At 41.2% G+C, this 125079-nt stretch overlaps 2 protein-coding genes and 1 long non-coding RNA gene across 6 annotated transcripts; 2 read left to right on the forward strand and 1 right to left on the reverse strand.

The window, feature by feature from the left end:
* The first annotated feature begins 2852 nt into the window (after window positions 1–2852).
* On the forward strand, window positions 2853–103787 carry LOC125463577 (transmembrane channel-like protein 6). Of its 4 annotated transcripts, none has more exons than XM_059653680.1 (22): window positions 2853–2945; window positions 39315–39426; window positions 47419–47571; window positions 51667–51812; window positions 54334–54444; window positions 55805–55960; window positions 60219–60321; window positions 67053–67143; window positions 67578–67829; window positions 70572–70744; window positions 73159–73303; window positions 74386–74541; window positions 77038–77213; window positions 82337–82421; window positions 84080–84177; window positions 85534–85629; window positions 86021–86096; window positions 86427–86560; window positions 87631–87798; window positions 89471–89549; window positions 91754–91852; window positions 98922–103787. In XM_059653680.1, exons 3-22 carry the CDS (start codon window positions 47516–47518, stop codon window positions 98940–98942), a joined length of 2421 nt encoding a protein of 806 aa, XP_059509663.1. In that variant the 5' UTR covers window positions 2853–2945; window positions 39315–39426; window positions 47419–47515; the 3' UTR covers window positions 98943–103787. The 4 variants fall into 4 exon arrangements, with proteins under 4 accessions (XP_059509663.1, XP_059509664.1, XP_059509666.1 ...); XM_059653681.1 differs by having other exon boundaries at window positions 2861–2945; window positions 39319–39426; XM_059653683.1 differs by lacking the exon at window positions 2853–2945 and adding an exon at window positions 3326–3363.
* LOC125463580 (uncharacterized) lies at window positions 84658–112349 on the reverse strand. The gene is made up of 4 exons (XR_007249863.2): window positions 111953–112349; window positions 90329–90422; window positions 88076–88173; window positions 84658–85552 (listed from the first exon to the last, which is right to left on the reverse strand). It is a non-coding gene; the product is annotated as an uncharacterized LOC125463580 (long non-coding RNA).
* LOC125463579 (uncharacterized) lies at window positions 112013–120505 on the forward strand. The gene is made up of 5 exons (XM_048555002.2): window positions 112013–112180; window positions 115796–115863; window positions 117118–117191; window positions 118187–118566; window positions 119335–120505. Exons 2-5 carry the CDS (start codon window positions 115811–115813, stop codon window positions 119461–119463), a joined length of 636 nt encoding a protein of 211 aa, XP_048410959.1. The 5' UTR covers window positions 112013–112180; window positions 115796–115810; the 3' UTR covers window positions 119464–120505.
* The last annotated feature ends 4574 nt before the right edge of the window (window positions 120506–125079 follow it).

Consider the following 125079-nt stretch of genomic DNA (forward strand, 5'->3'; position numbering starts at 1 on the left):
ACAGTTTAAAGGATTGTTTAGAGCCTGACATTTTCAACACGTTTGTGCAACTTTGGAGTGTAAATACTGGTGCTACTGCCAGTGTTCACAATTAATTATGTAGAAGATTTTCAAATATTTCAAAGTATTCCCACAAGTTCTGGAAGGTTTTCCTGCAGTTGGGGAAATTTTTTTTGGCCATTGCTTTATAGTAACTTTATATTTTAAAAAAATAAATATTAGCCTTGAAAGGATAGACATTTCAAACATAACACAGTGTGGACTGGGAGAAACACAGCAGGCCAGGCAGCATCAGAGGAACAGGAAGGCTGACATTTTGGGTTAGGACCCTTCTTCAGAAATGGGGGAGGGGGAAGGGAGCTCTGAAATTAATAGAGAGATGAGGGGTGGGCTGGGGAAGGTAGGTGGAATGCTATCACAGCCATCCCTTCTTAAACAGCTGCAGTCCATTTTGTATAGGTACACCTACAATGCTGTTTGGAAGAGAGTTCCAGGATTTCATTCAATGATACTGAAGGATTTGCAACATATTTCCAAGTCAGGATGGGGAGTCGCATGTAGGGAATCTTGCAGGGATGTTGTTCCTATGTTCTTCCAGCTGGTAATGTTCATGGGTTTGGAAGGTGTCATCTAAGAAGTCTTGGTGAATTTCTGCAATGCATCTTGGGAAACATCTACTACTGAGCATCAATTTAGATTTATTGCATGTTCTCTGCAGGTGATCAAGAGTCAGATGGTGTGAGTAAAGTGTTAACAGCTGAATAACAACTGAAGAGATGCCCTCGAAGCTGAGTAAATGGGGCAGAGAGGTAATTACAAAAAAATTAAAAATAAGATGGTGCTGGAAACAAGTTAAATGGCTGAAATAACATGATAGGTATGAGGGTCGCACGCTAAGGGTCTATCCAAAGTAATAAGTAATCCAAAACTGTACAATTAAGGTAGAGCGAGATCATAACAGTTTATCAAGGTGGTGACCTTAATTGGTTTGTATATTTTTAAATTACTGATTACTTTGGTTAGATGCGACTCTCATATCTATTATTTTATTCCACTCATTTGGTTTGTCCCCAGCGCCATCTTATTTTTAATTTTTTGTAATTATCTTTCTGCCTCATTTAATCAGATTTTAGTTCATTTTTATTCAGCTGTTGACACTTACACTGTCTGACACTCTTGATCACCTGCAGAGACCTATCATTCAGCCTGTTGACACTCCACCATTTGTATGATCTTTTGATCTCTCTGCTGATTCATCTCTCTGCCTGTAAACTATGTGCTGTGTGCTTCTCTTTCCCTTCACCTGATGAAGGGGCAATGCTATGAAAGCTTGTGATTTCAAATAAACCTGTTGGAATATAACCCGGTGTTGTCTGATTTCTGACCGTATTAAATGTCAAAGGGATTCTGTTTCGAGATTGTCATTACCTGGTTTTTTCTGCACTTGTTGAATGTTTCTTGCTATTTGTAATGCTGGGATAATGTCCAAGTCTTGCTGCATTTGGACATGGATTATTTCAGTATCTCAGCTGTCCACACCAAAATGCAGCAAGACTTGAATTGCTATGTACTGTGCATTGCAAAAGTAACTATATTTAATATGGACTTAAGTGCTGTAAAATGCTTTGAAACATCAGGTAGAAGTGAGCATGCTCCATAAATGCAACTCTTTTCTTTTCCGTATCTATTGTTTTCCAGCAAGAGTATCATGCATCATGAAAATTAGAATCTAGCAGAGATGATAAAGACAGTTTTGGTAATTTTAACAGAGAAGCAAATACATTGGGTTCATTCCACGATGCCAAAACCACAGAACTGAAAAATATTAAAGTCTGAAACTCTATTCTCTTCCTATACATGGCAATGTTAATCCAAATGCTAACTTGGAATGGAAGCAAGAAGAAAATTAAATTGGTGGTGGCTGTGGGGGTGTGGGGCAAGGTCTGTGCAGATCAAAGAGCTTTTTTTAACGACTATTCAGAGTCCGTTTTTAATAACTATGGGAAAACAGTGACATTGAGTTACTCAAGATTAAATAAGCTGCTAATGAAGTTTAGAAACCAACTATCATTTTGTATTTGGAAAAGAAAGCATTTGTTTAACTGATAATTTGTCTTTGTTTCTTTCCCTAAAAGTGAATCAAATGGATTTTTCCCCAACAATTAACAATGAATTCACAGTTATCATTATACTTTAAGTTGGATTCAAACCCGGGTCCACAGAATGTTCCCCGGGCCTCGGAATTAACAGTGCAGTGGTAACACCACAAGGCCATCACATCCCCTTTCCTTACATGCTTCAGAGAAAAAGTCAACAATGATCTTGAACTTAGTTTCTGAGGAAGCAGCAGGCATTACATATGTACACTGGAGCTTAATGGGTGAAGTTGGAGTGATTGTGGTTTCGATTTGAAGGCAATGCAGCTAATATTTTCCTGTCTAGTTCTGTAAATTCTCACCAGGCCTCTGAGTAATTTGTTGGAAAGGAGCCCCAGTGTAATAGCCAGGAAGAAGGACAATTGTCTTGGTATGATATTTCAGCATCCTAATTTTCTTCGCAGTGATAGAGGCAGCAGTGGTGAGGATCAGCTTGAACTGAGAGCATGGTGACGAATTTCTGTGGGCAGCCAAATTAGAAGAGGATACCCCAAAATCTGTGGAGGTTGACAGGCTTTAGTCCTAAACTGACACTCTCTTTATACAGGTTTTCGATCTGAAATAGTCTGTGGACAGACATTTGTAAAGTGTGCACTGGTGATGGTGAGGTGGAGGAATGTTTGAGGAAACTCGTTAGCAAGCAAGTGAACTACATCTCCCAGAAGGCTGAGGGGGAAGCTATTGCAGAGTTCCACTGGCGGTGATACAAGCTGGTGCATTACCGCAAAGTAGCAGCAAGAAGTCACAGCCGAAGTGGAGCTGAGAACACGGAGAAATACTGTCCGTCCGGTAAGCAACTTTGTTTTTGGATGTAGTGTTCTCGAGTTGGTTCTTGCTATTCAACAATGTTTTTAAAAAAGTGAATTCAGGACGGGAAGGGTTCATTTTGACCTCGCTCCGGAACTTCGAAGCCGTCTCTTGTTATCAGGACGTGTGTTTCGTTTGTTTCAGTGCAATCCGGTTACCTGGGTCCTTACGTCCAGGAAGATCCGAAGGGGAAATACGGTCGCTTTGAAAATCCAATTAAGAGTATAAGGGTTAGGTTCCAATTTCCCCACTATGATATACAATCCTGTATCATTACATTGTTACAGGCATCTTTCCCGGAGCAGGGAACATTGAGATGGAACCGCCTGCAAATAACCCCCTAACGTTTGGAGACTCGACAACCTTAACCGAGCAGTTAAACCCTGTTTAGTCTCGATTGGTGGGTTTTGAGTTTGTACAGACGGGGAAACGAATTTAAACAAGGGGCTGGTAGCTGGTTGGTAACAATGTTAATTTTCACCTTGCGGCAAGAATCTAGAAATGTTTGGATTTTAAACGCAGAATATTGATACACAGAAGTCGACCGTTCGGCCTGTCACAGTGGTGATACAACTTGAGCTGTCGCCCAATCGTAGTTCAAGCAAACAAAATGAACATGTTTCCTTAAGTGAATTTATTCCCAAATAGAAGTGGTGGAGTCTGTATCCTTCAGCTTTACATAGACATCGTGACGGTGTCGTTATTGTAAAGAAAAACAGCACTTGTTTGAAAAAAAGGGGTGTCCACACTTTGAAATAACTAAGTATCCTATTGTTTTGCGCCTTATTTATAAACATTGCATAATGTTTTCCACGCAATTTCACACACTTCCTTGAGCGTTAGAAAAACCAGGTGTTTTGGCGGAAAGTTTGCTCTGTGATATTGAAGATTCTTTAACTGCTGTATCTCAACAAGAAGGATCGTTTTAAAAAAAAAACTAGATTAATCTCAACCAGCCACACACTTTTCCGGCTGAAAGAGCTGGCCCATTCAGTTTATCTTTTTGCTTAACTCACTTGTTCTGACCCCTTGAATACGGTTGAGTGAAAATCCAAAATTGGACACTTCCTATAAAACAGAGGCTTGGCTGTTCGCTTTCCTTGAGATTTTTCCCCATAATTCAGCCTCTAGTGCTTGACCTATTGAGATATTTATTTACTACTTTGCCGAGGGATGAAATAGATATGATAGTTGGCCACGAAAATTAGGTACGTGTCACGATTGGTTACAATTGCTTCCAGAGGCTAGAGACGTGGTTCACGTGGCCTGTTGATTATTCAAGCAAGTCCGGCATTTGTCACGTTCATCATAATGGTTAACTTTTTTTTTAAATGCACACACTTGCACAAATGTGCTTACAATTCATTCATGAAGCGATTTTCGCTCTGGAAGAATCGTACTTTGTCAAATCGGTCAGCTGATCAGTCTTAAATGTCATTTAAAACCGCGAGTTGGCAATGAAGTTGAATGAACAGAACCAGCTAAAAGCAGTACGAGTTGTTTTCTTTACAGTTTCACATTGCATGAATGTCTTCAGAACATGTATTGTTATATCACAAAAACAAACGTTCATCGTGAGACCCATTATTGAATACATTAAGACACACTTCTTTAAAAGTCTGAGTAATTTTAAACAATTTTTTTGATTAGATGTAACTGATCTTTGAATTTCTAATGGTGTTGGTTGACAGTTTTAATATTATTTCAAGTCTTGCCGCTGATCCCTGGTAGATCTTCAAACGCGAGTTTGGCATGGGTCTGAATGTGTTGATGTCCAGTATATCAGGCCAAATGTTCACTATCCCACCATAAATATTTGGATGCCTGATGGAGTTTTTCCATGGCCCTGTGATAACACTTCACCTGAAAAAAATAGCCTGCACGCTTTGCCTGTGTTATAGAATGGAACGTACTCCCCTACATAGTTGAAGTGGATTATTGGTCAAAGTCCTGATGAGAAATTGTGTCAGGTCTCAGCTTAATCAAAAAGGACACTTTAAACAAAGCTCGTATCTGGGTGCTGGGCAGTGGAGCTGGAAGACGGAAATGATGGAGGGGAGAGGAGAGAGAAGTGCAGAATTGTCAGTTCTGGAAAATGGATTTGGTAATGGGGTCTCCACAAAACCTACCCGAACAGAGTTTTTGGCAACTCTGATCATTTATAACTGACAAGATGTTCATATAAAATCAATACATTCCTTTGTCACTTTATCAACACCTAAGCACCTTGGTTTACGTACAGTCTGAATGACAGGTTCTTTTTTCACTTAATAAAAAACTAGCATCGAATCATAGAATCCCTACAGTATGGTCTGACTCTGGCAGTCAAGGTATTGTTGTGATGTTGTAATGACAATTCTAAGAGGAAGGTACACACAGTTTGCAGTATTGCAGACATCACAGTAAGTGCATCATTGCATTGCATTTACATATGCAATAAGTTTCTAAATTTGTGAAGGCAATTGCCGAATATCTGAAATTTTGAGTATCTGTAATTTTTTCTCCACCAGCAAATTTCTCCATTTTGTTTTCACTCCAGAAGGGGCAGAGTTTGCATGATTTATGATAGTAACACTGGTTATAATTTGTCCAGTTCTCTTCCACGCACTTGAGCCATTCCTGAGTGCCAGTAGAGATGCTTGACCATTTCCACCACAGAGATCTGCCTTAAAGCTCATGTACATGCATTGTTTTTAGCAAATTGTAATGATAACTGGCCCTAAATGGCAGCAGTGAATACACCTCACAGACACTTAAGAAATTTAAGATACCCAATGGTTGCAAAAAATGCTATACAAATGCAAAGTCTTTTTTATCCCCTCTCCAACTTGGTTTATTTTTCTGAGAATATGAGGGAAATCGTTGAGATTCTTCGCTGCACCAACTGAGACTATCTTACTCAGTGTAGCCTGAGACTGAATTGAGAATCCTTTCCATCTATATCGTCCAGTTGTCAACAAACTCCAAATTTATGCATGACCCACCCATCATGAACTTTTTTTTGAAAAAGAAACTGCAAAACTTAACATGACACGTTGGAACAACATTGCAAATTTATAAGCAATATTTTCTGTGTGGATGCTGTTATCCATTACAGAAATTGAGTTGAAGGTTTTACTAATGCTTTGATTTGTGGCCACTGTTCTGGTTTTGCAATCTGAATAGATTTGCAACAAACAATAAACCATACATTATTAAGTTTTTAAAAACTACCAACTTCTAATGATCTCTGATATCCAGCAAATTAGTAATATTGGTTAGTATTCAGACAGCCAAAATGAGGTGATCAATGTGTAACTAGTTATGAACTTATTACAGTTCTCATCCCCCGAGATAGATTGTTGCTAATTACCAGTGGCAGTGACACCCTAGTTTGCGATGGATATAAATTTCAATCACTTTATCATTTAAGTAGTATTAACAACCAGTTGATAATTTGGATGTTGAACTTTGCATCACACAAGTTAAAATAATTCTGTTTATGGATTGTATGCTATTGCTACCAAACTGTCCTGCTTTCAACCTTTGAAACAACCTTTGAAGCTTTGATGCCAGTTGCTTTCTGAAATTATAAAAGCAAGAAACAGCACCCATTGTTCAACTAGGCTGTGAATTAATTGTCTGAATGTGGCCTCGTTTCTCGGGTCTTGGTTATTCAGAAATAGATGCATAGCCCTGTGATGGTAGAGCAAAACATAAATGACTGAATCAGCTCAATTGTTCATAGTTCAGTGGAGCTTTGTTCACAATCACTTGTTGTAAAGTAAAAACCATAATTTCAATCTCTCTGAGAAGAAATGCTTATGTCATTTTTTTCAGCTAATTTGTAGACATTTGAGCTAACAGTTGTTGCTTCTACAAAATAATAAATTGAAGTGTTTCAGTTTGACACTTGACAAACAATTCCCTCATGCAGCAGGCTGTTACATGTTTTCCTTTGATCCCACTTTTGGACCCATTGTGAAGAGATTCATGAGGAGAGCCTGATTTTTCTGGAACATAGGAGTGGGAATTAGGCGCCTTGAGCGCACCCCACCATTCTAGATTATGACTGATTATTTACCTCCATTCTATTTTTTTCTGTGCTATCCCAATATTCCACAAGATCATTAGTATCTACAATCAGTTATTTGCTGTCTTAAATTTACTCAAGTATTGAGCTTCCTCAGCCACAACTACCGAGTTGCGTTACTACTGGATGAAGGAATTCATTTTCTTCTCAGTCCAAACTAGAACTGTTCCCCGGTTCAAGACACCTCCCCCCACCCCCTCCATAGAGCTTGGAGAAACATCTTTCTTTCATTGACCCAGTCTTTTAAGAACTTTGTATGTTTCAGTGAAATCACCTCTTGTTATTCTAAACTTGAGAAGCACCCTCATCTTAATTTTTCCCCCGTGGGAAAGCCGCACCGTTCCAGGAATTAGTCTGGTGAACTTCCACAGCACAAAGTCCAGATGCAGCGTCATCAGTGTTCTGTACGACTGCAACAAGACATTTTTTGTTGCGAGAGGATTGAATTACAGAAGTGAATGTCAACAAGCCATTTGCCTTCCTAATTGTTTGCTCTGCCTACCTGTTAGCTTTCAGTGCTCCATAAATAGTACATCCAGGTTCTTTTTGACATCAATATTTCGCATTCTCTCACTGTTTTAAAAATACTCTGCACCTCAGTTTCTGTCACCGAAGTGAATAACTTCACATTTAGTTACGCTATACTCCACCTGTAAGGTCCTTTTCCACTCTCACGCCCTGTCTGAATCTCCTTGAAGCTTCTTTGCACCATCACTGCAACAAAGATTGCTGCCTAGTGTCATCAGCAACTTTGTAAATATTATCTTTGATTCTTATATTGAAATAATTTATTTTAATTGTGAAGGCTGGGGTGCAAACACTGATCTTTGATATCCTTGAAGTCACTGATTGCTGGTCAGAGAACAACCCATTTTTTTGCATTCTGTTTCCTCTCCATAACTCTTCAGTCCATGCCAATATATTTTTGAGAGCCAAATTTGTTATCCTCACCTGGTCTGGCCTACACGTGACTCCAATGTATTTGACATTTAACTGTCCACTGAAATGGCCTAGAAAGCTACTTGGTTGTATCAAAACCACTCCAAAGTCTAAAGAAAGGAATGAAGCTGGACAGGCCATCAAGTGGTCAGTTTTGGTCACCTTGCTGTAGAAAGGATGTTATTAATCTGGAAAGAGTGCATGAGAAATTTACGAGGATGTTGCCAGGACTCAAGGGACTCGGTTATAGGGAGAGGTTAGACAAGCTAGGACGTTTTTTCTTTAGACCGTAGGAGACTGAGGGGGTGTCTACAGAAGTGTATAAGATCACGAGAGGCATTGATAGGGTGATTGCATTCAGTCTTTTACCCAGGGATGGGGAAATCGAAGGCAGAAGGTATCAGTTTAAAGTAAGAGGGGAACGAACGTATGGGAACCTGAGGGGCAACTTTTTTACGCAGAGGGTGGTTCGCCTTTGGAATGAGCTGCCAGTGGAAGTGGTTGAGCTGGGTGCATTAACAATATTTATAAGGCATTTGGATGAATACATGGATGGGAAAGATGTAGAAGGATATGGGCCAAAGGCAGGGAAATAGAGTTAGCGTGGATGGATATTTTGGTTGATGTGGACCCATTTGGGCCGAAGGGCCTGTCTCTGTGCTGTAGGACTCTAAGAATTGATCGAGGCACTACAAATGAGAATGGCATATTGAACCCTGTCATCACCACAGTATTGTCCTTGCTATTATCTGGGGATTTATGCCGAAATTGGGAGTGCTGTCTCAAAGACTATTTGAGCAACAGCCCTCTTTCAGAGCATTCATGCTGTCAGAATCATACCTTGTAGATCATGTCCCAGACACCATTAACCACCATTGCTGGGTATCTTCTGTCCCACCACAGGACATACTCAGTAAAGATGGTGGCACAGCAGTACACAGGCAGGAGGAGGTTCCCCTGAGAGTCCTTAATGTAACTTCAGACACAATGATGTCTGGTCAGACTTGGGCAGGGAATCCTCCTGCTGGTTTCCATGTTCTGCACTTCCTCAGTTGATGAATTAGTACTCCTCCATGTTTACCACTAGGAAGAAGTACTGAGCTTGATTGAAAGTCAGCTCATCATTCCATACCTTTTGCTTGATAGAACAACAGTTTTGTTGATTCCACTCCATTTTGTTTTGGTCTTTGTTTCTCGTTTTGTGGACATGAAGTACATGTCAGCTGTACAATGTTGGTTTAACAATCAACCTTTCAAGTGTTTTTCCTGAACAATTGGTCTGAAAAAAAAGTCAGTTGACCACATTTTATTGCTTTTATTGGTGACTACTGTCTCAAAATTGAACAGCTTCTACCCCACTTCCCACACCAGGAGAGAAACCGGTGTTATTGGCAGCCAAGAGTCACATTGTAGGAAAATGTCACGATGTTGCCCCCATCACTTAACTGAGATTTTGACCTGACACTGGCAAAACCCCTCCTCCCCAGGAAGGCTGAGGGCAATGGTTGAGGACAGCAGGTCTGCTACTAATTTATTCCATCCTGATTTTTAATGATTTGGAACGTTTGATGTGACTGGAGAGGTTATACTTTTGGTTTCTTAAATTTTTTGGCTTTGATCCTGAAAAATTTAACGAAGAGTTTCCATGAGATTAACTTTACTCTGTTCTATCCTGTTTCTCGTGCAAAGGGGTGTTGTCACAGTGGTTCTGAAATTTTGCGTTCAGACAGGCAATTGATAAACCGCTTTGGGTTCTCTATGGGTCTTTCTTTTTGAAGACAAAGGGATCACGAGTGGGTGGGGGTCAGGTTCACAAAGACACAAAATGGATTTTGGCTTTGCTTTCAGTCAGTTGGTGGGTTTTGCTGGCTGCTGGATCTAACAGCTTGAGTTCTCCACTGATCGAGTGAAGAAACCACTCGTGAGGATAATACCTGTTTTGCTGAATTGTATTTTTGCCAGAAGATGTGTTTATGGGATGTTGCTTACGTTAGACGATTAGTGGTTAACTAATACATTTACTTTGTTAAGTTGGAGCAAAGTTATGGCAATTCTTTTTATTGTATTTTCATTGTGTTGTAAAAATAAAGCGTGTTTTGATTAACACCGAAAGAACTGCGGATACTGTAAATCAGGAAAAGGCCAGACCCAAAACATTAACTCTGTTTTCTCCTTTACAGATGCTGCCAGACCTGCTGAGCTTTTCCAGCAACTTTTTTTATTGTTTGTGTTTTGATTAAGCTTGGTAGTGGACCAATCAAATCATATCTGGAACACAGTGCCCTTATGCTTGCCTTAACTTTTAAATTATCCTGTGAACAGCTTCTTGTTCATGTGAATGTACAGACCTATCAAGGAGCATAAGAAAGAGACTAGACAATAGGTCACCTCTACCTCAAGTCAGTCATAATGTCATATATGATCAATGATGGGAACTCATCGACCCTCTTCATCAGGAAAGTCTGAAGATCCATAGCGATCTTCAGTGACTAAGTATCTCCTTGTCTCAATCCTAAATGTCCAGCCCTCATCATGAGACTCTTTCCTGTAGTTCTAGACCTTCGGACCTGAAGAAAAATCCTCTGAATCTTATCTCTTTAAAATGTAATGATTTCTCATTCTTCTAAACAGCGGAAGATTGTCTCATTCTACTCAATGTTTCCTGGTAGGGCAACACTCTTTTCTCAGAAAATCACCCTCATGCATAAAATCCACAAAATGTAAAATGGATCAGAAGTTGTGCACTTTAGTTAGGGGAGGCAATGGCTTAATGGTATTATTAATCCAGAGACCCAGACAACATTCTGGGAACCCAAGGTTCGAATCCCGCCACGGCAAATGGTGGAGTTTGAATTCAGTATATAAAAATAAAATTAAGAATCTAATAATAATCATGAATCCATTGCCAATTGTCGGAAAAAACCCATATGGCTGACTAATGTCCTTTAGGGAAGGAAACTGCCATCCTTACCTGGTCTGACCTACATTTGACTCCAAACTCTCAGCAATGTGGTTGACTCTGAACTGCCTACTAGGCAATTAGGGATGGGCAACAAATGCTGCCTGGTCAGCAGTGCCCTCATCTCGTGAATGAACCAAAAGAAGATTTCACAATGGCTCTACTTGATCAAGAAATCAAATGTGTTGTGCAAGGTTTTCTGCCATTGGTAACATCGCACTTGACATTGTGTAGAATTATTGTTACAACAAAAAAATTTCTGTTTAACACGGTACATCGAGAGCCCATTTGCAGCCTCTGCAAGATCCTGTTTGAAACACATGAAATTGAATAGTGGCTGGTTACGGCTTCAGCCAACAGTATACAGCTCAGAATGCTTGTCATGGTGTTATGAATTGGAATTTTGCCATGATATTGCAGCATTGAAACAGTATTATTATGCAAAGATTGTGAGCCCTATGCTGGGCAATCAGCCAAGGTGAAAACTGCAACATTGGGCCAAAGGGGACACTAGTTTAAATTCTTTTAGCCTTTAGCTGTTTACAAATGTCCATACGATGTGGATATTAATCAATCCAGAGTTATGGAAAGTTCTTACTGGGTGAATGCAGCTGTGTCAATATTTCCATTGATCTTATTGTGCACCAAGATGTGAAGCTAAATAAGCTCACTTCAGAAAAACAAATTTTCAGTTACTCACCATTATCGAGAATCTATAAATGACATGTGTGCCATGGTGTTTTGAGAAATATTTCCTAAAAATAAGCCTGTGTTTGTCTGAGATTAAAAAATCCTGTGTAGTGAAAAGCGATTATTTGCTGTCATTTAAAAAACAAAGCTCTACTTTCATCTGAGATAATGGGAACTGCAGATGCTGGAGAATTCCAAGATAATAAAATGTGAGGCTGGATGAACACAGCAGGCCAAGCAGCATCTCAGGAGCACAAAAGCTGACGTTTCGGGCCTAGACCCTTCATCAGAGAGGCGATCTACTTTCCTCTTGTGCCTGCACAATATGGCTTATTTCTGAGTCAACGAGGAACTTTCTTCACCTAATTTTAATCGTGTGCTTGTACTTTGGGTATACTATGCTTAAATTGCTCAAAAACAATGGAAAATGGCTTTGAATTCATATGTTTTTGTTGCACTAATGTGTTTATAATTGCTGAAGTTATACTTATCAAATTCATTCCTGAAATGTGGGAATTGCTGGCTGGGCCAGCTTTCATGGCCCATCCCCAATTGCTGGTAGATCTGAGTGGCTTGCCAGGGCCACTTCAAAGGGCTGTTGAGAGTTAACCACATTGCTGTGGCATTGGAGTCACCTGTCGGCCAGACTAGATAAGGATGACAGCTTTCTTTTCCCTCCACACGTTGCCCCACCCCTCCCCCCAACACCCACCCTGATGCACCTCTCCCAGTGCATTGAAATATGATGCAACTTTGAGAGCAATGACTTTGAGAACAGCAAAAGCACACCACAGCGTTGTACTGAGATAACAAGGTGTAGAGCCGGATGAGCACAGCAGGCCAAGCAGCATCAGAGGAGCAGGAAGGCTGATGTTTCAGGCTTAGACCATTCTTCAGAAATCCCAAAATGTCAGCCTTCCTGCTCCTCTGATACTCCTTGGCCTGCTGTGTTCATGGGTCTACACCTTGTTATCTCAGATTCTTCAGCTTCTGCAGTTCTTGCTATCTCCATAGCATTGTACTGCCTTATTCGGGTTGTAGTCTGCTCAGGGCTAGTAAATGTGGTAGCTGAACTTTGGTTGAAACATCCTGAGAGGTCGGTAAGATGCATCCCTGCAGATGTCCTTTTCAAATGGGGGGGGAAAAAAGGTTTTAAAAATGCTCACTTGTTGTAGTTGCTGTGAAGTCTGTTAAAAGTTATTTGCAGAATAACTAACCACAGCTAGTACTGAATTTAAGTAAATGCTCTACTTTTTACAACTATACAATCTCAACATTGTGCTGAGTCAATGTGCTATCTTTACTAAAGCTGTTTTGTGTAATCCTTTGGTAAATCCCACAGATGCATTTCTTGGTGATTTAGAGAAGGTGGTAGAAGATACCTAGAGAACAATGCTAAATCTTTTTGTATGGTTGCTTCATTACAAATCAACTAACAAAGACAGCAAAGCTGCAACTTTAGTTCAAGTTATCTTTGAAAATGATAACTTTTATTAGTATTGCCTTCTCAGGAAAGAATCCAAATGCCATGTTGTAAAAACAGTTGATATTTTTCCAGGGATGTTGCTACCCTATTATTAAGATCAAATGTTACTGTACTTTTTTCTAGATTGTGATGGTTTTTCACTTGATTTGGCTGGCAATCATGACGTGAACTACAACACGCTGTTTCAGAGGGAGCCACACTGTGGGTTTTCAAGCGTTCCCTTCTTTGAAATGAAGGGTTTCTTTTTGTCAATCTTGAAGTTAGTTCCTATGACTAGTAAATGACTTTGCAGACATTTCTTTTTAAATTTGGTTTCAAACAGGAATTATCTTGCTCAGGGTTTGGTCTGATGAGGTTCCTGGATTCTTTACACACCAGTCAAATCAACAAGTATGCACAAAATGAAAGGTGACCAGGACGCTGAACGTTGATGCAAGTCTTGCCTGTGAGTCAGAAGGTTGTCAGTTGAAGACTGCTGTGGGAATTGGTCAGAAGTCACCAGGTTATATCCAGCAGGTTTGTTTGAAATCACAAGCTTTCAGAGCACTGCTTCTTTGTAAGGTGACCTCCACTTTGTGGGAATCGGAGTGTGTGTCTTGACTACCGCTTCAATATGGTATCTACAAGAGCAGCAGTACATTGAGCACCATTTGATGTTCATGTGCATAAGTCCAGGTTGACTGGTCAATCAACTCATTACTCCTTACAGGGAACTGTACTGAAATCACATTTCAAGAATAGGTCATTGGTTACATAGCTGGACTGCACTGCAGTAACTTATCATGGCTCCTTTGCTAGCATCTCCCAAACTTGCAACTTCTAACACTGAGAAGAACCAGAGCAATGACTGATGGCAGAGCACTGAGCGATATTTTCAAGTCACACATCTTCCCAGCTTGATGCTGTATCCCTGTTCCTCCATTGCTGAATCTAAATCTTGGAACTTGTTTTTATTCATTCATGGGATGAGGAGGTCACTGGCCAGGCAGCACTTATTGCACATCCCTAATTGCCCAGAAGGCAGTTCAGAGTCAACCACATTGCTGTGGGTCTGGAGTCACATGTAGGCCAGACCGGGTAAGGATGGCAGTTTCCTTCCCTAAAGGACATTAGTGAACCAGATGGGCTTTTTCCCGACAATGGACAATGGATTCATGGTCACCATTGGATTCTTAATTCCAGATCATGTTTTTTTTTATCTTTGAAGACAGATTCCAATCTGGGTCTGCACAGTGTTATCTGGTCTCTGGATTAACAGTTCAGCAGTAATACCAGTAGGCCATCGCCTGTCCTAACTCCCCACCTAACGGTGCGTTGTAACATCATTAGGACCAATAGGGTTCAACAAAGTTTGTTGCCTTGTTCGGTATGGTTTAGAATGTGCAACAAATGTTGGCCTTGACGGTGCTACCCACGTTGTGTCAATAAATTTTAGAAAGTTCTACTAATAATTGAGACTATCAGCAAAAGTAAATGTAATCGAAGCAGTATTTTCTAACATCAGGAATTTGTTTACTCACTAACTTTTATTCATTGATTCTTTGCTTGTAATTTTGCGAGTTCAAGACATGCCTGAAGCACAGTTAATGTATTTCTTCAGCCTGCATTTCACCCTTAATTAGAAATCTGTCTCAAGCTGCGAGCATATCCAGGAAATGAGCTTCTGCTGATGTAGGAAGTTCCGAGTTGTGCAGCAGTCCTAGGAGAAAACAGGGGAGTCGAGGCACAATGTTGTGGCAGCTAATCGATGTTGCACTTCATGTAGGAGTAGCTGTTACTCAGAAAGGTAATCACTCCCTAATTTTATTATCCATCTTCCATGCAGGTAGTGCATAACATCAAAATAATGTCATCCCTCTTTTCTATATGAGCCTGTGATGTTTTTTCCTTCACTTATGGCACGTGGGTGGCGCAGACTGAGCCACTTTTGAAAGGAATGGAGATAGTGGATTTAGACCCAACAACACTGAGGGATTGCTGATGTAGTTCCACGTCAGGATGTGATTCGGAGGGGAACTTGCATATTATGGTGGTGCTCCCATGCATTTGCTACCCTGGTGCTCTCTCATTGGTAGTGGTTGTGGATTTGGAAGGTACTGTCTAAGCATCTTTGACGAATTTCTGCAATGCATTTTGTAGACAGTGCACGTAGCTACTATTGAACATTTACTGTTGAAGGGAGTGAATGTTTATTGACACGGTGCCAGTCAGTGTGGGCTGTTTTGTCCTGAATGGCATCCAGCAGTTGGCTGAGTGCCATTCCAGCAGCATTCAGGCAAGTGGAAGGAATTCCAACACATACCTGACTTGTGTGGACTTGCTTTGGGGAGTTAAGAGACGAGTAACTTGCCGCATCATTTCTAACCTCTTACCAGCTTTTGCAGCCACAATATTTGTGTGGCTGAAGGAAACAAAAAAAAGAGCAGGAGAAACTCAGCAGGCCTGGCAGTATCTGCAGAGAGAGGAACAGTTCACATTTCAAGTCCAGCGGGTTTTGAGAAGATTTGTAGCTCAGGTTGAGGTTCTGGATGTGAGTTTGCTCGCTGAGCTGGAAGATTATTTTTCAGACGTTTCGTCACCATTCTAGGTAACGTCATCAGTGAGTCTCCGGTGAAGCGCTGGTGTTAACAGATATATAGAAAGCGGGACATAACACCAGCGCTTCACCGGAGGCTCACTGATGATGTTACCTAGAATGGTGACGAAACGTCTGAAAACTAACGTTCCAGCTCAGCGAGCAAACTCACATCCAGAATTTCAAGTCCAATATGAGTCATCTTCAGATTTGAAAGGGATCAGAAAATTTGTAGTTTCAGTGCTGGAGACAGAAGTGGGTGGAGGAGTCTGAGGGTTTTCAGAACCAAAGACAAAGGGGTTGCTAATTGCAGTGAAGGCAACATCTCTTTAAAATCTCTGGTTGTACACCACTGTGCCACCACTTCTGGATCTGTCTTAGGGTTTGCAGGGAAGGTGGTGATATAATCCGGAACATTTGCATGTAAGGTATGACCATTGATGCTTGGCGTTTTTTGTAAAATAGTGCTCCCAATTTTGGTGCAAGGCCCCTTCAACGATGGCCCCCACCTCCCAAAAGTAAAGAATGTTTTTCAGACTCTTGGAAGGCCCTTTACAATCTACAGTGCAGAAAGAGGCCATTCAGCCCATCGAGTCTTCATTTACCCTCTGAAGACCTTCCTGTCCACACCGCTACCCTAAGCCTATGAGTAGTAAGTGCACTCCCTACAGTTGCGGTAGTAATAAATTGATCCAGAACGAAATCTTGAAGGCATTTCACTCTGACGGGTTTGATTTTCGTTTATGTTGCGATTTAAGATGTGATAGATATTCAGCAGCATCGGGGGGAGAAATGAAACCAGCTGCTAATTTTGGCAATCTAAACTCTGCATGATGGTCAGCCGTTGAGCTTTTAGTTTCATATCCATTGTAGCTAATTCTTATCTATCTTGATATCACTCATATTTCCATACTCTGGATAAGAATCTGGAGAGGAGATGTTGGCTTAGTGTTTCCCGTTATTCTAAGAAGAATTGAAACTGCTGTCCTACTGCTGTTTTATTATCTGCAATCTAGCAATTTGGCAGTGGCCAGGAACAAATATTGAGTCATTGCATTGAATCATCACGTTGGCATATTTCGTTGAAAGAGATAGGGATGGGCAATTATTTCCTCAGCCATAAAGTTAATAAAACTGGCTTTGAGACATCATGGGTTTTTTAGATAAAGTGCAAATTCATTTATGGTTTGAGTGTACATTGCTTGATTTATTGATTGAGAATCTGGATTAATAGTCATTAATCTCTCCTGTCCTGTTGTTTCTACAGTAAATACTCCATTTGGTTTCTTATTTGGTAATTTTTCCAAAAATATTTTAGTCATATTTTTAAAAATTGTATTTTAAATTGGATATTGCAGAAGGTAATTTTGCTAGTGTCTAGAATAGCAGATGTATCAGCCCACGTGCCTGTAAAGTAGTGAGTAAGCAAAGTGACGTGCGATAAGAGGTTTTAAAAAATCGCTGTGGAATGTGGGAGTCTTTAGGCGTGGCCAGGATAAATTGCTCATCCCTAATCTCTGTGGCGAGCTAGACCGCATCAGTGGGGTTAAGAGTCGACTGCATTTTGTAGGTATGGTGTCCCATGTAGGCCAGATTGTCATCCTTCTAAACTCCATTGTGTAGAGACTCAGAGCCCTCAACCACTCCATATATGACAAGCCCTTCATCCTCAAGATCATTCTTGTAAATCTCTTCTGGACCTCTTCGAACGCAGTTCGTCCTTCCTTTGGTACGGTGCACAAAACCACTCATAGTGTTCCTATTGCGTTCTGACTAGCACCTTGTACACTTTGAGCCTTGCTATGCATCTCTGCTCTTTGTATTCTAGCCCTCTTTAAACAAATGCAAATATTGCGTTTGCCTTCCTAAATGCCAAATGAAGCTGCATATTAAGAGACTCCTGATCTAGGACATCTTAGTCCCGTTACACTGCAAATTTCTAAATCCTTTGCCCATTTAGAAAAATAGTCCATGCTTCTGTTTTCTGATCCAAGTGCATAACCTCACACTTTCCCACACTGCATTTCATCTGCTACTTTGTCCACTGTTCTAGCCTATCCAAGTGCTTCTGCAGCCTTCCCACCTCCTCAACACTATCTTTGTGTCGCCTGTGAATTTAGCAACAATGTCCCCAGTTCCTTCATCCAGATCATTAATGTGTAAAACGGTCCTGCCACTGATCCCTGTGAAACTTCGCTAGTCGCCTGCTGCCATCGCAAAATAGATCACTTTGTCCCTACTCTCTGCCTTCTGCCATTTAGCCAATCCTGTATACATGCCAGTACCTTGCAGGAACACCATGGGCTCTTATCTTATGTAGCAGCCTCCTGTGGGGCACTTCTAGAAATGCAAATAGATCATGCCACTAGCTCTCCTTTGTCTAACTTGCTTGTTACCTTCTCAAAGTATTGTAACAGATTTGTCAGGCATACCCGGCCTTGCCAGACTGTGCTGACTCAAACCTATTTTACCATACACTTCCAAGTCCTCTGAAATCTCATCCTTAATAATGGACTCAAAGTCTTACCACTTTCAAAGGTCAGGCTAACCTGCTTACTGTCTCCTGTCTTCTGCCTCCCTCCCTTAAACAGGGTGTTGCATCAGTTCAGAAAGAAGAACTGCTATGCAAATTGACCTCTCTACCCTTGAGGAGAGCTGTCTTCTTGCAGAGGGGCTGCTGAAAGATCACATCAGAGGATACACCTTCTACTTCAAAGGAAACACTTATTGCAACCCATGTGTCCATACAGTTGGTTTTGCCAAATTGAATGGGTCTTGATGCTCTTGCAGAACTCCCCAATTGTATAAATGAAAGGCTTGTAACGCTCAGCCGTATCCAGTACACTTCCAAAGTCAGAGCTTATGCCTGACCCATGACTCTAAGAAAGATATTAAGGAAGAGTTCTATTGTGACCTTGACAAAATGCTCAATGAGAACCCAAAATAAATGTTTCTGGAGAGTTTAATGCCAGTGTTCGATCTGACTCTGCTGTGACAGTGTGCTCAGCCTGGCCTCATTGTAAAACCCTCCTCTTCCAACAGACGGGCAAAATAAAGTCTGTATCTTTTATTTTTGTATAGTTTTGTTTATGGCCTGAAATGGGTAAAGGACAATTTTAGAAACTGGATGTGAAAGGAATGACTGCACATCTTTAAAAAGCAAGTCACAATAACTCGTTATAGGTCGTGTCTACTGCCTCTTTGACTTGTCAGGGTTGGGGGTGGTGCAGTTTGCAGATGGGTTGGTACTAGATGTGAGGACCCAATGAGATTTGGCAGGCAACATGTAGCTGATTGATTTAATTTGTGCTCAGCTTTGGATGACAAAGGCCACTTACCTGCTTGCCAGCAGTTATATGATTGGTTCCTGGGTAGCAGATCAGCTTGTGGGTATGAATGATATTGCCAGAAGCATTTGGACCTCTGGAAGAGGAAGTGATGTCTTTCTCTCTGCAGTCAAAGAAACCTAAGGCATGAAGAAAGCCACTTTGTTTTCCTTCACCAGTTGCTGTAAGGTGTGGCTTTTAAATAATAACTGAATCACTTTGCAAGTAATGTAGCAGTTATTTGTGTCTTCTGAAAAATAGCAAAGAAAGAATCTGAAGAAAGAAATTAGCAAACAGCAAGCCATGGCAAATGAAATGATAATCTCAGCAAATTCTCTGGACCATCAAACTACCTTCCTGTATTTTATTTCCCTCCACCCTTAACACCAACGTCTTCTGAGCATGTCTGCTTGTCTGCATGTGTGTATGGGGAGTTTCTAGAAGGGGGCTAGAGTTTTAACTAGTGGAGGTAAGTGTTCATAATTATAGTTGATTACATGGCTAGAATCTATTTTATTTATAATAATTCTTGTTAAGTAGAGAAGTCTGATCCATGCTCACTGTTTGCCTGGGTCTTAACAGAAATAAATTGGGGGATTTTTGCAAACTTTTATTAAAATCTTTTGTGATGACTTTGGGAATAGCTGGGCTTAATTTCCAGCAGGGTATAGCAATATGAAACCATATAGTGCCATTTTAGAAGGAAGTCAGCATTGGCACTTCCTGGATTATATCATTGCTGATATCAAAGATCTAAGTGATATCTGTTTCACCTAGTTCCATGTGGGTGACTTGTGCATGTTGGACAGATTAGCAATTTGAAATGTCTTTGTGCTAGGTGAAAGTGTAAGAGCCAAAGATTTGGGAACAAGAAGAAAATTATTAACATTGCCTGCCTTCATTGGTGAGTGCATTGAGCACAGAAGTTGGGATGTCATGTTGCAGCAGTACAGGACATTGGTGAGGTCCCTTTTAGAATACTGCATTCAAATGTGGCAACCTGCTATAGAAAGGATGTTGTTAAACTGGAAATGGGTCATAAAAGGTTTATAAGGATGTTGCCAGGATTGGAGAGTTTGAGTGATAGGGAAAAGCTGAATAGGCTGGCGCTTTACTTCCTGGAACATTGGAGGCTGAGGGGTGACCATATAGAGGGCATGGATAGGTTGAATTGCTAAAGTATTTTTCCCAGGTAGGGGAGCCTAAAATGGCAGGGCATAGTTTTAAGGTAAGAGAGGAAAGATTTAAAAGACATCTGAGGGGTAACTTTTTCACACAATGGGTGGTACATGTACAGAACGGGCTGCCAGAGGAAGTGGTGGAGGCTGGTACAATTACAACATTTAAAAAGCATCTGGTTGGGTACATGAATAGGATAGGTTTAGAGGGATATGGGCCAAATTCTGGTAAATGGGGCTAGATTTATTTAGAAAATCTCATTGGTGTGGACCGAAAGTTCTGTTTCTGTACTGAATTACCCTATGACTATTTCAGCCCTAAAGTAGTCCAAAGAAGAGAGAAATTTCAAGTGTAGCTATGACCGATCTGGAAAATTCACAATCCAACTCAGTTCCAGAACAGGGAGATGAAATAACGGCAGCTGTACTGGACTCCCTTTGATCGGGCTGCTGGGTTCGAGCATTGTTATCAGCTAAATTTGCAAATTTTGATAAAATCTTTTGTGACTGGTTTAATGAAAGTACTGAACCAGGAGACTGCCTGGAACAAAAACAAGCATCCCTTACAACCTCACAGAATGACTAAGGTCACAAGTCAAGAAAGCAACATTCCAAAAGCTGAAGTCTGACGTCCAAAACAAATCTGGAAGGTGAAGGTCACACAGTGGGAAGGAAAAGCACAAGAGGGTAACACGATAGCTCAGTAGTTAGCACTGTTTGCTCACAGCACCAGGGACCCGGGTTTGATTCCACCTTCAGGCAATTGTCTGTGTGGAGTTTGCACATGCTCCCCATGTCTGCGTGGTTTCCTCTGGGTGCTCCCATTTTCCCCCCACAGTTCCAGAGATGTACAGGTTAGGTGGATTGACCACAGTAAATTGCCCATAGTGTCCAGGGAAGTGCAGGCTAGAATGAAAAGCCATGGGAAATGTGGGGTTATGGGGATGGGGACGCAAACTCTTTGGCAGGTCAGTGCCGGCTAGATAGGCCAAATGCCCTCTTTTCATGCTGTGGGGACTCTACGATTTAGAGATCCAACAGTATGTTGAGCCTCCTAAGCAAACCAGGGCTATGCAAAGACAAAGACCAACAGACAGAAGATGAAAAAATTTCATGCTGGCTTCGGAAAAGTAGCAATTGTAACTATCAGCACAAAGAAATCATGCAGAATTACTGAGGATTATTTTCCTATGGCCATAGCATAGAATATTATAACTTAGATTCTTCCAAATTCCCTACTTCCTGTGGCTGAGGAAATTCCCCCAGATGAGGGGTATTTAATGGACATAATAGGGCCCTCATCCTCCAGTTGGAGATAGCCTATGCCTTCCCCTTAGCTGTATCCACTTTGTTTGCTTCAACATTCCTTGTGCCTCCAGGGTGCAAGAACACTACTTCCAAATTACTCAGAAGTGTGGCTGACTGATAATGAGTGTCTGAAAGCTGTGAGGCACAGAGACAGAGATGAAGCAGACAGGTTGCTACAGTTTTGGGTAACAGCAGGAAGGCACTTCCTGTGTGTGTCAAGTTGTCAGCTTGTTAGAGTGGGTGTGTAGATGCAAGTTCTCTGAACAATTCTTGACTTCAAGAAATTTGTGTTCAGCTTTAAAGTGTTCACACTTCTGTAATTGATTTTAAAAGCCGAGCCACTAAAACTGGGCTAACTAGAGGGAAGAGAGACGTAGATGAAATGTGAGACAGAACTGATCACAAAAAATGATAGTTGTTACATTTGGACATCAGTGCCTCGAGGTACTTGTAGTATCTAATCAGATCAATTCGCAAACAAATCCAAGCTAAGTAAACATAGAGTAAGCTGATCAATTGTTTTAATTCCAAATTTGGGCTGACTTTGCCCAGGCAGTGAGCGATGAAGAGATTTCTTCTTCACTCTTGAGACCAAGAAAAGGTTGGATGTTGATGAAAATAAACAGTTTTCCTCACACGTTCTAATGATTTAATGAAGCGATCAGCTCCATGTGTTTTTCTCAAGCTTCTTAGGCCATTTCTTGACCTCCCACAGCAGTTGTATCCACCTCGGATTAATTTGTGATGAGCTATAACTATTCTTCTGCCAACAAGATCCACCCACACAGGCTCTATGCTAGTTCCTATTTCTTGGTTATCTGTGTGGTTTTCTTCCTTTTTAGCCTGGTTTCACAGTTTCCATAGTATTTTTTTTATTATCCTTATGCTTATCACTTTCACATGCCTAGAGATTGTCTGCTATTATCTGTGATGTCTCGCCTAGGTGATCTAAGTCCAGCAATTAATTTGTCGGAGTTCAATTAATCACTTCTCAAACACAATTATGCTGGGTGAAAAATGCTCGCCATGCCAGGCATGCTTGTATCTCATGAAAGAAATTAAAACCTAGTCATAAAGGGAGCTTTTCCAACCTTAATGACATGTGACACAGACATATATCGGTTTCCATAGCTGAATATTCCTGCAACAGGTCAGCCTGTTGTTAAAAGCTGTATCTTAAGGGTCACCTCTCCAAGTCAAGCATGTAAATTCAAGAGATTCTTGTGTCCTGATTACCTTCCATAACAGTCTACACTATCACCATGTTACGACTGTGTTTTCCATCACCATCAAATCCTGGAGTGGGACTTGAACCTGGAGATCTTGGCTCCAAGACTGAAACATTAACTTCTGCACCACAAGGCCTCTGCCCGATGCTGAGCCTCTGGGCTCTGAATAAGTTGGCTCTGGGCAGACTCCCAAATCAGAACATGCTTGGAGTTACACAGGAGATGTGAGCACGATTGGCACTGAGTTAGCATTCTTACTGACCGATTTGGAAAATGTAACTCGTCTGGTGAAGTACTTCTGGATGTCATTCAGGCATATTGTCAAATGTTAGAGGCGCGTTATGCTTTCTCAGTTCTTTGCTGTATTTTGTCTAGTAACATAGTGTTCAAAAGGAGAAAACTCTTTAACTTCACACCGAAAAGACCTCGTCTTTTGATGAAATAAAGTTTTAGTAGTTATTTCTCATTTATACCATATCTGAATGGATTATTTGGTATGCTGTGCAACAGCAGTAGCCTCTAGTTTTACTCCAAGGAAACGCAAATCCTATTTAAGACACTGCTTATTAATTGCTACAACTGGTTCATAGTTTCAGTGCAGTTTTTTTCCCTGTGTTTGCTTAATCCAAAGGAAACTATAAACTTCGGACAGTTGCAGTGACAATCATACTGTGTCAGTCTCTTTCTGTTGTGCACTACATGTGATGTGGTCACAGTGTCCCTTTAAGATAAGAAAAATAGACAAAAGCTGAAACTTCAAACTTGATATTTTGGCAAGTCTCGACAAGACTAAATAGGAAACACATTTTTGTTCTCAATTCTCTCAGGCTGTTCCTTTTCTCAGGACCTTGGTTCATTAATAGCTGCCAGCCCCTTTTTAACATCGGGAAGTTTTTTTTTCCACTCAGGCACTTTGTACTTGTTCAGGTAATTAACTAGGAGGACAGTTACAGATTTCCTTGTTTTTCTTTATTCAGATTTAACTTACGTGTGAGTAGACAGTTGTACAATATCACATGCAATTATGTGACAGGGTTTGTAATCCAGAGGCAGCAAAAAAATTGGGAGACAAGTTCAAATTCAACAATGGCCACCAGGGACTTCAAAGTCAGTTAGCTAAGAAGTTGGCATCAGCAATGTGATCATGTCACTGATTTGTTTTAAAGGCCCCTGAATGACATTTGTGGACAAAATGGAAAGGGAACTACTGTTCTTATCCAGTCTGTTCTGTGTTTGACTCCAAATCCATGATAATGTGGTTCACGCTTAATTGCCTCATGCAATGGTCTTGCAAACTATTTGGTTCTACCATAGCATATGTCTCAGAACCACTGCCTACAGCAAGGATAAGGCTATATAAGAAATGTTGTGCCTACTGTAGTCCCTGTAGTTGTCTGTGTTGTGGAATCCTGACTCAGTGTCGGCCAGTGTTGATGACCTTTTTCTGATGGAAGTGCTGTGTAAGGTCATTGAACTGAAACATTAACTGTTTCTCTCCACAGATGCCCCCTGACCTCCTCGAGTTTTTCCAGCTTTTTTTGTTCTTGCTTTGGATTTCCAGCATCCGCTGTATTTTGCTAATGTTCAGAGTTGAACATTGAACTGAATGCTTTTGCCGTGAATAATGGAAGCTTTTTCTGAAGCAAAGTTCCCTTCAAACTTGTATTCAATGCATTAGATTTCGTTAAATTAAGATAACAGGAAGTAAATTGTGAGAATATTTGTCCTTCAGGTCTTTTAACCTTTGATATTATCCTTGACCTTTGAAGTTTCCAATTTGCTGAAAAAACTAAATTCCCATTACTTTAAGATCAGGAATTCAGAGGTGGGGGGAAAATGTCTTTATTTTAGTGTCCTCTCGAGTAAATGTTTTTGTGCAGATCTCATTATAGTGCTTGCATTTATGCAGAATGGAAAAGTAACTTTGAGCCAGAATACATTCTTGTTCATGAGATGCTCTTAGAAGTTTGTGGTGCTCTACTGTCCGTGTCTCTCAGTACTTTAAAAATAGTTATCTTGTCGGAATCCTCACATCATACCTAATTGACTGGCCCAGTTGATCATTCTGTCTCCCAAGTCAGAAGGCTGTGGGTTCAAATCCCACGTCAGGAAGTGAGCACATAATTGAAGCAGATCTAAAATTGAATGGCGGAGTAGGCTCAGCAGGGCTGAACGGTGTTCTCTGATCCCTATTTCTTGTGGTCTCTTAAGCTGAACACTGTGGATACTGGAAATCTGTTCTCTCTCAGTAGGTGCTGCTTGCTCGGCTGCAGTACCATATTTTGTTTTTACATTGTTATGATCCGAGCTGGTATGTCAGTATGTTGAACTGTTACAGAGTCCAATCACATGATGTCAGAAAACCATCTTTAATCTCTGAGGGACAATCCAACGTAATTAGATAAATACACGACAGTAACCCTGGACAAATGTGGTCCTAGAGTCAAGATAACAAAGTGTAGGGCTGGATGAACACAGCAGGCCAAGCAGCAGCTTTTGTGCTCCACACTTTGTAATCTCGGATTCTCCAGCATCTGCAGTTCCCATTACCTCTGATCCTAGCATCAAACCTGGCTTGATAGGCTGAGTTTTAACATTACTTTGCTTTACCATTGAGGTCAGTTACTGAAAATATTCACAAGAGGCTGCCAATGTACTTTTAACGAAATAACATTTATTACACAGAAGTAAAGCATGAGCCAAAGTATAACAGGAGAACACCTGGAGTGACATCATTACAAACAGAAAGATTCATCCCTTTTAGTGCAGTAACTCCCCAGCCTGACTGCTTAAAAACAATTGTTTCTCTATCTCTATCTCTCTTTCTCTTTCTCCACCCTCAAGATGACTTTTTGTAAGTGCTGTTTTGAAGTCCAAGTTTAAAATGACCTTCCTGACCTTGTGTTTTTTTTTGAAAAAGGCATGTCACACCTTCACAGAACTGAAAGACTGAAATCCAATTTTCCACCATCTTCGAACCCAAGATCTCAAATGATAATTATATTATGCAGCTTCTTGCCAATATCAGGAACGAAAGTTATACTTTTAACTTATTTTCACTACTTTCTGAAAGGTGTATGTGCAGTAGAAATATGAAAAGGAAAACCAACATCAGTGATAGGAATTGAAGATCAAAAAAATTACAGATACACAATGGGATAACAAGGTGTGGAGCTGGATGAACACAGCAGGCCAAGCAGCATCAGAGGAGCAGGAAAGCTGACGTTTCGGGCCTAGAGCCGCCTTCGGAAATGGGGGAGGGGGAGAGAGGCTGATGGAAGATGGATTGAGGAGAGGATAGGTGGAGAGGAGACAGACTGGTCAAAGAGGTGGGGATGGAGCCAGTAAAAGTGTGGGGAGGTAGGGAGGACAGACAGGTCAAGGAGGTGGGATGAGGTTAGTAGGTAGGAGATGGGTGTGGGGCTTGAGGTGGGAGGAGGGACAAGTTAAGGAGGCAGGGACGAGCTAGGCTGGTTTTGGGATGCAGAAGGGAGAGGGGAGATTTTGAAGTTTGTGAAGTCCACATTGATACCATTGGGCTGCAGTGTTCCCAAGTGGAATATGAGTTGCTGTTCCTACTGTCAACCCTCAATATACTTGTACGTGTTACATCAGCAGTCAGAGAGGACATGCTGGAGGGCTCATCCATTGAGGCAATATGGGTAGACTCAAAAATAAGATGGGTGAAATGCCTCCGATAATGTTAGAATATAAGACACGCACACCCCCCACCTCACCAGCCACCAAGACATTGAGGAACAAATATGTGGACTGATTATGGCAGGGTGCAGTAAAGACAGAATTGTCAGATGGGTGGCCTTTAACTTCTTCAGTATTGACTGGGACTCCTTTAGAGAAAGAGGCTTAGACAGGACAGATTTATTAAGTGCACCCAAGAGGGTTTCTTGAAACACTGTGTGGATAGCCCAAGTAGAGGAGGGACCATACTGGACTTTGTACTGGCTGATGAGCCTGGCCAAGTGACTGACCTTTAAGTAGAAGACCATTTTGGAAACAGTAATCACAACTCGTTAAGTTTTTAAGATAGCTATGAACAAGGATAAGTCAAGACCTTGTGGGAAGGTACTAAATTGGAGGAGGCCAAATTACGTCAGTGTTAAGTAGGAGCTAGGGAGTGTTAATTGGGTCAAGCTGGTATCAGGCAAGTCCACATTTGACATATGGGAACTGTTTGAAGACGCTGGGGAAGAGTTCAAAACCAGGATATTTCCATGAGGGGAAGGACAAGGATAGCGATGCATGGCAACCTTGGATAACAAGGGAGGTTGTGAATTTGGTCAAAAGAGGAAAAGAAGCATATCTAAGGTTTAGGAAGCTAAAATTGGACAGGGCCCATGAAGAATGTAAGGGAAGCAGGGAATTAGGAGAGCAAGAAGAGCTACGAAATGACCTTGGGAAGTATTCTGTAGTATTCAAGGCATTCTATAGATACATTAAAAACAAAAGGATAACTAGGAAGAAAGTCGGACCACTCGAGGAGAAAGGAGAAAACTTGTGCTGTAAGGCAGAGAATGTGGGTGAGATCCTAAATGATTACTCTGCATTGGTATTCACTCAAAAAAGGATATGGATTATAGGGAGATTTGTGTGGAGCATGCTAATATGCTAAGGCATTTTGAGATCAAGAAGGAAGTGGTGTTGGATCTCTTGAAGAGCATTTAGGTGGACAAGTCCCCAGGGCCTGATGGTATCTACCCCACGTTATTGAGGGATAGTCAAGAAAGGAGATTGCTGGGACCTTGGCCAAGATCTTTGTATCCTTGTTAGCCCTGGAGAGGTCCTGGAGGACTGGAGAATAGCTAATGTTATTCCCCTGTTCAATAGAGATAATCCAGGAAACTACAGATTCTTGAGTCTCACATCAGTGTATTGGAAGCTATTGTAGAAAATTCTTAGGCATAGGATTTACGTACGTTTGGAAAAGCATTGCCAAATTAGGAACAGTCAGCATGGCTAGGTCATGTCTTACCAACTTGATTGAATTTTTCGAGGAGATGATAAAATTGATCAGTGAGGGTCGAGCAGTGGATGTTGTTCACATAGATTTTAGAAAGACTTTTGACAAGGTCCCTCATAGTAGGCTCATCCAGAAGATTAAGATGCATGGGACCCACGGTAACTTGGCTGCATGGATTCAGAGTTGGCTTGTCCATGGAACACACAGAGTAGTGGCAGAAGGGTATTTTTCAGGCTAGAGGTCCATGACTAGTGATGTTCCATAGGTATCCGTACTGGGTTCTCTGCTGTTTATGGTATGTGTGAATGACTTGGATGAAAATGTAGATGGGTGGGTTAGTAAGTTTGCAGGTGATATGAAGATTGGTGGAGTTGTGGATAGTGTAGAAGGTTGTCAGAGGATACGATGGGATATAGATCAGTTGCAGACATGGGTGGAGAAATGGCAGATGAAGTTTAATCCGGCTAAGTGTGACGTGTTGCACTTTGAGAGATCAAATATTAAGGAAAAGTATACAGCTAATGGCAGGACTCTGAATGGCATTGAGGTGCAGAAGGATCTTGGAGTTTCACGTTGATAGTTCCCTGAAACTTGCCACGCAAGTAAATAGGGTGACAAAGAAGCCATGTGGTATGCTTGCTTTCATTGATTGGGGAATTGAGCACAACAATCAGGATGGCATGTTGCAGCTTTATAAGATTTCGGTTAGGCCACACTTAGGGTATTGTGTTCAGTTCTGGTCGCCACGTTACAGGAGGGATATAGAGGCTTTGGAGGGGGTGGAGAAGAGGTTTACCAGGATGCTGCCTGGATTAGAGGGTATGAGCTATAAGGAGAGGCTAGAAAAACCTCGGGTTGTTTTCTCTTAAGCAACAGAGGCTGAGGAGAAACATGAAAGAAGTCTATAAAATAATGAGATGCATAGGTACGATTGACGGACAGAATCTGTTTCCCAGAGGTGAAATGTATAATATTAGGGGGCATGCATTTAAGGTTAGAGGAGGTAAATTCAAAGATGATGTGAGGGGAAGGATTTTTTTACACACACTGTGGTAGGCGTCTGGTGTGCGCTGCCAGAGGTGGTGGTGGAGGCACTTACAATAAGGGTATTTAAGCGACTTTTAGCTAAGCACATGAAGGTGCAAGGAATGGGGGTCATCTGGACCAAGGGCAGGCAGAAGGGATTAGTTTCATTTGATGCCATGTTTGTCACAACATGTTGGGTTGAAGGGGCCAGTTGCTGTGCTGTAATAAAGGACACTAAGGCAATCTTCTGATCATAAAGAGAAGTCATTTTTAACAACCAGTTTCTGTGAGAATCTAAGCAAGAGATGTTATCTTTCCCACTGTAGTGAATACAGATTGTTAATGTTACAACATATGCTAACTAAGTGATGACACAAGGCATGTAATTTGTTGATCTTGATTTTTAACAAGGAATCCCTCCTGCGATCACACCTAAAGATTAGATTCCCTATAGGGTGGAAACAGGCCCTTCGGCCCAACAAGCCCACACCACCCCTTGGAGCATCCCAGCCAGACCCAACCCCCTATAATCCACACACCCCTGAACACTACGGGAAATTTAGCATGGCCGATTCACCTCGCCTGCACATCTTTGGACTGTGGGAGGAAACCCACGCAGACACGGGGAGAATGTACAAACTCCACGCAGACAGTTACCCAAGGCTGGAATTGAACCCGGGTCCCTGGCGCTGTGAGGCTGCAGTGCTAACCACTGAGCCACTGTGCCTCCTGTAAGGAGATATTAACCTTGAATGGAATGCAATATAGTTTACCGGAGCTTGTGTTCTCCTTCCAGGCAGCCATTCGAAATGCTCCTGGAACTTCCAGTGAAGAATTACAAAGAGGGTTTACAGAAACTAGAGTTGTAGTTCCTTAAAGCATTGAGGGGCGAGTGGAAAGACATGCTCAACATATTGGAGGAACATATAGCATAGATAGGAAGAGACTAATTCCACTGCTGGAGAGTCCAGTATTTTGAATAGACCCTGGAAATTACAGCATTTTAGGAATTAGGGAAAAACTCCCTGTGCAAAGTGTAGAAATGTAGAACTCAAGTCTGAAACTAGTTATTAACACCAAGTAATTGTTAACTTCAAATCAATGATTGATCAATATTATAGATTTAGACCACAGATCAACTACAATCTCATATACATGGCACAGAATAGGCTTGAGAGACTTAAATATTTTATAATCCCTGTGGGAACTGAACTTTTCAAAAACATATTTGAATTTCCAGTGGCTGGCTTAAAGGAGCGTACATTTAAAATTTCAACTTTGAAGACTTTTAGTGCAATAAACAAACAAAAAAACAGCATTAGGGAAGAAAGGTTGTTGATTCTGAAATGTTAACAAGCATACAATGTGGTGAAGATTAATGGGAATCCAGATGTCTGTGAAATCTTTAAAAAAAATCAAACAAAGCAATAATCGGGGAGAAGGTAAAATATGAGGGTAATGTTAGAGAAGATTGCAAGAGTTTTTTTTAGTTACCCTAAAGGTAAGAGAGAGGCAAGAGTAGATTTTGTACAACTGGAAAATGAAGCTGGAGAAGTAGCAATGGGGAGCAAAGAAATGGTGGAGAAAGTGAATAGGTACTTTGCATTGGTTTAGAAGAATGATCCCAGGGATGAAGGGGTTGTGATATAAGGAGCGGTTGAGGGTTTTGATCTGTACTTGATGGAATTTGTTATGGACCAGACCAGACCCCCTTGAAATATTTTTAAGAAGGTGGTATAACTTTTTCTTATTTTAAAGGCAAATGTAAAGTATGTATTCCAGATGCGGCACGGTGGCTCAGTGGTTGGAACTGCTGCCTCACAGGACCAGCAGCTTGGGTTCGATTTCACCCTCGGGCGACTGACTGTGTGGAGTTTGCACATTCTCCCGAATCTGCGTGGGTTTCCTCCTGGTGCTCCAGTTTCCTCCCATAGTCTAAAGATGTGCAGGTTAGGTAAATTGCCCATAGTGTTCAGGGATTTGTAGATTAGCTTGGTTATAGGGGATGGGTCTGGGTGGGACGGTCTGAGGTTCGTTGTGGACTTGTTGGGCTGAAGGGCCTATTTCCACACTGCAATGCGACTGGTCTAACTATTCATTGGTGACCAAAACACACTTTATTCAAACACATCGTTGTATTTTAACTACAAAAGAGGGAGGAATTTAGAATAACATCTCTCTTGGAAACTTAACAGTGAATAACAGATACAGTAACTTTAACTAACTAACTTTTAATTCAGGCCCATTCTCGCTTGCAGTTCTCAAATCCAGGAGGAAAAAGTATGGAGAAAATTCAGAGAGAGTACCAACCAGGAGACATTCACTGAAGCTTCCAACTCTGTTGAGATCCCAATAGCCTCTAAAAAAGACAAAACCCAGAGAGAGCTGGCCAAATGCATTCAGGCTGTTTTTCCTTTCTTTTAAAAAAAAGGGCTCACAGGTGGTTTCCTCAAGTAGTCAAAACTAGCTAGCTGGATACCTCTCATTCAATCTGTCTTATGGGAAACCAGGACAAAATAACCTCTTAAAGCTACAGCATCGTCACAAGTTTAGAAGGATGAGAGGGGATCCGATTGAAACTAACAGAGTACTGAGAGGCCTGTAAAGAATGATGCCAAGAAGATGTTTCCACTATTAGGAGAGACTAGGACTTGGGGGCGCAGCCTCGGAGTGAAGGGATGACCCTTTAGAACTTGTGTGACAAGAAACTTCTTGAGCCAGGGACTCATTGCTGCAGAGGGCTGAGGAGACCAAGTCATTGAGTGTATTCAAGGCAAATAAGGGGATCGAATCTTACGGAGCAAAGGCAGGAGAATGGGTTTGAGCACATTATTCAGGCACAATTGAATGGCCTAGCTCTGCTTCCATGTGCTTTTATAGTCCATTACTCTCTACCAATGTTTCCTTAGTATTTCCATCACTTATTTATATTTAATCTTTCCAGCATTTATTGTACTTTATTTTTGTTGTTTAAATGCTTGACTCTGAGGTTAATGGCCTTTAAACCACACAAGGAAGCAAGTTACGTAAATAAGCCTTCATGATGTACTCAACCTTGAGATATTCCATTCTTACATTGGAGCTTTCTTGGCTTGAACTAGCTTCATTTTTTGTTCAGTTTCCTAGATTCAATTGCACTGCAGACTTCAAATTTGTGGGGGAGTTATTAAGATGTGCTATATTTTAGGTTTGCTTTTGAAAATTTATCAGGCATTTCCCTCATGAATATCTGGCAGTTAAAATGATGCCATTTCATAGAATAACAGAATGTTCAGTATAGATACAGTGCATTTGGTCCAACTTGAGCATGACATTGCTCTCCTCAAATAAATCTATCGGCACAACTTTTTTTGTTTTTTTTCTTCCTTTCTGCGTTTATTGAACTTCCCATAAATGCGTCTTTGCTGTTTGTCTCACCCACTCCATTGTGGTTACAAGTTCCACATTCGACTTGCGATCTGGGTACATAAATTTCTCTGAATTTCCTATTGGAGTAATTGGTCACAACCTTGTCTTTATGGCCCCTGAGTTTGGATTTCCCAATATTGATGAGAGTTGAAGTTCATCAAGTCAACACTCATGCAACTGTTGCCGACTGCCCAGATACTCTTAAAACATGAGAATGAAGAGCAAGGAGGGCTAATTCAGCCCCTCAAGCCTGACCCACCGTTTGGTACAATCATGGCTGATCTCAGCTTGGCCTCAACTCCACTTCTGTGCTCGCTCTCCATAACCCTTCAAACCATTGCTATTTAAAATTCTATCTCTTCCTTAAATTGAGCTAATGTCCCAGCATCCACTGCACTCTGAGGTAGTGAAATCCACAGATTCTTGATCTTTTGAGAGGATTTATCCTCATGTCTGCTTTAAATCTGCTACCCCTTAATCTGTAACTATGACCCCTTGTTCTAGCAATTTTTTTCCCTGAATCTTGTATTCAGTTGGCTGGAGAAATGAGAAGATTGGTGTGGGAAAAGTGACAACGTGAGGTTACATGTCAAGTGATGCATGCAGGACTGGGATGTTCAAACACATGGTCACAGAATTTTTATGGTGCTGAAAGAGACCTGTTGAGTCTGCGATGGCTGTCTGAAAACTCACCAATTTGATCATTAGTTTCCTTTATATCCAGAAAAATATATAAGTGGAAGGAGGTAGTGGTAAATTTGTTTCTCGCTTGGATGGAATATCTGAGCAATTGATAATGGTGTGCACATTGATGTATCTATTGTCTTGCATAGGAAAATGCTGACAAAACACCAGAAAAGTTAGGATGATTGAAGATTGGACAGGGTTAGCAACAGTTACTTTTTCTTATAGTTAAACATGTCTTCACAGATATTATATACACAGTCTAGAACTTATTTTTTATTTGTTTTTGTGCTTCTTTTCCTGTTTTGAGGATAATCGTTGTCTTTGAGTTTAATCAAAGTCCAATATACTCTTAAATGTGCTCTTGTTCAAAATGTCACCCATGCTAAAAACTCTAAAATAGCAGTTATTTTTAATTTTCCCTTTTTCAGAAAAAAAATTCAAAAAATATAAAAGAGCATACAGTAGGTTTTGGAATTCTGAAATTAAAATAGATATCTACTGGAAATACTCAGCAGGTTGATACTGTCTATTGAGAGGAAAAATTGACGTCAGCTTACAGATCTCAGCGACCAACACCTAAACGAAATCAGCCTTTGTACTTGCGTATTTGCAACACAGTAAAATTAATACCTTCAAAGACCCTCAAAATTGACCTCCAGTGGTTTCTAATCAAACATGTGAATAATTAATCCCAGACTCTGCAGATAATCAGCTCTAGACATCAGTTTGTATCTTTAAAAAATCGTCTTAAGCAATTTATTAACAATATAGTAACTTTACAGTAAAATTAAACAACAAAGACTAAAATCTAATTGACCAATGCTTTAAACCCAAAACCCAACTTTTTTGTTTTCCACCTCAGTCACACAAAACTCAGACAAACAAGCACAGTTAGGAGACACATGAAAGAAAATAACAAAACTGACCAGATTATTAGCTGGTTTTCTCGATGCGCTGTTCCACAGGCGATTTCTTGGTTGATTTTCTGAAGATACTGATCAGGATCCCCCTTACAGTTCAGTCCAATAAAGGCAGTAATACTTCTAATTTAGTTTTCTATTCTCTAATCTTCTACTAACTGCTCATCGGAGGTTAGGCAGGGAACTTCAAATCTTCATTCTGTTATATTAGTAGTCGGATTCATTCTCACAGAAACCACAGTCAAAAATCCAATTCAAACTGTGACCTCTCCCTGACAGGTCTCCTCCATGAGGTCCTGGTTACCATTCAATATCTACCATGTTCTCAAGCATAAGGTCTTTTCCAGACTTGCTGGAATCTATTCCCAGGGACCGACCTCATTAATAGCTAGCTTCTGCTCTCTGTCGAAACATATTGCTGTACCTTGGTGATGAGGCATTTGCAGAACCTTTTGATCAAAAATCAACTTGCAGTTAACTTTCAGGCCTGGTCTCATGAATAAATAAAAGCTTGTTTGTCTTTTAACACAAGCTGTTACCCACAATCAATAAGTTGTCTTTATGTCACGGTTCTCAGTTCACAGCTTAAAATGAAACTTGAGAAAAGAATGAAACAAAAATAATTAAAAATCAGCAAGGACTCTGACATCTGGAACATGAACTCTATTTCAATTTATTACCTTTGCAGCATGAACCCTTTCAGTACCAGATATAATCCTTTTTTTAAAAGACAAGATTTCAGATTTATTTGTTGGTGATTTGCCCTTCCTGCAACTCCTGATGAGTCGTTAAACTTAAGCACTTCCATCTTCCCTCTGGTTACCAGCCAGCGATGTTGAGAGCACACTACAGATGCAAAACAAGTCTGCACCTCCCAAAAGCATGCCTAGGCTGCCACGTTACAAAAACATAGACCTGTACCAGTTGTGAGTACAGTTGCAAAACTTGTTGGATCACTTCCTTGAGGTCTGAGCTTGTAATGTCTGGGAATGTTATTGCATTAAACCTTTTCAGTTTGGTTCCCTGTTATTGTGTATCTCTGCTTTAAGTTTTGGGCCTGCAGCTGTTGTGCAGTTAATACTGAGAAACAGGAGGACACCTGTAAGCAGGTGAAGTGAACAGAGGAATTAACAGAGTGTGTGGGGGTGGGGAGTAAAGAAACAAGAGGTGGGCTGGCTCTGATATCACCAGTAAATAATGAGACTCATTGACTTTGCTCTGATACTAAATAACACAGGTAACAATCATCTTTTGCTCGTGAAGTAGTAACAACACAATAACTCTCTGAATATTCCTGCATTGCACCACTGTCCTTCCTGTCACTGTAGACATCATATGATTCACAGACAGTCATCCTGTAACTCAAGGCATTGGGAGAGTCAGCGCAGTTGGCTAGAGAATAACACAAAATGACACTAATGACACAGTTCTTAAATGTGGAACGGTGGCATCAACTGTTGTGTGAATATCGGAAAGATATTAATCCTGTCAACAAGACTTGGAGCAGGCTGTATTGTATATGATCTGGCGCAGGTATGTGGTTTTTTTTGGGGGAAAAAAGTTTGATAACATCTTTCTAAAACTAATGAAAATTCTTATCCTTCAGTGTCAACAAGATTAACTGCAGCAAAAGAATGGGGATTTTGGAAAAGAAATCAAATAAAACTAAACAACCAAAACTATTACACGCTGTTTTAATGGAAAAGGCATTTAATTACCTGAGAAGATTAATTATTTGGATTTTAAATTTCATCATCTGAGTTGAACTGTGACATTAGCATCAAGCCAAATATTTTATATATAGCCCAGAGGGTAAACATGCGAATACCAGTTGCTTATTTGATGTTTCAGCCAGTTTTCTACTGAAGGATTATTTATTAGGCTATTGATTGTGAATATTTGACATACTAATTAAACATACTTGGCTCTAGAAAGAAATTAATGAGAAATTAATAAGTCTTTAATGAGAAGTGAAAGTCCTTTTAAGTCTGACAAATCAGACTTATTTGTTCTGTGTTGTTTAGCATATGATATATTGAGAATGTTTCCTTCCATGGAAATGTGCAAAGTTCTGTTGAAGTAAGAAAACAGTTTTCTTTCAAAAGTAATTTACACGAATGCTGCATGTTTCTGCCACAGCAAATTGGTTCAGAATAACACCCTTTACAGAACCCAGTGAAGAAACACATATGTTCCAGTACCTATCTGCCCACCACAGATAATGATCAGTGACTCATAACTGACATCTCATTGACAAGATGAGCCTCCCTCCAATACTGCAATCTGCATTCAGAAAGTTCTTTAAGCGTGGCGTTTTGTTCTGACGTTTTCCATTAGAAGAGTCTGGACTCACAAGTAGTTTTTCTTCTGTCCTGTAATAAATTTGTAGTCTAAATGAAAAAAACAAATGTCGGTAAAGCAATCTGGATTATTCCACTCTGGGGATGTGTGCACTTTGAGTTATCCCACCCTCTTTCAGCTGCTGTTTTAAATACAAGCCAGCTGTTAAAACTGATGCAGAGGAGGCACTTTGACTCTGTGCAATTATTTGTGGTGCTTGCAGAAAATTTCTTTTCTTGCTGATGCCATATTTTGTTCATTCTGTTCAATATTTGTTTTCATGTAGGACAAGATTTATATAATTATTTGGGGACTTGAGTTCTAAAGCAAAGATAAATGAATTTGTGGTCTTAATTCTGGGACTGAGACTTTTTTTTAAAAAAAAGTCCAAGTCATCTTTAATAGTTACAAGTTAGATTTCCAAGAAATATGTGACTTGAGCAAACTGAATGCATAATCAAGCTGGGGAAATAATTGCTGAAGTGTTTACTAGGTTGACTGGACCCGGGTTCGATTCCAGCCTCGGGTGACTGTCTGTGTGGAGTTTGCACATTCTCCCCGTGTCTGTGTGGGTTTCCTCCAGGTGCTCCAGTTTCCTCCCATAGTCCAAAGATGTGCAGGATAGGTGAATTGGCCATGCTAAATTACCCGTAGAGTTCAGGGACGTGTAGATTAGGTGGGTTATAGGGGGACGGGTCTGGGTGGGCTGCTCCAAGGGTCGGTGTGGATGTGTTGGGCCAAAGGGCCTGGTTCCACACTGTAGGGATTCTATGATCTAGGCCAGAGGCAGAAGCAGGTTCAGTTTACAGGAAGAAAGAGATTCATTCCAGTTGAAGGCCTGTTCAGTTTCAGCATTTTCTAGGTCATCAGAGATGGAAAGAAACAGAAAATTGGTGCAGCAATAGGCCATTCAGCCCTTTGAGTCTGCAAGTCTCAAGTTACATTGGCAGTCCATGTTTTTTTTCTGCTGTGACACATAGAGAAATATTCCTGTATGATTTTTGTTTTAAATCACCAAACTATGAGCATGGGAAGCACAAAGATCTGATGTAATCTGTCTCAAATGTACACTGAACTTGATAATTTCCTCATACCTCATTATGCACTCTGCAAAGATTCTAATTAAAGCTTAATGTCTTCTGTTATTTTTCTCTCTGAAAAGTACAATATCAAGCAGGCTTTGAATTCATTCACCAGCCCAGCCTCAGTATCTCTGAATTATTGCTGATTTTTGCCTGATTTTGCCTGTTCATTATGCTGTCTGTGGAGTTTGCTCTGCTCAGCTTTACTGTTGTTCTCCATGTTACTACAGTGACAATAATTTGACAAGCGAATCATTGCATAAATCACTTAATAGCCATCTGTTGGTTGTGAAAAAGATGATATCAATGAAAATTTCTGGCCTTTTTTCTTTTTCAAATTGTAGGCTTCCAGAAGCTCCAACACTCACTTTATTCTTCCTTTCACCAAGTGACTGGCTTCAAAGCACATAGATCGATAAAATTATATGAGTGACATATTAAAGAACAATATAATCCTGTCTGTTATGTAATCAAATTTACAATTTCTGGTGCTGTAAATTCTGCTGTTACTTGAGTTTTAATTAGGAAGGCCTGGAGGTTTGAAAGTTCTTGAGACAGCACCAGAATTGCTTGATGTATTTCAGCTGTACTCCAGGAGGTGCAGAAAATAAAATAAAACTCCAGACATTAGTTAGATGAAGCTTATTGTGCAATAATTTGTCGTGAACCCTGGTGCTGACTGGGCTGTTTAACTATTCAGCCTAGACTGCAGAGAAAACATAGCTAGAGAGGCCTTAAGGCCAATCTCTGTGGAAATTGGAAATAAAACTTTAGGGCAGCACAGTTGCTTAGTGGTTGGCACTGCACCCTCACAGTAGAAGGGATCTGGCTTAGATTCCCCACCTTGGGTGATTGTCTGTGTGGAGTTTGTGATTCTCCCCATGTCAGTGTTGGCTTCCTCTGGGTACTCCAATTTCCTCCGACAGTCCAAAGACGTAGGGGAGCCCTGACAAAGGGTTTTGGCCCGAAATGTCTGATCCTTGGATGCTATCTGACCTGCAATTCTTTTCCAGCTCCACACTTATTGACTCTAGCTTCCAGCATATACAGTCCTTACTGTCTCCAGGTCTGTAGATTAGGTGGATTGGCCATGCTAAATTGCCTGTGGAATCCAGGGATGTGCAGTTTGGTGGGTTAGCAGTGGGAAGTGCAGGGTTATGGGACTGGGGTGAGAGCCTGGGTCTGGGTCTGGGTGGGAGGCTGTTTGGAAGGTTGGTGCAGACTTGAAAGGTTGAATGGCCTCTTTCTGCACATAGGGAGTTTGTATGCTCTTCGCATTTGGTTGGAATGTAATTGTGGAAGACGAAGAGGATGGGGAAGGAGGAGGGAGGATGTACTGTGTCGTGGCTCTTTGAAGCACCTTGCCAACTACTAGAGCAACATTGCCCATAAAGATCCGCTGATGTCAATGTGACAGGCCTGATACAATGGAGAAGGAAGTGAAGTAAAGAACAACAAAGATAAAACTGAACAATATTGGAAAGGACCATAAAAAAGCATGGATGAGCAAAGGGATAAGCTTAATTTTTGTTCCAACATCTTTAGTCAAGCCATGCAAAAAGATAAAAGCATTTGAGTTGTGTTCTCATTTCTGTGTTAATACTTGCCTGTAAACAGGGAAATAAAGGGGTTTGTTACTTCAAATGTGATTAAGATGTGAGGCAGCTGTAAAATTCAATTATTTTATTGTAATAGAGAAAATAAAAATCTCATTCTCATCCTGGCCAATTTGAAAGTTTTATTTTTTTGAATTTTTGATTTGAATCCGCTGTCTCTTTGTCATCACTTCAGTACTTTGAACTGCCCTGTGACCTGTAAACCCACATATAAACTGGGATGCATGTGTAATATAAGGAGTGTCAAGTTGACCATAAAAGCTTAATTATTAAATGTCTGATCTCTGTCATGCTGCCTAACTATCTTTAGAACGTGACTCGTTGCAGTCCATACTTTTGTTAGGTTAATTAGAGTGAAGAAGTTATTCCTCTGGAGTGAGAAACCAGTCTAATATTTCTTGTTAGCATTTTATATAAAAAATTCTATCCAATTCATATCTGTTTCTAGCTGGAATAATCCAGTATATGTAGACACAATACATTAAAACTCTGGGAATACAAAAAAAGTAAACTTTTTTGTTTCCTATTTCAGAAAGACGTCTCAGCTAACCGTGTCAGTACTAACTACAGCTGTAATCTGACCAACACAGAGGATGGATTTGTTATTTAAAGTCATAAACATTCAGCCTGACGAATACTGAGAGGTATGTACTGAGTCATCACAATTTCCTCTTCAAGAAGCACTTTGATGCATCGTAAGACAGCATATTGACAAACATGTGAAAGGAAATAAACCTAACTCTGCTATGCCCAGATACAAAAGGAAGAAAAACATTTACTGAAAGTAAAGAATTTATTTAAACTGCGTTATTGTTCTATGTCCAAGTGCTTCAAAAGTTTATTTATTTCCAGAAGGTAAAAATATGAAATTCCTGAGCCGACATCTTCTGATTTGAGTAAACTAGAACATGCGTTTATTCAGCACCTTTATCACTGCCACATATTCTAACCTGCCTCTATAACAGCGTGATCAAATGCTAATTGAGACTGAGGAATTTTAGGACTGATGCCCAAAATCCTTGTCAAAGATTAGCTATTAAGTAGCTTCTTGAATGAGGAAAGAGAGGAGGAGAGGTTTAGAAGAAAGACTTCCTGAGCTTCGTGCCTAAGCAACTGCAGGAATAGGGTCACTAGTAGCGGAGCAATGAAATAAGTGATAACTGGTATGGAATTAGTTACCATTGATCTTCATAAAGGTATCTTTTAAATGTGGTTAGAAATTAAATTTTACTAAAAAGGTATTTTATATTTAGGGATTTACTGAAAAGGGTCTTCATACCTTGTGCAGCCCCATTTTCAATAAAACTGTGCAGAGTCCTCATGTACTCGCATGTATGCTCTTGGGTGGACAATAGATTTTTTTTAAGGTATCCACTTGTTTATCTGTAGCCCCGGTAGAGTTGATTCTAATTCAGCCGTGCACTGGAATTCATCGAAGTTGTTTGCAAAATAATACTGATGTTGAAATAATTGTCAGTTTGAACTTCCTCATCTCCATAAGACCTACTATGAATCAATTTTGACTACAGCACTTAAATTATGTGATAACCAATTGAAAACTAGCCTTACAGAACATTGTTACTACTTTGTTACAGTAGAATATCTTTTTGTTTTGAAGATTTTATTTTCATAGGGGGATGCAATGGCCTAGTAACACTATCATTAGACGAGTAGTCTGGAGAGCCAGACAATATTCTGGGAATCAGGGTTCAAATCCTGCAATGGCAAATTTGAATTCAACAAAAACCTGGAATTAAGTGTCTATTGATGACCACGTGCCATTGTCAGCTGTTGTGAAAAACCCCATCTGATTCACTAACATCCTCTGTGGAAGGGGAAACTGCCGTATATGTGACTCCAGACCCACAGCAATGTGGTTGACTCTTAGCTGGGGCATTCGTGGCCATGTCACTGACGACCTGTGAATGAATATAAAACCAAAATTTTGGATATTGATTTTTCTATTGGTAGTTGGTAATGGAAAGTTGCACATAATCTTTAGATAGCTTAGTTCTTTGTTCCTCCTCTACTCTGGGTCACAAGAATTGATTTTGAGGTCATGACCTCCAAGGAAGCAACGGCTGCGATGCAACTCGGATTGAGTGCTGACATCTGCGTGGCCCCTTTGGTTTCATTGGTTTATATTTCCTGGTTTGCTGCCCATAAGAATACTTAAATGTGACTGGCTGCTCAGATCTGCTTGCTAACATCACTGTTGCTACATACCTGAAGATACAATTAACTTGGTGACTGAAATAAATTGATGTCAAGGAAATTGAAGTTCCCCTTTACAGTTTGAAAATTTGTTGTGGACAGATTCCTTCAAACTTGGCTTTGCACTGACCACAGAAACCAGCCCAATCTTTTGGCTCTAACCTATTACAATGCATTTGAAAGGACGCGTTTATCAAACAGATTTACTTAGATCATTTTCAAGTTTTATCCATGTCTGTACAAGGATGCAAGGGTTTGGCAGCTCACATAAAATTAAAATTCAGCTGATTCCACATTTTTAGGCATTGATGGCAGCTACTGCGAAATAAATACCTGAAGCTTAGCATGGTAACCTCCTCCACAGAAGTATAATTAATGTAGCTATTAAGTTGAATTAATTGTCTTTTGGAGCTGTTTGTATTTTTTTATATCCATGATTCAGTTATTTTCTCCAGTAAGAAGCCAACCTGGACCAGGCATGTGTGGATCTTTGGTAATGGGGCACTCCTAGGTTAGGGAAGGGGAAATCACCAAGGCTGCTGTTCAAGAAGTTTTCAATTATTTTTTATGTTTTCCACTTTACTATCAATGCCTCCTCCTCTGAGCCTGCAATAAAATCATTGGTGTGCAGTGAAGACAAGAGGATGTCAGTCCAGAACCTTTGTAGGAACCCTTAACCACATCCAAACCCACTCCGAGTATCTAAACTACTATTCTATTACCTAATTAGTTTTTATTCTAACATGTTCTCCTTTCCCTGTCTCCATTCTCATTATAGTCTCCTGGGTAATACTTTGACTGAAAGATTTGCTGAAGGTCAATGTACTTAAAATCCACTGCATTTCTTCCATCTATTCGAACTGCCACGTACCCAAAGGCAATAATCAATTACAGTCTTCCTTTCTGTTTACAAAGAAATCCTATCTTTATCTGTCAGATTTGTTCTATTAACTAGTCTGTGATTACCCATTTGAGTAAAACACTTTTTGAAATAACGAATTTTTGGTCACTCTCCAGTTGTCTGGCACACGTTTACTCTCTCAAACCCTGAAAAACCGTTTCTGTGGCATTTATTATTCTTTCATTTATTTCAGCATCCTTAGATGTAACTGTTTGGGTCCTGGTGTTTTGTCCTTTTCATTTTACCGCAAGTCATAGGCATTGAGCTTGTACAAATGGAAAGAGGCCGCTCTCACCATTGTGTCTATGTTGGTCATCAAACATCTACCAATTCTTACTTTATAACACTTGGCCCATAGCCTTGTATGCTGCAGTGTGTCAAGTGTATATCTAAATAGTTGCTCAATGTTATGAGGCCTCCTGCCTCTACCACCCTTTTAGGCAGCGAGTTCTAGATAGCCACAATACTCTGCTTGAATGTTGCTCCCTAAATCCCCTCCAAATCTCCTGCTCCTTGCCTTAAAACTGCGTTCCCTGGTTATCGATCCCTCTCTTAAGGGTAAATATTTCCCCTTATCTGCCCCGTCTCGGCCGCCTCAGAACTTTGTACACCTCAACCTTCTTTGCTCTGAGGAAAACTGTCCCAGCATCTCGTATGTCTCTTCATAGTTGAATCACTCCAGCCCAAGCAATATCCTGTTGAACCTCTCCTGAGCCCCCTCCTAATGCAATTACAGTGGAGGCAATGGCTTGTGCTATTATTGCTAGACTGTTAACCCAGAGACCTGGATAACATTCTGGGGACCCATGTTCGAATCCTGCCATGGCAGATGGTGGAATTTGAATTCAATTTTTTTTAAAAATCTGGAATGATGACCATCAATCCATTGTCAATTGGCAGGAAAACCCACCAGGTTCACTAATGTCCTTTAGAGAAGGAAACTGCCATCTTTACCTGGCCTGGCCTATATGTGACTCCAGACCCACAGCAATTAGGGATGGACAATAAATGCTACCTAACCAGCATCCTGTTAATGAATAAAGAAAAACAATCCTATAGTGTGGCAGTTTCATTGCTTTTGGAAACATTCTTGCTGTGTTCCTGTTTCACGCTCCCAATAATATGGCTTAGGCATGTCCTGGTCAGACATGGCACAGATTATCAAAGTATAAAGATACTGGTTTTGACAGAGCAATGCAAGTCCAGACCAAATGTCAAAAAGGTTCCTTGCTGTTGGGAAATTTTAATTTCTCTCCAAAGTATTTCATGTGGTTTCTATTTTGTATCTAGCTGAGATTGCACAAATCTATTTTATGTCAAACTTTGGCAACTAACAGAGACTCCAGACAGATAAAGGACCATGTTAATTCACTGACATCAAGTGCTCAGCTACTTGTATTTACCATGCGAAGGGTTTCACTTTTACAAGGCAGTTTGAAAATGCGTATGTGGAAATTATAAAACTAGCAGCTGGTACTAATTGTTAACGGTTGGAAAGTCTGAAAGGCATGCCTTTGTAGGGTGCCTCAATCAGATTTGGTTTCTGCTTGTCTGGAATTGTGACTAATTATCTTGTAATAAATTGCTTCAAATTTACTTTAGAAGTTGCACAAAATGACTTGTTTCTGGCATAGGGGTCTCATTCAGTCTGATTTTAAACTCTAGCTAGGTTTGAAAAGATTTACTAAGCAAATGCATGTCTTGTCATGAGAAGGATACATTATATGGGAGAGGGTAAAGAGTTGCCAGTTGTTAGGCACTGTGAAAGGTGAGGTTGCATTTTATACAAGCTGCAGTTTTATGGTTTGTTTATATATTTTTTAAAAAGTCCAACTTTTTCATTGATTTAGGGTACTAGTTCTTATCAAAAAGCAGACCAAAGTGCACACTTTTCTCAATTAATAGTTTAATATTGCATGTGTGAGAGATGTTGTTGACAGATTAGTTATCTGTTTTAGTGCATCACCTAGTGGTATATTTGTAATTCACATAACTTCTTCCTTGTGTTTTTATGTAGGTAAAATGAAATGGGTTTAAAGTTGAACTGTTATCCAGTTTTACTGCATAGAATTTCTCCATGTTCACTTTGCTGATCAGATATGTGTCCCATTATAGTGGAGCAGTTTAGCAATTTCTTGACTTTTTTTAAAGAAAGTGAATTGTGTATAAATGGCACAGCAAGGGCGTAGAATTAATTGTATCGATCTGTTTTTGTGAGAGCATCAAGATAAGTCACTATGGTTCTTTTAAAGAACCATATAAACATTGTAATGTGACAAGAAGGTTAATTTTCCTACTTATGGGCCCTTTTTCAAGTTCTGTATCATTCTGCAGCCTGTCTGGACAATGCCAACATAGTGCGTCAGCTAGGTAAGAAGTACGTTCAAACCCTCACCCTTAAACTTTAGCCATGTTGTGTTTGTGGGGGGTGGGGTGCGGAATCAGAAAATTGGAGTTTCCACAGGCTACATCTGAAGGGCTATGGTGCTGCTTCTGGATTTGTTAACTTGGGATCAGCCATTTAGGCAGAAATTTGGGCAGAAGTCAACTTAAGGGGAAACATCAGCTTGCAACATCTAAATGGATGTCTGAGAAAATGGACACTTAAAACAAGACTCAATCATCAATACAACTAAATTGTTCAATTTAATAAGCAAATTTCTTTATTTTTACATTGATAATCAATAAACTGTTCTGCAGATTTGATCTTTAATTTTTTTGTATCCTATTGTATAATCCACTCAGCATTTATTCACCTGTCATGTTTGCCAGAATAAGTGATACTAGAGGAAAAAACTGGGCAATCAACATTGTTATTTTCATGGTACACCCTATACCAATTAAGGATTGTTTTCTTGCATTAGCCGGTTTTCTTTAACTACAAATTTTGATGACTTCTAAAATTTCTCTTTTAAGAGTTCACCCGTTTATATTATCCATGTTGTTGTAGCTTTGGATCGTCATAGCTGGGACCTTCTTATTACTTATCTATGAATTGCACAGCATTTAAGTTAGGGACGAGTGATACTCGTAGCGAAAAAAATGTGAAGAATTGAAAATGAAAGATCATGAGAAACTCTGCAAAGACACGTAAAGCATCATACACACGAGAAAAGAGGTAGCAGAGGAGGTAACTGCAGGAAGTCATACGGTTTGATACTTTTCTGCAGCGGATAAGGATTTCCTGCTATAACTTTTAAGTAGCTGTTTTGGTTTCTGCTGCTCTAATATTTCACTTGATCAAATACCGAAAACAATTAATTAATTGGTCAGTATAGAAATTCCTGTGTTATTTGCTTCAGTTGGAAATTTGCTGGAGTAGAAGTAATGTTCAAGCTAGTTGTTCTTGTGTTTTATATTTGCAACCTGTTAGATAGTGAAAGAAGTGTAATGACAACTTTGTCACTTCCTCATATACTTATTGTTTTAAAATAATATGGTATAGCTTCAAGGTGTTTAATTTAAGTAATAATTGACAATTGAAAATTCAAATCTGGTCAAAAAGTCCAGACTTATACCTTGCTGCTAGAATAAAGATTATTCTCATAGGAGTGCACATACCCTGGGAAATGACTTTAAAGTATTTTTTAAAAACAAGATACCGATTTAGGCATGTTTGTGTGCATGGAGTCAAAACTAGCAGCAGTTAAGGAAATTGGCTGTTTAGTGCTAATTGGTCATTATTGAGTGTAATTTTCATATTTGACTGTAAAATTAGAATTGGAGAGTCAAAATAGCACAGTGTCTCTGCAGAAGATCACAGATTGTGAACAGAGCAATCTGCTATTTATCTCCTTGATCAATCTGGTTGAAGAATCATTTAGTGACAACATAATCTGAGCCTGCGTGTGTTGGGGAGAATATTACAATTCGGCATCAAATCAGAAAATGAAATGAGGATGCAGAAGAAAGACGGCATAAAGAGAGAGGTGAAATTTTTGTAAATCTCAAATTAAAATCTGAAAAAATACAACTCTATACTTTTGAAGAAGTTAATTTTCAGTGGCAGAGAGATTAGCTGGTATTATAGGAGACCTATTAAATAAGTTACTTACATTTAAATAATTCATGACTTTGGCTAATTTATTGAATATCTGCTGTGTGAGGATCTTGGTTTCATGTCGTTGCATGTATTTCAATGCAGAATCTCTAATGAGAATATGGTACAGTGCAATTTCAGGAGGACCTGAGGAAATCATTTGGCATTCACTTGCTTCCCAGTTTTAATTCCATTTGCAGTCACCAGGAGTTGCTGCCTAATGAACATTTTATGAACTGGATTTCTGACAAAGTAACTTTATTTCTACTGTAAAACTTGATCATTATCTTGAGGAAATTGTTGAATTTTTCATTGTCAAGCAATATTGCTTTGAGAAAGTGAGTAAAATGGCTCCACATTCATGAAAGCTCCACAATTTTTGAGGAAAATATCTTCACGTTTTTCATTATTATATTTACTGAGTATCTGTTCTGTAAAAATATGAACATAATCCATCTTTAATCTTGCATTGGTTTTTGTTTTCCATGTCTCAAAATAAACAATACAAGAGTTCGGTTAGATGTTGAACATGTTTTTTTTTCCAAAATCTTATTAATATCCTGACATATCCTCTTGTGAAAGTGCTGCTTCAAGGGGCTGTATGTGCTCCTGGGGGGTCAGTTAGCCCAGTTGGCTGGATGGCTTGTTTGTGATGAAGAGTTTAATCCCTGCACTGAATGAGATCACCACAAAGAGCTGCTCCTCCTCCTCAACTCTCCCCTCTATCGAGGCAAAGTGATCCTCCAGTTAAACACCCCTATTTATCTCTCTAGTGAGAGAACAGCCCAACTTTGCATTGCTACTTACGCACAATATTACCAATTATTTACCAAAACATTTTTGGCATGTTATAACAAGAATAGAGCAATCAGCAGCTAGCATGATAATTTTAGGCAGTTTGTAAATGCCATGTTACTTCCTTTAATTCAGGGTCCTTTTTATTTCTCTGTGCCTTTGAAGTATTGTGGGATTTTGTTCTCTAATATGGGTGGTGCTATGGTTAGCACTACTGCCTCATTGCACCAGGCACTCAGTCACCCAGGGTTAGAATCAAGCCTATCTGTTCTCCCTGTGTCTGTGTGGGTTTATCCTAGGTACTCTGTTTCCTTCCTACAGTCCAAAGATGTGCAGGCCAGGTAGATTGGCCATGCTAAATTGTCGTGTAGTGTCCGTGGATGTGTAGGCTGAGCAGATTAGCCCTGGGATATGTGGGCTTTGGGGGTTGGTGGGTGAGGGTCTGGATGATGTGCTCTGTGTAGGGTTGGACTCAAATGAATGGCCTCTATTTGCACTGTAGGGATTCTATGATTCTGTAATTAAACACACTGCATAAAAAGCAAATTGTAACTCAATTTACTTCAGTGCAGCAGAAGGGATATAACCTGAATTGACTTTTTCAGGCCGCTGGTACATAGTGAAATGTTTGTTTTGAACTGTATATTGAAGTATATTGAACCATCTTTTTAATTTTTTTTCCATTAGGTGACAAAACAGCTATGATGTGGTTCAATGAGAGAGGTGACTGAGCAACCATTAAAGTTGTCCAAACTGAGAATCCTTAAAGGTTTATTTGAACACCATGGCACATAGTATAGACTTTCATATAGATACAGTTGGTGCTATTCCAGTGTTTAGGTGAGTAATTTTATGTTTGTGGAGAGTTACTTCCTGCTTCTATAAGAAATTGTTTCTGCTCTCCCTCCCTTTCTTCCAAAGAGTCCGTTTTAGATACGCCAATGATTTCAAATAGGATTATCATTCCAGATCAGTGTCCAACTATAAAAAATGATATGGATCAAACTGCACTCTTCAAAGAGATCATTATTGATCTTATAGGCCAGACATTTAAGTGGTTTTATGGACTGAATGCTTTGTGGCTTAGATTTATTCAAGGTAGCTGCATTACACTGCAAATAGATGTTCTACGGAGAAAAGTGATATGGAATTGTAATGGCTGCTTTAACTCTGTGTTGAAATTTTATTTATTTTTATTAAGGACTAGAGTGAATGTTTCTTCCTGAAGTATCTGGTGAACTGAAAGTCTTTAATAAACATTCCCTTCATTGTTTCAGAATTTGATTCTTGTGTGTCTGCCCTAATCCCCAGGCCCCAAACCTGGGCTAGGCAATAAATTTAGATTTTAGTTATGAGTGAGGTACTGTCCTAGAGGATGAGAAATTGCCCATATTTTATTTCCATTCTTGAACTCCTTCCCTGTATAAATATGCACATTCTCATTTTATTGATATTAATGTCATCAGTGTCTCACAGTTCTTTCAGCTCAAAAGCAAGCAAGTGTTATTTCGCCTTTGTCAATTCTTCTCGTTTTGATTTGGTATTACATTTTGGTAACAGTGAAATGACCTATTCTCCCTACCTACTGCTTGAATAAAAGGGGAGGTGAACCATTGGGGAACTTTTCTATAAGACATTGGGATATTTTTGCCAATTATGGATTTTTGGCTTCATTTGGTTTAAGAGTGGATTATTTTAAGAAAGTTGCCACCCTTATAATTATTTCTGCAACTGTGTGCTGAGAAAACAGCTCTGATTCTTTCATCTCTACATGAAGTGCATAGTGAGCTAAGCGGTGCACAACTGCTGATAAGTGGTGGTATTACAGAAATGATTAATGTGCACCAATAGGCTGGAAATTTAAACCAGATACTTATAACACAAACAAGTCTAGCGCAAGCATCAGCGGTGACAATTGGCATCCTTTTTGTGGTAATGTTGCAAATTTCCTGGCTGTTTTACAGCTGAATTATCAGTTCCTAACAGACTGACCTCTTGGAGGTAAGTTTTTATTTCAGAAGACCTTGTGGACAGAACAACTGATAAAGAAACAACTTTTTGGCACACCAGTGAAAAATATATTTATGTATCCAGCTGCCAGAAGCAGCTACATGACAAAATTCCTTGAAGCAACATCAATGTATTTCTGAGAAATATAGTAACTGGCCAGAATTGGACAGATACACCATACCCCTTTCCTAAATGTAAGATCTGCAAGTAATTCCATTCACGGGAGCTCCATCTGACTGGTTTTCCTGTTAGTCATTTCCTAAATAGTTATCTTCTTTAGCTTGGTGAAGAGCTAATGCCTTTTTCCTAGAGTGAGGGAGTCCAAAACTCAAGGGCATAGGCTTAAGGTGAGAGGGGAAAGATTTAAAACGACCTCAAGGGTAATGTTTTCACACAGAGGGTGCTGTGCGTGTATGGAATGAGTGGCCAAAAGGCATTGGGTACATGAACAGGAAGGGTTTAGAGGTATACGGACCACATTATGGCAAACGGGACTGGATCAGTTTAGGATATCAGGCCAGCACAGGGCGGTTGGACCGAAGGGCCTGTTTCCATGCAAATAGTGTCAGAGAGCTGTAGACCACGAAAACACATTCTTCGGTCCAACTCGTCCATGCTGACCAGGTATCCTAAAGATATCTAGTCCCGTTTGCCAGCATTTGGCCCATATCCCTCTAAACCCTTCCTGTTCATATACCCATCCAGATGCCTTTTAAAATGTTATAATTGTACCAGCCTCCACCACTTCTTCTGGCAGCTCATTTCATCCATGCACCACCTTCTGTGTGAAAAAGGTGCCCCATAGGTCCCTTTTAAAACTTTCCCCTCTGGCCTTACACCTACTAGTTTTGGACTCCCCCCACCTTGGGGAAAAGACCCTATCTATTCATCCTATCCATGCCCCTCATGATTTTATAAACCTCTATAAGGTCACTCCTCAGCCTCAGATGCTCCAAGGAAAATAGCCGCAGCCTATTCGGCTTCTCCCTGTAGCTTAAACCTCTAACCCTGGCTACATCCTTGTAAATCTTGTCTGAACCTTTTCAAGTTTCACAACATCCTCACTATAGCAGGGAGACCAGAATTGTATGCGGTATTCTATGGTGGCCTAACCAACGTCCCATGCAGCTGCAACCTGACTTCCTGACTCCTGTACTCTATGCACTGACCAATAAAGGTAAGCGTAGCAAATGCTGCCTTCATTGACCGATCTACCTAGGACTCCACTTTCAAGGAACTGTGAACCTGCACTCCAAGGTCTTGTTGTTCAGTAACACTCCCCAGCACTTCACCATTAAATGGATAAGTCCTGCCCTGACTTGCCTTCCCAAAATGCAGCAACTCACATTTATCTAAATGAAACTCCATCTGCCACTCCTTGGCCCATTAGTCCATCTGATCAAGGTCCCATTGTACTCTCAGGTAACCTGCTTCATTGTCCAGTACTCCTCTAATTTTGGTGTCATCTACAAACTTCCTAACCATACTTCCTATGTTCACATCCAGATCATTTATGTAAGCGATGAAAAAACAGTGGGACCAACACCAATCCTCGCGGCACACAGCTGGTCACAGGCCTCCAGTCTGAAAAGCAAACCCTCACCACCATCCTCTGTCTTCTACCTGCGAGCCAGTTCTGCATCCAAATGGCTAGTTCACCCTATGTTCCGTGTGATCTAACCTTGCTAACCAGCCTACCATAAGGAACCTTGTAGAGTGCCATACCAAAGACCACATAGATAACATCCACCACTCTGCCCTCCATCAATCCTCTTTGTTCCTTCTTCAAAAAACTCAATTAAGTTAGTGAGACATGATTTCCCATGCACAAAGCCATGTTTACTATCCCTAATCAGCCCTTGCATTTCCAAATACATGTAAACTCTGTCTCTCAGGATTCCAACCAACAACTTGCCCACCACTAATGTCATGCTCACAGGACTAGAGTTCCCTGGCTTTTCCTTATCACCTTGCCTTAAATAGTGGCACCGCATTAGTCAATCTCCAGTCTTCTAGCCGTCTTCACTTGTGCTAATGATGATTCAAATATCTCTGTATGGGGCCCTGCAATCTCTTCCCCTGCTTCACACAGAGTTCTAGGGTACACCTGATCAGGTATAATAGGAAGTGCAGATGCTGGAGAATCCGAGATAACGAAGTGTGGAGCTGGATAAACACAGCCAGCCATCCTAAGATGCTGCTTGGCCTGCTGTGTTCATCCAGTTCCACACTTTGTTACACCTGATCAGGTCCACAGGATTTATTTACTTTTGTGTTTTAAGACATTTAGCACCTCCTCTCTAATATGGGCATTTTTTAAGATATCACTATTTATTTCCCCATGTTCTCAATCTTTCATACCCTTCTCCACTGATGCAAAATACTAATTTAGTATCTCCTGCAGTTCCACACGTAGGTGACCTTGCTGATCTTTGAGGGGCCCTATTCTCTCCCTAGTTGTCCTTTAGTCCTTAATGTATTTGTAGAATCCCTTTGGATTTTCCCTAACCCTAGTTGCCAAAACCAACTCCTGATCCATTTTTGCCCTCCTGATTTCTACTTCCCACCGCCTCTAAACTCGATGACTTTAACAACTTAATGTTTCTGTAAATCCATGAATGTGTTGGCAAATTAGCCCATTAAGAGAGTGCCTCGTTTGCTCAATATTTGTTTTATGAAACCACGTGGGGCACAACAGAACTCCATGGCATAAATCATAAATCAATAAATATGTCTCGCAGTCATCCAAGTCATAATATCCTAGATTACTTTAAAGTTAAATCTCACTTCTGTTTGAGTTGGTAATTGATTTTAGCTTTGGCTACAAGAAGCCAGCTGCTACTTAAGAAGATATCACGAAACATTTTTATTGTTTTGAGAATCCATTAGGAGTGGCACTTCCAATGAAAATGGTTTCTATTCCAGTGACTATGATCCTGCCTCTCCTGATTCTTGCTTTGAAGAAGACATGGTCCACGATTCCTTTGCCCATCTTATCTCTGAGCAGAGTGCCCTAGAATCTGAACCATCAGTGATGATTGAGATGGAAGATCTGCCTGGTGCAGGGATAGGTAACGAGGTTTAGAGCATTTCTGTATTGTCCATGTGTTATAAGTTAATAATTTCCTCTACTTTTGTGCATGTTTACAACCTAGTTATTGTAATCAGAATTACAGTTGATAGCCAGTGTTTTTAATAAATGTATTTCTTTTATGTAGACATTTTTTTTCCTCAGTTAAGGACTTGAATTTGCATAGCATCTTCAGTAGGAGTGTGAAATGTATGCAGCAGAGTGGTATAATTATCCCAAGTTAATTACTGAGCCGAATAGTTAGCAAGATTTAAGGTGATGTTACTAGAAGTCCTGGTTAACGATGTGGATTTTAAGGACGGTGTCAAAGGAGGAGTGTGGGATGGAATGGCAGAGAGGATTCTGCGTGTAATTGCAAAAGCAAAAGCTCAAAAGACTGATGTTGTTGACCCGGGTTCAACAGAGGGACATACAAAATGTCAGAGCCTGAGGAACTGTGAGGACTTGGAGAGTTGGAGGCTACAGCAGGTTTCATAGGTAGGAAAAAGACCAGATCATGAAATGGCTTGAAAGTGAGGATGAAAATGGTACGTCTGAGGTATTTGGGCTGAAAGCAAATGCAAGACAGCCATGACAAAAAGTGATGGATGTGCCTGAACCAGTTGAAGAGTTTTGAATGCTTTTGACGTAGAAAGAAACCCAATCATGAGAATGTTGGAATAGGCAAGGTTTGAGCTGAGAATGGATTTCGGGTGTAGATAGGCTATTGCGATGTATATTAGGAGCAAGAGAATAGGGAAAGGGTAGGTCTACTTACGGATAAAGGAGAGAATGTGTGTGTGGAACCAGATTAAGTAGATGGGGTCCTTAAAGAGTACTTTGCTTTGATATTCAGTAAGCAGAAGGACATGGACAATGGTAAGATTCAGGAGGGTTGTGTTGATATTCTAGGTCACGTCAGAATTAAAAAGGAGGTAGTGTTCTATATGTTGTAAAATATGAAGATAGGTCTGTCCCCAGGATCTGATGGGATGTATTCTAGGATACTGAGAGAGGCTATGGAGGAGATTGCTGGGGCCTGAACAGAGATCTTAGTATCCTCTTAAGCCACAGGCAAGGTCCAGAAAATTGGAGAATAGCCAGTGTTGCCCTTTTGTTCAAGAAGGGGAAAAGAGATGCTCCAAAAATTACAGGCCAGTGAGTCTTATATCCGCAGTAAGTGACCTATTTATTAGGGACACGGTTCACTCAAATTTGAAATGGAGTGAGCTTATTGGGGTAGTCAGCATGGCTTTGTGCAGAGGAGGATTTGTCTCACAAATTTGAATGAGTTTTTTGAGGAAGTGGTGTCGATAATTGTTGAGGGTAAAACAATGGATGTTGTCTGTGCGGACTTTTCTAAAACATTTGACAAGGTCTCCCATTGGTAGGCTTGTCCAGAAGATTAGTCACATGAGATTGATGGTGAATTGGTAAATTGAATACAAATTTGGCTTGAACATATGAGACAGGATAGTTGTAGAGGGTGATTTTATGACAGTAGGTCTATGAACAATGATGTCCCAATGATGGTCTGATCAGTAATTTTGCAGACAACCTGAAAATTAGTGAAATTAAGGCTAATGAGGAAGGGTATCAAAGGATACAACAGGATAAAGATCAGCTGGAAATGTGAGTGATTAAAAGGCAAGTGTGAAGTGATGCATTTGTAAGAGGCGAAAGCTAGAGGAAGTATAATGTAAAGAGGGATCTTGGCATGCAAGTCCCTAGCTGCTTGTAATTGGCAACACACATGAATAAGATGGTATAGAAGGCATATGACATCCTTACTTCCATTGTTTGGGGCATTGAGTATAAAAGTTGGCAAGTCATGTGTAGCTGTACAGGAATTAAGGCAGTCTACGTTTGGAGTATTGTGTGTAGTTCTAGTCACCACACTATAGAAAGGATGTGGAGGTTTTGAAGAGTGTGCAAAGGTGGTTCACCAGAAAGTTGGCTGGATTGGAATATATCAGTTATAAGGAGAGGTTGGATAAATTTGAATTATTTTCACTCAAGCTTCAGAGGCTGGAGGACGATCTGATAGAAGTATATAAAATTACGAGAGACACAGATCAGGCAGTTAGTCTTTTTCCCAAGGTGGAAATGTCAAATCTGAGGGTTTAAGGTGAGCAGGGGGAAAAGTATAAAAGGAGGTTGGCGAGGAAACTTTGTTACACAGTGGGTGATAGATGCCTGGAACAGGCTGCCAGTGGAGGTGGTAGAAGCAGATACAATAGCCACGTTTAAGAGACATTTAGACAGACACGTGAATGGACAGGGAATAAAGGGATCTGGACCATGTGCAGGCAGATAGGATTTTGTTAGATTGACATCATGGTGGATTGAATGGACTGTTCCTCTGCTGCACTCCTCTGTTTTCCATGACATGGGTAATGAAGGTGCATGTAGGCAATATTTGTGATGGAGGGGATATGAGGTTGAAAGTTACAGAATAAAATGAAATAAACTTTAGTTATGTCGGCTGCCACAAATGATTTGTATGTTCTGATTTGGTTCAGAAAATGTAGGTTATTTCGGATCGGCCCTTCATGCACAATCCAAGCCCAATGATGACTGCTATGATCCTGCTACTTTGAAAGTGCTCTCCTTCATGCCCAGCAGAACTATAGGTGATTTCTAAATCTTTGATTATTCTAGTTTATTTGCATGGATTATATTTTCTATCACTTTGCATACACACCCTCAACAACAATTGTATAGGAGACTAATAAAATATGAAGCAAAGCACACACAATATACAATACCTCACCATCACATCACTGATGTAAATAAAATGAGATTAGGACATTGACCTATTAGTTTATTTTATTAGAAGTACTTTTTGTTTCCAAGCTATTTTTGTGGTAATAATGCTTCACAAGTTTGATTTCTGGGGCTAGGTTATCACATTGAGCTTGGGAACTACAACTTGGGCCATTTTATGACTTGATAAATGAAGGTTGTTGCCACTACCCATACTTGCCATTTTTTGTTTCCTGGGGATGCGGCTTGGGCAGGGTTTGGCTTTTCTGGCTCCCAAGGTTTTTCCCGAGTCATGACGTGGGAAGTTGAGAAATAGTGCCAGTATACAGCAGAAAGTGTTTTTTTTTCTGAGGGTGATAGATAGTTACAACAGGGCTGAGAAAGTTTTCTCTCAAACCCACTTGGTATTTCCACCGATTATGAGGAATGAATTTGCTTTCCTGAAAAGTCACGACATGAGAGAGAAAGGGGAGATCTATATGCTACAGAATTTATCCATGCCCCATTTAATAGGGGAGCAGTGGCAACATGGTAATGTCACTGGATTAATAATTGAGAACCTCAAGCTAATACACTCGGACATGAGTTTGCACCCTATCATAGCAGATGGTGAAATTAACAGTCCGTAATAATCTGGAATTAAAAGGCTAGTCTCATTGGATCATATAATTGTTAACAATTTCCATAAAACCCCATCTGATTCACTAATATCCTTCAGGGAGGGAAATCTGCCAACCTTACCTGGTCTGACCTACATGTGACTCTGGTCACACAGCGATGTTGTTGATACTTAACTGCCCTCTGGGCAATTAGGGTTGGTCAATAAATGTTGACTAGCCAGCGATGTTTACATGCCATGAATAAATTTTAAAAGAGTATCAGAAATCTGTTTCGGGGGTCATAGGGTTATATTGCTGGAAAATGTCTTCGGGACCCGTGTTCAAGTAAAGAGCATGGCTTCATTTATGGAGTTCTTGTGACACTGTGGTATTGTCCCTGTCTCTGTACTAGGAAGCCCAGGTTCAAGTTCCATATGTTCAAGAGATGTGACATAATATTTCTGCACAGGTTGATGAGAAAATGTCCCATAATAGTTCTTTCTCATCAGAGCAAGAAAAGGGTATATGAACCATTAGCCCCGAGAGAATTAAAATAAATGTGATTTTAAAAGGTAATGTTCCTAATTTGCAAAATCATTGAAACCATCAAAACAATGACCCATTACAGGTCGTTCCAGAGGCGCAATTATCTCCGAGTACTATAATCGCACTTTAAGATTAAGACGACAAAGGGCTCGGCCTGCTCTGAAGGATATGCCTCGATCGATGAGACCGAGTATACGGGATGTAGCTGCATTGGATGAGAATTGTGAAGAAGAATTAGGCAAGTACAAGAGCAGGAGTGAAGTTATATGGAGATTAGAGAAGAAGTATTAACTTGACTGATTGGGTGTGTTAGTTTTGTTAGTCTGTTTCTTTTGTGATGTAAATTGTGCCTCGTTGTGAAATCATAACTTGGAAAACTTCATCAATAATTAAGAACATTATAACCAGAAGCAGGAGCAGGCCACTCAGCCCCTCACTCCTGCTCTGCCATTGGAATAGATCATAGTTACTCTGACCTTGGCCTCAACTTCACTATCCTGTCCGTTTACCACAAAAACTGATTTGCTGTCTAACCTGAAAATCTCTGTCTGACTGAATATATTCAGTGACGTAACCAGCCAAGCTCTCTGGTGTTGGATTCATCTGCATCGGGGAGTAGAATCTCCTCCTCGTCCCTATTCTAAATAGGTAACCCCTTTTCTGAAGCTGTGCTCCTGCGAGGATGGTCACTGCTCATCATCACCAAACCTGTCAACCCCTCTCAAATCTTGCTTCAAGAGTGCACCCCTTCATGCTGCCCAACACTGTGTACAGGTCAGACCTGCTCAACCTTACCTAATAAGACAACACTTCCATCCCAGGAATTTGTGACCATTCTCTGAACTGCTTCCACTGTGAATATTGTCTCTGCTTGGAATGTAGAGACTTAAAATTATACTGTACTCATTAAGGCCTTCTGCAGTTGTAGCATGACTTGTCTCTTTTTGTACTCTATCGCCTTCATAATAAAAGTTACCATTCAGTTTCTTTTTAATGGCTTGCAGTACCTGCCCACTACTCTTTCTGACTCATGTGAGAACCCCAAATCTGTCTGAACCACAGCATTTCATAGTTTCTCTGCATCTAAGCATTGTCTTGCTTTTCATTCAAATTGAATAGCTGTACAATTACCAATGTCATACTCCATCTGTGATTTTTTTATTGCCATATCACTTAAACTATCCGCTTCCCTTTGCAGGCTCCTTTTTTTTTGCATTCTTCTTGGAATTTCTTTTCCACCAACTTGTAATGTCTGCAAATTTATGTTCAATCTAGCCAATCTCTTCATCTCCATCCAAAATATAGATTACAAATAGTTGAGATCCAGCACTAATCCCTGTGGCATTCCACAAGTTGCTATTTGTCAAACTGACCATGATCCCCTTCGCAACAATTTTTACAGAAATTGTTTTAAGTTCCTCCTATCTTTTATGTTCCTTATTCAACTGATTTTAAAACGTTTTTCATATTTTCTACCATGAAGACATAAAAAAATTTGTTCAATGTTTCATTTCCCGATTTCCTCAAACTTATTTCTGATATATTTGTGGAAGCCCTTGCTGTTTGCCTTCATTACATTTTGCCCTAGTTTACACTGATCTCTTGATAGCTAATCTAGCATTCACACAACTCAAACACAGACCTTCCTACGCACAGACATACACACACAGATGTACCCAAACCCTTTGCCTTGTGTAGCAATCTCTTCTGTGACATTATATTGAATGTCTTTTGGAAAAAAAAATAATGACATCTATGGAACCCATCCTTGCCATTGCACTCTCAAAAAGTTCCAATAAAATTATCAAATGCTATTTCACTTCTGCAAACTTAGTTAGCTTTGCTTGATTTTATTCTGATTTTCTGAACATCCTGGAACAACTACTTGGTCCTTGAATCCCTACAGTGTGGAAGCAGGCTATACATCCTATCAAGTCCACACCGATTCTCTGAAGGGCATCCTATCCTCTTACCTTATTGCTGCAAGCCTGCATTTCCTGTGGCTAACCCTTCTGGCCTGCGCAGGCCAGATACCGTGGACAACTTAGCATGGTCAACCCAACTACTTTTCACTACCTTTGTGACTGTGGGAGGAGGCCAGAGCCCTTGGAGGAAACCCACATAGACGCGGGGAGAATGTGCAAACTCCATACAGTTGCTCGAGGCTGGAATTGAACCAGCGTCCCTGTGCTGTAAGGCAGCAGTGCTAACCACTGAGCCACCATACAACTGCTTGTTGATTTACAGATTTCTGAAACTTACCATTGGCGCAGATATCCGGCAACTGTTCCTTTGCAAGTTTTAAACATTTGTGTTTCCAATTTGCTGAGATCTTTGACAAATCTAAGGAATTTTGAAGAGGTACAACCAATGCATTCCGTTCAACTGTAGTTACTCCCTTCAAGACTTGGGAATATAGGCTGTTAACTCCAGGGGGACTTGTCAGTCGTTAGCCTCATTAGTGTGCCTATTTTTCTGTAGTGATAATTGTTTTAAGTTCTTCCCGTTCTTTCTATTCCTTACCCACCTGATTAAAAAAATTTTTAAAACCTCAGTAGTGTTTTCTACCGTGAAAACAGATAAAATATTTGTTCACTGATTTTTGTTTCCATTTTTTAAATTCCTCAATCTTGGAGAGGCGATGGCCTAGTGGTAATATTGCTGGACTGTTAATCCAGAGACTCGGATAACATTCTGGGGACCTGAGTTCGGATCCTGCCATGGTAGATGGTGGAATTTGAATTCAGTAGAAAATATCTGGAGTTAAGAATCCAATAATGACCATGAATCCATTATGGATTGTCAGAAAAACCCATCTGGTTCACCAGTGTTCTTCAGGGAAGGACACTGCCATCCTTACCTGGTCTGGCCTACGTGTGACTCCAGACCCTCTCAAATGTGGTTGCCTCTAGGCAATTAGGTGTGGGCAATAAATGCTGCCTAGCCAGCAATGCTGTCATCCCATTAATGAATAAAAAGGAACTTTTTTATCTCAAATTTCGCGGCCTGAAGGAAGAGAAATGCCTTGATTTGCTATGGTGTTCTCTAAAGAGACACTCCGTTCAAAGTTTATGCAAGAAAGGGGAGTAGATGAAAAAGTAGACATTATCAGGAAAATGTAGGCACTGGGAGTACCTTCTTTGGTTTCACCGTCCTTTAAACAATAACTTTCCAAGCTAGTATCAGGTCTGTTCATTGTAAAAGACCAAAGCAGTCATATGATCTTTGATAATGGGAACTGCAGATGCTGGAGAATCCAAGATAATAAAATGTGAGGCTGGATGAACACAGCAGGCCCAGCTTTTGTGCTCTTGAGATGCTGCTGGGCCTGCTGTGTTCATCCAGCCTCACATTTTATTATATGATCTTTGAACTGTCATCCTGCTACACTTACTGTCCAGTAGGCGTCCTTATTTATGAAAGTTAACAAAGTTATCCTTTAAATTCCACTTGGCTCAATTTGCCAAGCTAGATCTAAAATCTTTGAGTGTGCCAAATTTCTAGAAGAGTTGAAAAATTTTACCCCAATAATGCATGCCTCCTGTTTTAGTTTGAATTATTTTATTCAGGATTTGTACCCATGCACTCTGGTTTTAAAACCAAAGAAATTTCCTGTTTTGTAAAGTTGCCATTGGCATCTGTGACAATTGAGTGAAAGAATGCTTAGGGATTGTTTATGTTCATAGTTGTCTTGGTTTAAAAAAATATCAAAGGTGTTCAGAGAATTTCCCCATTGTTCCCTATACTTAAAACAAAGCACAGTGATAGCTTTAGTCAAACTGATCTGAGAAAAGTTGCAGTCTTTTCCCTAGGATGGGAGATTTCAAGACTAGGGGACATGAGAGCAGAGAGATTTAATGAGTGGTTTACGAGTGGAATGAAATTCCTGAGGAGGTGATGGATGTGGCCACAGTAACAACATTTAAAAGACGCTTAGATAAATATAGGAAACGTTTGGAGGGATATGTACCAAGAGCAGGCAGGTGGGACCAGTTTGGTTTGGGATTGTTGTCGATCTGGCTGGATGAAACGGTCTGTTTTTGTGCTGTATGACTCTATACCTTTTCCATAGAATCCATTGAATCCCTACAGATGTGAAAACAGGCCCTTTGGGTCAGTCCACACTGACCCTCAGAGCATCCCTCCCAGACCCATTTCCCAAACCCACCTAATCTACACATTCCTCAACACTACGGGCAATTTAGCATGGCTAGTTCACCTAGCCTGCACAACTTTGGACCATGAAAGGAAACCCACACAGTCACGGGGAGAATGTGCAAACTCCACACGGACAGTTGCTTGAGGGGTAAATCGAACCCAAGCCTCTGGCACTGTGAGGCAGCAGTGTTAACCAATGAGCAACCCAGTGGAAAATGCGTTGGTTTTGTTTTGGAGTTTCCTGACCTTCCTGGTCTGGATTTGTGTGTATTGGTAGCTGTTTTGTTGTTACAAAAGGCCAGAGGAATGGATGTCTTATGTTTGATTTTGCATTTCAGAAAAGAAGAAGCTGTTGACTGAATTGCAGCAACTGACCGGGAGTGAATGCACTAGGATGTTACGGACTATGCCGCTGAACCTCTCTGTGAAAAGGGAACTCAGGTCAGACATACAATGTGGATAATTTGATAAGCAGTCGTAAAGTTGTGTAATTTGTCATGCCCCTCTTTTGTTTGTGATGCTATGCAGACTCATTACAAGGCTATAGTGAATACAGTGAGGGGTGGAGTTGTCATTAAGACTATCAAGTGGCACTCTTGGTCAGCGGTAACCTACTCAGTGATAATGGGAACTGCAGATGCTGGAGAATCCAAGATGATGAAATGTGAGGCTGGATGAACACAGCAGGCCCAGCAGCATCCCAGAAGCACAAAAGCTGACGTTTCAGGCCTAGACCCTTCTTCAGAGAGGGGGATAGGGTGAGGGTTCTGGAATAAATAGGGAGAGGGGGGAGGCGGACCGAAGATGGAGGGAAAAGAAGATAGGTGGAGAGGAGAGTATAGGTGGGGAGGTAGAGAGGGGATAGGTCAGTCCAGGGAAGACGGACAGTTCAAGGAGCTGGGATGAGGTTAGTAGCCATCTCCTACCTACTAACTTCATCCCACCTCCTTGACCTGTCCGTCTTCCCTGGACTGACCTATCCCCTCCCTACCTCCCCACCTATACTCTCCTCTCCACCTATCTTCTTTTCTCTCCATCTTCGGTCCGCCTCCCCCTCTCTCCCTATTTATTCCAGAACCCTCACCCCATCCTTCTCTCTGATGAAGGGTCTAGGCCCGAAACGTCAGCTTTTGTGCTCCTGAGATGCTGCTTGGCCTGCTGTGTTCATCCAGCCTCACATTTCAGTAACCTACTCAGTTTGGGTTCTGTCAAGGCCACTCAGCTCCTGACCTCATTACAGCCTTGGTCCAAACATAGACAGGCAAACTGAATTTGAGGTCAAGTGAGAGTGTCCTTGACATGAAGGCAGTATTTGACCAAGTTTGATGTCAGGGTGGGCTGATGAAACTGGACTAAACAGGATTTGGCAGAGGCGGGTGAACATTCTCTGATTAGCATCGCATGTGGCAACAACGAAACTGGTTGCGGTTGACAAAAGTAATTATTTTCCAAACCAGGAAATCACTGCCGGAGTTTCTCAGGTTCATGTTCTCAGCCCTACCATCTTTAGGTACTTCATCAATGATCTTCCCTTCACTGAGCGGTCAGACATGAGGGCAGCAGGAGCACGGGAGCACCACCAGCTGCAAGGTGTCCTCCAAACCAAACAATACACTACTTTGTGCTGTGTGTTGCTGTTCCTTCAGTGTTGCTTCATCAAAGTCTTAGAACTAACAGCTTTATGGATGTAACTACATCCCATAGACCGCAGTGTTTCAAAGGTAGTTCGCCATCACTTTGAAGGTCACTTTGGGTAATAGATGCTCAGCAACATCACCTGAATAATTAAGAAAACAAGCACAAAAGGCCATTTGGCCCAGATCTTTACAAGAACATTTCACCTAATGCCTCCCTCCTGTGTTACATCCCTAGCCCGTCTACTACTACAACCATAGTACTGCAGGTTTTCTCTTCTACGTTCTCGTGCATTGTATTCCAGATCATGATTATCAGCTGCGTGCACACTTTTTTCATCATGGCATCACTGTAACTGAACAATGCTATCACTAAAACTTTGTCTCAGTTTTGTTTGGCCACTGCTTTAAATTTAGTGGATGTGTGTTTTTCATGTAAATGAAAAGTGTGCAATCTGGATTCCTTCACTAATCATACTTGGAGGTAAACATGTATAGATATTGGGTGCAAATTGGAGAAGGGATTGTTTATACTTGAATAGTGGTGAGTGATTCAGTTTAAATTTCAAGTGACTTCATCAATTCTCGGTGGCGTCACATTTAAGACTCAGGAAAACCCAGTAACACAAATAGTAATATAAATCTGAAGTAATATATATCTGCACTGGAATCCACTTGAAATTGTGCTCAGTGAAACAGCTGGCCTTTTCTAAAAGAAAGTAGATTTAGAAGAAGTGGATCTTAGCTGATAATTTAAGATTAATAATTAATAATTAGCAGTGAAGTTAAGAGAGGAAAATATATTCATAAGTTACTTTACAAAGATTTAGCTTAAAGTTTATATTTGTTCATTATTTTATCACCTCAGGATGATAGATATTCCAAGCCCCCCTGCACATGTATAACTGTATTATGTCACACGTTCCTTGTAAGTTTAAGAAATCCATTTGATAATTTACGCTTATATCAAAGCGTATCGTGAAGCTGTTTAACTTAATAACATTTAGCGAGGCATTCATTTATGTTTCTTAAGGGTCTTCACTTTGATATTCTTTCTGATATTCTATCTGCATATTACTGTATATTGGTACAAGTCGCCGCCTTGAACAATGTTAATACGTTGTTTGGTATGTCTTTGCATATTGAGCATTGATAACAGCATGATCATGTAATGTAAGGGTATAACAGTAGCATCCTGTTCTCATTGGACTTAGACATTCAAGTCTCTTTCATTGTGCCTTTCCGGGCTTTTCAAAAGACCACGGAAACATTTGTAAGATGAACCGAAGTATGAATCGTCGTCTGCTTTTTCTTTAACTGTAATGAACGTACAGAGCAACAGTAATGCCCAATCTCACTTTCAACGATCTTGGCACACCAATACAAAACAACGAATAGTTATATTAGAGATAATGGGAACTGCAGATGCTGGAGAATTCCAAGATAATAAAATGTGAGGCTAGATGAACACAGCAGGCCAAGCAGCATCTCAGGAGCACAAAAGCTGACGTTTCGGGCCTAGACCCTGAATAGTTATATTACATCACTTAAAAGAAAATTATCCTACATTCCAAACATCTATGTTTGGTTTAATCTTTCCCTCTTACTGGGCTGCCTGTGCATGGAGCTCCTCTTGTTTTGAGCTCATTTACTCAAACTTGGAGAGCATAGCCTAGACCAGCCTGATTCTTTGGCGGTCTTCCAATCCAATGAAATCATTAAAAAAAGGCCTCAATTCTCTCAAGTGGTGACGACAAAGGACTGATGTCTGAAGCTTAAATAAAGTTACCAGAAAGGAGCTGTGATTTCTTCTCGGGTATCTTCTCAGAAGTATGCTCTAAAAGCCAAAGCGGGGCTAGATGCTGTGAAATGTAAGGGAATTTTCATGAATTTTATTTACCACGGTTATTACATCTGTGTCCTAGTGAGAAAATGCACTGCTCTAAGTCCTAAAGACAAATAACCTTGGGTTTTGCAGAGTTAACTGGGCAGAGGCAGAGCTGAGACAGTGTCAGTTTCCTTTTGCCTAGTCTTGCTTTTATCAGCCAGTAAAAACATTTCTGAGATGCAGTGAGGTTTATGCTTGGTTAGAATATGGTTGACCAAAATACCAGGCTTCCTCTCAAAAGGAAATGGCCTGTTAGTTTTGAAATTTTGCCCATCATCACCTGTACATCTTTGGAAGATGATGCAAGAAAATCAGGGGAGCAAAAATTTTAAGAAACAGTGGATAGAAGTTGATGTGTTTCAGTCAGGTAAGTAAGATAGGATTTGAGTCCTTTCCTCTTCTGTTCAGTGCCACTGACCTTGCATTAGCCATTCAATAAAAGGCTGAATGCAATTTTACATTGCATTTACAGATTTAAGAAATAGTAATTCCTCCAGGGTTTAATTTAATGGACAAACTGAGCTATTTTTTAAAGAAGCTTCTGCACAAATCATGAGTTTATATATAAGTGCAAAAAATTAACATTAAAATTTAACAATGTGACTTGGCATAAATTACGATTTAGTTTACAAACTCTAGTACATCGTCTGCTTTCACAAAAGACACATCGTACTGGAAGTCAGTGTTTGCTTTAGGATAATTTCATAATCAATGTTATATAGTCACTTACTGATGAGTCCTAATCTGTTCTGACAAAAAGTCTGCTTGATTTAAAACACTGTTCTCGGTTACTCTGCACGGGTGCTGCCTGAACTACTGATGTTCTTTCCAGCTTTTATTGTTTTTGTTGTTATATCACCACTGTCGAGTTGAGTTTATTAGGAAACTTTCAAGTATTTAGAGGAATACCTTCTGCAGTATTAGTTTTATCTTGCAGACAAGTTATTTGCTTTGTGGGCAATTTGAAAGCACGTGTAGGCTTAAACTGTCAAGAAATTACCAGGTGAAAAATTGTCACGGGGAAATCTGAGGTGAGTTTAGAGAAGTTGTGGTGGAGCTGCCGTGCCGAAAATACTATTTTCGAACACACACCTGCATTGACTTGTCATCAAGTTCCTGTAAATGCAGCCCACAATTGAGTGACATGTCTCTCGTTTTGTCCATATCAACAGTCCCGTGTAGATGTTTGTGTTCAAATTGGCTTCTGGCATTTAAACACTATCTTATTAAGCAGTGTCTGTCCACTTTAAAATAGTTATGTTTGTTTTTAAATCCCTCCATGGCACTTACTGCCCTTGACCTGTTCACAGACATAGATCAGAACAAAATCATCTAAACCTCATTTCTTTTTAATAGAATGCTTTCATCTTCAACACCTCTCAATTTCTGTCATTTCCTCTGAGATGTCTATACTGTTCCAGTTTTGGCCAGTTGAGCAACATGTTTTAACCAAGATAACAAAGTGTGAAGCTGGGTGAACACAGCAGGCCAAGCAGCATCTCAGGAGTTTTAACCACTCCACCAATGATGACCTTGCTTTCACCTGCTTGGGTCCTGAGCTTTGGAATTCCTTCTACTTTTTTTAAAATTCCTTTTCAGACACGTTTTTCACCATCTGACCACTATAGCTCATGTTCAAATTTTTTTTGATATGCTCCCTATGAGGCATGTTTGGATGCTTTCCTGTGCTCACAGGGCAGCTTTAGAAGGGCCTAGACCCAAAACGTCAGCTTCCCTGCTTCTCTGATGCTGCTTGGCCTGCTGTGTTCATCCAGCTCTACACCTTGTTATCTCTTTCATTTATCAGATGAATTTTCACTGTTGCACTATTAGTTCAGTCAGGTAAATTTTAATAAAAGACTCAGCAATCTTTCTACCTCAGAACCAAGCATCACATTAAGGATTTGCTAAGCAAATAGGATTCACATGGGTTTATAAGAACTGAATTTTTAATACTTTCACAGAATGCAAAAATCAACATTTTGTGTCTGCACAGCAGTCTTGACTTTAATATGTGTTCAAGCCCAGTTCAGCTAGATGAAGATGAAAGCATTCTTTTAAAAAAAGTAGGTTTAGATGATTTTGTTCTGACCTATGCCTGCAGACTGACGATGAAAAATTCCTAAATTGTCATTTGTAGAGATTCTTTCAGAAGTTACACTTTTCATGGGCAAGATCACAGTCGGTGCTATATTGCAGAGTTCATAATTATTACTGTCATGGGAAGTGGCAACATGGACGGTTCATCGGGAGTGCTTAGACATGAAAGCACATTTTGGGAATGGAGTAAAAATAACATTGCAATGCAGCTCAGAGCAAATTGTGTGAACTCTGATCATAGAGTATTCCGTATCACAGACAGCAGGGACAAATATTCAGTGTTAAGTATGGTGCCAGTCAAGAGGGCTACTTTACCCTGGATAGTGGTGAGGAGCTTGATGCTGGTGCTGCACTCATCCAGGATACCCAATGACTTGGCATGATGGATGAAGGTAGAAAAGCAGGTGGGTGGTAGCAGGCACTAAATTGGCAGAAGGCTATGAGGGTTCATCGTGGAATGAGTAGAAGGAATTGGGTTGCATGGCTTTGTGTGTGGGGAATGAGGGGCTTGTGAGGGCTGGTGGAATGATTTTCATTCCTTATCTTTTGGAGTGGTAAGAAGTACACCTTTTGGATCCAGTTCTGGAGCAACATGGAGAAAAGGTACCTTTTGAGATTGTGAAAAGGCATTATTATGTGTAAAATATGCACAAGTCTATTAGGACTGTCGAAGTTTTCAGGAATTTGTCCAAAAAAAGAAGCGGAACTAAATGAACAATGCTAGCTTTTTCAGAGTACCTGTTCATGTAAAACCACTGCAGGATTTGTGCTGCAAACAATGTAGTATGCTTATTAATAGACAATTTCAGATGTATGTTGAATTAAAGTATTTGTTGACAGAGATGTTAAGGACATGAGTGAAGTGTTTGTTTATATAAAAGATTAGCTGTAGCAATTTCAATATATTTGGGTTTTTAAATAAATAAATGTGCTTTTTCAATAGTGACAGCATAATAGAATGATAGCTTAATTATCTGTCAGAATACCTCTTAGATTAATGCCTGTGGTAGATAGATAATCAATGAATTGGCACGGGAAGGGAAAAGGATTTCGGGCGGTGGAAATGAGATGGCATCAGAGCAATGAAAGGACACGGAAATGATTGGGATCACGTGGGGAACGAGAGGACTTGAGAGATGGGTAAATTGAAATAGGGCAATGAGGGTAGTGCATATATTCGTTTATGGGGGTATGCTGGCAGGATGTTTATGTACAGGGGCATGGGTTGGCATGAATGTGGCATTGGAAAGGTAAAGATGTCTCCTTTATCATTCAGCTGTTTTAAACACATGACCTCCATTCTCCAAAAGTAATATTGGAGAATACATCAGGTCCGAGTGTAACTTGAAAGTTTCCCGTGTTGAAGTGTAGAAATCAAAGTAAGTTATTGAAACAGGAAGTTGCTTGCAGTGAACTGGTATCTTGATTGTGCTTTCAGTGGTGCGAAATACCCAAAGAGGATTTACATGAGGTTTAAAGAACTGTGGGGATTGAACAATTTAACTTCTTTTTGAGGGGCTTTAATTCCTCTAATGACTGTGTTCTTACAGGCGTATGACATCGAACTGTAAAGATCACAGAAGTGTTCCACTTGATGAGAATTTATCATGTTGGAGTCACACAAAATACAGTATGATCATCGTAAGTATCTGAAAATTCATTTACCTAAAGAAACTAAAATTCAACAAACATTTTTTTAAAAATAGTTATTCCTCATAAATAATTAAGCCTATGGTCAGTAATTGGCTGTTTCTATCCAACTTTTCTTGTCTCCCTTAAGAAAGCTTAAATTTTGTAGTCACGCAAAATAATATTTGCATTTTTTTTAAGGTAAAATGATTTTAGAATGTAGCACATTTGAAACTGCAGCTGTGGAAATATTACTTCCTCAAAGTTTTAAAGGTTTCCTAAATGTTGTTTCTAAAGATATGCATGTGAAATATTTCATTATTTCTGAGAGTTCTGCCAATATTATCTTCAGATCAACCTTGTAAATCAAAGAAATGTCTTTTCACCAGTGAAATGGCTTGTTCTGTCCACAAAGTGTTTCACCCCATTTTTCTTTTTCTCCTTAGGCTGTCAGGCAATGCTGGTATGGATTTCTTTCATTTTTGTACACATTTCACCTAAGGCAGATTGCCCTGAAACAGATCAGTGGCCGCTTTGGAACAGGGGTACTTTCATATTTCAACTTCCTCAAGATGTTGCTGATATTCAATGCTTTCCATCTTGTCATGAACATCTTCTTCATTGTCATTCCCCAAGCTACTCACCCACCTGAAGTCCCAGAAGGGCAATTCCTTGGCCTGGAGCTCTTGACTGGCATTGTAAGTAAAACACAAGCAGCGATTCTTAACTGTTTTTGAGGCTTTGCTCTAGTGCTGTTAAAAGATTCCACGGATCACCATTCCCTCACTCCTCCCGAAACACACACAGCCTCGTGAATCACCCCCTGGGAAAGCGTGCATGTTTATTCCTACATTGTAACATTTCCAGTGTGGGAATCTACAAACACAGGGTGTCCAGACTTTTTCTCAGCTGAGCAGCCGCAGGCTGTACCAGCTCTAGGCACAATGGTGGGTACGGAGAGGAGGTGCTCCAGTTCAGAGGCTCTGCCAGGAGATCCCTGGACCCAGTGGATCATGTCTGCTTAGAGCATAAGGAGTGAATATTGTACCCACCCAAAGTGCTCTTCAAATGAAGGAAATATTTTTACCAGCAGGTGTTGGGTGGGCCTAGGGGTGTTTGTGTACCAATATGATGCAGTGGAGGCAGCCAAGTGAAACTTCATCATTGATGTGTCTGGAGTGAAACTGATGCAGAGGGGCTGATTTTATTTGCCTGTGTTAAAATGGGGTCACAATGGAAAATAATTTGGAACACATTGGTATATAAATGAGCCGAGAAGTTGTGAGTGCCTTCAAATTTGTACCATAAATACTTTGTGATTTACAAGCCTTGTAGAACCTTTTTAGAGAAATTAACAACTTAACTGTTGGAGACAGTTAACTTTATTCTGGACACCTTGTGTATTATTGCTTCAACTCATCCTTTCAAGTGAATGGGTTTGAAAATGTGTACTTTTGTGATTAGTTATTCGGCACCTTTTGTAGCTTGTTGTCTGTTTACAGCTGATTCACGCGTTAGCAATTAGGCATTCTGGCATTATTCCAAAATCCAGAAAATTCTAAAATACAGAAATGCCTTGGCCTTGAGCCACCTGGCTTGGAGAGGAAGTAATGCTGCTTTTAATGCCTTCCGTGGTGAAGAATTTTAAAAAGATCCAAATTTTTCATTGTGTCAATTTGCTGACTGAGAGCTTCTCCAGTGGATATATTTAGTACAAACGTACACATTTAAAAACGTTTATGTTAAAGTAAATGTTTAACTGAAAACAAATTAGGAATAAGGCCATGCTAACTCCAAGCTCACTTTATGCTTGCTCATTTGGATTGGACTAATATTCCAGAGCCATATTCTCAATTTTGAAATTAGATAATCCTTCTTCGTAGCAGCCATTCAGCCAACAGTGGCAGGAGGCACAGCAATGAAATAGCGATTATAAATAGAGACCTAAGTGACTACCTAACTGATACATGGCCATAAATCCATCGACACAAGTCTGTCTCCAACAGCCCTATACTCACCCCACGCAGTACTAACTGAAAAAACAATGCTCAGATGAAATCTATCCATCTGTCTGAAAAACATGTGGCCATGAATATAAATCATTGAGACCAAAGTATCTACTTAAAAAGTGTGACATGTGCAAAACTCCCTGCCTCCTTTTGATATTGAATTATTTTTGCATTGTTCTGGTGGAAATCTTTGGTATTTTAATATCTTACAATGATCTTTGCTGGATTAATTATGAGTTTGCAGGGCAGAGACATGCCAGCCTTCACTTAGCAAAGGGCAACAGTCTGGTTCTTGCATTGCTCCTTCCAGCTGATCGCTGAGTGATAATGGCAGAAACTAGGAGCAGACTGTCTGCCAGCTTTCTTAATTGAGGAAATGGTGTGTAGCATAAAACGTCTAGGAAAGATGAGAGAAATTGTGTTGAACAAAACTTGCTTTATAATGACGTGTGAATAAATAACTTTGCGCATTTATATTTTCATTATTAGACTTAAGTTATCTACCATGATACAATGTTGCAAAAAGAACAAGTTTTAAAAAGTAAACTTTAAATTTCTTATGATATGCTTGTCTTAATAAAAAAAAGTTAGTGAATAGAGTTGAAGATACTTATGTGAAGTAATTCATTCATGGATGTGCAAATGAGCAGGCAAGATGAAAAAGTATAAGTTACCTGAGATTTCTGCATTCCTGCATTTAAGCAAAAGCCTTGCTTTGATTGGGAATGTAGTACGACTTAAATTAATGCAAGGGAAGGGAAAGAATTTATTTGGATTTAAAGTTTTGTTCTAGGGTGGTCAGACTATGGAAATCTCACAGTTTATCTGTAACAAAATCTGATCCTGGTGATAACTAGGTACACCTAGTGATAAAGTATAGATTTGAGATTATAGATCTCCTTGAGAGCATTCCAGATCTTTAGTTGAGCTATCATGAGGAGAGGAGAAAATTGCTGAAGCAAACAAAATGTTTATAATGGTGGAGGGGAAGAAAAGCAGAGGTCAAGCTGATCACCATCCCCACGTCATCCTTGTGTGAGAACAAATTATCTTATTAACTTTTCAAAGGAATAAACGTGGTGCAGGTGAGATAATGAAATCAAATGCGAAGAATATGTATTTAAAAGTAAATGATAACATTTGAAGTATTTTGATGGTCACTTTTTGTTTAATCAAGCTGCTAATGAACCCAGTCTAGGGGTCTAGCACATTCAGCTACCACTAACTTTTGAACATGACAGATGTTTGACGAAATAAAGTGGCTTTGAAGAAACAAAACATTAGATGATGAATGTAGAAATCAGCCTTCACGTAGTTTTAAACAGTTCAAGGCAAGCATCTGTACATTGCTGCAAAAGAAAAACAAACTGAGTGAGCATGTTCAAAATGTCATGATCCTAACTGTTTAAATTGCTTTATTTTCTTTTTCAGGGATACTTCACAGACACAGTTCTATACTACGGATATTATACAAATACCACTTGGAGTTTCTTGCGCAGAGGATACAATAATAGTGCTCCTTTTGTATCGTATAATATGCCAATAGCATATATTTACACAATTGGAGGGTCTTTCTTCATCACCTGCATAATCCTGGTCCATTGGTAAAATACCTTTCTTTGCTTATGTTACCAAGTTCCAAAACTCTGTCCAGTCACTTCTTACTTTTCTCATTTCATGGGAGGTGATGGTTATGCTAACTTGAATTGCTTTCTAATATAAGTAGGTAGGAATTGGCAGGCAGTATCTGGTGGGTGCCATAGTGATTGGAACAGGGACCCCAGCTATTCACAAAATGTATCGATGATTTGGATGAGGAAATGAAACGTAACATCTCACAGTTTGTAGATGATACCACATTGGGTGGCGAGGATGAACTGTGACGAAGATGCAGAGATCCTTTCGCATAGTCTCGGCAGGTTGGGTGAATCAATGGCAGATGCAGTATAATTTGGATAAATGTGAGTTTATTCACTTCAGAAGCACAAACAAGAAGGCAGATTAGTACCTGAATGGCTGCAAATTAGGAGAGGGGAGTGTGCAGCATGACCTGGGTGTCCTTGTGCACCAATCACTGAAGGTAAGCATGCAGGTGCAGCAGGAAGTAAAGAAGGCAAATGGTATGTTGGCCTCCATTGCGAGAGGTTTTGAGTACAGCAGCAGGACCTTGGTGAGGCCACACCTGGAATATTGTGTGTAGTTTTGGCATCCTTTTCTGAGGAAGGATGCTCTTGCTCTTGAGGGAGTGCAGCACAGGTTTACCAGGCTGATTCCGGGGATGGTGGGACTGACATACGTGGAGAGATTGATTAGGTTAGGATTGTTTTTGCTGGAGTTTAGACGAATGAGGGGGGATCTCGTAGAGACTTAAAATTCTAACAGGACTAGACAGGGTTGATGTAGGGAGGATATTCCTAATGGTGGGTGTCTGCAGAACCAGGGGTCACAGTATGAGGATGTGGGGTGGACCATTTAGGACAGAGATGAGGAGATGTTTCTTCACCCAGAGACTGGTGAGCCTTTGGATTTCATTATCACAGGAAGTAGTTGATGTCAAAACAAAGAATGTGTTCAAGAGGCAGCTAGATATAGCACTTGGGATGAATGGGATCAAAGGTTATGGGGGGAAAGCAGGATTAGGCTATTAATTTGGACAATCTGCCATAATCATGAAGAATGGTAGAGCAGGCTGGAAGGGCCAAATGGCCTCTTCCTGCTTCAGCTTCTATGTTTCTATGTTTACACGGTTAGCTTCCTGAATTCGGCCATAAACAAAATTGTGTGTGCGTTGGTAATCTGAAATACGGCAGAAGATTCTGAATACACTCAGCAGGGTCGGGCAACATCCATGGTGAGAGAGAGCTTGGAGCTCATGCATCGTGTTAATGAGCTTTCATCAAACTGATTTTGATCAGTTGGCCTATAAGCTGGGCAATACAGTACCACAGCAGTTAGCACTGCTGCCTCACAGCGCCATGAACGCAGGTTCAATTCTAATATCGGGTGACTGTCTGTGTGGAGTTTGCACGTTCTCCCTCTGTGGGGGTTTCCTCTGGTTTCTTCCCGCAGTCCAAAATTATGCAGGTTAGGTGGATTGACCATAGTAAATTGCTCTGTACTGTCCAGGGATTTGAGTAAGCTAGGTGGATTAGCCAAGATAAATAAAGGGTTACAGGGATAGAATGGGGGAGTTTTGGGGGGGGGAGATGTTCTTCAGAGGGTCGCTGCAGATTCATTAGGCCAATTGGCCTCTATCTGCACTGTAGGGGTTCTGTGTTCTTTACAGTTTATTTTAGAATAGGAATCATAACTTTTGCCTTCACCTTAAAATCTACACATTAACGGGCACTGGTAATGCTGTGCTTTTTCAAGAATATCTGAGGCACTCGGAAAATAATTGTCTTTGTGCTCCTTGAAGCCCGAGCCATTGTTTATGGCAAGTCTAACCAAAATGTTGTAGTCCAGTTTCATCATTATATATGAATGGTGTTGGGTAAAAATTGAGAGAAATTATTGTTTTTCATTTGTAGCATTGTGAGTGAATGTATAGCCAAGGAACGGTCTAGAATAGATCCCCTTGTTAATAATTAGGCCGGTGACCATGAGAGTGGGAGTGATTTAAACCTACTGTAACATTTTATCCCCTATATCAGTGTCAGTTCTGTGTTGCAGTTTCCCAAATAGAAACTTAGTAGAAACTGTGTACGGGAAAGGAAGATAAAAAATATTAAACAATCCCGTGACACTGAACGACAAAACAGCAATTCCATTTGCAAGATGGCAAGAGAAATATTTGGACTTGATGGTGTTGAGGGCAGAATAAGCAACTTTGAGAGTTTTGACTCCGATATGGATTCCAGCAGTGGCTGTGAATTTTGAATGGATTTTTGAATTTGTGTAGGTGAGTTTAAAGCTCACTGAGCAAGAAAAAAAATATAAAGCCTCTTTTACAAAGTGCAGAATGGGTTACACAATTTTCAGAAGCTATTAAAACAACTCGAGAATTTTTACCTTTCAGCCTGTCCAAAGCTTTTGGAGAGAGTTACAGAGTGGGCAGCACCTATGGGAATCTGGTGACAAAAGTGTTCTGCTCTTGGGATTTTAAAGTGACCCAGAAACAGTCAGTTGAGTCAAATTATGAGAACATCAGCACCCAGTTAAAGGTAAGTTGTGTCTCATCGCTAAATGTTGCATCATGTAACTAAATTGGATGTTCACACATCTATCAGTGTGAATAGTTTGGTATGCTTGACTTTCAGCAAGGCAGTCACACGTTTAAGCCTCACATCCATCTGTTACTGTTGATTATATACTCTTAGTTTGTGAAACAGGAAAGAGTTTCAACAATTTTTGGTATATTCTGCTAGCAAGAAGGTGCAAAAACAATGGAAGGCATTGGGGGAGGGTCAGCTATCTGGTACCGGAGACCATCCTGCAATAATGATGTAAAACGATTAACTCTTGATCCAGCTTCCTGGCAGATTTTCTAAACGGGCCTTCGGAGAATTAATGGAACCATTCCTTTTAAATCTGTAATGGGCAATGCAATTAAAATACCCAATTTTCCACCATGACTGGCACTCAGTGCTGATTTGATTTATTTGTATACAATTATTCAGGATGATTTTGATTTTACTGTCAGACACTTGATCTCCTCCCTGACAAATCACCATTCCTCCAACATGTTACCCTCTATCTGCTGCCTCCTCACAATGTCTTGCTGTTGGAGGTTGGAAAGAACAACGCAATCAAAAGAAATCATAATTTTATGTTTAAAAGTTGCAAGAATAGCGCTTAGCAGAGAATTGGGGCAGAGGTTTGGAGAGTTAGGGTGAAATGGTGGGGGTGGATTGGGTTAGAACCCTGCACTATGTAGGAAGAAGTCACTCAGCAGTGATACCTTTTCTTGAATTGGCGAATAAGCAAACAGAGGGCAGGCTGTACCTTGAGAGATTCAGTTAAAGAATGTCATAGACATACATTTATATTCCTGTTATAAGATAAAAAAGTGTGGAGTTGGAGGAACACAGCAGGCCAGGCAGCATCAGAGGAACAGGAAAGTTGAAGTTTCATTTTATGAAGAAGGGTCCCGACTTGAAACGTCAGCTTCCCCTGCTTCTCTGATGTTGCCTGGCCTGTTGTGTTCCACCAGCTCCACACTGTGTTATCTCTGAGTCCAATATCTGCAGTTCTTGCTATCTCAGTGATTTATCTCTATATTCCGGTTACTGTTTTTCTCAATTAGGAGTCTCTTACTGAGCACAAATTCCGTGCTAGTCACTCCAGTATTGCTCAATGGTTGCTGAATCTAACAGTTCATATTCTGGGCTGGATGCTGTCCTTGGGGAGTGTTGTTGGATGTGCTGTTGGAATTCATTACTACTCAGAAAGAATGCTGAAGGTGGGTTTTGTCTTTATATCTTGTGCTTCTGTCAATCGGTGAGTACTTACAAATGTGCAGTCATGATCATTTAAATGTTGAGTTGCGATAAGAATCATAGACTCAATATGGTGCAGAAAGAAGCCACTTGGCCCATCAAATCTGCACTGACCATCTGAACAGCATCCTAACTAGACCGGCCCCCCATACCCTTTCCCTGTCTCTTTGCATTCCCCATGACTAATCCACATGATCTGCACATCCCTAGACACTACGGTGAATTTAGCTTGGCCAATCCACCTAGCCTGCACATCTTTGAATTGTGGGAGGAAACTGGAGCACACAGAGGAAACCCCCACAGACACAGGGAGACAGTCACCTGAGGCTGGAATTGAACCCAGGTCCCTGGCACTGTGAGCCAGCAGTGCTAACCCCTGAGCCACCCTGCTGCGCTAAGCTAATTTATCTGTTTAGTGGAAATTTTTAAGATTGGCTTTGGTATTGATTTTCATAAGCTGTAATCAGCAACCAAGCAATGTGAAAATTATGACTTTCACATTCAGAATTGTTTGATCTCTGATGCTAACGTCAAAATAGTTCTGTGCCCCAGTCATTTATGCTTCTGTGCAAGCTACATTTTATTCTAAATTTCCTCAGTGGAATTTTGTACAGAAGTGAAGGTTTCATAGCAAGCGAGTAAAAATTTCATCTTATATTGGAGACTATCATTGAGCATGAACTTGTTTGTTCCTTTGAAGTGATCTGGCTGCAAGGCAGTGCATTGTTAATGCAAATGCTGCTAAATTAGAAAGGGGGAAGAAGTCGAGAGGTTTGTGTTGCGTTCAAAAATAGGTGGGATCAAAATAAAAATCAAACTGTGGATTTTTTTCATGATGTATGATCATTTTTGTTAAAAAGACCTTCTTCCATCTTTACTATCAATAATCCCCCGTAATCCAGTTCTGAAGCAATTGACAACTTCCAGTACATAACTACACTCTGGTACTTCTCACAAATGACCAGCATTATTCAGTTTAAGCCCATGTGAGTGCAATCAGGTACTAAAGTATTGAACCACCATTGCCATTCATTGTATGTCAGTTCTGTTCTCCCAGTGTTTACCAGAATGAGCAATTTGACCCTAAACCGAGTCTGTTATCTGAATCTTTACGTAAGAGAAATAGTGAAATGCATCCCTTCCTCATTGAAATGTGTCACAGTACTCATTGTCTAATCAGCTGTAATAATGTGTTTGAGATGGTGGCAACTTGAAAATAAGTCTTTAATGTGTTGGTGAATTTGCTTAGTTGTATCTCCTATTTCTTCAATAATTTGGACATTATTACAATCCCCGCTGCAGATAATTTTGAAGAGATTTGCTGGCTGTGTAAGCTTTGTGATGGAATGGATTGGCATATTGCTCAAAGATCTCAGGTCATGGTTGTGGTAAAAGAAGTGGGCAAATGGTCAAATTTTGTGACCTTGATTAATATTTTTCAGTTTGGCTTCATGATGTGTGTAGGTGAAAAAGCAAGCTGCCAATTGCAATAAGAGCTAGCTGATTTACTCCAGTGCTTCAGTCGAGATTTAGAAAGAAATGACCTTTTCATTGACATCACATTTGGTGCTTGGTAAAGGTTTTAATTTTGACATTTCTGTCAAGCAGTGGGTTCAATAAATTTATTGCTGATGTCCTTGTATATGCAAATACTGAGTCACAATTTGTGGCTTGAATTTTATGACAAGCTTATCATAAATTGACAATTCTTGTAACAGACCATGTCCATTCTTTGGATAATGGCACAAATGAGGGGTGAAAAATGTCATAATCCATAATAGTAAAGGTTAGAACATTTCCAAGACCTGGCAGTCTGAGATTGTGTTGTAATTTGCAGTCCACACCAAACAGTGTTCATTTCTGAAAAGGAAGAAATTTCCAATTCAATCTGTGCAGATTTCAAGTCAAGCCCATTGTGATGTTTGAGTAGTTTTGATGTGACATTATGTGGCAGAAACAACTTGAGCTTCAACTATTTCATTTGATCTCTTAAGATTGAATCAGATCTTTTTTTTAAAAAAAATGCAATTTTATTTTCCATGTTACTGAGAGAATATTTGAGTTTGAATGGCTGTTTACTCTACATGACGTTGTACTGTTTCTTACTTCCTCAAGTTAATTTGCCTCTTTCTATTGTACAAAATTTCAACGTTTTCTCCTTTAAGTGAAAATAAACAGTATCTGGAATCTGTATCAATCTTATACAATTTATACAAACAAATGAAATTCTGATTATGTTGATTCTCACTGGCTTGTGCGCTGTCTCTCGCTCTCGCGCTCTGGCTCTCTCTGGGCTGTGAAATTAACATTACAAATCTTACAGATCAGTTTTCCATATGCTCAAGTGGCAATATGTGTTTACGCGGTGGAGACAAGCAATGTGTATGTTTTTAGGTTTTGAACTTGAGGTTTCTTTTAAGTTCCACTCATTTGGCTGGAAAAAATATTTTATGTTTTAGGATTATTCACAAGATATCCAACAAGGAATTCCTGAGAAACAAGTAGAGAGCAGGCTGCTAACACTTCCCTTGATTGTGTCACTTATTAATCTCGTGATGCCCTACGTTTACAATCTAATTGGGTTACTGGAAAAATATGACTTCCCACAGCAACAGATCTATGTTTCCATTACCAGGTAGGAGAAACTTTACTCAAGTCTTAAATAGAAAAACTCTGTCCAAAGAACTTACATCATCTTTTATTTTTGCTAAGTGTGCAAATTATTTATTCCAATGAAAAGGACAAGGTTTTGATGCTGGACTGTTTAAAAATAACACCGGGTTATGAGCAGTAAAAACTAACAGCTTATAACAGGGTCGAGGACCCCACTTATGATGCAGCGGTAGTGTCCCTAACCCTGGATTAGGAAGCCTGGGTTCAAGTCTCACCTGCTCCAGCAGTGTGTAATAACAGGTCTGAACAGATTGATTAGAAATGTAGATTAAATTTAAAAGAGATAATAGGGTGTAAAGCTGTTGTAACACAGTGATATTGTCCCTGTCTCTGGACTAGGAAGCCTGGGTTCACATCGCACCTGCTGCGAAATTCTTTACAACATCGCTGAACAGGTTGATCAGGAAATGTCTAACAGCATATAATAATGCGTCTGAGCAGCTTGATTAAAAACATTTACAAAGAATTCTTGTGGTGCAGAGGTAGTTTCACTGTCCATTGTGTTGTCATTACCCACATATTGACAATAACAACAGAAGATAATAGATGTTCCCAAATTTATATTTTGCCAACGTTTTCTGATATGAAATAGCATTTTGACACTTTGTGGTGTTGACAATGCTGAGTTGATTTTCCAGTATTCATAAGAGAAAGAAGGAGCAATAAAATAGATCCCAAAAGTACAGCTTTCGAGACCAGTCAAAGCACTTGGGTTACCATTGGATGTTGGAGTAGAGTTAAGCCTTTTTGGCCCATTGCGTCTCTTCCACCATATAATCATGGCTAGTATATTTCTCAATCCCATTCTACTTCCTCCTCTATTTAACCCTTCTAGCCCTTACCAATCAAGAATCAATCTGTTTCTGTCTAAAATACACTCAATGACTTGGTCTCCTCAACGTTCTGTGACAGTGAGTTCCACAGATTCACCACTCTCTGATTGCAGAAGTTCTTCCTCATCTCAGTTCTAAAGGGTCGTCCCTTCACTCTGAGGCTGTGCGCTTGTGTCCTATTCTCTCCTGTGAGTGGAAACATCTTCTCCATGTCTCCTCTATCCAGGCCTCTCAGTAATCTGTAAGTTTCAATCAGAATCCCCCTTCATACTTCTAAACTCCACTGAGCACAGACCCAAAGTCCTCAACCGCTCCATATATGACAAGGCCTTCATTCCTAGGATCATTCTTGTGAACCTTTGCTGGACCCTATCCAATATCAGTACAGTTTCCCTGAGATACAGGGCCAAACCACTCTCAATATTCCAGCTGCAGTCTGACTGGAGCCTCATATAGCCTCAACAGTAAATCCCTGTTCTTTTATTCTAACCCTCTTAAAATGAATACTTAGATTGCATTTGCATTCCTAGCTGCTAGGTGAACCTGCCTATTAACCTTAAGAGAATCCTGAAATCGGTCTCCTAATTCCCTTTATGCTTCAGATTTCCAAAGACTTTTCCCATTTAGAAAATAGTCTATGCCTGTATTCTTACCACCATCGCCCCACACTTTTCCACATTGTATTCCAAGTCCTTCTGCAGCCATCCCACATCTTCACCACCACCTGTCCCTCCACCTGTTTTTGTGTCATCTACAAACTTAGCAACATTGTGCTCGGTTCCTTCATCCAGATTATTACTGTATGACATGAATAGTTGTGATCCAAACATGGAACCCCTGCAGAACTCCACTAGTCACTGGCTGCCATCCTAAAAAAAAAAGACCCCTTTATCCCCACTCTCTGCCTTCTGCCAGTCATCCAATCATCTATATGTGCCAGTACCCTGTCCCTAACACCATAAGCTCTTGCCTTATCTAGCACCGTCTTGTATGGCACCTTTATTGAAGGTGTTCTAGAAATTCAAATGGATCACGTCCACCGGCTTTCCTTTGACTAACTTGTTCATTACCTCCTCAAAGAATTCTGACAGATTTTATTAACCTTGATAAGATCACTCCTCAGCCTCCAAAACTCCAGGGAAAATAGCCCCAGCCTGTTCAGCCCTCCCTATAGCTCAAACCCTCCTGGCAACATCCTTGTAAATCTTTCCGAGCCCTTTTCCAGTTTATCAATACCCTTCCTAAAGCAGGGAGGCCAAATTGAACACAGTATTCCGAAAGTGGCCTCACTAATGTCCTGTACAGCTGCAACGTGACATCCCAGCTCCTATACTCAATGCACTAACCAATGAAGGAAGGTGTGCTAAATGCCTTCCTCACCACCCTGTCCATCTGCAATTCCACTTTGAAGGAACTATGAACCCGTACTCCTCAATTCTGGTCTCCCCACTTTAGGAAGGATACGGTTAACCTGGAAAAAGGTTCAGAAAATATTTACAAGGATGTTGCCTGGAGGGTTTGAGCTATAGAGAGAGGCTGAATAGGCTGGGGCTATTTTCCCTGGAATTTTGAAGGCTGAGGAGTGATCTTATCGAGGTTCGTAAAATCTGTCAGAATTTGTTGAGGAGGTGAGAAACAAGTTCGTCAGAGGAGAGCCAGTGGATATGATCTATTTCCCCAGGACCTTACTGTAGAAGTCTTGCCCTGGTTCGCCTTACCAGAATGCAACATCTCACATTTATCTAAATTAAACTCCATTTGCCACAGCTTGGCCCATTGGCTCATCTGATCAAGTTGTACTCTGAGATAATCATCTTCACTGTCCGTTACACCACCTACTTTGGTGTCATCTGCAAACTTACTAACCATACCTCCTCAATTCATATCCAGATCATTTAGATAAATGATTAAAAAAAAGGCAGTGGACCTAGATCCTTGTGGCACACTGCTGGCCAGAGGCCTTCAGTCTAAAAAGTAACCCTTTACCACCCCCCCCCCACCCCCGTCTCCTACCTTCACGATTGGCGAGCTCCCCTAGATTCTATGTGCAACCTTACCAACCAGATTACCATGCAGAACCTTGTCAAATGCTTTGCTGAAGTCCGTACAGACTAATGCTCTGCCTTCTTTAATGTCCTTTGTCACCTCTACAAAAATCTCAATTAAATTCATGAGACATGATTTCCCATGGAAAAAGCCACGTTGACTATCCCTAATCAGTTCCTTCCTTTCCAAATGGATGTTAATCCTGCCCTTTGGATCCCCTCCAACAACATACCTTACCACTGACGTAAGGCTCACTGATCTATGGTTCCCTGTGTTTCCCTTGCAGCCTTTCTTAAATAATGGCACCACATTATCCACCCTCTGGTCTTCCAGCACCTCCCCTGCAGCTGTCACTGATAGAAATCTCTCAACAAGGGGTGCCGCAAACTCTTCCCTAGCTTCCCACAAAGTTTTGGGAAATACTTGATCAGGTCCCAGGAATTTATCTACTTTTAAGACCTCCAGCATGATCTCTGCTGTAAAATGCACTCTTTTCAAGACATCACTCTTTATTTCCCCAGCTTTCATATCGTTCTCCATTGTAAATACTGACCCGAAATAATTGTTCAGTATCTCTCCTAGCTCTTGTTGTCCCACACAAAGACTGCCTTGTTGATCTTTAAGGGGCCCTATTCACTTTTTTTTGCCCCTAATGTACTTAGATAATCTCTTTGGATTCTCCTTAACTCTATTTTTCAAAGCTATCTTATGTCCTCTTTTTGCCCTCCTAATTTCCTGCATACGTGTACTCCTACTGCCCTTCTACTTCTCTAGAAATTCACTTGATCCCAGCTGTCTGTACTTGACATAAGTTGTAAGTATGTTGGCATGATCAGAAAGACAACACTTATCACATGACAGCAACGAATTTAAAAATGTTTCTAAAATGCTTCATGGTATTAACCTACAGGAGGGATTTCCTCAAAATTAGATCACTATGACATTTAAATCAGAAGGTACAATAGGTATTAACCCTTGGTTCATAGAAATCCTGCAGTGCAGACAGAGGCCATTCAGATAGTGACCCAAGGGTGGAATTGAACCCAAGCCCCTGGTCTTGTGAGGTAGCAGTGCTAACTATGGAGTAGAAGATTTGAGATTTTGAGGCCCATTCCAGAGACCTGAGCACATAATGTAGGCTGTAGCTTGTGTGAGAAGTGACAGTACATTGTTTGCAGGAAGTGGTGATATTTAGGCGAGGTATTAACAATCGTGTGGTGCATGTTAAAGATGTCACTATTCCAATGAAGTGTGGGAAAGTTCTCCTATCATCCTGATCAACATTTAATCCTAAACCAATATTATCTAGTCACTTAACACATAGTTATTTGTAGAATACTGCAGTGTGCAAATCGATGCTCAAAAAATTCAAGGTCATCTATTTCTTCTAAAAAACTAAACTTCCTGAAACAGTTATGAAATTAGTTAAATGTAGATGAAATTGGTAATTAAACTGCCATGTAGAAATGATACGTAGAACAGCATGCAACAGTTACTTTTAGTATTTAAGGACCCAAAACCAAATTCAGAACTTGCACTAAATCATTTTGTGTGAACTTTGTATAAAACAAAAAATTCACTCTGTTCAAGCTGGCAAATCCAGACTAGGTGCCCATTCCAAACTGTTTTACCTTGTATAGACACAGTATGGGGAGGCGATGTCCTGGAGGTTTATTGCTAAATTGTTAATCCAGAGACTGAGACAATATTCTGAGGACTCGGGTATGAACCCTGCCACAGCAATTGGTGGAATTCTAATTCAGTTTTAAAATATCTGAATTAAGAGTCTAGTGATGACCATGAACCCATCGTCAGAAAAACCTCGTTTGGTTCACTAATAACAAAGTGTGGAGCTGGAGAAACACAGCAGGCCAGGCAGCATCAAAGGAACAGGAAAGTTTTCCTGGCCTGCTGTGTTCCTCCAGCTCCACACTTTGTTGTCTCTGACTCCAGCATCTGCAGTTCTTGCTATCTCATTTTGGTTCATAAATGTCTTTTAGGGAAAGAAACTGCCATCCTTAGCTGATCTAGACTACATGTGACTCCAGACCAACAGCAGTAGGGATGAATCTTAACTACCGTCTGGGCAATTAGGAAGGCTGAGCCCACAATAATTAGAAAAAAGAGGATTTTGCTGTATTTCCATTGTGCCTGCTGGATGCGTATATCTTTTCCATGACATTGTTGTGATCTTGTTTTCATATAGAAATCTGCTTTTGAAGTTGGCCATTTTAGGACCACTTTGCTTCCACTGGATGGGAAGTAAATTAAAAGCCACAGCAGAAATATCAGTAAGTAAAACAGCTAGGAATGATTTAAACCAAAATAACACTGAGGCCTCTACAGAATCTGTTTACAATGTTTGAATATTTTTGACACAGGGCTGGATTTTACCTGATCCTGTTAGGCAGGTTTGCGACTGGAACAAGGTGGGAGACCGAGCATATGAAGTATATGAGTGGATTGGTTCACCACTCTCCTGCCCTGCCCTGAGTTCACCCCCACAATTAATTTAATTTATTTACTTGTCTCTGCAAAGTGGGCGGCAGCCAATTACTACACCTGCCCACTATGCACAGACAAATAATTTTAAGATCAGTTTTGTTTGTTAACAATTGACCTCTGTAATATGCTACCCACACCCTAATATGGTTGGTGTGCCAGGTAGGCCAGAATAGGGAAGTTGTTTATTAAAGGCCTGGGAGGGTAAAGCCTGCAGGGAGGATTCCTGTGCTTCTTGGGTGCATCACATCCTCCTCCGAGATGCCATGCTGTCTTTCTTCCACGCTATATGCCTTATGAAACACAGCCCCACCATCACTAACACCACCCCGCTCTCACTCTCGCTCACACCCACATCCAGGCCCACCTACCCTCTGGGATCCTGTCTTGTCCCACAGGTCTAGGACCTCTTGTTTTTGGCAGCCATGACACAGGTACATTCTCCTTCCTGTTGCTACTGGAACTACTAGCCAAATGAGTTGGTTGACACCTCCTGAAGTTCAGGCTTCTTCCCACTGAGCAAGTCCCACTGTTAATTCATTTAGGCTATTAGCCCACAGGGGACTGTGGGGACAAACCTATGCCATTTTTGTTGGCTTCTATCCATGGAGGAAGGGGTTGGGGAAGCAGTGTGCTACCCAGTGTCATTATTGAACATAGTTAGCCTTACTTTAGCTTTAAGACACACAAGTTACTCGTATGATCATTTTAACCATCAAGATGTCATATTCTCTGGAACCTGTTGTACTTTTTCAATCATCACAAATCCGCTTTATTTGTAAACCATAGAATAGCACAGTTTTTAAACTTGAGCCACATGTTAAAACGTGGATGTCCTTTTAATTGTTGGTGGTTTTTAAACCATAATGCCTGTTCACAATTGTAATAAATCAGCTGCTTCTTTGTCTAATTCCTTCTAATTCCCTCTAAACATTACTTAAAATGTTGAGGTTGAACAATAATGCTGTTGTTGGAATGTTTTGCTCTCCAAGGAATGTAGGATTTATGAGTAGGAGTCAGCCATTTTGTCCTGCAAGCCTGCTCAGCTATTCAATATGATTGTGGATGTCCTGGCTTTGGTGTCAAATACACTTTCCACAGGAAAGTAATGCTTTATAAAGGGTCAATTTGAAACATATACAGGATCCAGGTCCACTCTAACCATGCTTTTTAACATGAACCCCGAGACTTCCTGACAAAACCTATTTTGTAGAGGATGGCTCAGTGATTAATTTTACTTCTATCACATGAGCATACAAACGAGGATCAGGAATTCTGAATTCTGACCAACCATATGTAATATTAAGCAATTGATCTTGGAATGTCTGATTTGTCATTATTAACATTTGAAGATTGGAGATATATATGACTTGCATTATGAATTTTGTGCTTCTGTTGTGTGATGTCAAACATTTAGCCATCCATCCCTTTTTGTTTTTTGCCTCAGTGTTGGGAGACTTTCGTAGGGCAAGAAATATACCGTTTGCTGGTGGTAGATTTTATATTCATTATTTTGGATACAGTTTTCGGAGAATATGTCTGGAGGTGAGCATTAAATTCATGTGATTTGTTTTATCAATTAATAATTACATGTGCTGTTTTAACAATCTATGGATCATGCCAACTTTTAACAAATTGTGATACGAAATTTAGAACAAGAGGCTCATAAAGATACTAAGAGTTTTACATTTACTGTTTTAATTTCTTACCTTTCACTTTGTTAGTGGTGTCTAACTAATTCAATTATCATCACTAGCTCTGGTTCCTTTTAGTCATATTGTTGGTTCACCTATGCTTCCCGATGTTGCTGAGTTTATACCATTTCAAAGCAAAACCCTAATGTTTCACGCAGTTTAGACAAATATTGAAAATAGATCATAAGTTAACAAGGTGTAGAGCTGGATAAACACAGCAGGCCAAGCAGCATCAGAGGAACAGGAAGGCTGACGTTTTGGGTCTAGACCCTTCCTCAGAAATGCTCAAGATGGGTCTAGGCCCGAAATGTCAGCTTTCCTGCTCCTCTGCTGCTTGGCTTGCAGTGTTCATCCAGCTCCACACCTTGTTATCTCAGATTCTCCAGCATCTGCAGTTCCCACTATCTCTAGATCATTAAGTGTTATTTTATTCAGTGAAATCTAAGTTGTTGCTTCCCTGTAAGCTACCGAACCCCTCACAGCCACAGTCTTCCTGCTCCTAAGAAAGTAGCCTATCTAATCTGTACAAAAGCAAAACACTGCAACTGCTGAAATCTGATGTATGATAACTAGAAATATTCAGCAGGTCTGGTAGTGTTTGTGGAGAAAGGAACAGTGTTATCTTTTCAGTGCTGTTCCAATGAAAGATTACAGAACTGAAATGTTAACTTTGTTTTTTCTCTCTCTGCAGATGTTTTTAGTTTCCAGCCTTTTCCCATCCTGATTTTTAGGTATCAGAGTGAAAGCTCAGTTTTACCTCCTCCTCTTCACTCCCAAGGGGTGTGAAGAGCGTTGCTGTCGACTTGGCTGTATGATTCATTCTGATTAGATCGATGAACTCTGGACCTCACTGGAGTGAGCCTCAAACTTGACTTCCACAATACCACAATGCTTTGTACTTGTACTGCAAAGCATGCTGCTTCCTTCAACAATTGAGCATGTTAAAAAGATATTAATGGTTACAGGAATTTGAGACAAACTTTGGTCTGGTTAGCTGCTAGCCTCCTCTCTGGTTACTGGAAATAACTTGTCAAAGAATCCTGGGCAGTCCTGGAGACTGACTGGAAGATTCAGTTACCAATCAGCATTCTGTCCATTCTCATTTGTTGATTGAGCTTGTTACGAAGAAGTGAGAGCAGTTCTGTGAGATGAGAGTGTCAGCTACCAAAGCTTTATAACTGCTGTTTCTTCTTCCTTCACTATCCAGGGTCATTTGCATTAAACTGCTGAAAAGGAAAAGAAAGCCTGAGTTTGACATTGCCAGAAATGTGTTGGATTTGATCTTTGGACAGACACTCACATGGTAATAACATCTTTGATCAGGCGACATTTGATGTTGAACCATTAACAGCACCACCTGCTGGGAAACCTCACCAGTACCATCACAACAGTATCCTCCCCATTGCCCAGAATGTGCAATCTCATGTTAGCACTAGATTGGATTTAACTGCAATGCTCCCTACATACAAATACATGAGGAATCACTCATTCACTGGCTAGGTTCGCAAAGAAAGCATGGTTACTTTGACAATGTATTAATTGGCTGCTAGTTCTACGCAGCTGTAATGGGGAAGAATTTATGCTTAAGAAGGGAAAAGGCTGGAGTGGGGGAAGAGAGAGAGAGACAGAGAGAGATGGACGATGCAACAGAATCATGATGACCTTCATTTAATTCATTACTATCTACTTTATAGGTTGGGTCTTGTGTTTGCACCACTGCTGCCTGCAATTCAAATGATGAAATTTATTGTTGTCTTCTATATTAAAAAGGTAACTATCACATTTATGAAATGACTGAAAATTATACGATACAAAGGAAAGATCTTAGTTCATTTTAGAAATTGCCATTTTCTTTGAAGTCATTTTGACTCCAAGTCTTTTAGTCAAGTTAGGATAAGATTTAATGTTTATCCTTCATAAGCAGAATAGGTATCATTGACAGCTTTTTGTACATATTTTGAGTATGTGTACTCTTCAGGGTGCTTGCGAACCTGAACTTGTCCAACCGTCACTGAATGTTCAGTGATGTATTTGATCTGTGACGAATGATCAGTACAGTGCACCAGTTATTCATTCATAAAGCTATTGGGTCTTTTTCAGCTCAGCTTAATGAAGAACTGTCAACCTCCACACAAACTCTGGCGAGCATCTCATATGATGACTATCTTTATTAGTCTGCTGTGTTTCCCATCGTTCCTTGGAGCCACTGTTGTTTATTCTTACACCATGTGGTAGTAAGTATCTGCTTTGTTAATTGCATCGCCAGATTCTTGTGAAAGTGAGGATACGGCAGAGTGCAGAAAGTTTGGTTTTGTTCTTGCTGCTGGTCATCTTTATACATTCTGGAACTAAATTTTTAATGGAGTCAGGAAGATTTTAATGCGGCCAGCACTATGATGTGTCTACTAGCATGTTAGGTGAAGTTTAATTTCTAAACTAACCAATTGCAAGCATTGTCCAATAAGTTTTACAAAATGAACATTTTTCCATGATGAATTACAGAACCGTAAATGTGTCAGGATGGATGTTGCTGGACGAGTAATCCGGAGGCCCAGGTTAATGAATGCAAAATCAGATCACAACTCTGCTAAGAAAGACTGGGAATAAAATGTAGTATTAATGAACATGCCATCAATTGTTGTATTGGTTTAGTAATGTCGTTTTCTTGAAGGAAATCTGCAGTCCCTTGCCTTGTCTGGCCTATATGTGACTGTCAGATTCGCAGTAATTTGGTTGACTTCCATTTGCCCTCTAAAATAGCCTAACAAGCTGTTCAATCCAAAGGCAATCTGGGAATGGCAAAAAATGCTGGCCTTGCTGGTGATGGACACATTGTAGAATAAATGTTCTATTAATTTGATGCTTCAATACAGTAAGGCAGAAGGTGGTGGCTATACTGTTAAAATATTTGCTGTTATTGTACTTGTCTTTATTTTATGTATGTCATAATTTAAAGGCTACTTATCAACCGGTTGAAGATATCAATGTAAAAACCTCACTCGTCCAGCCATTTATCTGCTCAATTTAACAATCAGGAGTTGCAAATAAGAAGCAGCTCCCTGGATGAATCCGTATCAGAGTCCTTTCCGCTCATACAATGTGAACCAAAAGTGATCCCTATTTCAAGTAATAATGATTGTTCAAATGGATTTGACTGTAAATATACAATCATTGTGCAGTTTAGAATAATGTACAGTGGCTGAGCCAAATACCGTCTCCCACTTTTCATTTCTTTTGCTATTTACTGTATTGAATTTTCACATTACTAAATTTATTGTTTGCTTTTGATTTTATTTTAAATTAGCTTAAAGCCATCACTTTCATGTGGCCCGTTCCGAACACTGGGCGCTATGTGTGATTCTGTCACAATTTGGGTTCAAAAACTGGATGAAAATGGTCCTAAATTTTTTAAGTATTCATGGATCTTAGTGAGAAATCCTTTCATCTTCTTCTTGGCATCGGGCATCCTACTGTAAGTTTTCAATTATTTTAATAAATTCTCATTTCTAAGATGTTTCTCTGTATTCTACAATAACTGTACAAATTGCTGATAAAGCTCTAAAAACATTGGAGGGCTGATGACTTGATAAGCATCTATCCCTATTGTTTAAAATATTAATATTGCCTGGTCAAAAAAGCACAAATAGCTTTAAATGCTGACGCTTTCATTGGTGGAAACAATGTATACTTTCTTTGTGCAACATATTCCAAAGAGAATCTTTAAGGTAATATTTATTTTTGATATTTACCAGTCTCCATAAGCTGACTTTCAATGGGCTAGATGTATTTTTCCATGGAAATGGCTTCTCTCAACAAGATTCAGGAAGATCTTTTCCTTGGGCTTACTCTACAAAAGAATAGGGAGAAAATTCTGATTTGCCGTAATGCCAACACCATCAATCACAAACCGAGGGCTTGTGTTTAAATCACGTTACTTTTTCAAACAGATTGGTCCGGATTGACAGTTGGTTTATACATCATCTTCAACTGCTAAACTGTCTTTCACATATACACGAGAGAGCCTTTACAAAAGTGGTATTGCTGCAACTGAAAATACTTTACAAAATATATTTTTAAAATTCCAAGTGGAATCACCTAGCCGTTATGCATGACACTTTTAAGGTTACAATAACATTGTTTGTTTTGATCGTGGATAATGGTGATATTTAATTTCTCTGTTTCCTCTGGTTTTGTAGTTTAACACTACTGACTGGTTCCAAGCCAAGTTAAACCCTAAAATCAATGTAGATATTGCTGTAATTGAGCCATTAGCGTGTTGAAATTGACAGCTTGCATCCTGAGACAGTTGTCCCCCATGCAGTTAAGTTGACAGGTTACAGCTGAATTTCTCGCATTTTACTGGGATTTCAACAGCACCCAAACAAACACGTTTCAATCAAATTAATAACTCCCCTGCCCTGACCTCCCAGAAAGTTGACAGTAGAAGAATCCATAGATACATGGTTGAATGTGAAATGTTATCGATGGAGAAAGTTTCTTGATACAGGGTGCTGCAAAACTGGAGAATTCACTTGCAGGGTTCTTCGATAACCTTCTAGCATTTGAGCAAGGATCGATTGCTTTCATTTCCTTCATGAAGCTAGGATGTGGGAACAGGGTGGATAATGTGCTTAGACCTATGTGTTTTCATGCAAGATAAGCATCAACTATAACTATTTGGAATGAATGACTGAATTGGGTGTGGTAACGTCTGTGTATTTCTGAAAGTTGTGAACGAAAATGTTATTTAGGAATGTTAGCAAATCAGTGATTCATCCACAGGCAAAGAAAATAAACTTTGGTAAGGACACATTTTGGTGAAATGTATAAATACCTAAATTTCTGAGATCTGTTATATTTTGTATGGCATACATCCAGTTATCCTCCCAAAGCTGGGAATAAATAAATCAATCAGTTCATGGGCTTTATGACTTTTAAACATGGGATCTGCTCAGAGTGAATACCATGAAAAAAATTAGACCAAAACCAAAAGAAGGTTGTGGTTTCTGATCATTGCAACAGGGAAAAACTAAAGACGACATAGTCGGTTTATTGTTATGAGATTAAAGTACAGTCCTGTGATTTTGTTTAACATCAGCTTTCTTTGATTTTGTTAAACATTAGCTTTCTATTTTCTCTTCCAGAGTAGTAATTTATTTCCATTGCCAAGTTGTGGATGGTCAAAGGAAGATAATTAAGTTATTAAATGAACAAATTGCAAATGTAAGTATCTGAATTTGTGTTTCATGTACGTTTGTGTTTCTTACTTTTATAAATGTGAACAATCTACCTCTCCTTTAAAGTGTATTCTTTTATCTAGAGTGAATATAGTGAACTCCAAGGTGTGGCAAAGACCCTGTGTGTGCACAAATGGTGACATCACATCACTGTGACAGAGCCTTTCTCACCATGCATGTACTTGGATTATTCATCATTCACTGTGGTGGATAACCATGCTCAGGCACAATGCCCAGCATTGGTTAGAGCACGTGCAGTGTGAGCTCTGGCGGTGAATGATCACTTGTTTGTCAGATGTGTATTCGGTGAAGTTTTGGCCAGGCAGAGGGTTGAGCCAGCTCTGGAAATGTGCTGCTCCTGCTAACACAAGACAGGAACAGATTTTTCGGTTTCTGCCTCCCCCTGCCCTCAGCAGCATGCTCAAAAGAGCTGCTGAGACTGTCAAAAGGTTATAAGTGGCTGGTTCACACTGGAAGCATAATCATTCACCAGATTTGTTTCTGATATCTGCTGCTCTGTCACGTTGCAAGAGACACGGCTCTGCCCATCTGTTTCTGTTCTCGTGCGGTCATTGTGCGACCTAACAGTTGTGTTGACAACAAATGCAGCCTTATTTATTTGGTATGGATGAAAGCACAAATCCAAAATTTTCTCTAAGTGAACACACAAGGCACGTAATAAATTCCAGCACAAATCACTTAAATGGACTTTTTGGCATTGCTGGTTCAGTGAAAATGGGGAGAAAGAATTTGATAGCAATTTACCAGTCTCCATAAGCTGACTTTCAATGGGCTAGATGTATTTTTCCATGGAAATGGCTTCTCAACAAGATTCAGGAAGATTTCTTCCTTGGGCTTACTGTACAAAAGAATAGGGAGAAAATTCTATGATTTGCAGTAATGCCAACACCATCAATCACAAACCGAGGGCTTTTGCTTAAATCACGTTACTTTTTCAAACAGATTGGTCAAGATTGACAGTTGGTTTATACATCATCTTCAACTGCTAAACTGTCTTTCACATATACACGAGAGAGCCTTTACAAAAGTGGTATTGCTGCAACTGAAAATACTTTACAAAATATATTTTTAAAATTCCAAGTGGAATCACCTAGCCGTTATGCATGACACTTTTAAGGTTACAATAACATTGTTTGTTTTGAACGTGGATAATGGTGATATTTAATTTCTGTTTCCTCTGGTTTTGTAATTTAAATTTGTACCATACATTTTAATGTCCTGTTTAGTTTCTTCACATTGAAATTTTGAATTAAAAGATGCAGACAGACTGTACAAAATGGAAGGTGTGAGATTTGATGTTGTGGAAGTGTCGTTCTCCTTTCAGGTGGTTTGTTAGGCCATTTGTACCTTTGTCAGAGATAGTAGGAACTGTAGATGCTGGAAATCTGAGATAACAAGTTGTAGAGCTGGATGAACACAGCAGGCCAAGCAGGAAAGCTGACAGTCAGAAAGAAGAAGGGTCTAGGCCCGAAACATCAGCCTTGCTGCTGACCTGCTGTGTTCCTCTATCTCTACACCTTTATGTCTGCTGGTTTATTTAAAAGCATTAACTGTGCACTTCCACTCTCCCAATCTTTCCTTTGAGCCCTGCATGCTTGTTTTTTCCCAAGAGCATTTGCAATTCGCTTTTGAAAATTAGAGTGGAACTATGTCCAACTGCCCTTTTACCCAGTCCTTTACAGAGAATAACTCTCAGTTTTAAAATTAAATCTTCCTTCCCTCTGCACCCCATTCCTTCATCCAATTATCTGAAGTCTGTGTCCTCTGGTTCCTGCCAATGTGCTTGTGGAAACAGTGATTTACTCAACCAAACTTTAAATTTAATCACTTCTGTTAAATCTTACAACACCAAGTTAAATTATGTCTTCCATTGAAGGTATTTTAAAGAATTGTTTTCGTTAATAAATTGGATACAGTGGTCAGTTTTTGTTGTAAATGTAAATACTTACAGCCTTTGTAATAAAAATCAAGGAACTTTGTCATTTGATAACAAATTAAGTATTATTATACCCGGATTGAAAAGTTTTCAATTTGATCCCCAGTCCTTGCTGATCTCGGCCAGAATTTATTAAGAGCGCTTTTGCACAAGTAACTGATATTTACCAGATCCGTACTCAATTTATAATATACCATGTTGACGCATAATGAACCAATTTGTTCTTGGTGCAGGAGGGAGATGACAAGAAGTTTCTTATTGATAAACTCCAAGACTTCAATTCAGAAAAATTTAAATTTCTAAAGAAGAGACGGACACAGAGGGAAGATGAGGTAAATAGATTTGCTTTCTACATACATTGCAGAGTTATAGTTGGTGCTTTTTGACTTTGCTTATCGTGCTGTATGCACCCTGTCCTGTGTCCCAACAATTTATTTTCTACATTTCAACAGTGATTTGCATTTCAAAAGTGACTGTAAAGGGCAGTGGAAAGCACCAGAAAACGTTCAGAATGAATCAGAGAGGAGGCCTGTTATGCAAGTCAGTTTAATTGGATTAATTTTCAACTACGCTGTTGAGACCAACTACTATTTGAAGAGGATTTCCCTCAGCTTGGATAAGTGGCACAATGTTCATTCCACTGAAATGAAAACTGATGCCACCAATGTTCCAGTTATCCATTAGGGGAGGCTTTTATCACAACAGAATTTGATTCAGAGATAGTAGGAACTGGATGTGAGTTTGCTCGCTGAGCTGGAAGGTTAGTTTTCAGACGTTTCGTCACTTTTTTTATTTGAAAAAATATACTTTATTCATAAGCTGTACAAAAAATAAAACATATTTATACACCTACCCAGTCATGCAAGCCACTCCGGGTTACCCAGGGGGTACGTACACCAACTAAAAGGAAAAGAAAACAAAGCAAAGAAAATACCCCGGCAGTCGTCACCCCGCACAGTCCCAGTTACCAGATAGGGCCCTTTTTTCTATTCTGGACAAGGGGTTTCATACCGTGGTCTTTCCCCACTGCGCCTTGGCGGCGGCTGCCCCAAGCTTTAGCACGTCCCTCAGCACGAAGTCCTGGACCTTGGAGTGCGCCAGTCTGCAACATTCGGTCGGGGTTAGTTCTTTCAGCTGGCAGACCAGCAAGTTGCGGGCAGACCAAAGAGCATCTTTCACCGCATTGATGGTCCTCCAGGCGCAGTTGATGTTGGTCTCTGTGTGCGTCCCGGGAAACAGCCCGTAGAGCACGGAGTCCCGCGTCATGGAGCTGCTCGGGACGAACCTCGACAAATACCACTGCATCCCCCTCCAGACCTCCTGCGCATAGGCAACCTCCAGAAGGAGGTGATCGACAGTTTCGTCCCCCCTGCAGCCACCTCGAGGGCAGCGTGCGGTGGTGCAGAGATTCCGGGCATGCATAAAGGATCTCACTGGCAGAGCCCCTCTCACCGCCAGCCAAGCAATGTCCTTGTGCTTGTTTTGAAAGTTCTGGCGATGAGGCATTCTGCCAAACGACTTTGGCAGTCTGCGTGGGGACCCGCACGACGGGATCCACCCTCTCCTTTTCCTGAAGGGTCTCGAGGATACTACGTGCTGACCACTGCCTGATGGCCTTGTGGTCAAAGGTGTTTCCTTTCAAAAATTTCTCCACGAAAGACAGGTGGTACAGAACGGTCCAACTACTCGGAGCGTTCCGCGGCAACGAGGCCAGGCCCATCCTTCGCAACACCGGGGACAGGTAGAACATCAGTAAGTAGTGACACTTGGTGTTTGCGTACTGAGGATCTACGCACAGCTTGATGCAGCCGCACACAAAGGTAGCCGTCAGGGCGAGGGTGGCGTTCGGTACGCCCTTTCCCCCATTTTCCAGGTCTTTGTACATGGTGTCCCTGTGGACCCGGTCCATCCTCGACCCCCAAATGAAGTGGAAAATGGCCCGGGTGACTGCAGCGGCGCGGGTCCAGGGAATAGGCCAGGCCTGCGCCACATACAACAGTACCGAAAGCCCCTCGCACCTGACAACCAGGTTCTTACCCGTGATGGAGAGGGACCGGAGCATCCACCTGCCCAGCTTCTGCTTTAATTTGGTGATTCGATCCTCCCAAGTCTTAGTGCACGCCCTAGCTCCACCAAACCAAACACCCAGCACCTTCAGGTAGTCTGTCCTGACGGTGAAGGGGATGAAGGAGCGGTCGTCCCAGTTCCCAAAGAACATGACCTAGCTCTTACCCCTATTGACTCTGGCACCTGAGGCCAGTTCAAACTGGCCGCAGATGTCAAATAGTCTACTCACCGACCGACGATCGGTGCAGAAGATGGCGACATCGTCCATGTACATGGAGGTCTTGACCTGAAGGCCTCCGCTGCCTGGGATAGTCACGCCCTTCAGGCTCACGTCCTTCCTGATGGATGCGGCGAAGGGCTCCACACAGCACACGAACAAGGCAGGAGAGAGCGGGCAGCCCTGCCTGACTCCAGATCTAACAGGAAAACTGTCTGATTCCCACCCATTGATCGAGACTGCGCTAACGATGTTGGCGTAGAGCAGCCGGATCCAATTGCGGATGCCATCTCCGAACCCCAATTTGGAGAGGACGTCCCTCATGTAAGCATGAGACCCTGTCGAAGGCCTTCTCCTGGTCCAGGCTGACGAGGCAGGTGTCCACCCGCCTGTCCTGTACGTAGGAGATCGTATCCCTGATGAGCGCGAGGCTCTCAACGATCTTCCTGCCCGGCACAGCACAGGTTTGGTCAGGGTGAATGACCGACTCCAGGACAGACCTGACCCGGTTGGCTATGACCTTGGCCAGGATTTTGTAGTCCACGTTCAATAGTGAAATGGGACACCAATTCTTAATTTCTTCCCTCTTCCCCCTTCCTCTTGTAAATGAGGGTGATGATGCCCTTCCTCATGGACTTGCACGTTTCCCCTGCCCGAAGCGCACTATCGTACACATCCAGCAGGTCCTGGCCGACCAGGTCCCACAGAGCTGAATACAGCTCGACCGGTAAGCAGTTGCTTCTGGGAGTCCTATTCCTCTCCAAGGACTTGAGGGCTCTGGTCAGTTTGTCCAGGGATATTGACCAGTCCAGCCACTCCCTCGTGCCGTCGTCTAAGACCTCCGTGATAGACGACAGGAACGACTCGGAGGCCGTGCTGTCCGTGGGCTTCATGTCGTACAGTCCGGCATAGAAGGATCTGCTGATCCTCAAAATGTCAGGCCGAGACGACGTCACTGAGCCGTTGTCCTCCTTCAGCCAGCTAAGCACAGAGCTCTCTTTGTGCACCTTCTGAAAGAAGAAACGCGAGCACGTCTCGTCCTGCTCCACGGAGCGGACCCTGGACCGGAAGATTATCCTGGAGGCCTCCGCGGCGAAGAGCAAGGCTTGCTGGCCCCTCACCTCGCGGAGGTCCTCCGTGACATCAACCCCCATCAACTGCAGAAGGAGCAGGTTCTGCACCCTTTTCTGGAGTCGCGACAGCTTTCCCCGCCTCTCTCTCTTGCCTTCTGAACACCCTTGAGGACAAAGAACCTCTTGATGTTCTCCTTCACTGTCTCCCACCAGTCGCCTGGAGACTCAAAGAGGGGTTTCATGGTTCTCCAACCGGCGTACTCCCTCTTAAGCTCCTCGACGTTCTCTGGGGTCAACAGAGTCGTGTTGAGCTTCCACGTCCCCTTGCCGGCCGGCTGGTCGTCCTGTAAGTGACAGTCGGCCAGCAGGAGGCAGTGGTCAGAGAAGAACACCGGCTCGACGCCAGTGGACCTCACCGAGAACGTCCGTGACACAAACAGGAAGTCTATCCTTGAGCGGATAGACCCATCTGGCCGCGACCAGGTGTACCTCTGCTGCGCTCCGTCTGCAGGGGTGCTGAAGACGTCGAACAGCTTGGCGTCCTTCACCGTGCCCATCAGGAATCTGGACGTGACGTCCAGTTGACTCCCCCCACCTGCTGTCCCCACGCCGGATCTTCCATCTGCATCGATGATGCAGTTGAAGTCTCCGCCTAGGATGACCGGCCTGGACGTAGCCAGCAGGGGTGGAAGCCGCTGCAGGATGGCCAACCGCTCACTCCGTACCGCTGGGGCGTACACGTTGATCAGCCTCAGGGGAGCATTCCTGTAGGTGATGTCAGCCACTAGGAGGTGCCCCCCCACCACCTCCTGAACTTGAGAGATGGTGAAGTTGCGCCCCCGCAGCAGAATAGCCAGGCCCGAGGAGCAACAGTCGTTACCCCCCGACCAGATCGAAGGCCCACAGGTCCAGGCGCCGGACCATTTCCCGTACCTGCCGAGGTGCGGTATCCCGCACTCCTGCAGAAACAGGAGGTCCGCCTTGATGGTGGTCAGGTAGGTCAACGTAGATACACATCTTGCGGTGGACTTGACGCTGCGCACATTAATGCTCGCAACTCGTGCCCCCATTGTGGGCAGTGACCGCAGTACCCTCCCCAAGTCCAAGGTCCAGCCCCTCCATCTGTCCCTTCATGCCCATTGCCCGGGCTAACTGCTGGACGCTCTCCGGGCTCAGGAAACCGTCCGTGCTGCCTTCCGGGTGGCATCCCCCCGTCAGGGGTGCGGAGGCAGGAGGGTCCGGCTCCGGATCAGGCTGGGGACGAGCTGTTTCCTCCTTCCCGCCTGGAAGTTCCGGGGGGCCCTCCGGTGCTCCAGCGGCACTTGACTGGGTGTCGGAGGGAGCCTCAGGACGCCTCCCGTCACCTGGAAGCGGGGTGCTGCTTTCCTCCCCCCTCGAGACCTTTAACTTCTGCTTCGGGTGGGCCCTCTCCGAATCCTCCTCGTCAGAGGAGCTGTTATAGGCCCCCTGTAGCTGCCTCTTCCCGCCTGATGGTTGCGGTTCCTGGGCCCGTCGACGCACCTTCCTCCTCGCTTTCGGGACTGTTGCCCACTCCCCTGGGATAGACTTCCTGTTTGGGTCGCCTGTCGCCGCCTCCGGGTTGTCGGGGGGGATCGGAGCCTGCAGGGGTGCTTTGCTGGCCTCGGGCCCTCCTGCACGGCCTGGCCCTCCTGCACATTGGCGGGGTCCTTGCTGGGCCCCGGTGCCTTCCTCTCCTCCGGGGGGGCTGGCCCCGCATTTCCCCTGCCGGCGACTTGGGCGTAGGTGGTACCCCGCCGCGGGCATGCCCTATAGAAGTGGCCCGCTTCCCCGCAAAGGTTGCAGCTTCTCTCTCGTGGGCAATCCTTTGCAAGGTGTCCCTCCTCCCTGCAGATGGTGGCTTTGCAGTCGGCTGCCACGTGACCTGACCTACCACAGGCATGGCAGACTTTAGGTTGCCCTGCATAGGTCAGGTAGCCCCTGCTCCCGCCGATCGCGAAGCTGGACGGTGGGTGTGCGACATTCCCATCTGCACCCATCCTCAGCGTCACCTTGACCTGCCTCTTACTCGTCCAGATGCCAAAGGGGTCCACGATGTCAGTTAGGTCCCCTTCCACCTTCACATACCTTCCGAGGAAGGTCAGGACATCAACTGCTGGCACATGCGGGTTGTACATGTGTACAGTCACCATACGGCTCCTCTGCGCTGGCATCACAAACAGTGGGACAGCGGTCAATACAGAGAGGGGGCCCTCACCTCCTTTCTCCTTGAAAACCTCCAGGAAGCGCTCACAAAGTTTGGAACTCCTGAAGGTCACGTCGTAAAAACCTCCTCCGGGGAAATCCTGCAGGCAGTAAATGTCCGCAGCAGCGAACCCACAACAGTCCAACAGGACCCTCTTCACGAAGAAGGTGCGGTCCACAGGTGCACCTTCATCCACCTTCTTTACAGAAACACGGATGGTGTTCCGGGCCCCCTGACCTGGGGCACGAGCACTTGCCACAGCCATCGTTGCAGGTTGGCTGCTCCCCTGAACCAGCGTTAGGCCGAAGCCAGCATTAAGATCCACTGGTCGCAAGGGTGCACAGCCAACCCGACGTCCTCCTTTCACCTCCAAGATAGCACTCTCGTCCTCTCGGTCCACAAGAGAGTGGGTCTTTATTGTGTTCGAGATGTAAGCTGGTTCACTGAGCTTGCTGGTTTGTTCCCAGATGTTTCGTCACCATTCTAGGTAACATCAACCGTGAGCCTCTGATGAAGCACCAGTGTTATGTCCTGCTTTCTATTTATCTGTTTCGGTTTCCTTGGGTTGTTGACGTCATTTCCTGCATTGGTGATGTCATTTCCTGTTTTTTTCTCAGAGGATGGTAGATTGATTTGGAGCCAATTTTGTTGATGGAGTTCCAGTTGGAATGCCATGCTTCTAGGAATTCTCGTACGTGTCTCTGTTTGGCTTGTCCGAGGATAGATGTGTTGTCCCAATCAAAGTGGTGCCCTTCCTCATCTCTCTGGAAGGATACTAGTGATAGTGGGTCATGTTGTTTTGTGGCTAGTTGATGTTCATGTGTCCTGGTGGCTAGCTTTCTGCCCATTTGTCCAATGTAGTGTTTGTCACAGTTTTTTCAAGGTATTTTGTAGATGACGTTCGTTTTGCTTGTTGTCTGTCTAGGGTCTTTGAAGTTCATTGGCTGCTGTTTTAGTGTGTTGGTGGGTTTGTGGCTAATGAACTTAAAAGACCCTATACAGACAACAAGCAAAATGAAAGTCATCTGCAAAATACCTTGCAAAAACTGTGACAAACACTACATTGGACAAATGGGCAGAAAGCTGGCCACCAGGATACGTGAACATCAACTAGCCACAAAACGACATGACCCACTATCACTCGTATCCTTACATACAGATGAGGAAGGGCACCACTTTGATTGGGACAACACATCCGTCCTAGGACAAGCCAAACAGAGACACACATGAGAATTCCCAGAAGTATGGCATTCCAACCGGAACTCCGTCAACAAACACATTGATTTGGAGCCAATCGACCATCCTCTGAGAATAAGAACAGGAAATGACATCACCAACCCAAGGAAACCTAAACAGATAAATAGAAAGCGGGACATAACACCAGCGCTTCATCGGAGGCTCACTGATGATGCTACCTAGAATGGTGACGAAACGTCTGAAAACTAGCCTTCCAGCTCAGTGAGGAAACTCAATCTGAGCTACAAATCTTCTCAAAACCCGATAGTAGGAACTGCTGATCCTGGAGATTCTGAAATAACAAGGTGTAGAGCTGGATGAACACAGCAGGCCAAGCAGCATCTGCGGGCCGGGAAAGCTGATGTTTTGGGTCTTGACCCTTCATCAAAAAATGATTTTGATTCCTTGTCTAAAAAATAAAAATGAAAGAGTTTTCTCATTGATGTCCTAAAAACCTTTACATAATAACACTTTGCCTAACAACAACTAGTAATTCTGATAGTTGATGAACAATACTTTGTTCGGAAGTTGCTGGCTTTTTAATTGCATTGCAGTTCATTTCCTTATCTGTGTCTTTTGAATAGGTTTATCCTGACAATTACTAGAAGGAAAGAAGATATCGTGTTTCGTCTGGTTGTGATGACAGAGCCAACAAGACCAAAATAGGGAAGCAGCTGATATGACTTGACTCTGTGAATTATTATGAGATGCCTGGAATTGTATCTTCTTTTTTGTTGAGTTATTTGGCTGTCTGCATTTTAAGTTTTAAAGATGCAGCATATTAAACAAAACTGGAGTCACTGCAGCAACACCATATTGTGAATATGATATCCACTTCATTAGCACCTTTTCAATATTTCACAAACTGATTTTTACGTTGTCACATTTGCTTTGTTGGATTTTAATTTTCGGTAAATTAGCTTCCAGGTTTGACCTGTGTTCTTTCCTGGGCCCAAAATCAGTCAGAGAGGAAATTGGTTGCCTCTCCTCAGGAGTTTCCACGATGAATCACTTTACAAATTTGTGCAATTGGCTATTCCCTTGTTGACAGAAGTACAGTACTACTTATATTTTCCTCTAAGAGCATTAGTTATACTGTTGATGTTTCAAGCTTCTGATAATCCATGTTGTAGTGGAATTAGGCAGCAGCAAGTATTTACTCCCCAATGTGTCACCCAAACATAGTGTTCAAAAAGACAGTATAACAATTATAGGTGAATTTAAAAGTTCTGACTTTTGTATTTATAAGGTGGATGGCAATTCACTTAACAGTAGCCTAAAACAACCTCTAGCTTTTCAAAGTAACATGCAGCATTAAGAGTTTGTGTATCTTCCTCAAGTATAATTTTGTTGCATTTGTAATTACTGATGTAAGTATTGTATGCTGACTTCAGAGTGACCAAGAACAAAAGACTGATGTGTTGCACTGACAGATTTTTAAAATCATTTTTAGTTTACAGTAAATGGAGCAATCTAGATGCCTATGCTTTTGTCCCTTAAAATTCAGAACCAAGCTTTTGCATGTCTAAAGCCCTACTTTATAGTATGTGGAGACTAGGCTAACTTATCTGGAAAGTCTCTCCACAGAAGTCTGTGAATGTTGTTATTTGAGCAGTTGAATGTCATTTGAAAAGTCATCAGAAATTCTGTTTATATTCACTGAAAGAAAAGAAATGCTCTTTTCACAGTGCTGCAGCTCAGATATATAATAACCCCTCAGTTTAGGAACTTACAGAAACTTAAGCTTTTTTTATTTTCAAATACTGATCCATCAACTTTGGGTGAACTGTTGACTTTCTGAGCCAGGCAGTGAAAATGTTTGGTTTATTTATATTGTGTTGTTACTATCAGATTAGGAAGCGTGACCTGATTCCATGTCCCACTCTGTTGGTCGCAGCAATGTTTTTAAAGCTAAGAAGAGAGTGGTCATGTTGCTAATTATTCATGTCAGATTATATATAGCTCAATATAGTCGTCAGCCAAGTTCTTATGTAGCAAATACAGAGCTAATTTATTACAAATAAAACCTACTTGAGCAAATGCATATAACTACCCTGTTTGAAAACTAACACACATGCATATATTGAAGTCTGGGGGAGAAAAAAGAACACTGTAAAGTGTGATTTTAAAAGCACTTGGCCAGGCGACCGATAATATCACAAAAAAGAAGATGCATAGTTCGTCACGCATGTTGGTCTGAGGCCCAAGTCACTTTTCACACAAGCTGTTGGTACTGGGATTTCTTCCTGTATCAGTTTTCGCTGGATGTAGTCAATATTTCATGGAGACAGCAGCGATAGTTTCATGACCTCTCTTTTTGGGAATTCTCTGCTTGTGGTAAGGAGGTTTTCCAATGGATTTTCAACCTTCACACTTTTGAAATGGATTTTAGAGAAAATAGAGAAGGCCAAAGCTATTGTCATAGAACATAGAACATAGAACAGTACAGCACAGAACAGGCCCTTCAGCCCACAATGTTGTGCCAAACATTGATCCTCATGTATGCACGCTCAAATTTCTGTGACCACATGCATGCCCAGCAGTCTCTTAAATGACCCCAATGACCTTGCTTCCACAACTGCTGCTGGCAATGCATTCCGTGCTCTCACAACTCTCTGTGTAAAGAACCCACCTCTGACATCCCCTCTATACTTTCCTCCAACCAGCTTAAAACTATGACCCCTCGTGTTAGCCATTTCTGCCCTGGGAAATAGTCTCTGGCTATCAACTCTATCTATGCCTCTCATTATCTTGTATACCTCAATTAGGTCTCCTCTCCTCCTCCTCTTCTCCAATGAAAAAACTCCGAGCTCAGTCAACCTCTCATCATAAGATAAGCCCTCCAGTCCAGGCAGCATCCTGGGAAACCTCCTCTGAACCCTCTCCAAAGCATCCACATCTTTCCTGTAATAGGGCGACCAGAACTGGACGCAATATTCCAAGTGCAGTCTAACCAAAGTTTTATAGAGCTGCAACAAGATCTCACGACTCTTAAACTCAATCCCCCTGTTAATGAAAGCCAAAACACCATATGCTTTCTTAACAACCCTGTCCACTTGGGTGGCCATTTTAAGGGATCTACGTACCTGCACACCAAGATCCCTCTGTTCCTCCACACTGCCAAGAATCCTATCCTTAATCCTGTACTCAGCTTTCAAATTCGACCTTACAAAATGCATCACCTCGCATTTATCCAGGTTGAACTCCATCTGCCACCTCTCAGCCCATCTCTGCATCCTGTCAATGTCCCGCTGCAGCCTACAACAGCCCTCTATACTGTCAACGACACCTCCAACCATTGTGTCATCTGCAAACTTGCTGTCATGAAGCAAGTTGTCTAAGATTGTCAAATCTAATCTCTACCTTCATCCACAAAATGGTTCATATGACCTCTCTCTTAAAATGGCATTGCCAAACAAGCAGCCTGTCCACTTTGCAAATACATTATTGCTGCTATTGCACTCAGTGTCCATTTGATTTGCAATGTGCTGCTTATAAATGGCCAAGATTCAAGTATTTTTCTTTTATTCATTCATGGAATTGGAGCATTGCTGGCTAGACCAGCATTTATTGTCTATTTTTAATTACCCAGAGGGCAGTTAAGAGTCAACTACATTGCTGTGGGTTTGAAGTCACATGAAGGGAAGACCATGCAAGGATAGCCGTGCCCTTCCCTCAAGGACATTAGTGAACAAGAGATAGTAGGAACTGCTGATGCTGGAGAATCTGAGATAACATGGTGTAGAGCTGGAAGAACACAGCAGGCCAAGCAGCATCAGAGGAGCAGGAAAGTACCCGAAACGTCAAACTTTAGTGAACGAGATATGTTTTTCCGACAATCGATAATGGATTCATGCTTATCTTTCGACTCTTAATTGATTTTTTTTATTGAATTCAAATTCCACTATCTGCCATGGCAGGATTCAGGCCTAGCTGCCCAGAACATTACCTGGCTGTCTAGATTCGCAGTCCAGCAATAATACCACTAGGCTATCACCTCCCCTATTTGTCCAGTCAATGATATTCTGAATTAATACTTCAGATATACCTTCATGATAATATCTTGATCTGTTCTGTGTTGTAAATACTGTGCTGTAGCGTACGTCAGAAATTGGATTTTGTGATACTTTTGTGTTTAAAGTGTACTTTTGAGTGTAGCCAAATGATCTGTCCTTGGCCTCTTAAACATTTCTCAGCCACAGACAACGCCTCAGTGACATCCACTGAAAGCAGAGTCTGCTTCCACGAATATGCTGACATCACCCATCTGTACCTCACTGCCACCTTTTTCGGCCCCTTCGCTATCTCTCAACTATCCGACACCTAGTGCGAGATGAAACGAACTTTTCTGCAGCTAAATATTGAGAAAACAGTCACCATTGTCTTCAGTCCCTATCATAAATTTTGTTCCCTAGCCACTGACTTCATCCTCTCCTGAGAGTCTATGGGGCTCGAATTTGATTGTTTGCAGCCTTGGTGACCTTTGACACTGACGCTATCCACCTACCATGCATCTGTGCCACCACTGTAATATAGCACAATTCTGACTGTGCCTCAGCCTATCATTTCCAAAATTCACATCCAGTCATTATTATTTCTATTCTAGACTAAAGTCTCACTTGCCAATTTCCCTATCTTGGTGACCTACTTTAGTAACCAGTTTGAAAATTCTCACCCTTGCATTCAGATCGATACATATTCTCATCCACCTATCCCTCTATCTCTTCCAGCCCTAAAACCCTCGGAGTTCTCCGTACTTAGGTAATTTTGAACTCCTGATCATTCCTGGTGACCATGCATTTAGTATTCAAAGCTTTAGACTCAAATTTTCTCTCTAAACCTCTCACCTCACGACCAATCTTTGTTCCGATAAGACCTGCCCTAAACCTACCTGTTTGACTTGTTTACATTCATCCATTATAAAATCTACTTACTTGGCTTTGATGATGTTGCAAAAAGGAGACAAAAAGTTGAAACTTTTTTGTTTTGACATCTCAGAAATGAGATGCAAGAAACTTAGTAGCCAAAGTGGGAGATATCCATTAGCTCACAATTCAGTGGGAAGTGAAATTCATCTGAAAAGCTAATTCTCACTTGTACTAGGTTCAGATAATTCCTTCTTATGAAACTTAGTATGGAATTATTTTGGATCATGTAGTTAATGTAAAACTGTTTTTACTGTGTTTTTCTGTTTATTTATATAAAAGATGAAATACAACTATTTTTACTGTAGCATTTGTTATTGAATTATGACAAGCTGAAATGTAACAATCTGTAATATAAGGAATAAGGCTTCACACTGGCTAAGTGAGCCATGATTTTATTTAATGCTAATTGTTTCACACGTTCAGCTGTGGCCAAAGACCATGGTGTTCTATTGATCTCAATTTGTACACATTTGTATGATGAAAATGGTCTGAACTATTAAACTGTACTGAAACTTGAAAGTATGTATTAGTTTTGTGTCTGAAATATTGGAAATAATATGATACCTGCTTAAAAATGTTTTTCTTCCTCCAGTGCCACTTCATCTTGCAGCAATAATAATTTTTGCAATAGTGACAGTAGCAGGATAGCTTGTTGGTTTTCTAATCTACTCTATGTAGAACTTGCTTTGTAATAGGTAACATAATCATCTGAGATGCATGCAGAATGTAATGATAGGTACCACATAGATTATAATAACAAGGGAAATTACAAAATTGGAGCCAAGTTATTTTTTTCTTTATTCTGTGTTCAATGAAATAATTTTCAATAATCCCTAGCAATGTGTCAGAAATCTGCTAATTATGCAATAGCAAAATCTGCAGATTAAAGTTTTTGAGAAGATGTGTAGCTCGGGTTGTGGATGAGGTTGTAGACTTGTTCACTGAGCCAGCATGTATGATCGCAGATGTTTCATCACTGCTGGGTAAAATCGTCAGTGAGCCTCCGATGAAGCTTTGGTGTTCTGTCCTGCTTGTTTTTTATATGTCTCAGTTTGCTGGGGTGCTTGGCATTACTTCTGGTTCTGTTTTTCAGTGTTTTGTATATCTGGTCCAGTTCAATGTGTTTGTTGATGGAGCTCTGGCTGGAATGCCAAAATTCCCTGACATGTCTCTGTTTGGCTTGTGCTGTTATGGATCTGTTGTCCCAGTTGAATTTGTGTCCTTTGTCCGTGTTTATTGGGACCAGTGAGAATTGGTCATATCTCTTGCTGGCTAGTTGGTGTTCATATATCCTTAATGTCAGTTTTCTTCCAGTGTGGCCTATGTAATGTTTCTCACAGTCCTTGCTTGGCATTTTGGATATTATGCTAGTTTTGTTGGTTGTGATTATGGGATCCTTTATGTTCATCAGTAGCTGTTGCAGAATGATTGTTGGTTTGTAGCCCACTCTGTCAACGTGCAAAGATGGCCTTCAGTAATCTATAAACCCAGAAAATACCGCAGAATTTCTGCTCTAAAAGCACTGCTCTAGATTAAGTACCTATGTTTTTTATATTTTTAAAAGCTTAATTGAGACAGATCTCAATAAAAACATATTGTCAGAATAGAACTCCACTCTACACACTATATATGCAAAAAAAAGTAAGCTTAATCTTTTAAGCCAGCCATTTAACTGTTCCCCTGCTGTGAGCTCCCCCACACAGATTTCTCCCAGGTCAGCTGTGAATTTAAACAGAGGTTGCTAGAAAAGCTCAAAAGATCTGGCAGCGTCTGTGAATAAAAATTAGTGTTAACATTTTGCATCTGGTGACCCTTCCTTAGAACATTTCCAGCTGTGAATTTCGCAGCTTGTTAACTTTTCTTCGTCAAACTCCGATGCCCAGAGAAATTTTGAAACCAAACAGCTAAAGAGGCAGCTGTGCAGATTACTTCTGGGTCGGACAGCAGTGCAGTTTCTTTCCCCTTTTGATTCACTTCCCATGTGGTCGCTGCCTTTGTACTCTTCCTCCTTTTTAAAATGCCATTGTTTTGATCTTTTTGTTCCCCAAAGTTCCAAAGCAATGCAACAGCTTATAAAACAGTAGTTACTGCTTCTAGAATTCGAAATCAGCTCCAACACTGAAGATACCTCAAAAAAAAGGAAAAGCTCTTACAGCCACAATTTTATCCAGCCCTCCATCTTGGATTACCCAGAATCCTCCTTGTATATTCTGTAGAAAGGAGCAAAAGTCAAAACTGGGCAAGAAAGTTAAATGAAGAACCTCTTCCTGAGAGGTAGGGGAAATTTTCTGATGACAATTAAAATGAGATTGTGCTGCATGAGTTGTTTTCTCAGTAATCGTTTCAGTGCATGCTAGTATTTTTTGAACCGTAATCAATTGACGTGGCAGATCAGATATGCAACAGCTCATTCCTGTTAGTCATTATCTTGCAGGTACACTGCACCAATACTGGCCTGACCCTACAAGCAATTTATGGGCTAGAATATTTACAGAGAATTATGCAGAATGTAATTACTGTTCAATGAAAATGTTGATACTTGAGCTTCTTAATTTAACTCCATCTCATCCTTTTCTTCCTGATGTTTATTTAGTTTTTCCTTAAATGCGTTTATACCGTTACTCTCATCTGCATCTAGTAGTAAATTCCCCATTCTTATCACTCTCTGGGGAAAGACATTTCTTCTGAATTTCCTACCAGATTGATTAGGCGATTAACTATCTTTATATCTATGATCCATAGTTTTGGTTCTTCACACAGAAGAAGCACCTTCCCTACACCTACCAAATCCTTCCATAAGTTTGAAGATCTCTCATCAAGTTATCCTTTCGTGCCCTCCTTTCTATATTCCTCCAACATTCTGTCCATCTTTTCTGATAGTATTTCAGTTTTATTAATTTCTGGGTAAATCATTTTTGTGCCTTTTCAAATGTCTTTATACTGTCATGGACAAAAGGACACAATAAGAGACCAGGGGATTTATTTCAGTGTTTTTCAACATTTATTTAAGCCCAAAACAGCAATGTACTATTTGGTTTCCTTCTTTCTGTTTCAGTCGTGCCCATTACTGTGTGAAGCATGTTCCTCATACCTTGGTTTTAGAATTCCAATTATCCTTTTAAACAAAGCCCTTTTCTGATGAAGGATCTAGGCCCGAAACGTCAGCTTTTGTGCTCCTGAGATGCTGCTTGGCCTGCTGTGTTCATCGAGCCCCACACTTGGTTATCTTGGATCCTCCAGCATCTGCAGTTCCCATTATCTCTGATCAGAATAACTTTGCTGCTTCCAACCAAACCAGTATCCAGGAAATGAAGGAGGACAGGAGTGGAGGTAAATGATACAGAAGTGTCTGAAAATGTAATCAAGTGATCAGACCCAGTCATTTTTCTTTAGCCCAGCAAAAGTTTGCCCTTTTTTTTAAAGAAAGAGCCAAAGTTAAACAGGAAACTATAGATCAGATTACAGGGGTTTTTGGGTTTTATCTTCATGCCCCCTGGCCATGATGATATCCCTAGAAAATGAAAACCAGAACTGTGCACAGTACTCTAAAGGCTGTCCTAATAACCAACAAATAGGAGTTGCAGCTGGCCATTCACCTGTTTGTTTGCTCGACTATTGAATAAAATGGTGGCTGACCCTGTCTCAACTTGGCGTTCCTGCACTACCCTTCACAAGCCCATGAAATCCTTAGAATGCAATCTCTTTGAGTATAGCCAAGGGCAGAACATCCATAGTTCTTGAGGAATGGAGAATTCAAGAGAGTTACTAGCCTCTCAGGAGAGATTTTCTTGTCATCTTAGTCCTAAATGGCTGGATATCCTGTTCTATGACTGTGTTTAGTTCTGTAATCTTACCAACATCTACTCATCCAAGCTCCTTTTACATGTTTAATTTGACCAGCTCCCACTCTGCTAAACTCTCAGGAATATTGTAAAAGGAAAATACTTCAGATACTGGAAATCTGAAACAATAATAGAAAGTCCTGGAGAAACTCAGCAGGTCTGATAGATTCTGTGGCCAAGAGAAACAGCATTAACATTTTGAGTCCAAGATGACGCTTCTCAAAGAATATAGGCCTGGTCATGTCAATTTATCCCACAAGGGCAACTCATCCCAGGAAGCTACCTAGTGAGTCTGTATTGTCCCTGCACACTCTAAGGCAAGGAGAACAAAATTCTGTGCAGCATTGACAATGTAGTCTCACCAGCCTTGGTGCTGGGCCCACTGTTGTTTGTAATTTGTGTAATTGATTTGGATAAGAATTTAAGAGGCAAGTTTGCGGATGACACCGAAATTGGTGTGTAGTGGACAGTGAATGTTGTCTAAGAATGTAGTGGGATCTTGATCAAAAGGGCCATTTGGCTGAGAAATGGAAGATGGAGCTTAATTTAGATATGAGATGTTGCATTTTGGTAAGGCAAACCAGGGCGGTATTTACACAGTTAATGGTAGGGCCCTGGGGAGTGTTGTGAAACAGAGACCTAGGGATGAAGGTACATTAGCTCCTTCAAAGTGGCATATTTCAAGCAAGTTGCCCATACTCTTCAATGGATACAAGCCCTTCCCATCCAACCTTTCCTTCCAAAACAATCCAGTATTCCAGGCACTAATCTAGTAAGCCTTCTCTGAAGTGCTTTCAACATATTTACAGCCTTCCATGGATAAGACCAATGTACATCAGTTATACATGGTGGTCTGAAATAAGCATATTGGTTAGCTTAGTTGGCTAGATGGCTGGTCACAATATAGTGTGACACCAGCAGTGGGGTCATTTCCCACATGGGCAGAGATCCCAGGAAGGTTGGAGATCACAAGAACTGCAGAAGCTGAAGTCAGAGTCAATACAGTGTGGAGCTCAAGGAACACAGCAGGTCAGGCAGCTTCAGAGGTGCAAGAAAGTTGATGTTTCAGATTGGGACCATTCATCAGGACTGGGGAGGGGCAAGGGAGCTGGGAAATAAATGGAGGGAGGAGGAGATGGGGCTGGGGATGGTAGGTGGGATGGTGATAGGTGAGTGCAGGTAGGGAGTGGTGGGGATTGGCCAGTGAGATGGGAGGGGGCAGATAAGTGGGAGAGAAGATGGACAGGTGGTGTCAGGTCAAGGAGGTGGAGATGAGAAGGAGGGTTGAACATGGGATGAGGCTGGGAATGAGGAAATTTTGAAAATCCACGTTTAGGCCATTGGGCTGTCGATTCCCAAGGCAGAATATGAGGTGTTGTTCTTCCAGTTTACATGTGGTATCATTGTGACAGTGGAGGAGGCCCAGAATACACACATCACCAAGGAAAGGGGAGTTAAAATGGTTGGCAACCTGAAGGTGGCATTGATTATAGCAGATAGTGCAAATGCTCCGTGAATCAGTCACTGAGTGTGAGCGCCGTCTCACTGATATTGAGGAGACTACTTCGGCAGCAATGGATACAGTAGACCTGGTTGAAGGATGTACAGGTGTCAGATTTGGAAAGTTTATTTTGGGCCTTGAATGAGGGTGAGGGGGGAGGTGTAGGTGCAAGAGTAGTACCTCCTGCAGTTGCAGGGAAAAGGTGCCGGGAATGGTGGAGTTGGTTGGGACTGTGGAACGGACCAGGGAGTTGCAGAGTGAGCGGTCCCTACAAAAGGCAGATAGAGGTGGGGAGGGAAATATCTTTTTGGTCATGGGGTCGGATTGCAGGTGTGTAATTGGCGGAGGATGATGTTTTCGATGCAGAGTTGGTGGGGTGGTATATAAAGACAAGGGGGGAATCTCTCCTTATTTTTGTCAGGGGAGGAAATTTGAGGGCAGAAGTGTGAGAAATGCAGGAGATGTGGTTGAGGGCATTTTTGATCACCAGGGTGTGGGGTGTGGATGGGGGTGCAATGTTGCAGTCCTTAAGTAGGATGACGTCAGTGAGTAGAATGCTCCATCTTGGGAGCAGATGTTTGGAGGCGGATGAATTAGGAGCAAGGGATCGCATTCTTGCAGGCAGGTGGGTGGGTGAGAGGAGGTGTAGTCGAGATAGCTATGGGGGTCAGTAGGTTTGTCGGAGATGGAGACAGAGATGTCCATGAAGGGGAGGGAGGTATAGCGAAAAAATACGTACACCTTGACCTGTAATGGAAACGTAGCTTTCTATTCAATTCCCTCATTATAAATAACATTCCATTAAGTGTTCTAAATACTTTATTTGCGCAAATGGTGGAGTATTCTTTGGACCACACTTTACCAGCAACACTTTCGAGCTTTAGTCACATTGCTTCCCATCTACATCACCCGACATTTTGAGCCTCCACATTGCTGGCATGACTTCCCATGCAAAGTGGAAATCAACAACTTGACTGTTGATTCTTGACTGTTATTACTCTATTCTTCTTTTTCCCATTTCCAATATAGCTAAAAAGTTAAAACAGAGCAGAGGAAGAAAATGAAGAAATCGCTTTTTCTTGCTTCTGCTTTAGTTGGAAGATTAGAAGTTAATTCCTGGAGACACCAAGACATGACTGGAACGTATGTAACCTCCCAAGTGAGGCATCACATGACCGTGCGGTTCCCCAGCGGGTGTTTATTGCTTGGACTCAATCATTTTCATTTGAGATATTTTATTTGAAACTTGATATTAGCGCAGTCCAGAGTTTAAACACGACTCTGGAAACCTGAACGAGTTGAAGTTTGTCCAGAGCCTGAAACTACATCCCTGCACTCGCCTGAGCAAGTTAGCCATGGCGAAGTCAGAGGCTTCACTTAACAGCAGAGACAGAGAGGGGGACTGGCTTTGCCCCGCCCACATTTTTGTTAGCTGCTGGGATGATCATAAACATTGACTCAGAAATTCCACTCGGTCTGAACAGTTCGTCGTCTGGGGGGAGAAAAAAGAAGTTGACAATTCAGAATTGTGACCTTCTTAGATTCATAGTGAGACCATTCAGCCCTTCATGTCTATACTTGTTAAAGTGAACCAGATGCATATACGGCAGTAGGACCCTTCTCACCCCTAATCAATCGCTATAAAACCAGTAATTCACTTTATTCATTTCACAAATGCATATTCATTATTATTAAATGATAAATACTCGTATGATTGTTGGCTCCACTTTCAGATCAATCTTGGTGCAACAAAACTGAAATGGCCTGAACCATTAAGGGCGTTCAGTAGGTCTGGACTGAAACTTTATGGAAAGGTTAAAGTTTTGTTTTCTCCTTTTTTCTCAGTGGGCCTGCCTGAAAGCTATCAACATTTTCAATTCATATTAATGTTTCCACTTTTCACGTGTCTCACTTGTATGGACACAATTATCCTTCCTGTGAATGCCTCTTATCAGATCATTAAAATAAGCACATTCCTTAAATAAACACATTGCTGGAGAAACTCAGCAGGTCTGGCAGCATCTGTGGGGTCAAAGCAGAGTTAACACTTCGAGTCCAGTGACCCTTCTTCAGAACTGATTTTCGATTCTTATAGATCTCTAGCACCCACAGTTCTTTGTTTTATTTTAGGCAAATTAGTGCCACAGCTGTTTACACAGAGGTCTGAACTTAAAAACAAAACATGCATTAGCTTCGTGATAACAAAGTGTGAAGCTGGATGAACACAGCAGGCCAAGCAGCATCTCAGGAGCACAGCTTTTGTGCTCCTGAGATACTGCTTGGCCAGCTGTGTTCATCCAGCTTCACACTTTGTTATCTTGGATTCTCCAGCATCTGCAGTTCTCATTATCACTGATCCATTAGCTTCGTAACAAGCAACGATGTTGAAAACATAGAGGATGTAAACTAGACTGTAATGTGAGGGGGTTGAATGTGAGCTGTAACAATGAGGATTTGCAGTGTTGGGTGTGAGTTGGTGCATATGGAATGTTGCAAAGTGAGGATTTGTTGTGTGAACTGGTGCACAAGATATTACGATGTGAGGATTTTCAGTGTTGAGTATGAGTTGGTGTGTGACAATGTGAGGATTTGCAGTGTTGAGTGTGTGATAGTATGCAGAGGATGTCACAATGGGAGCAAAATCAAAAGAACTGTGGATGCTGTAAATTAGAAACAAAAACTAGAGATTGCTTGAAAAGCTCGGCAGGTTTGAAACATCTGTGAAGAGAAATCAGAGTTAACATATCGGTTGATTTCTCTCCACAGATGCCAGCAGGCCTGCTGAGCTAGTTTCCAGCAATTTCTATTTTCTGTCACAATGTGAGGATTTGGAGGGTGAATTGGTGTTACAATGTAAGGATTTGTAATGAGTTGGTGTATGTGCAGTGTGACAATGTGAGGATTTGCAGTGTTATGTGTAAGTTGGTGTATGTGCAGTGTGACAATGTGAGGATTTGCAGTGTTATGTGTAAGTTGGTGTATGTGCAGTGTGATAATGTGAGGATTTACAGTATAAAAACCAAAAGAACTGTGGATGCTGTAAATCAGAAACAAAAACAAAGTTGCTGGAAAAGCTCAGCAGGTCTGGTGGCGTATGTGAAGGGAAAAAAAGAGTTAATGTTTCGGGTCCGGTGATCCTTCCTCACAACCGCAGTGTCAAATGTGAGTTGGTGCATATGGGGTGTCACAATGAGGATTTGCAGTGTTTTTGTGAGAGTTGGTATAAGTGAGTGTTTACAGTGAGGATATACAGTGTGAATTGGTGAGTGTTTACTGTGAGGATATACAGTGTGAATTGGTGAGTGTTTACTGTGAGGATATACAGTGTGAATTGATGTACATACCGTACTGTCAGTATTATTCAAGGTGCGCAACGGGGCGGTTACGAGGGAGACGGTCATGTGATCCATTGCTTCCGGTGTGCTGACGCTGCTGGAATTCGGTTGACGTCGCCATTTATCTAGTGAGCGCTGGGAGCGAGAGTACGGTGTGAAGGTGTCTCTGCTTTCAGAGCTTCAAAGGCTCCGGCGTTACTCCTGAAATTCGGGTTATTGTTCGGTATACCTGGTCAGGTAGTATGATTCTTCTTTAAAAACCTCTTTTTAACCTTTTCTTGTAATTTCTGGGGCAGTTGCTTGGCCGGTGTGCTTTGGACACCGTTTCTCGTTGCTGTTGCCGTCCTCTTGCATTGTGTTGTCACTTTTTACTTGAGTGATATTGTTGCGGCGGCGGCGGGGGGGGGGGGGGGGCGGATGCCTTTGTCCGGGCAAAGTGTGCGCGCGGGCAGCGAGGGTGTGCCGCACATGCGCAGTTTGATGACAACCCGAGGGTGAACAAGCAGCCATAAAGCTGCTCAGAGCTAACGAAGTGTGGGGCTGGATGAACACAGCAGGCCACGCAGCATCTTAGGAACACAAAAGCTGACGTTTCTGGCCCAGTCCCTTCATCAGAAAAGGGGGATGGGAAGAGGGTTGTGAAATAAATAGGGAGAGAGGGGGGAGGTGGAGAGGAGACAGACAAGTTAAAGGGGCGGCATGGTGGCTCAGTGGTTAGCATTGCGGCCTTACAGCACCAGGGACCTGGGTTTGATTCCAGTCTTGGGTGGACGTTCTCCCCGTGTCTCTGTGGGTTTCCTCTGGGTGCTCTGGTTTCCTCCCATACTCAAAGATGTGCGGGCAAGGTCGATTGGCTGTGCTAAATTGCCCGTAGTGTTGAGGGGTGTGTGGGTTTTAGGGGGATAGGTCTGGGTGGGATGCTTCAAGGGGCGCTGTGGACTTGTTGGGCTGAAGGGCCTGTTTCCACAGTGTCGGGAATGTAATCTAATCTAGAAAAAGGGGCGGGGATGGAGCCTGTAGAAGTGAGTATAGGTGGGGAGGCTGGGAGGGGACAGCTCATTCTGGGGAGGATGGACAGGTCAAGGGGGTGGGATGAGGTTAGGAGGTAGGCAGTGAAGGTGCGGCTTGTGGTGGGAGGAGGGGATAGGTGAGAGGAAGAACAGGTTAGGAAGGTGAGGACGAGCTGGGCTGGTTTTGGGATGCAGTAGGGGAGGGGAGATTTTGAAACTTGTGAAATCCATGGTGATACCATTGGGCTGCAGGCTTCCTAAGTGGAATGAGTTGTTCCTGCAACCTTCAGGTGGTATCATTGTAGCACTGCAGGAGGCCCATGTCATCGAAGGAATGCGAGGGGGAGTACTTGCCCTTGCAACTGCAGGACGTGCTACACTTGCCCCCACACCACCTCCCTCACCCAAATCCCAGGCCCCAGGAAGACTTTCCACATCAAGCAGGTGTTCACCACATCTGCCAATGTGGTATACTGCATCCGCTGTACCCGTTGTTTCCCCCCTATATTGGGGAAACAAAGCGGAGGCTTGGGGACCGCTTTGCAGAACACCAATGCTCGGTTTGCAACAAACAACTGCACCTCCCAGTCGCGAACCATTTCAACTCTCCAATGCATTCTTTCGACGACATGTCCACCCTGGGTCTCCTGAACTGCCACAACAATGCCACCCGAAAGTTGCAGGAACAGCAACTCATTCCACTTAGGAACCCTGCAGCCCATTGGTATCACTGTGGATTTCACAAGCTTCAAAATCTCCCCCCCCCCACCACTGTATCCCAAAGCCAGCCGAGCTCATCCTTGCCTCCCTAACCTGTTCTTCTTCTCCCCTATCCCATCCTCCCACCTCAAGCCGTTCCTCCATTTCCTCCTCCTAACCTCACCCCGCCCCCTTGACCTGTCCGTTGCCCCCGGACTGACCTATCCCCGCCTACCTCTCTACCTGTACCCATCTCTACAGGCTTCATCACCTCTCCTTTCGCTTATCTATCCCCTCTCCGCATTCGATCTGCCTTCCCCCTCCCCCCCCCCCCTTTTATTTCAGAACCCTCTTCCCCCTCCCCCTTTTCTGATGAAGGGTCTAGGCCCGAAACATCAGCTTTTGTGCTCCAAAAATGCTGTTTGGCCTGCTGTGTTCACCCAGCTCCACGCTTTGTTATCTGCAGTTCCCCAGCATCTGCAGTTCCTGTTATCTCTTTAAGATATTAGGCTTGTGTTTGCAGTTAGAAGGCTCAAGTCAGAGGCATGGCCAATGAGATGAATTTAAATGAGAAGTTGCTGGAGTTCTTAAATGCTGAGGGGTTCAATCTATTTATGAAAAGGCATAATCTAAATAAGACTGAAACAGAAAGCACCTGTTCCAACGTGTGGGGATGAAAAGTAGGAATTTTTTCAGTTTTTTTTAAATGGGATCTTCAGTGTGAGGAGATAAGCCTATTCGGAGGTTGGGGTTTTGTTTTGAGACACACTATTTGTGCTGACAGAGTTCAGGGAATCTAAATTGTTCCAGTTGGTCAATGTGAAAAGTTAGACAACCATTCTGTGCTGAAGAACGCCGCGTGCTGTATTGTCCCAGCTAAGTTCTACAAGTGGGAAATGTATGACTCCATGACTACATAAAGCTGTCTTTCATTTTGAGTAGTGTTGGTGAAACTTTAGAAATTCTGAAATTGGTTTAAATTGTGAAATTAGTTGTATTGCCTGTTTTAAAAAAAAAACTACTGGTGAGAAGTTAAGGACATGGGTAATTTGCGTTCATCTGCATTGGATAAAATGTAAATTCAAGTGTTTTGGAATTCTAAAGGAATCTCAATACCAGATTTCTTTTGAGGATTCCTACGGCACCTGCTTCTGGATTTCTTGCCACTTACTTTGTGGGGATGGTCATGAGTTGAATTGTTTGCTTGAACACTTCTTTTTATTTCCAACCTCTCCTGTGAATAATATCTTCTCCTCCAGGGACGGAAATAATTGATCTTTTGGCCTAGAAAACATGGTTTCAAAACACCAAGTTTTATGAACCTTTTAAAATAATGGCTATCAAAGCTCCCTGTTTTGTACTTAGTTTTTTTTTTGCAAGTGAATTGGGCAGAGCAGAGAGATAGAAAAGCACTTTGCTGTTTCTGGTTGCCTCTCCTAAAATCAAAAATAGAAACTACTTAAACGTAAAAATGCATGCCAGCTTAAGACAAGAATTTCTTGAGGGTTGGAACTCTGCCAATGGCCGTGGTGACAGTGTCCTTGTGTATATTTAAGACTGCAGATCTTGAGCCAAGGGGAAATTGAGAGTTATGGAGAAATGGCATGGGTGTGAGGGGTGTTGGACCTGTCCAGATCCATTTAAATGATGGAGCTGGCTTGAGGGGGCCCATTGACCTACTCCTCTATTGTGACATGGAATTACCTTTTTTAATCATTGCATTAATTGGGTTCCAGTACTGTAATCCGGGTAAAATCTAAATTTTAAAAAGGTAGTTGGTGCTATTGCCTGCTAATATTGATAAATCCAGGCTAAAGTATGCAGGAATTGTTCAAAAAGACTTCTTCCCAAGGTGGATTGAAATTTTGTGCATAAACTGATTTAATTATTATTTAGCAAATTAATATAACTTATTTATCTATTTAGTATCTGTACTCTTTAAATTGCTTCAATTTGACCTTCACCCTTTAGGACTCCTCAACCCACCATTTCTGCTGGTAACCATTCTTTGCTTTGGATTATTTCCCTGTAATGCTTAATTTCCTTAAAGATAAGGAGAAATTTAATTTTTGGCATTGTATTTGGTGCTCTTGCACATGGAAACATACTAAATTTAATTTCTCTTGTTTGGAATTTTCTTCAGTTCACGTGACTAGAGATGGAAGCTGCTCTAAAGTCAGCTTACTTGAATCTTCCTGAGAAACCAAAATGGTAAGTGTTCTGTTTTTGTTATTCACATGAAATGATATGTCACCTCAGTATGCCAAAAGATATTTTTATCCAGTGGGTCACCAATAAAAGCATATGTCTTGCTATCTTGAGTGAGTGGGTGGTTCATGACTGTGCAGCTGAACCCAAGGCCTTTTTCTGGCAAAAGTGACAGATTTGGTTATGCTTGTTTTGTTTTCAGTTGCCTTGCTGTTAACACAAAGGAAATGTAGCCATAGATCGAGAATCATGCAGCATTGAAGTAGACCCTTTTGTCTATTTCACTTTTATCTAAGATCACACTTAGCTAAATAAATTCCATCTGCCATTCCTCGGCCTGTTGGCATATTTGATCAGGGTTCCATTGTACACTCAGACATAAAGATCTTCACTCTTCTCTACACCACTTTAGTATCCTTTGCAAACTTACTAACCGAACCACCTCTAGTCACATCCACATCACTTGTATAAATATCAAGCAGTGGATCCAGCGCATTGCTGGTCACAGGCCTCCAGTCAGAAAAACAAACATCTACCATCCTGTGACTCCTACCTTCAAGAATATTTTGTATCCAGTTGGTTAGCTCTCCCTGGATCATTTGTGATCTAACATCACTAACCAGTACACAATACAGAGCTTTGTCTACGTGTACTTCAGTAAGATATTTCACAATGTTGAGTGCTCTGCATTCATCAACCTTCTCTGCACCCTCTTCAAAAAAAAAACACTTCCAAGTTAGTCAGCCACTACTTTCCTGTGCACAAACCAGTGTTGACTGGTCAGCTGGAGACAATCGGGTAATGATGTTTGGGCACCCATAGTACACAGTCATCCCTTTCTTATTTCTCAGTTCTATCCACAAACCTCATTGGATGATCTCCCAGGAGTGTTCTCCCTAAGTACAACTAATGTTATCCCTAGCCAGAAACAACACTCCCTCTCCTCTCCTCTCCTGCCTCGCTTTCTGTAGCATCTATACCCCAGGAACATTAAGCTGCCAATCCTGTCCCTCACTGAGCCATGCTTCTATAATGGCTGTGATATCCCTATGCTGACCCAATCTCCAGTGAGGCTGTTGTGCACAGAGTTTGCTTACTATTCAGAATCTCAATTACTTTTGTGATCATGATTGCATTGATCAGTTCACTGCCTTGAGTATTACGCATATAAACTTAAACATTTGACTCCTACAGTAGTTTTTCTTTAAAGTCAGTGTTGCATATGTAAATTTATCTGACTTGGATGCTCTTTATTAGGTTGGATGATATTAGAAAGGTCACAGAGCTGGGAACGGGTGAATGTTATGAAGACTTTCGCGGACTGAAACCAGGTAAGATACTTCAGGAAGAAAAACAGAAGTTGCTGGAAAAGCTCAGCAGGTCTGGCAGCATCAGTAAAGAAAAATCAGTTAATGTTTTGGGCCTGGTTCTGAGGAAGGATAACTGGAGCTGACATGTTTCTTCAGATGCTGCCAGACCTGCTGAGCTTTTCCAGCAGCCTCTGTTTTTGTTCCTGATTTACAGCATCTGTAGTTATTTTGGCTTTTACCAGGTAAAGTACTTCCCCTATATAACTGAATGTTAATTAAAGTGGGATTGACTTTGTCTTTTTTTTAAATGTTATGCGGTTAAAAATTGCCTTTGGTTTTAAATTCAGGCACTGAGATGAGCCAGTCATGTAGATACCTTGATAGAGTATTAAAGTTGAGCTAAGTTGTTTGTTTTTAGCACTGTAAATTGAGGAAGCTATATTGTTTGTGTAACTTTAAATCTGAAGCACTGGAGTATTGTAAAAGGATGTAATTTAAAGGTTTTTCAATAATTCTGTCATCATATCTCACAACCCCTTGTCCCTGCTCATGTTCCAGTGCAGCCTGTCTCTGACTGATTTAGTAGTGAGTCAGTTCACATCCTGGTTTTTCATGGGAGTTTCATTTTAACTTGACACATCTGGCTGGTTTGCTAATTCGTTTCTCTCCCACCCACCTAGTGTACTTCTATTCATTCTTTAGTACAGCTTTTGCATACCCGTCCTTGTTCATTTAATGTTGTGCTGGCTGTTAAATCTACTGCTGTCATCAGGGTCTATGCAAAATGACTGCTTTGTAGTTCATTCAGGAGTTTTTAATTATCCATTTTAAATGGCTTTGGATGAAGCCTGCTGTCTATATGGTTCTTCATCTCCAATCAGCTGTAGTTATTCAGTCGCTGCCCTAACCAGATTTGGATAGCTCGATTTCACTAAACCTGAAATATTTCTAAATTGCTTGCCTGTACCATATTGAGTAAGCAATGGATTTCATTATACTTAACTTCTCATTTTTAGGTGGAAAATATTTGCAACTGGTATCAGATAAAGTGAATCTTCATAGAGGAAAGGCTGTGAAATTGCCAATGGACATTCCACTAGTAATTGGGGGCCTGGATGATACTGTTTACTGGGGAAGGCCTGACCTGCTTAAATGTTGGGAAGATCTCTATTTGCCCCAGAGAATGGATATGGTGGTCTTGGGCATGATTGAAAGTTATCCATGCCTGGCGCCAGGGCTTCAGCTTGTCATCCTCGCTGGTAAGGATGGTTCAGTATTTGCCTATGAAGAAGAAATGTTGCACAAAATTGCCAGTGATTTGGAAGAGCTCTTCTGCAAAGGTCCAGTATTTCCTGGAACTGAAATCTATGAATATGGCAGAGGTTTCAGGCCAAAGGTAAGAATATTGCTAAAAAGACACGTTGACTTTTCTTCCCCCTTGCAGTCAAGGGCAGAATCACAAAAATACCAACTTTCCAGAAGAGCAGTTTATTCTGCATGAGAGGGTGCTAGTGGGTCAAGCTTCAGTATTTTTAAGCAGAATGCATGTTCTGCATTATGAAGTCCATTATATAAATTGGTGACGTCAAGCTTTGCTTTCCTAGTACCGAAATGCATGATATGTTGTGAAGGAAATATTAAATTTTGATATCAGCCATAAGTTGCCTTTGAGCAAGGAACTTCTGAACAGTTGGACGTTCTGGCTGGTTATCATATGAAATCAGTTTGTTCTTTTTGTTGTGCATTTGCATTTAACAGCTGTGCTTTGCTATAGAGCCACATTAACTTGCCATTACTAGAGTATAAGGAATGGGAGTTTATTACAAGTGTATTGTAATGTGACTCTAAGCAAAAAGAAACCTGAGCACTGATTCTTAACTGAAATGGTTATTTAACTGTTTGGAATGCCCTCAATTGTGCCTGCTTAGTGGGTTTTTTAAATGCTCTTATTCTACCTTCCCTTCTCTCCCTCCCCACTTTTTTAAAACTTAAATATGATTGCTGTTTCTTTAGCTTCAAATAACATGTTCACTTGTTTTGAATATTCTACTGTACAATAGGATTCTAACAATACATCTGGGACTTGTGTATCTGTAATTGAGGTTTGTTTGTTTATCACTCCAAGCTGCATCATGGTACAAGTAAAAGCATTGATCTGTTTCAGAATAACGAAGAATATATGGCAGCCCTCAAAGAAGCTGGGTTGGAAAAGATCTCCCAAGATACAAGGAACTTCATCAGCAGAAATGCATCTGAAATGAAGAAGCTGGTTGATGACTTGGATTTCTTGTGATATTTTAGGTCTGTCAGTGAGTGGAACAGTGTTACTACTTGGACAGCCAGGTTTGTGTGCGCTGTTTTGCAGCTCAGGACATTGTTTCCAAGAAAGGTATTTCATAGTTCCATTGTCCCGTTCATGCCCAGTAACATGATCACAATATCATCTGACATGTCCTTGCAACTTGTCAACATAAGAGCTGTGACAAAATTAACCTTAAATGACTGAGACCATGTGCTGTAGCATCTCAATAAAAAAAAACAAAGAACTGCAGATGCTTACAATCAGGAACACAAACATAGTTGCTGGAAAATCTCAGCAGGTCCGGCGGCATCTGTGAAGGAAGAAGAAAGTATACATTTCTGATCTGGTGACCCTTCCTCACTGAACCTGAAACGTTAACTCTGTTTTTTGCTTTCACAGATGCTGCCAGACCTGCTGAGCTTTTCCAGCAACTGTTTTTGTTGTTGCAGCAGCTCATTTGAAAGACTTACAATGAAGGGGAAGCAACTGTTTATTTTAAAGTTACCGTGTAACTAATGAATGTTAGTTTGCAACAATTTGCACATGAGGTTAATCTTGACTGAAGAGTCAGTGTTAGCTTGCTTTCTCTCTGTGGATGCTGCCTGATCTGCACGCTCTCTCTTTTTTCAGTACACGTTCAAGCATCTGCAATAATTTGGTCCGACAGGGTGAATCTTTTAAATTAATCACCCTTCAGCTATGTACTGAGGTTTGGAGTGACCTAAGTCTTGCTCGAAATAACATCACGCTATGTGGTAACATTTCCCATGGAATGCTGATGTGTCTATTTGTATAATTCAGAAGTTTTCTGAATAGACTTTAATGGGTTTGGGAATAATACTTAATTTAGGAATAGGAATTAAAATTAAAATGTAAATTTATAGATCTCTTTGACTTGCGTTAGTACACTTCATGTGTATGCATCAGTTCTGAAGCTGAGCAGCTGTTGTTCTGCTCTAACTGTAATAAAATAGCTTCCATTTTGGATCAGTCCTCTTTTTGAGTGAAAGTGACAATAAACAGCATCACCTAGCATGAAGTTCTTTTTTTTTCTTTAAAGTGTAGAAATTTTGTGGAGCTTATTTTTCTCGTAATATTATTTGTCAAAGCATTAGTACACTTTGTTCCTCAGGCAGGCGTGACATGAGATTACTCTAACATGAGAATAGGACTGCATAACAAACAAGTGAGGAAGGAGCATGTAGTCTATTAAATGCTCCACAGTCAGAACGGCTAAACAGTTTATGAATCTAATCACTGCCGTTGCGTTTATAATCACTAGTAATATCGTGGAATGCCAACTGGAAGTGCCGTGTAACTGCAGTGGCTATAAGACCTGGTCAGAGGAATACTGGTGATAATTCACTTCCAGGCTGTCTGAAGTCCGGCCGTCATCCACTAGGCACAGATCAGCCATGTGATGGAATGGTCTCCATTTTTTTTCCAGAATGGATAAAACTCCAACAATTGAAGCTTGACAGTCTTCAGGACAAAGCAGCCTGCTTGACCCCAACACCACACCAATGAACATTTGCTCCTTCCAACAATGATGCTGCATACTGCCTAAATATGCCCTACACCAAAGATCCCTTGACATCGTGTGGGGTATAGGGGGATGGATCTGAGTGGGATTCTTCAAGGCGTGGTGTGGACTTGTTGGGCCGAAGGGTCTGTTTCCACACTGTAGATAATCTAATCTAATCTATTTCCAAACCTGTGACATTTCTATCTAAAGGACAAGGGCAGCTGATACATGGGAACCTCACCATTCTAACTTAAAAGAATGTCGCCATTTTTTTAATTGCTGCTGGGTTAAAAATCCTGGCATTCTCAGGTGGCATTTTGGCCCTACGGTAGGTGGACTGCAGTGGTTCAAGCAGGCCGTTTACCACCACCACGCCCACCTCTACAAGGGCAACTCAGGCTGGTATACCCTTACCATGAATTTAAGTCTCCTGATGCCACAGTGTGGGGTTGAACTGCTAATGTGTAACAGTTTTAAATGTACGACCTCTTGAATGACAATGATAATCACAACTTCATAGAAAACTTAAGTGACTTGCATGCTACCTAGGCGGATAATGCTGGTTTTAAAGGGTTGACTTGAGCTTATCATTCTAGCTTGCCAGTGAGGTCATTGCTGGGTTAAAAGATAAAGCTTTCTGATACTTCAAAGCAAAATACCCTCTACTGGATTGGATCTTATATAGGTTCTTATTCATTCTTACCGTAGTCCATCAGGTTTCCCCTGGATATCAGCATCCCAAGGCAGTTCTGTATACGCAAAAGTAGTGCAAAAAAACCTTCACACAGTGCAGAATCACAACTGAACTTGCTTCTGTGAACTTGTCTGAAGAGCCAAGTGAAACGCTATCAGCCATTAATCAAGTAACCCCACACATCCTGAGCTCAGTATCACTTTGGATCACACTTACATCTGTGCTAGGTATATGTAATAAAACTTTCTGACTCTGTCCAATTGCTAACTATTTGATCAGTTTGGCCACTGGCAAATGTCAAATATGTGTTTTCTCAGTTGAGTTTAATTTTTCTTTTTTAATAACTTGACTCTAGCTAGCTTGCTCAATTTACTGATCCATTTGTCATTCAATCAGCATGTTTATCCAGCACTATCCTATGATCAAGGATGTTATTAATTTAGCATATGTTGTCAAAATCTAGTTCAGAGTGCAAAGTCCAGCTTTACAGTTAGTGTTACTTCAGTCCATTACCAAGCTAAAACATGCAAGCATGCACATTCCTTTGGGCACAAACATTCTGGACAAGCAACCTTTTTTATTATTTAAAACCATAGAACATAGGAGCAGAAGTAGGCCATTCATCCCCTTGAAGAGCAGAGCAGAATAGACACCAGTCACAATTGATCTGATAATGCTCAACTCCACTTTTCCACCTTGCCCTATAATCGTCAGTTTCCATTTACTGATTTAAAACTTGGGCTGGCTCTGTCTCAAATAAAAAAGAAGAAAGAAAATTACAGTACAGGAACAGGCCTTCGGCCCTCCAAGCCTGCGCCGATCGAGATCCTCTGTCTAACCTGGCTTCTTTCCTCCTCTCACTTTGAACTCATGACCCCTAGTAATTGAGTCCCCCACTCTGTGGGGGGGAGGGGGAGCTTTTTGCTATCCACCCTGTCTATACCCTTCATGATTTTGTAGACCTCAATCAGGTTCCCCCCTCAATCTCTGTCTTTCTAATGAAAATAATCCTAATCTACTCAATCTCTCTTCATAACTAGCGCCCTCCATACCAGGCAACATCCTGGTGAACCTCCATATATATACCTCCGAATATACGTAATGACAAGGCTGCAGCAGCCTTTTGCAGTAAAGAATTCTGCAGATGAATTCTACAGGCCACCTTCAGCTTGTTCTAAAATTGTCATTCTGACTTGAACATATATTGCTGTTAATTCATTGTCGCTGGATTAAAATCCTGGAATTCCCTCCCTCATGGCAACCTGCAGCTGTTCAAGAAGGCAGCTCACCATCTTAAGAGCATCCAGGGCTAGGCAATAAATGCTGGCCAGCCAGTGATGCCCACAGCCCATAAATGCTCTTCCCGAAAGGGTAATCATTTTCTGCATTTACCTTGTCAAATTCTGTAAGAATCTTTCAATACAACTGCTTCTCATTCTATGTTCCAGTGAGAAAAAGCCCAATCTAAAGACTGCTACTCAAGACAGTCCCTCTATACCTGGTTTCTGCCTAGTGAATCTCTTCTGAACTGCCTCCAATTTCAATCTGGGTCACCATTTGACTTTTTACCTTCTTGAATTCAAGTTAATACAGCCGATTCAGGGTTACTACCTACATTTGTTTTAATAAACTATTTCAAGATTACGTGTACAGCTTCAGACTGACTTCCACAACAAAATAGAACTTGTTTTAGAACATAGAACAGTACAGCACAGAACAGGCCCTTCAGCCCACGATGTTGTGCCGACCATTGATCCTCATGTATGCACCCTCAAATTTCTGTGACCATATGCATGTCCAGTAGTCTCTTAAATGACCCTGCTTCCACAACAGCGGCTGGCAACGCATTCCATGCTCTCACAACTCTCTGTGTAAAGAACCCGCCTCTGACATCCCCTCTATACTTTCCTCCAACCAGCTTAAAACTATGACCCCTCGTGTTAGCCATTTCTGCCCTGGGAAATAGTCTCTGGCTATCAACTCTATCTATGCCTCTCATTATCTTGTATACCTCAATTAGGTCCCCTCTCCTCCTCCTTTTCTCCAATGATAAAAGTCCGAGCTCAGTCAACCTCTCTTCATAAGATAAGCCCTCCAGTCCAGACAGCATCCTGGTAAGCCTCCTCTGAACCCTCTCCAAAGCATCCACATCTTTCCTATAATAGGGCGACCAGAACTGGATGCAGTATTCCAAGTGCGGTCTAACCAAAGTTTTATAGAGCTGCAACAAGATCTCACGACCCTTAAACTCAATCCCCCTGCTAATGAAAGCCAAAACACCATATGCTTTTTTAACAACCCTGTCCACTTGGGTGGCCATTTTAAGGGATCTATGTATCTGCACACCAAGATCTCTCTGTTCCTCCACACTGCCAAGAATCCTATCCTTAATCCTGTACTCAGCTTTCAAATTCGACCTTCCAAAATGCATCACCTCGCATTTATCCAGGTTGAACTCCATCTGCCACCTCTCAGCCCATCTCTGCATCCTGTCAATGTTGCGCTGCAGCCTACAACAGCCCTCTATACTGTCAACGACACCTCCAACCTTTGTGTTGTCTGCAAACTTGCTGACCCATCCTTCAATCCCCTCATCCAAGTCATTAATAAAAATTACAAACAGCAGAGGCCCAAGGACAGAGCCCTGTGGAACACCACTCACCACTGACTTCCAGGCAGAATATTTTCCTTCTACTACCACTCGCTGCCTTCTGTTGGCCAGCCAATTCTGTATCCAGACAGCTAAGTTCCCCTGTATCCCATTCCTCCTGACCTTGTGAATGAGCCTACCATGGGGAACCTTATCAAATGCCTTACTGAAGTCCATATACACCACATCCACAGCTCGACCCTCATCAGCTTTTCTAGAATTGGTCTGAGATACGAATGGCTTCTATAGTGGGGCTGAACTGGACAGATTCTATTCTGGAATAAGTTAGCCAGTCTCGACCAAGGCAGCACTGAGGGCATTATGGTCAGACACAACATTCCTAAAGGAGAGGCAGAGGTCCTCATCAACCAAAAACACCTACTCGGTGTCTGTGTGCAAATGCTAAGCAAGGATAAAGTATCCCTTTGCTCACATTACCAAATAAAACATCCGCACTGACTGTTTAAGCTCACTGACAAGGAATTTTGTTCTTAACAAAGTACTGGCGTGCTCTGATTAACACCAACTCACTCATATTGCTAGTAAACCGTTGCTTCTTTCTGAAGAACCACACCATCTGCTTCAATCATTTCCGTGCACTGTGTTTTGAATGAAAAATAACTTTCAAACGGTATCTCACAACTACTTCAGGAACTTTATCTGATCTTCAAAGTTCTAATATGTCAGTGTTAGAGAGTTTCCAAAAAGCATTTAAAGAATCTGCAACAGGTCAAAGAC

This window comes from Stegostoma tigrinum, chromosome 22 (assembly GCF_030684315.1).
Source record: "Stegostoma tigrinum isolate sSteTig4 chromosome 22, sSteTig4.hap1, whole genome shotgun sequence".
Lineage (NCBI taxonomy): Eukaryota > Metazoa > Chordata > Chondrichthyes > Orectolobiformes > Stegostomatidae > Stegostoma > Stegostoma tigrinum.

Excerpts from the sequence above, each read along its gene's own strand:
- LOC125463577 (XM_059653680.1), top strand. The coding sequence starts at position 47,516 with ATGGCACATAGTATAGACTTTCATATAGATACAGTTGGTGCTATTCCA. Across the intron at positions 70,745-73,158 it reads TGCATAATCCTGGTCCATTG|CCTGTCCAAAGCTTTTGGAG; the intron begins GTAAAATACCTT and ends TTTACCTTTCAG. Across the intron at positions 87,799-89,470 it reads TTGGCATCGGGCATCCTACT|AGTAGTAATTTATTTCCATT; the intron begins GTAAGTTTTCAA and ends TTTCTCTTCCAG.
- LOC125463579 (XM_048555002.2), top strand. The coding sequence starts at position 115,811 with ATGGAAGCTGCTCTAAAGTCAGCTTACTTGAATCTTCCTGAGAAACCA. Across the intron at positions 115,864-117,117 it reads CTTCCTGAGAAACCAAAATG|GTTGGATGATATTAGAAAGG; the intron begins GTAAGTGTTCTG and ends GCTCTTTATTAG. Across the intron at positions 117,192-118,186 it reads CTTTCGCGGACTGAAACCAG|GTGGAAAATATTTGCAACTG; the intron begins GTAAGATACTTC and ends TCTCATTTTTAG.